The sequence below is a fragment of the Sturnira hondurensis genome, unplaced genomic scaffold (assembly GCF_014824575.4).
Source record: "Sturnira hondurensis isolate 20B ecotype Veracruz unplaced genomic scaffold, ASM1482457v3 Scaffold0021143, whole genome shotgun sequence".
NCBI classification, from domain to species: Eukaryota; Metazoa; Chordata; class Mammalia; order Chiroptera; family Phyllostomidae; genus Sturnira; species Sturnira hondurensis.
Window position 1 is genome coordinate 10,228,004 of NW_028093774.1, and position 143,416 is coordinate 10,371,419.

General features: G+C 48.0%; 1 protein-coding gene across 1 annotated transcript; it reads left to right on the top strand.

Annotated features, from left to right (window-relative positions):
- The first annotated feature begins 29,964 nt into the window (after positions 1–29,964).
- KCNK10 (potassium two pore domain channel subfamily K member 10) lies at positions 29,965–94,947 on the top strand. Its single transcript, XM_037031328.1, has 7 exons — positions 29,965–30,046; positions 35,277–35,611; positions 53,513–53,630; positions 64,010–64,170; positions 86,912–87,098; positions 91,107–91,249; positions 93,129–94,947. Exons 1-7 carry the CDS (start codon positions 29,965–29,967, stop codon positions 93,747–93,749), a joined length of 1,647 nt encoding a protein of 548 aa, XP_036887223.1. The 3' UTR covers positions 93,750–94,947.
- Positions 94,948–143,416: the final 48,469 nt, after the last annotated feature.

Below are 143,416 nucleotides of genomic sequence, written 5' to 3' on the forward strand. Positions count from 1 at the left end.
ACTATGGGACTGTTTGTCCTTTGACTTAAAGTGAACGAGAATTGATCTTTGAATTAGCTAATTGGCTGAAAGTACGCGCAGGCCTCAGGCATTTGGAAGCTGTGATACGCCTGTTCTGTAGTCTTCTCATGGAAGTGGCCTCATTCCCGGTCTTGGTTCGTGAGATTTGCAGTGTCAGCCCTGTATGATGTCACAGACATGCCCATTCCTATCCCCTGGCGCTTGCACTCAGTAAAAACTGGCTTTCTTCTGATGGCCAATGCTCACCTTTTTTTGCCTTTTTCTTTGCTGCTCCCATGGAAGGCAGAAAGTGCAGGGGACTTAGTGTACCCCAAGAGCATCTCTCAACCAATGACTGATGGGTGGTGGTGTATAAACACCCCAGCCCCCTCAGCCTGGGGGGGAGAGCTCAGGAGTACGTTTGCATGCAACCCCAGTTTCCCCAGAGGGAGTGCTCCCACTTTCCTACCATGATAGCTAGGGATGCTGAATCTTTTATTGGTTTTCTTGGCTGCTTTCTAGTCCCTGCCTTTCTTTTCACGTCCCTCCTGGTGCTTTCTTCTCCTCCCAAACAACCACCGTGCTCGAGTCCTTATCTTAGGGTCAGCTTTTGGTGGAACCCACATTAGACATATGGCAAAGCTTTACCTTCCCCTTGCTTCTCTGCCCGATTCCTTAGCCAGCCTGCTCTGAGTGAGAGGCTAGGGTACTGTGCCCCCCATGCTTCCCAGGCAGGCTAATGGCTCCCAGGGGATACAGTCTACAGTTAATCAGCAGCTGTCTCCCCAGGACATTTTCAGCACAAATCCTGGTGCTGGTGAGTAATCCACAAAAGAGAGGTTAAGGCTTGATGAGACTCATCTCAGCCTCATCAAACCATTGTTTCCGTAATTCCCCTTCTGAGAAGATGGCAAAATAAAGTACAGTTGATTCCTGTTACTTGCAGTAATTGTTCTGTAAAGCGACTGCAATTATTGAGTTAGCGAACGCCCGAACCACTGCTTCTAGGAGAGTTACGGGGGTAGGTTCCTGAAAGTCTTTGGTCCCGAGTTTCCCTTCACTCATCATTGCATAACCTTGTTTTCTGACTGTTACTGTTTCATGTATAGTGTTATTTAATGTTTAGTGTTGATTCTTTAACATCGAACTCACAGCCATAGCTCTGTAACTCTGGCCTGATGGCACTTACCTAGTACGTGTATTTTCTCTGTAAGGCGTCACAGCCTGGCACTCAGGAACACTAAGCAGAACTTCAGCACCATGCTGGAGTGCAGTTTTTTAAAAAATATTTTATTTATTTATCTTTAGAAGGGAAGGAAAGGAGAGAGGAAGAGAAACATCAATGTATGGTTGCTTCTCGTGCATCCCCTGCTAGGAACTGGCCCCTGCTGGGAACTGGCCTGCAACCCAGGCATGTGCCCTGACTGGGAATCGAACCGTGATCATCTGGTTCGCAGGCCCGAGTTCAATCCACTGAGCTACCCCAGCCAGGCCTGGAGTGAAGTTTTAAACAGTGAAATGACCAACGAAAAGCAAAACACTGTGAGAAACATGGCACTAAATAGTGTACGAAGAGGACACTTACGGCATGAGAGCCCACAAAAGGTGGCCGTGTATCGTCCTGTTTGGGAACGTGCGTGCTGAATGACTTAATTTTTTTGCTGCTGTGCACACGTGTGCAGAGGTCTGCAAGAGTGCCATGAGTCTTGATTTGGGGGTATGCATCCATTTTAGCAAGCAGGAGAATTTTGCAAATCCGGAATGTGGGAATGGTATGGGTTGACTCTTCTACCCCAGCGCAGTGGGACTCCATTTCCATTCAGCATGTTTGTTAAACCTGTGTGCCAGGCTCTGAGATGGATTCGGTGATGATAATTAAGTGCTCTCTGCCCTTAAGGAGTTCATTCTGATGGCTCGGAAATTAAAACTACAGCACACGATGTGATACGTCCTCCAGAAGAAAGAGAAATGATTCTATGGGTGTGTGAAGAAGGGATTGAGAGTCCAAGTCAGGATGGACTTTAGCGTGGGTAGAGAATTTTGAGAGATATTTCATACATCCTTGAAAAAAGGAAGCAACTGGTCACAACAATCTCCCTCCCCGCAATCCCCTCAATCCCCCCAAGTCTGCCAGACTACCTGTATCTGTACTCACTGTCCTTCTGTCTGTCTGTGGTCCTCCCTATGTGCTCACAGCCCTGAGTACCTGCCAAGTGTATTTTTCCAGAGCTGCGTGTCCACTTGCCTTCCTGATGTTTCCACTCACATGTCTAATGGTCCCTCAGACTCCAAAGACTGAAAGAGGCCTGTGGACTTCCCATCCCCAACCTGCTCCTCCCTGATATTTCCTCACCTCAATAAATGGCACTGCCATCTATACAGTGGCTGAAACAAAAACCTAGGCATGATGCACGAGTCTTTCCTTTCACGGCCCCTGCCATTTCACATCCATTTCTCAGCAGGTCACATCAAACACAAGGTCTAAAACACAACCAGGATCTGTTTGTTTCTGTCTGTTCCTGCCCCTGCCACTCTGGTGTGATGCATTGTCTTGGCTGGAGGGCTGACGTAGGCTATTTTTGGTTCTACTGGTCCCCACTTCTGCTCCTGATCTCTATGATCTGCTCCCACAGAGCAGCCAAAATGATCTTTAAAACATGCAAATCATTTCCTATCATGCTCACAGAGTAGAATTCTCGAATAGTGTTCCTTTCCACTAGGCATTAACTCCAAGCTTCTGTCGCGGCCTGCAAAGCCCTGTGATAGCTGTTGCTGACTTCCTCCCCAGACCTCATCTGCAGTTGTAGCCCTCTCTAGACTAATCTTGTCCCTTGAGTAAACCAAGCCCCTCCTTAGCCTTGGGCCTTGGTATTGCTGGACCCGTCTTCTCTTCCTGGGATGCTTTTGCTCGGATCTTCCTGTGATTGACTGGCTTCTCCTCACCTCTGAAATTTCAGCCCAGTGTCAACTCTTCAGGGTTGCTTTCCCAACCACTCATGCATGCAGGTCACCCTCTGCCAGAGCACACTGTTATAGTCCTCTGCATTACACCCATCACCCACCGAACATTTTACTTCTACTTAGGAATTAATGAGATGAAACTAAAAAAAATTAAGTAAAAATTCTAACATGATATGTCTATGAAATGAAGGGAGGAGAGAGTTTTAAGAAAAGGAACTTAATGAGAGGTTTTAAATCTCATTAAGCCTCTACAAAGGCTGAAGATAATGGTGATGATGACAATGATGGTAATTATAGTGACATCTAACAGTTGTCACTGTTATTTGTCACAGGTTCTTGTTACTGCAAACCTGGCAGAGTGCCAGGCCTTTTGCAGATTATCTTATTTAACCTCGACAACATCTCTGTTGGCAGCGAATGTTATCACTCCCGTTTTACGGAGGAGAACAATGAGGTTCACAGAACTCAGGCACAGGGCCCGACACACCATAGCTTGCAATCAACGTTTGCTTTGTGAGTAAATAGATTTTCCCAAAATCTTGGAACTGGCTAACGTTGAAGTTGAGAGTCTAACCTTGGTCCGAGTGAATACAAAGTCCACGTTTATAACCGTAGACTAATGGACTGTATTTCCTCAAATGATTATCGAAACACTGAAATACCCCTTAACACATTGAGAAAGAGAAGTATAATGAAGAACAGATGATTCCTTTTTTATTTTAAGCCCATGATCACCCAAATGAATTTTCAGGCCAAAAACCTCCTGACTTTTAGACTCCATCAAATTCTTTTGGGGAGATAGTCGAGTTCTGTAAAAGTGTTAGGGATGGACCCAGATTGAGTGATTGAAGTATTAAAACACAACATCCTGAGGAGGTGTTCTGATGGTAAACCCAGATTCATCATGCAGAGAAAACACTTAAAACTTGGTCTTAGGATGAGTGCAGTAAGAACCCCACCTGGATGCTGGGGTGGGCGAGCACGTCCTAAGCCAAAGTCACGTTTGACAGAGCGGCGGAGCCCCCTGTGCTAGGTGTGTTCTAAGGTGTTGGTTTGGCTTATTCTGTAATGAGACACACGCTCAGTGCTTGTGGGGGGCTCAGCCCTCCTGTAGGCCCATCGAGACTTCACACAACAGTGATCACACAGGCTTTGCCCTCACCCACTGCACAGACTAGTTGGGGTGGTGAAACGTACGTGTGAATGAGTGCAAAGTCACAAGTGAAACCCATGAATGTAATGGATGACAACTTCAGTACAAGATGGACTGCAATAAGAAATAGAAGACGTGATTGGTTGGAACTGCGGTTACTCAGGGGAAGGAATGCATGTGTACTGGTGGAGAGGAAAGCCGGTGGAGGATGTTCTTAGCACAGGCGAGGTGGTGCACATGTGTGAGATTTGCCAAGGGAAGAAAGGGCAGAGTCCCGCCTCCAGAGGAATCAGAGGGGAGCCTGGAAAAGAGGACTAGAGAAAATAGAACTGTCAGTAGAGGTGGTGAGATGGGCTGGTTGTGGAGAGCTTCTCAGGGTTCCTGAAACCTGATGTGACATGAAAGAGTATTTGTAAGGGATTAATCTTGCATCAGGCGTGGGACATTTGGGAACAAAACCAGATTCAAACTGGAAATACTAGTTAGGACCAGGTTCTTTCTTTCCTTTTCTCTTCTTCTTTTAATCCTCACCCAAGGATATGTTCATTGATTTCAGAGACAGAGGAAGGGGGTGGGGGGAGGAGGACAGAGAGACATCTGTGTGAGAGAGAAACATCAACTGGTTGCCTCCCATATGCTCCCCGACCAGGGATGAAACCCACAACCTAGACATGTGCTCTGAGTGGGATTTGAACCCACAACCTCTGCTGTAGGATGATGCTCCAACCAACTGAGCCACCCAGCCAGAGCAGGGCCAGTTTTCCTGATTTCAGCCTTTGCTCTGCCCCCTTCACTTTTATATATTTTTGGCTATATTTGAATATCACCTGAACCACTATTCACAATATTTTTCTATAAGTTGATTTCACTTTTTAAATTAAATAAATTTAACTCTGCTTTAAGCAGTAATGTCTACCACCATTTAATTAACATTTTCCTTTACATTAATCCCCCTATTTGAAAAATTGAATAAATTCAGCCATACTTGTGAGATCACAGGTACTCTGTACTAGTTATATTTTTCCTAGGGCACATTAAAATGAACAATGGCCATTAAAAAAGGTTTAATCTGTGCGTCAATGCCATCTTCTGTACCATCAGTGGTTCTTGTGCTGCGCTTTCGAGATCACTGAGGGAAGTATTATAGCTCTCTAGTTGTGATGGATTCGAATAAATGGGTTCTGCCTGTATTTATCAGATACTTAGTATGTACAAACTACTGGGCAGTCTCTGCTCTTAATGGATTTGGACCCAAACAGGGAGAGTGGCATACTGATAAGAAAATGAGGCGTAGGCTTGATGAACCCAATCCCAGCCGTGCGGAACAGCTTCCGATTATGCCATCTGACGTCAGTTCTGTCCACTGGGCAGCCGAGTGAACTGCTGGGTAAGCCGAGTGCACCAGGGCTGGGTAAGCTCTCTCTGAATCCACTTTACTTCATAGCCAGTGTGGAGGGCTAAGAAAGGCTTTCTGGAAGACATGGCATTTCAGACGCACGTTGACAGACGAGCTGATGTCATGGGCAGTGATGGAGGGGGTCCGGCAGGGGGAACGGCATCAACAGGACACCAAAGAGGGAGACTGAGGCAACTGTGTGGGAGAAGGGCCAGTCTCCAGGTGTCTTGTGGGAATGTGGGGGCAACTGTGTGGGAGAAGAGCCAGGCTCCAGGTGTCTTGTGGGAATGTGGGGAGATGAAAGTGAAAAGGAAGGGTAGAGTCTGTGGGTACCTTAGACTCTAGGCTGAGCATGGAATTACTTCCCTAGGTGATCAGGAACCATTGAAGTCTATGACATGTGACAAGTTGTACTGTGTGAAACATCTAAACAGACAGGAATCAGAGAGAGGAATAACCACAAGTCAGAGACTATTAGGAAGAGACTGCAGTATTTTGGGTGAAAAATAATGAGGTCCTCACTGAGGTCTGGGCCAGAGGGACTATTGGGGGAGTGAAGAAGAAGGGTTCAAATGGGGGGACTGTGCGGAGATCTGGGGATCTACTGGCCACTGGCATGATGGAGTTCGCTCTTTCTCTTAAATTCCGAGGAGGAGAGCAGTGTCATCCTTGAGGTATGGGATGTAGGAACACGGATTGTAGGAGAAAGAAGACAAGGACTGCAGTTCTCGGGCATGTGGGTGTGGGGAAGAGGCATCCCACAGATAATTCTTCACTTAAAAGGAACAGAGGCAGTCAATCCAGAGTCAGTGGTTGATTCCTTTTTATTTTGTCTCTAAGTATCCACAAGGATAAATAGCTGTATCATTTCTGTGCAGGCTTTTGCACTCTAGAGTTGTTCAGGTCACACTGAAAATGGACATCATGGCTCTTGACCTGCACAAGGGTGACATATCTCTGGAAACTGGCCCACAGACATCTGTGAAAGGTCATTCGAGCGACTCATTTTTATCCATAAAGCAGTCATTTCCGCTGCAGTTTCCCTGTGCTTAGGGATGCTTATGGATGGGATTCTTCTATTCCAGAGTCTTGGTTTTTTTTTTTTTCCACTTGAAAAGGATCAGACCTCTGGTAGCTGTGGATGTAGTTCTCCCTCAACACACAGGAAAGTCAAGGCTTAATTCAGGGCAAAGAGGATGGTGGCCCTCCGATGCTGGTGGCACCTGTCACTAGAAGTTTTCCAAGAACCTAAATTTATGACATCTTGTTTTTTACCTATTTTATATAATGCCTATCTCTGTAGCTCCTGGGATGGAATGCACTAATTTTAATAGCAATAAATAGGACAAAGCAACTCTTAGGAGCTGCTCTGGGCAGGAAGCAGATGCTGAATTCTTCTGATGGAAACTTCTTTGAGGCTGTGACTTACTCACCTTCATCCTCATCACCATGCAAGGACTGGTTGTGTTCCAGGCAGTCTGCAGCCAATGTAGTGGTACAAAAGCAAGGAGAAAGCACTGTTAGGTGGATCCTGTATTCCTGCTGTCAAAGATGCTGGTGCTGTGCCCTAGCTAATAGGGACCGAAAGTATGCCCTGAGGATGCTGCCCGATGGGTCTGGACAGGTACCTTATGTTTTATGGTTCTAGATACTGCACACCTAACAATAGTGTCTCCCTGCAAACAGGCTGTTAGGTAGACCCTAAACCTTTGGCATCTATCCCTCTATCTAGGTCTCCATCTTGCTGAGGCAACAAACTGTTTGGAGTGAAGTTTGTTTTTTAAGTGAATTAAAGTGAAAGGTTTGGTGAAATGATGTGGTTAACTTTAAGTTGTAGTACGATTTTCCTGTTTCACCAAAACTTCTTTTAAAATAATAGAACCTCAGAATGCTGCTGTTAGGAAGTATGTCAGTTTATTATAACGTGGCTGTTAGGAAATGCATTCATTCATGCATACGTTTATTCATGTAACAAATATTTTACTGACCATCTACTAAGCTTTGTGCAGTACTCTTGAAAACAAGGGTTAGAGCCATATTTTATACTTTTAAATATTCCTCCAAGAAAAATGTTCTATTGCACTACATTAATTCTAAGATGTATTACTTTCTTTGTATAACACTTCTGAAATCAGACTGCATCTTACTACCAATGGTATATACTTTTTAAATCAGCAGTATTAATGTTTTCAAATTACATGAAGATAATGATGCAGATGTAACCGATGACATACTAGATTTGATGGGAGATGTTTGCGCGGCATTGCTGCTGGTGCCGTTTGACCGACATGTGGCCCCATGTGGAGCTGAGAGGTGATGTTTCGCCACAGTTTCAGGCATTGGAGTCGGTCCAGAGATGTCGGGGTTCACGGTCAGGATGTCCAGCTAAGGAGGGAACAGTTAGAAGGTGGATGGAGAACGAGTGATTAAAGCAAGTGGTCTGACGCCTCAAGTCTCTGGCTCTCCTCTCCCTCTGCGGTCGGCCACAGGAATTCAGTGCAGCGTGACTCTGCCGGACGTGAGAATGGAGCGGGAGGAATGAGTTAAGGGCACACGGGGCTGCAGTGGGGGAGCCAGAAGGCCAGGGTCCGTGTGGTACCTGATGACGGTGAAGTGGAAAACTAGGTTACAGTGGTAATAGCAACATTCGTTCACGGAGTGTGCTACTGTTGTTCATTTCAGATACACCACTAATTTTAGCTTCATTGAAGGAAAACTGACAAATAAATTGTAATGTACTTAAAGTATATAATGTGATGATTTGATACACACGATGAAAGGATTCCCACCGTCGAGTGAATGAATACATCCGTCACTGCACGTAGTTACCTTTTGTGAGAAAACTTAAGTTCTACTCTCCTAGCAAATTTCAGTTATAGAACACAGTGTTATCAACCACACAATCACCATGTCACCATGTCACCGCAGTCACTCATTAGACCCTCAGACCTCACTCATCTGGGAGCTGAAAGTTTGTATCCTCTCCCCAGCTTCTCCCTATTTCCTATTTCCTTCATCTCCCAGCCCCTGGGAACCACCATTGCACTGTCTTTCTAGGTTCGACTCTTTCTTAGATTCCACACACGGGATACCACGAAGTGCTTGCCTTGCCCTGTCTGACTTATTTCACTTGGTGCAACATCCCCCTGGTTCATCCGTGTTGTTGCGATGGCAGGATTTCCTTCTGTGTTAAGGCTGAATAATATGTCACTACACGCACACACACACACAGCAGAATATTATTATACATCATTTTTCCAGTCCATCCATCTGTTGGTGCACACTTACATGTTTCCACATCCTGGCTATTGTGAATGGTGCTGCAATGAATGTGGGGGTAGAATGCGGGGGTCAGGATCCTGGCTTCATGTTGTCTGGATATATGCTCAGAAGTGGGATTGCCGGGTCACGCAGCAGCTCTCTTTTTACTTTCTTGTGAAGCCTGCACACTTTTTTCCGTGGTACCAATTTATATTCCGCCAACAGAGCTCATGGATTCCCTTTTCTCAACATCCTCTCCAGCATTTGTGGTCTCTTGTCCTTTTGACAATAGCTGTCCTAGCCGTGGGAGGGGCCATCTCATTGTGGTTTTGAATCAAATGCACTATTTTTGAGATAAGAAGCCTGCAAGATAGGTATTTATGGAGCATCATTATTATCCTCATTTGGGGTGCGAGATTGGGGCTCAGAGAGGGTAAGTGGCTTGGCCACCATCATGTGGTCAGTAGGTGCTTGAACCAGGATTCAAGCTTTCGTTTATGGAACATCAAAGTCCACCCCATTTCCAACATGACGCGTGACACCCGAAGTCTCAGAACATGTGGTGACTTTCTGCCTAGTTGTGAGAGGTCCCAGAAGCCAACCAGGGTGGGGCAGTACATGAACCAGTACCCATAGTTGCATCACAATCCCAAATTAGGGCCACAGAGTGAAGTCTACTGGTGTCTTGAGTAACTTCCCTGGGTGCAGTGGCCCAGGTGCCTTGTGTGGACCAGACTGGGAGAGAGCAGGGGCCCCGTGGGCCCAGGGAAGGACCTGGTAGCCTGGCGAGTTAAGTGCTGAGGTTCAACCATTTGTCCTTGACTCCAGTCAGGCCCCCAGCAAGCAGACGTCTCTATTGTCCCTAAAATTCCAGAACTCGGTGATGCGTATTTTAATAAAGCCCGTGATCTCGGGAGGACCTTGCTGTAGAGATGAGCTCACAGTTCACAGCTGGGACCTGATGACTACTTTTGATTATGTTTCTAAAATCTGTCGGGATGTTCCGCCATCAATGGATTCCTTTTAGATTTTGTTCTTGTGCAGATGTCAAAAAAATTTAAAATATATTAAGTTCATTATTTTAAATCACTGTTTTAGTTTGCATAGGGTTATTGAATAATCAGGAAGAATTTTATAAACTATAAGAAAGAGTCCAGGCTTTCAAATGTCAAAGGTAGCTTTTCAAATCTGGGAATGGTAGAAGGATTCTAAGTTGTTCACCTAAGTGAATTTCTAATTTCTTCTCACAAAATTGACATTATTATTATTAATCCAGAGGAGCTCTTTCCAATGAATGGGCAGGATAGTTGTCTGTCTAATGATGCCACACAACCAATATCACCCTGGTCACCACTGTCTTTGTCATCAGTAGGCGTGTGTTAAGTCCCTAACTACTCATTGTCTTGCATGAGGTGTCCCACAAAGAGGCTGGTTCCTTGTCTTTTAGAGTTTCCAACATAAGAACAGACCGGGAGATACATATAAGAAATACATTGAACAGAAAATTTCTGAATTAGAGTACTATCTGAATTAGAGTACTAGTGAATGCACAGTGAGACATTTATAACCTATACAGGGGTCATAGGTGACTGTTTTTAGGTGTTTTCTGAATGTTGAAGGCAACATTAGTAACACACTAAGAAGGGGAACCTAAGACAGTGTCCTTGAAGTTGCATGTTAAGTTTAGGTGGAGAAAGAGAAAGCTGATAGTTTTCAGAGCAGGCATTGATCCTAATGGCAACACTACTTCTAAAATTGGTGACCTGAAGAGCCATCAGAACCTCCTGTGGGCTTTCGTATTACGAGGCCATTTGTATGAAAGGATTAATGGAGAACTGAGCCTTCTGGACATGAACGTTGTCCCTGGATCAGCCATGTGTCTGTGAGGATGATTTCTGTTGCAGGTGGTGTAGGACCCAGCCCCAGTGGGATTCAGCCCAATCTAGGGTTCGGGACTCCATGCATCTGAACCCGAATACTTCTTTCTTTTTAGACTATTGCCTTTTGAATTGTTTTATTTTTCAATTCCAGTTGGCATTTAATATTACGTAGTTTCAGGTGTACCACACAGTGGTTAGCCATTGATATAACTTACGAAGTGATCCCCTGGACAAGTCTAGTACCCACCTGACACCAGACGGAGTTGTGACCATTTTATTATCACTTCTCAATTCTTCGTCTCTGCTTTGTTCCTTTCTTGGGCATGTTCTGTCCTGGTGGTTCTAGGAGGGCTGTCAATGGTTCCAGGGCTTCCTCCTTCAGGAAAAATAAAGCTAAATTCTCTAAGGCTCGAACCAAGTGCTTGCAGTTGAATTGTCTTGGTCCTGGTTGACCTATCTAAGGTCAGATAATCATCCTTTAACCAGTCATGGTGGGGAGTGGGATTGTATGGGCTGATTGGCTTAGTCTCGATCATGTGCTTCAGCCCCATAATCGCAAGGGTTGGGAGGGGGCTGGAGTGGTTTCCCTAAACAAAATCAGGATGCTGTTGCCACACCATGGCTGGTCATGGATGCTGAGCAAATGGAAGGGTTAGAGAGGCGGAGTGGATAAAAATGGAAATGGGGTACTAACTGGGAGATCACTGAAGTCCAGTCCAGGAATGGTGGTGGTTCGGATAAAGAGAGTGGCAGTTGAGTTGGAAAGGGATGGACAGGTTTGACTGGCGTCTTGTAGACGGAGTCCTCGGAATTTACTGATGGGATACATGCTGCGAGGGGTAAGGGAAGAATAATTAACAATGACTTTGAGGTTTGCGGGCAGAACAACTTGGGAGAATGGTGGTATCAATCTTCTGAGTTAGGAAGACTAAAGGTTTTTGTTTGATTTAATTATTATTAGTTTAGTCAACTGTGGTATCGTGATTCTGAGGGAATTTGCGAAGCCTGTCAGATATCCGAGTGGAAGCGTCAACTAGACATTTGGAGATTGAAGTGTGGAGTTTCAAAGACAGGTCTGGAGGCGTAACTCACAGACATACGAACCTGTACAAAGAAGGAAGTGGCCACAGCAATTCTAACTTTTAAAAGGCTGAGTTATTGGTTTATTAAATGGACTGCACTTTACTGGGAGTGTGAACACAAAATGACTTTCTCTTCAACTGCTGCCTTCAGGCTTGTTCTGTGACGCCAACCCTGGATGGTGTCCCAGAAGTGTCCCACTACAGGACACTTTTAAAACCAAACCAAACCAAAATAGATATTAAAATAATTATTTTCAGGTCTTCAAAAGTCCAGTTTAATCTGAACCTAAATAACTCTCCTCCTATTCAAAGCTCTCCTTCCCCGGTAGGTCAGGCCTGGCAGGAGATGCCGCAGACCGGCAGTGGGAAGGGAGGTCTTGTTGGTTCTTTCCCTCCTTGTCCAAACTCCTTCCCTGATTGCTTTGTGGCTTCTGGTTCCTCCGGAGTCAGGTGGTGGGCAGAGGGGTGACGAGAAAGTGAAAATGATTCACGTAGCTGATGCCCTTTGTGGGTCTCTCTAGCTGTGGAACACTCCGTGTCTCACAGGCATTCAAGGGCCTTGGGGGGTGTTTGGAGACTCTTGTGAAGATCTCCACACCTTCCTGCTGCAGACAACAGTGAGGCTCTCCCTGGTCTCTTATAACCTTCCACCCCCAACCTCCAGCATCTGCTCTGAGTATACCCTGGGCTTTCATTACTTAAGTAGGTGGACGTCTTGCAGGAGCCCTTTTTATGCAGGCTCTAAGCTCTGCCCCCACCCCATCTTCAAGTCTGTTGGGCCCATGAGAAACCATGATGCATGTCTGTGCTGCCGAACTCAGGAAAAAGCAGGCCACCCCTGCTGCCCTTGGTCCACAGAAACCATTGCAGGCCAAATTCTGGGGACCCCATGTCTGATTTTCCCATGGCTATCTCATTGCACAACCCTATGGTGCACCATTTGCACACCTTCTGGAGTTGTGCAATTAATGTAGCAGCCCCAAGTTCTAACAACTTTCTCATATACTTATCTGGAACAGTGCAAGGCAGACCTATGAAGTTTGCAGCTCAGCAGACACCTAGCTGGGGTCACAGAGGCCAGGCCTCTCTCCTGCCAGCCACCCTGGTCTCCAAGCAGGTTCTGCCTGCCCCTTTGCTGCAGTGCTCACCAACGCTACACACACAGACATGTTATTGAAGAAATCCCTAATGAATTCTCTTATATGGGTTGGAGGTGGCAGGTGGGTTCTGAACTGGTTAGACCCCGTCTTAGCAATTTCTGCAGCAATAAATGCCTAGTCTTCAGCCCCGGGAACTCAGTACAAACCCTGAGATGACAGGAAAGGCCTCACTTGACACTGCATGGTGGCAGAGAAGCCCTTTCCTCAGAGACAACCTCTCAGGGAAGTCCAACGTCTGAAGCAGACAGACACGGTGTCACGTGGTGGACGGCAGGGAACACGGATCTGTGCCCAGGCTGGCTCCAGTGGCCTGTGCGAAAACCAGTGTTCCCGGGAAAGCCAGCCATGTGGTCCATGACAAGAAGAGTTCCCCACTCATCACCGCACAGCAGTGTTTGCCCTGTTCTTGACATTTTGGTGAAAACAGCTGTCTGTGCAGGTCATATGGGAATGAAAACCATCCCAGAGCTGCCCAATTCAGCTGCAGAGGATGGCCCCTCAGGCCGAGATGGTAGACAGACACCTCAGTGCTCAGCGAGCACCTCAAATGCCTGCCTCCCCAGTCTCCCGACAGGGACCTAGACGCGGACAGTGAGCACTGTGCTTCAGCACAGACTTGCTCAAAGGGTGTCGTTTTTGTGAATGAGAGGATCTGCCTCCTGCTCCAAAAACAGCCACGGCCCCACCTGCAGGAAGGCCTCTCGTTTTCTGTGGCCTTTGCTTAGGGCTTTGTTCCTTGTAGGAAAAGCAGTAAGCATTTTCCATGAAGGTCTTGCTGTCGANCCTCAGCCAGGCCAATGCCTGCCTCCCCAGTCTCCCGACTGGGACCTAGACGCAGAGAGTGAGCACTGTGCTTCAGCACAGACTTGCTCAAAGGGTGTCGTTTTTGTGAATGAGAGGATCTGCCTCCTGCTCCAAAAACAGCCACGGCCCCACCTGCAGGAAGGCCTCTCGTTTTCTGTGGCCTTTGCTTAGGGCTTTGTTCCTTGTAGGAAAAGCAGTAAGCATTTTCCATGAAGGTCTTGCTGTCGAGGTTTTCTTCTTTGCACATAATTCTTCTTTGTTTGGGGGGTCAGTCCCATTCCTTCTGTTATTACGGATGTAGGAAAATGACCTAACATGCCTGGGCCTCAGTTTCTCCATCTGTAAAACTGGGGCAAGCGTGGAACCTCCATCTAGGACTGTTGTGGGGCATAATGAGAACGTACAAGAAACATACACAGTGCCCGGCACCAGCTCTTCTGGTTTTCTGTGGTGCCTGTAACAAATGAAGCCCCAAACAGCACAGACTTATTAACATATCATGCTGCAGGTCAGACTTCCAAAATGGCTTTTGTGGGGCTAAAATTGAAGTGTCCGCAGGGCTGCATTCCTTCTGGAGGCTCGGGGGTGGGGCACTTCTTTCCCGGCCCTTTCCAGCTGCTGGGAGCTGCCCACACTGCTTGGCTCCTGGTTGCGTGATGCCGACCTTCGCCTTCATTTTCACAGCCCCTTCTCTGCCTCTGGCCTTCCCTCCTCCCTCTTGTGAGGACCTTTGTGATCACATGGGGTCATCATGGAGAGTTATAACTTTTGCCTAGGGAAGCTGTAATGTCAAAGTTGGAAAGAAAGGAAGCAGTATTCACTGTGCTAGCTGCTTCCCACGTATTCTATTTCAGCTAATCCAGGGTAATCAACATGCTTCATTTAATCACATATGCAAAGTGCCTTTGCCATGTTGTAGGGCAGTATAGTCACAGGTTCCAGGAATTAGGACATGGACATCTTGAGGGGGGGACAATTGCCAGACACTCTGCTTAGTGCTGGGCATAAAAAATAAATAAGATACCATGTCTACACCAAAAATAGATAAATGACAATATGATACTAGTGGTCATCAGAGTAGCTGACGTTTACTGGGATTTCCTGTACTCCACATACTGTGCCAGGCACTGTGAGTGAGCTACCCTGCCGAAGTCTCATAGCTCCCTGCCTACTAGTGTATGTGAGTACAGGCTCACCACCTTCTGTAGAGCAGGTCACCCTGTGGCTGTGACTCGGGGTCAGTGGGTGGAGTTCCCAGGGGAGGCAAACGCTACCCATCTCCAGCCCCTACCATGGTCCAAAGCTGCAAGTTCATGGCCCTGACCTCTGGGCAAATGTTACCTAACAGCACGTGTTAATCATCCCACTGAACTGGTCCCTGTCTAAGACTGTTTGTCTTCATGCTAATGGGGTCCTGCTTCCTGCCGAGGTAGGTGGTGGACAGAAGAGGAAGTGAAACCCCTCTTTAGTAATTAACATAGAGACCCCCTGGTGATTTTAAAGGGCAAAGAGAAGGTACATTCAGGGGAGGCTGAAGGGAATCACTTGAATAGTAAAGGCCACATTATTCTTGATTTTTGAGAGAATTTCCTTCAGTGCAAGTGGAAATTTTACATGAAGGGCAAAGATGAGGGGCAGGTTGGCTTCCTACTGAGTGGTTGCGCTGACACACGAACACAGCTGCTGGTGTCGGCTCACTGGGGCCTGCTAGATGCTGGTGGGACAAGTTGAGGAGGGAGAAGGTTACGAGGGCCTGTGCAGACTCTGGGGTGGGGCTGGGGAGCCTAGAAAGTGCTGCCAACTCCCCAGCGCAGCCCTGAAAAGGACCACATGTGAGGGCTTCCTGGGTTCCGTCCTGCTGTGGGGCAGGAGCTGGGGCAGGAGCTGGGGCAGGGTTTGCACGTCTGCCTTCTTGTTGTTCCTTCCCCAGCCAACTCTCTCCACCCCTTTGGTTACACAACCCTGAGCCCAGGAGACATGACGTTTTAGACAGGTTCACAGACTGGCTAGCAGAAAAATGCTTGTTAAATTGTGGAGAATATAGTTAGAGTGTCCATACAGCCTGAGTTTTTAAGGTAGTAATTATTTGTAAAGCAGTTATTTTTAAATCTTGGTGACTGATTAAATGCATACTCTGTAGGATTTAGTTTCTGGGTATTTGTAAGATTTTACGTGTATAAGATCACAAATCAGAAAAATTCAGTGGCCTGTGTCCTTCTTCCCTCTCTCTCTCCTTCCCTTTTTCTCTGTCCCCATCTCTGTCTGTCTCTGTTTGTCTGTATGTCTCTCTCTCTCTTTCTCCCTCTCACCCCTCTCTTTTCCTTCTATCACTACTTACTATGGGATAGACAGTGGACTCAGAACTTAAGATACAAAGATGAATGATTACCAGTTCCTGATTGCCAGGGACCAGTAAAGGAGTTCTTTCATTTTATTCAGCAGCTACTTACTGAGCTTCGACGGTGAGGCAGACACGAATCTAGGGGCTGGGAGGCTGCATGGAACAAAGAGACCCAACCTTATGCTCCTGGTGGGAAGTTTAGATTCCACTCAGGGATACACACACACACACACACACACACACACACACACTTACAGGGCATACTGTCAGCTCGTGATACGACTCCAGCTGTAAAGAAAATACAACCAGGCAGCGGGCTAGAATGTGACTGGAGGGGAGACTGGCCTTCTGAAGTGCCGTGGGGAGGCAGGGAGGCCTCTGTGAGGAGGTAACACTGGGGAGAGCAGCCAGTAGGGTAACACTGAGAAAGAGCTGCCCTGCGAGGCTCTGGGCAAGGCAGTTGCAGCCACAGGGCAGAGCAGGTGTGAACTCCCAGGGGTGGGAGGTAACTTGGGAAAAACTGGAGGACCAGAGTGGCTGGAAGGTGTTGAGGTGGGAGATGACGCCGCAGAGCTGGCCAGTGGCCCAAACACGGAGAACTGAGGACCTTTGCATGCTCCTTGGGGTAAAATAGGGGTTATTGGGAGTAGTTCAAGCAAAGGAGTGGTGGGGTCGAATTTGCACTTTAGAAAGAAGTTGCCTGGCTGCTGTGTGGCGGAGGGGAGGGAGCAGAGGCAGTAGCAGGAGGGCTGGCTGGTTGGGACGCTGGGGGGCTGCTTGGATCAAGCTATGGGGGTTGGGGAGTGGGGGGCATCAGGATGTGTGTGGAAGGGAGAGTTGGCCAGGTGGGCTGACAGGCCAGTGGTGCAGAGTGGAACCACAAAGGATTCCGGACTTGTTGACTGAACTGCTGGGTGAAGAGCCTGGTTAATGACAGATGGAGAGGTCTGCAAAGAGGCAGATTTGGGGGGTATGTCATGAGTGAAAACAGGGTTTCTCTGTAAATCATGTGCTGATTAATTTGAGAAGCAAGATGGACAATGAAGGGGAAATACAGAGTGGATGTTAAATTCACAACTTCTGGATAAAGGTCAGGGTTAGGGGTATAAACGTAGAAGTCATCAGTCAGATGAACGAGAGCATCTTTTGGAGAGTTGTAACTTTTGCCTAGGGAAGCTGTAATGTCAAAGTTGGAAAGAAAGGAAGCAGTATTCACTGTGCTAGCTGCTTCCCACGTATTCTATTTCACGGAGCATAAAACTTGAGAAGTACCCCTAGTTCACTGAGTGAGATTTCCCACTCTGGAACCAGATTGCTAGATTCAAATCCCAGCCCTGCCTTTTACCAGTGGTGTGTTCATGGGTGAATTAATTTAGCCCTTCTGCGCTTTGTTTGCTCATCTGTCAAATGGGGTATTACTACTGTCTGCCTCATAGAGTTATGGCACTTAAACGAGCTAATACACATAAAGTACTTGGAATAGTGCTTGGTACTTAAGCACTCAGTACATGAAAGTGATTTCAATGTGATTATTATATTTGCTGTGTATAGCACACCTCAGCGGATGGAAGAATAAGATGTGTTATAGTAAGAGTGTTATTTTAGGATATTGAGTCAGCTTATTTGTTAATCAATATATGGAATGCTCAGCTTCTGTTCTTGGATTTTGCCATCATTCAATTTTATCAGTGCTTCTAGAATAATATAGATTAACACCTGTTTCTGTTCCTATTGTTGTAGGCCAAACCACCCCACCTTGCAGGTGGACAACAGGCATTGGATTGTGCTCTTAGATTCTGTGGTTCAGGGATTTGGGCGGGATTTTGGCAGGAATCGGCAGGGAGGTCTGGGGCTGCCCCTGGGAAGACTTGAAGTCTGCAGATGTTCATGAGGTGGTGGGTAGGGGTAGCTGGAAGCAACGAGAGACGTCTTGGCTCATGTGATTGGCAGTTGGCACTGGCTCTCAGCTGGGATCTCAGCTTGGCTGTGAGCTGAAACACCTACATCTGACCACTCCATGGGCTCTCGTGGCCTAATTCGGGCTTCCTCACAGCATGCCAGCGAGCTTCCAGGAATGAGTATCGCAAGAGGAGGAGTGCTGGAGACCTTTTGGTAGCTTTGCAGTTCACATAGTGTCTCTTCTGCTTCAGTCACCGCCTGCCCAGATTCAGTGAGGAGCGTAGATGTCACCCTCTCTTGGCAGGAACAGCAAAGTCAGAGTGAGAAGACATGTGGGCCGGGCGAGGTTGTGGCCAGTTTTGGAAATGTATAGTCTGTCGTGAGGCTTGACCAGGAGACCGTCTGTGAGGCTAATTGGCTTAGGATCCAGTTACTTCTAAATTTTGAAGATGCTCTGAAATCAGGGTCTCTTTTATTTATTCAAGGACTTGATCACTCTTGACCTAACTTGTATTAGATTTCAAAGGTTGACTCATTACAACTGGTAATCGCTCACTCATTTAAGAAATGCCGATGGAACCCTGACTTTGTGTAAGACCTGTACTAATTGCCGTGGGGGCAAATTGAGATACCACAAGAAGTCAACAAGTTGAAAGGTGAAGACCAATACAGGTGGCTTTCAATGAGCTCATCTCTGGAGAGGAAGAGGGCCATTGACAATCCCTAATGACAACTACACTGAAACGAGTCAGAATAAGACACTGAGTGAGTTTAATGGAAATTTATTCAATTAGCATTGCATTCAATGTTCAGAAATATATTTCTTACTCTATAGACTTTATCGATTATTTTTACAGCTAGCAATTATTAAATACTTACTATAATCACTCACTGTACTAAACACCCTGCATTATAGCATTTAATTTGCAGTGTAATCCAGGGGGGCAGATACTGCATCAATTTTATCAATAAGGGAAAGACTAGTAAAGAGGTTAAGTGACACAGGCTGATGTTTGTCCTCGGGCCCTCTGTTCCCACAGTGTGTATGCAAAGCTGGGACTCAGCCTCCAAGTTCTGGGCTTTCTCTTAGGTGTTCTTTCCTCGAGACTTGTGCTTTCCAAGTGTGTTCCATGAATCTTCTGGGTCCTAAGAGGGTCTTGGGCCCAGTGCATGTACTGAGAGGGAGGCAAAACTCACTCCACCCTGGGCCCCTGTGCTAAATTCTAACCAAATAGCCATTGAGATCTATTATATATATTATACTATAGTTATTATATCATATACATTTATATTATATCATAGCATATTATATAATACATAATAATACAGTATATATTAATATACTTAGTATTTAATACATTTCTAGTAGAATATATTGTAATCTATTTTAATGTAATATATTATGATTATAATAATGTAATATCTAATATCCAAGAGCAGTGTGAAATGGATCAGAGGTACTCAGCCTTTTAGAACAAAAATTCTTCCTTCAGATGGAATTTTATATCCATATCGATGTAATTTCCATGGAAAGTTTGGATTTTATTCAATTCAATGGAATTGCAACTTAAAATGGGAACTTGTAGAACAAAACCCTTTCCTTAGAAGGAAAGTTTGGTTTGATTTAGATCTCGAGTCTCTTAGGTTTTCCTTCCTGACTTCTCCCATTTCTTAGCTGTCAGATGGAATTCTCTCTCTCTCTCTCTCTGTCCATATTTACATTGCATCTACATCTGTGTCTGTATCTACATACCATGTTTACTTAAAGTTTGAATTTTATTTAATACAAGTGAATTTTCATTTAAAATGCAAACTTGTAGAATGGAACCCTCTCCTTTCAGAGTCAGTTTTGTCCTAAAAGTTTGAGCCCCTCTGGTCTAGCCCGCCCCACTCCTGGATTTTTTCGGTTTAGGGATTTGGTCCGTAAGCGGAGGCTCACAGTCCCTACTCCAAGTTTGGGCTCAAGATCTCAGTCTCCAGCTCAAGTCTCTGCTGCTGGCAACATCTGCATGACCATCTGCTGGAGGAAGGACCCTTTAAAATGCGGGGGGCAGCACCAGTTCATAAAACTAAAAGTCACAGAACAAGGAGAGAGGGTTTATTTCACTTTTTGAAACTGCAGTTTGGTTTAGATGTTATGTCTTTAGACTTTCCGCACTGCTTTTGTGTGTAAACATGCCCCTGAGGGAGTGATCACACCGTGATTATGTTTTCAGTTTCCGTCTTCACATCCTGTTTTCTTGATTCAAAATGATTTAAAGACATCCGAAAGAGTGAAAATTCCTCTTTTCTTTATCAGACAGCAGAGTCGGATAGATGCATCCAGCAATTATTCACTTGTGGTAAAAGGAAATGCGAATTTTCTGCACAAGGATGTTTCTAGTTCGCGGCCAGATTGCAGGGAGACCACAGCTGCCGGGTAGGGCTGCCGTGTGTGGGTGTGCGGGCTGCGCACGGCGGCTCCCGGAGCTGTGGTCCTGCGGCAGGGGGAGGCCGCGGATTCCAGCCTGGGTTGCTTCTTCAGCAGGGGAGGGCTTGATGCCAGGCTTCATGGCAGCGAGCATGAGAAGGTATCGCACGCTGTCATTTCCAAGGCAGCGCCTTTCTGCACCTCTGGTGCTCTCAGTTTAGGGTGTTTCTTCTGGCCTCTTTGGTGAGTGCCCAGGAATAAAGGAGGAGCTGGTGTGAGACGGTGTGCGACTGTGCTTATGGGGAGGATCCTGGGGACAGAGGTGGTTCACCGCTGTGTCGCTGTGTCGGTGGCTAAAAGGAGGCTGCTTGCTCCTCTGTTCTGGGATATGCCTCCAAAGCAAGTGTCTTCTAAGCCTCAGCTTTGGGGCTTTTTCTTTAAAAAAAGTTTTTACCCCTGACTTGTTTATTCTGGGGTCCTTTTGAAAGGTTTTCCAGTCTCTTACTATGATTACATTCTCTGACCTCATTTATTTCCTCTTTTTAAAACAGAATGTAGTGGGCTTTGACGTAGGGCATGCTCTCTGTTCCCTTGGGCTCAGTGCGGTCCTGAATGCCAAGGACTGAGATTTGGGATTGTGGAGTGATTTGGTAAGTACCAAACTGAGAGACTCAAGGTAGAATCGGGAATTGCGGCTCGATCTGCTTTTTCAGAGAGTTTCTTGTAACAGATGTGGCAGCAGCAGGATATCTCGGTGGAGCAGGGGCTTTAGGGTTCGACAGGCACTAAACAAGTATTCTGGTCTCACTGCTTGCCTCCGGCAAGTCTCTTACAGCCTCTGGTCAGGGGGGTTGGATGACCAGCTCACTGGTTTTTTTCGGACTGTAAGACACATTTTCCCCCCACCAAATTTGGGAGGAATACTGGTTGTGAATGCTGCTGTTGAGTTCTGTTTACATTCACCTTGGTGAAATAGTGTTTTATTTATGTTATTAAATATTTTACTACATTTTTTGCTTCAAAATCCTTTTTCCTATTTTTCTCTGCTAAAACTTAGGTGTATCTTTGTGGTCTGAAAAATATGGTATATCAAAGACCTCTTTTAGGTAAAAAAATTATATTAGTTTTTTGTATAATATTGTAATTATTATACCATAAACTTCTATTTCTTTGGTTGCATCCATTTAATCAAAGTATTTATCAAATGCCTACTATGTGCTGGCGCTGGGTGTGTAGGACTGAGCCACATGAGCAGGGTCTCTGCCCTCAGGAAGCTGAGAGTCTAGTGGGGCAGGGACTGGGGAAATGGCTAGTGAACTGTAAACCAGCAAATAATTCCCATCATACTACTTGCTAACATAGAAACTCCCATCATGGTACCTGCTAAGATAGGAATAATGGGGAAAGGCTATTTAGAATGGTCTGGGGAGATTTCCCTGAGGTGCAAACATTTAAACTGAGACCAAAGGATGGGCAGGAGCCAGCCACGGGAAGAATGGCGAAGGGCCTTCAGACAGGAAGAAGCCCCGTGAGAGCTGAGTGGAGGCTGGGACACAGGGTGCATGGAGGGTCATGAAGTGAAGTGAGAGAACTGGCCGAGGGCTCTGCGATCGCACCTTGGGAGCCACAGCAAGGGGTCTGAGACGCATCTGGGGAGGGCAGGGAGCGACCCCGAAAGGCTTGAGCCAGGAAGAATGCAAAGTGGTACATCTTTGGAAGATATTGTTCTGACCTCGGTGTGGAGAACGGCTGGGAAAGAGCAGGGGCCGGGGGAGACCTGTGAGGAGGTCAGGGCTGCAGTCTGGGGGAGACATGGTGGCGATGGTGGGCAGGGAGACAGAGGGCAGGGGTCGTTTCTAGGTCTGCTTCGGAGCAGCAGGCAGGTGGGCACGTTAGGCTGCTTCTCAGGGTCTGGCCATCCGGCTTAAACCTGCCGGGTGGGTGTTAACTCCATGCTGTGAGAGGAGCCTTCTTACATGTCTGCGTCAGCAACCAGGTGCGATTTGGATTGGCCAAGTGTGAGACGTAGTCAAGAATCCCAAAGAAACTGAACTGGCGGTCAGGGGACATTTTTGTTTTTAAGAATTGAGGTTTATTCCTGGAAAAAACCAAAGTCCCGCCCTTCTCCTACACTCCAGGAAGGTTTTCCCAGGGCACCCTGCCCTTTCCGATGGTCAGCTTTCTTTTCTGACCTCAACTTCCACCAATGATCATTGAGATGCCTTTATTTGGCATCTCTAGGTGTGACACCAAGCCCAGGCCTTGGCCTTGAGCATTCCAAAGCCCACAGTGTCCTTGGAAGCTTGGCCATCCATGCACTCTATGAGGATGAGTTTGAAATGGTCTTCATTAACCACCCACATGTCACTGGCGATGGCCGTGATGACTGGGGCATCTGTATTCCCATAACCTGAGAGCCAGCAGAGCTCTCACCTGCAGTGTTGGCCTGGCATCATACCTAGGTCAGAGCCTGGGGATGCTGCATACCTGCAGCTCCTGTGACTTTAACCCCCAGATTCCTGAGTTTCCTTCTGCTGGACTTTGCCCACAGCTTCCCTGGACATAAAGATCTGAGAGTCACCAGCAAGTGGGTGGTATTTAAAACCGTAGCCCTGGAAGCAATCACTCAGGGAAAGAATCTAAGTCCAATATTGACGAATTTTTAGGATGAGGAATCCACAGAGTGGATTTAAAAGGCTCATCCAGAGAGAGTGGAGGAAAATCTTGAGAATTTGGTGTTACAGGGAACAGAAGTGGGAGTGTACTCAGAAGGAGCAAGGTCTTCTGTGTGGAGTGCTGCTGAGAGGCCAAATCCGATATGCCCATGATGGAGTCCCTTGGACTTGGCAATGAGGACAGAGTGAAAACCCTGCCAAGAGCAGTTTGGGTGGTGTCACCCAGTGCAGTACTTCCAACATGTTGGCTGGTTGTGTTGGGTGGTTGTTGGCTGTGCTTCTGTCTCCCTGGTTTAGGGTTGCCAGATGAAACACAGAGAACACAATTAAATGTGAATTTCAGAATAAAGTGTTTAAAGTATGCCTAAAAATTGCATGGGGCACACTTATGCTCAATTTTTAAAAATCTGACCTTTTTTTCTGAGTCTGGCAGCAAATCTTACAACCCTCCCCTAACTAGACTGCCACTCTCTGCTTCTGGATTGAGCTGCCAGGGCCAATAAGGTAGCTATCCTTGAAGGACATTATTTCTGGGAATAGTCAGTGCTTCTATCAAATTCCTTTAGGGCACCTCACAGGGTGCTGGGCATATAGTGAGCACTCCTCAAAAGCTGGTTTGATAGAAAATCAGCGATACTCAAGTGATGAGAAACTACCTGGCACCTGTGATACTTCTTACTGAAATCCATGGAATGGGCCTCGTGGAAGTTCTTAAGGGACTACGTCATGGGGCGAGAGTGGCTGTGCTGAAGGACCCAGTACTTGCTCCATGACACACCGGTTACAGCCCCGTGGCTCAGAAGCAAATGGCTTTGATGAGTTCTGAACACCCCAGTTATAGACACTTAAAGGCACCTGGCTTCTGAGGGGCCAATAAACATCTTTAAGAGGCAGGGAGCCCTTGGAAATGCCTGCACATTCCAAGACAGCCAGTTAGAGTCATTTGCTGTTTTAATTGGTCATACCAATTCCTGTGTCTTCCCTTCTCCCCGTGCTATGAGGGGGAGGAGACATAACCACAAGACTATTTCCAATGACCCCGTACAGAGGCAATTTCAAAGCAATTAAGGACAGGTTGAATCTGAACCGTGTGGCTAATTAATTATTAGCTAGGGCTTTCAATGAAGATTCTATTCATTGGTTCAAGCCTGAGAACCCAAAGGTTAGATTTAACTATCTATGAAAAAATGTTTTTTCTCTTAGGCTTCTCCACACCCCGAGATTTGCTACATACAAGGACCTTGCCCCCACAGTTGACATTTGTTTATGTGGCAAGCTGAAGGCAATATTTGCATTGTACACCAAGCGACAGCCCTACTCTGTGCCAGTGTCCAACATTGAATTTGGGTTTTGACCAAATTAGATGTTCAAATAATGTCCCATGGTTCTTATAGCTGGGCAGTTCCTTGAAAGGGAATATGCTTGTGGTGACAGCTTAACTGTGATTAACCCACACATACCGAGTCTGCCTGGGTCACAGATTTGGGTGTGGGGGGCGAGTACGGAAGAGGGATTTAGCTCTTGAGAACGAATGACTGTAAACCCTTGCTTTCTGGCCTGTTTCTCGGGGAGCAGCTCAAGGGCCAGCATAGCAGCCTGGCAGATGTCCTTGGGATCCTGTAAGGATTGGTGTGCTCTCTGAGATTTTGGGAGCATTCGCTAGATCTTTGAGTGCTGGGTCTTTTCTGAAGGCACCCCCCCCTCCACTCCATCCAACGTTGAGTTCCTGGACAGCAGGGTTCTGCTCCATCACCTTTGTGCCCCCTGGCACCTGAAGCACTTGAGCAGCACTGGTCGAATCCATTCCGTGAACATTACTCAAACTTTTAGTGTGGGCCATTCACTGGGACTGGGGCAAGGGGACCATGCTCAAGGGGATTCCAGAGGAATTTACCTTCTAGCAGGAGGACTTACGAGTGAGAAAGGACTGCAGGTATTCCGGAGGTCTGGGGAAGTATTTGTTTTAGGTAGAGAATCTAGCTTAGAGTCAGCAGCTCTCTGGCCTGGGAAACTGCCCTGAGGCTGGTTCACCCTAGGATTTCCCCGGTAGCACTGACTCTGGCCTTCATCACACACCGTTTCATCCCCCAGACCTAGAGGTGGCCGGAAATACACCGAGCTGGTTTATTGAAACTTCCCACTCCTCCTTTTGAAATTCACTTCCCCAGTTTTTCAGCAAGACTGTTGACTCCTTGAAGACTTCACTCAGTCCAGCTATTGATAATGCTTCAGAAGCACTTCTCAGTGTTCTGAGAAATGGGCTTGTGCATTTTCTGCGTCATTCTCTCCCCAGACTCACGAGGAATAACGTGGGTCATCTTTTCCCTCTTCAGTTCGTCTCTGTGCTCACCCACACTCACTGCCCACCTCCAAGAGCTGCATTTGCAGCGAATCACGGAAAAGTTGCTGACGTCAGCAGCCTGGGCGCTGCAGGGGAGGAGCCGTTTTGGAGGGAACCATCCAGAGGGTGATGCAGAAAGGCAAAGCTATTTTGCAGGGTATTTTGTAGAAACTGTTCTCTTCCTTGGATGGATCTCATTCATTTTTCTGACTTTAGTAGGCACGGTGGGGGAAGAACCATCTAAAAAAATCCCCCCATCTAAGCATTTTTTGTAGGAGGTTTTCGTGGGTATGAAAGGAACAGAAGCACCGAGCGATGGCGCTGGCTGAGGCTGCTTGCTGAGCAGAGTGTGCTGGGGCGTGGAGACTCCACCTGGGAGAAGGGCAAAGGGAGGGTGCACATCATTCTGCTTCCAGGGTTGGTTCCGAAAACAATACAGATATTGGCCAGAGCCTGTTTTACGTGCGCACAGAGCTTTCTGTTTGAACACTTTCTGCAGACAATTCTCTCATGAAGTGAATGCTTTGCAGAGGGATCTCCTTACACAAGTTGAGGCTGGTTCTTTTCTGAAGGCCCTCCCCCCCATCCACTCCATCCAACATTGAGTTCCTGGACAGCAGGGTTCTTCTCCGTCACCTTTGTGCCCCCTGGCACCTGAGGCACGTGAGCAGCACTGGTCGAATCCATTCCCTGCACATTACTCGAGCTAGGTTATGGTAAGATCCCCCTTAACATCTTCACAGCATTTCTCCTGACTGTGAGCTCTGAGCAGGGAAACAGGGCAGGCTTGCTCTCTGACATCCAGGGCAGATGAGGAAGAACCTGTGGGTTCAGAGCAGCAGCAATCCTTGGGTCTGTTCAGTTGCTCCAGGAGATGCAGCAGGCTGGAGGTGGAGCCTGAGCAGAAGGAGTAGATTCCGGGAAGGGAGAGAGGAAAGAGAGTTCAATCTAGCAGCTGAAGAGTGCGGCACTGAGCTGGAATCTAAGCTGGGTGGGGAAGGAAGGAAGGGAACGTAGGGAGGGCACGATAGAGGGCGAGAAGGCACGGCACAAAATGTGTTGCAGGACTAAGTGAGGGTGAGAGCCGGAAGGAGAGGTTGGTCAGGCCAGAAGTGGGGTATTTCAGAGGCAGGGCCACTTCTTGTGCCCCCTGGGGAGGGATGCCGTTGGGGTGGATGCTGTTGGTGTCCCCAGCCTGCGCAGATTGTGCTCCTGGACCCGTGCTCCTGTCCTCAGAGTCTGCGCGCTTTCCCCTTGCAAGTGCCTGCCAACAGTCATTGTCAGAGGATTTTTTTTGTTCTGCTAGCACCTATTTCCAGGCTGGTCCTGGGCGTTTATATTTCCCAGGGGTTGTCTGAAGCCAATGATGGATTAGGTAAGAGAATGAAAGTCTAGTCCCTGTGCCCTGAGGTGGGATGAACTTGAAGACATAACTTACACTTCAGAGCTCCCCAAGAGCTCAGGTGGAGGTGGGGCTTCATCTGGAATTACACCCTTGCTTGGTTTCCTGCCCTTCCCGTCCCTGCTTCCCCACTCCCTCATGGCCTTCCCCTGGAAGCACTTCCTAAATAAATCCCTTGCAAACCAATGTTCATTTCAGCCTCTACTCAAGGGATCTGCTTAGGAGCGTGATCTAAGCCAGTGGTTGAAGTGGAATGGAGATGATGATAACGGTGATGAAATCGAGGCAATGGGAGTGCAAGACTTGGATGGATTGTCTGTGGGACCCTGAAGTCACCCAGGAGGGCAGCAGGACCTGGATGGAAAGCTTCAGGGACTCTAGGAGAGAAGTCAGGTCTACCAACAGCCTTGAGGAAAAGGAGGAAGTGGAAGAGCCAGAGGGCTTGGGTCTCAAACAAACTGGGGCTTTGACCCTGAGAGTAAACTGTTACTGGATTTCTGGGACAACGTGGCCCTGATGTTGTGGGTGAGGGAGCCTGAAGCACCTCTGCCCAAATGCCACGCTCAGTGGATAGAATCCTTAGGGGAAGTCCGGGGGTCAGGGCACAAGGTGAAGGAAGGCTCCCCAATGAGGCTGGGGATGCAGGGGTGGCCTTTGGTTTTGAAGGTGGGGGTCCTGAGGTGTTTTGGGGAAGGCCTGGGATGGGAGCAGTAGGGAAGGTAGGATCAGGGCAGGGGAAGTGGAGAGCAGGAGACGGATCAGGGATGCACAGAGGGACATCAAAGTTACATGGGGTCTTCGGTCCAGTGACTGTGCCTGCCTTGCGTTTCTGAGTGGAATCAGGGCCTTCGGTTTCCTGTGACAACCACTGGGAAAAGGCAACTTCGCCCGCACAACAGGATTTCACATACTTGGCTCAAGGGTGAAGGGGATAATTTGGGGAATCGCAGCTGCTTATGTTACTTTTCATCCCAAAAGGAAGGAAAAACGTTGTTCCTTTTAAAAGTGCTCTGGTTGATTTAAGTTGCGGAGGAAAAAACTTGGGCCAGGGGACCAAATGTGTTATTGATGAAGCATTTTGGGACAAGGCAAAGGAACCCCAGCAGTGGCTGTGCACCTTGAGGCCTTGACCATGGAGTCCAGACCAATGAGTCTAAGGTCTGTTGAGAGAACCACAAGGTAGGCAGCCCCGGATCCCCAAAGAGGAGCAGTCCAGTGGGAAACGCCAGGGCTGTTCTGACCGCCTCAGCACACAGACGGACTAACTCGGGTCCCGGGCCCTTCGTGCTGGTGTGGGTGAGTAAGGCACTGTTTCACTGCAGTGATAAAGGCACCCCACGTGGTATTAGGAGTGATCTATAATGTCCAGAAGTTCTGGAACAGGGATCTTTTGAAGAGGGTTTCCGGGCAGTCAGGGAGAGAAAATGGTCTGAACTATTAATGAGAGGCAACCTAATGTCACATGGCAGGGATCAGTTGGGCAGACACAGGCCGGGGCCTCTCACAGGCCAGGCCTTGTGAATGGTGCTGCAAACAGAGGGGGAATGAGAGCGCCATCTCTGATGCCCAGGAAGCCACGGCCTGGCTCTCCTGTGGGCATGTCTCCCCTCTGCTGTCCTGTGAATGTTGCTCCCTCGAGACCATCTTTTACTCTCATCTCATTCTACATCACCCTCTGGGCTAATTCATCCAGCCCCGTGGCCTCAATACCACTTCTGTTCTCATCGCTCTCAAATCTAGGTTCCAGCTAGTTCCACCCTGCCCGCCCCCTTGCCCACCAGCCATCCCCAAGTTCCAGCCCCTTATGCCTATTGTCCACTGGGTATGTGTCTCCACTGGATGTGCTACAGGAGCCACAGACCTAAGTCTCCTGCCTTTTCTCTCTTGGAGAACACCACGCTCGTCCAAGCCAGAGGCCTGGTGTCATCCCAGACCCCACCCTCTCCATGCCGCTCCCATTCCATGCATCACTGGGACCCGTTGGCTTTATAGCCTTTGTGTCTGACCCCTCTTCTTTGTCTCTTCTGCTTCTGCCTGAACGGAGGCCCCAGTCTTCAGAGCCTCCTTCTCTGGGCCTTGTGTGCTGGTGAGGGACCCTCACTTGGCACCATGCCCCTGGTTTATAAACACAGCAAGGGCTTTGGGGGAGATCAGGAAGTCACGGGTCCTTTGAGCTCCAAATGAACTAGCAACCTTTTTATACTCTCCAGGAGAGAAGTACACTGTGGGGGCAGGGGCAGGGCTTCAGCTTTTGGGGTCCTCAGATCCAAATTTTGCTGTTTGGTCCTAGGCAGAGGAACCCCAGGAAAGCAGACTAGAGGGAAATTCTGCCTGCTTGGCACCACCGAGGTGACTCACCAAGGGTGATTAATAGATTTTTTTTTAACCTAACAAATATTTTGTATCCATGAGTAAAACAGAACCTTCTAGTCATTGTGTTGAGGAGGAGAAAGCACAGAGTGTTTGGAGCACAGTGAAGTGAATTCCTTCTCTGTCTCTTTCCCAGTCCTCCCCAGCTATTGATGGAGCCGTGAAGAGCTCCGCTTGGGCTATCGACTTTTTGAGAATTTAACACCTTGACTCAAGATGGTTGTCTGTGTAATAAAGAAACACACACACACAGACAATAGGACCAGGGCTGCTCGTATCTACCCAGCTTAATGAACTCTGCAGTTAAATTATCTTTTGGGCAGGTGTGTGAACTTGGTAGTGTAAATGCCAGCTCAAGGCAGATTTATGTATGGATGCGTGAATGAATTCAGGACTGGAGCACATTGTAACTAGGAGGCTTCCAGGTGTAAGCACTATGCTAAGATCCATATTGAGACACAGAGAAATCATAGAAGAAGGGCATTTGACCCTAGGGGGTGGGGGATGGGCAGTCAAGGAGGACTTCTTGGAGGTGGTGACATATGAAGTGAGGTTTGAAGCATAAAGAAGTGTTGGCCAGATGAAGAGTAGGGAGAAGAAAGGTAATCTGGGAAGCAAGACCCTCTCCTCCAGGCTCAGCATGCAGGGACCTGGTACTGCTGGGTTTGGCTGCTGGGGCGAAGGTTGCATGTGAAGGCGTGGCAGCAGGAGAGGCTGGGGAGACAGTCAGGCACCGGATTCTGGAAGAGAGTCTTGGTGCCTGCCATGGGACCAGCACTTATTCCCAATCTCTGAGGCGCCTGTAGAGGAGCTCAAGTAGCACGTAGATATGATCGGACCTGTGCCTCGGAGATCGCTACCGGGCTGCATTGTGGAGGATGGATTCCAAGGAGGCCGTCTCAGCGACTCAGGTGAGCAACCAAGGCCTGTACTAAGAACAGCGAGGACAGATGTGAGTCAAGGGGGCAGCATGTTCTTAGCTCCCCCTTCCCCCTGTTCAACCATGTTTCTTCTTATCTTGGCTGTCTGTCTCTAAAGCTTCCCAGAAATGTCATGGTGCCTTGCTCTTTTTCATCTGGAAACAAAGCAGCTGTCCCACGGAAATGGGAAAACAAGGTTTGGAAATGGGGGCAGGGGCGCACATTCTTTCTGATCTTCTCTGAGGCAGATCATGGCTGAAACCAGCTGCTGTGACAACCCAGGCAGGTGGGACTGGAGTTGTCTACTCTTCCTGTCTCCTTTTCTCTTCCTGACACCCACCCTCACCCCTGGCCTATGCCCAGAGCAGCCTCGGGGGATTGCGGGCACAGCTGTACCTTGGGGCTCTTTGGAAGCTCTGAGCTTCGGTGCATGTGGCTCTGGAAGAATTCCAGACCCAAGAGAGAGTTGGGGGAGAGGCCAGGTGTTCTCTGCCATTTGCCAGTGTGATGTACTCACAACTGCATTTTGCCTGGGTCAATAGGCAGAGTCACACACGGTTGCTGTGCAGCCGTGGCACCTCTGAGGTGGCCATATTCCAGGCTACTAAGAGACCCTGAATCCTGTGAGTGCTATTTGTTTCAGGTGGTGTGTGAGGCACTTGGTGTTAAGTGTCTGAAGACGGGCCCAGGGACCTCCCACAGCTTATGAGCTTGTGACAGTCTGGTCAGTGTCACCATTTGGGGCCTTGGTTTCTGCCCCATCAAGGGGAAGTAGGTAATGACCATGTCCTTTTGTGAAGATAAACGAGGTTGACACATGGTAAGATCTTTGCCATCTCTTCCACTAACTCTGAAGGCAGGGATGTGTTTCATTCACTGGTATATTCTCATATTCTCATATACAAGTGAGTAAATGTGTTTGTTGACTGAATACATAAATGGATGGTACAGTGAAGTGCATAGGACATGGGAAATCCTGAATAATGTGAAATTATTAGGAACTTGTTCAACCAAGGAAAAGCAGGTTTCCACATGGGCCCTCATCAACACCCACATTGAGGATAAAAGATGGAATGGGCTAATGTTTAGGAGGGAATGCTTATTGTCTTTCAACCTTCCCTGTCGCATCAGCTGGAGTCATGTAGCAGGGCAGGCTGTCACTTACGTGACCCATCCCTTATGGTTTCGTTATATGGCAAAAACCTCTGTCACCCCCAGGAAACTAAAGTCAATCTGATAGACTGGAAAGTATTTTCATGCCTGTCTGAAATGAATGCCTTTCCGAGTTTTGGATCCAAGGGCCTTTTCCACCTGGAATTTCTTTGTCTCCTGTTTTTCTGTTCCCATGCTCCAGAGGTGAACTGACTTTGAGGTCAGATTCCTCTCTTTTCCATCCTGGCCCCACCACGCTCTGCTCGGTTTCAACATGGAGCCTGTCTGGGTCTCAGTGTCTTTCTCTGCGAAATAGGGATGCGTGGTTGCCGTGAGCAGGCTTGCACCTTCAGGTCTCCACCCAGAGGGAGTGTCACGGACCAAGAGCAGGAGCTGCTGCTGTGGGATCCACTGTGGGCTTGTCCCATGGGTGTATTTCCGGTGGGTTGCCCCCAACCGATGACCGGGTGCAGCAGGGACCCTGAGACAGAGTCTTCCTGGGAGATCTGGGACTTCTCAGATGGCTGAGTTTGGCTCAAGAACTCCTTGATGGCCATGTCAAACCTTCCGTAGGCTGTAGGTGGTCTAGGACAGCAGTCCCCAGCCTTTTTGGCACCAGGGACCAGTTTCGTGGAAGACAATTTTTCCACAGACTAGGTTGAGGAGCGGGGGGATGGTTTGGGGACGATTCAATTGCATTCCATTCAATCACACCTGCTGTGCAGCCTGGTTCCTAACCAGCCCGGACTGGTACTGGTCCCTGGCCTACAGGTTAGAGGCCCCTGGTCTAGGATGCTTGTGTCCATCCTTCCCTCCCTCTCTCCTTTACTCGGGGCCACACTCACAGTGAGTCTGCTGGCTGGTTCCCCTATTGAAATCCATAAGTAAAATCTGCTCCTGGTGTCTTCTTCTGGGAGGACCTGGACTCACCCAGGGTGGGGATGCCTGTGGTGAGGACCGAATGCAGTGATGTAAGCAAAGTGTTTATTAGGTCGATGGGCACAAAGTAGGGGCCCAGTAAGTAACGGGACATCCTGTTACCTTCACCACCACCATGGTCACCATCACCTGGCCATTTGGCTTTTATTGCCAGCGTTAGGCACAGAGAGCTCCAGGGCATCCTGGGTCACAGGCAACTTTGTGTTAGAGTGAGAGCACCTGTGGTTTCTGAGGAGAAGAAATGAGTTAATCCAAACGCCCCTTACAAACATATCCCGTGAAAGCAAAAGGCACAAATCAAATTCTTCTCCAGCCAATGAAATGTGCCGCCGTCCGATTTGCGAAGACAACCAACTCCATTTTTAGTCCAATGCACAAACGGTCTGTAGCATTCTGAGGTCCCTGCCAGTACTCTTGTTGTCTACAGATATATTCCAGTTAGTAACTGCGGCAGCTCGTTTGCTGCTCCTGAGAGCCCCGTGGAGGTAAAAAAGTTGGCCATTATTCATATTTTGCAGATAAGAAAAGAGAGACACTAAGTGGCCATTTCAAGGCCACTCAGACACTCATAGGTTTGGGACTGAAACTGTGGTTTTTGCTCCTGATGCTTTGGAAACTCAGGGATTGGTAGATTCTGTTCAACACTGTTCCCAAGGACGGTCTCTTAGCGAACTGGCACCGGGAAGTGGCTGGAAAAGACTTTCCTCAAGCCCAATTCTGCCTGGCCTCGGGTTCTAGAAGCCCTGGAATCAGCCATGAAGCAGGAGTTGGGGACAGAGACCCAGCTGCAACTGGCCTCCACGCTCAGGGCCTTCATTTATCACCCGGTGAGGCTTCATCCTAAGGGTCGTTACCTGACACTGTGGATTGTCACTGCCCCCACTCCCAGGCTGGGAGGGACTGTGACGTGGCCCCACCACCACAGGTCCTTGTCCCCATTTGGTGCTAAATAAACGCTTGTTGTGGTGGATGGTGGTGATTCCGTTGGAGCTCTGTTTGTAGTGTGAAGGAATTATCAGCAATAACAACCACAGAAAACAAATATTTGCTTTATGCTAGGCATTGTGCCAAGGTATTCAAACCCAGTGATTAGAAGACGAGCTTTCTGACTGCACGGAGTATACAGGCTTGTGGGCAGACAGACCTGCCAGGTCGGCCTGGAGAGTCCAGGGCCACTGCACAGGGGAGGCAGCTTCGAGCTGAGACTGAGCAGGACAGCGGGCGTTGCCCAGGCCGATGAGCGTGGGGAGGGGGCTGCCGGCCGAGGAGTGGGACGGGGTGGTGGTGAGAACAGCGCTCTGCTGTGCTGGAGGGCCAGCTGCTCAGTCTTGCTGGAATGTCAGGCTGTTGGGAATGTCAGTGTTGTTTGACACTGCTCGTCCGCATCACATGCATGGTTTGGATGTGCCAACATTTCTTCCTTCCTTCTGTTCTTCACTCATCGGCCGTCATCGATTGGACTCCCACTGTGTGCCCGGCACTACGCAGAGCACTGGGGTGCCCAGGTGACTGGGAGGCACAGTGCCTGACCTCCTGGAGCTCTGAGTCGGATGGCAGGGAGACAGGCTTTATCAACCACACAGTGTGGTGGGGCTCATCCTCTCAGTGTCAAGGGCAAGTAAGAATCTAAAGGTAGCCTTTTCAGGGAAGCGTTAGCAAGAAATGTAATTCCCAGGTGGCTGATTTTAATTCTGAAATCTTTCAATCACAGGTTCCAGAGAGTTTTAAGTTCATGTAGATTAGAAGGACATGTAGCATTTAAAGATTTTATTTGCCAGAATAATGTACAATAAAGGCGGAGGCTCGGGTTGGTTTCCGAAGAGAAAAACCTAGTTTGAGGCTGGGGGAGGGAAGGCTGAAATACAAACCTGAGTCACCAGAGGTGGCCATCCATCTGGCCAGATGTCGTCAGGGTCCTTGTCTTTTCGAACGGGGAGTGACATTCCTGCCCTTTTATTTACTTCGAGTTTCCCAAGGCAGAGGTTGAGCAGTCCAGCTCCCAGGAGTGAGACTGTTTGCCCTGCTTAGGTAATTATGCTTGTCATCGCCTTAAACCTTATTTACACGAAGGCTGGGCTGCACCACAGCAGAGACTATATAATAAGGGGTTGTCAAATAGAGGGAGAGCAAAATTGAAATGAAACGGCCGTTTTCGGAAATGCACGATACCGTTATCTGTGCACCCTTCCCCTGCGCGTCCTGCCGTCCGAGGAAAGACTCCGGCTTCGCACATGTATTTCAAGGTAACAGAACTGCTCGCTCAGACCAGGGGCCTTTAAGAATTCCGTGGGCTCCAAAAACGAGGGGAAATGTCTTGTCCAATGCCTTCATCTTAGAGGCAAGTAGAAGGAAAGTTTTGCTCTACTAATAGAGCAGGCCTGATTATATGGGAGACATCACATTTTTTGTTGAGAGGTACGTTTAGGAGGTGTGTTCTTACTGTTCCCCCCCCTTCCCCCGCCCCAGGGAACCAAGCTAATTGGCATAAAACAGCGCTCATTGCTTCCTGCTTTCACTGTGCCCAGCTTTGCCTTGAGTCCTCTTCAGATGCCCGACCCTGTCCACCGTGTCTCCCTGCGTCTGCCTCGCAGCAGGCTTATCCTTCTCTACTTCATTCATGACTGCAGCCCTTGATATCAGGGACTTTTAAACTAGTTGCTTGTTCATCCCCTCTCTGCTTTTTGGTATCGCTTAGCCCTCGGTACTTGGACAGAGTAGCCGGGTATCCCTTACTTATTTCCTCTCCCTGTGGAACAATATGTCTGTTTTTCAAATATGGTCATTTGTTGTGTGTCTTATATATTATTTAAACGAGGAAGCTCAGGGAGAAAATGAATGATAACAGAGACCTAGCTTCAAACTGGGACCCTTGTAGGAGAATAATATAAGTATTTCAAACTCAAATAATAACTTTTTTTTTAAGTAGGACTCCTGGTGCCCCCCCCCCTTTTTTTTCAGAACTCAAACAGGGAACTGCCCACATTCCCTCAATGCAGCCTTGGTGACCACTTTTAATGTTCCCAGTGGACAGCTGGCTTGAGGAAGGCGTGTGTGCTTCATCCCGGAGCAACTCCGCGTTCTGTATTTATAAACAGACTCTCTTTCCCCTCTCTCCCACCCTGTTTCTCAGTGGCCGTTCCTGCAGCTGCGCCCCCGGTGTGTCAGCCCAAGGGCGCCACTAACGGGTATTACCCGGCCCCACGCCTGTCCATCTCCTCCCGCCCCTCGGTGGTAGCCAGGATGGAAGGCGCCTCCCAAGGGGGCCTGCAAACCGTCATGAAGTGGAAAACCGTGGTCGCCATCTTTGTGGTTGTGGTGGTCTACCTTATCACCGGTGGGGTCGTCTTCCGGGCGTTGGAGCAGCCTTTTGAGAGCAGCCAGAAGAATACCATTGCCTTGGAAAAGGCGGAATTCCTGCGGGATCATGTCTGCGTGAGCCCACAGGAGCTGGAGACGCTGATCCAGGTGAGCAGGGAGTGAGTGGACCACAGAGCAACCTGTGGGGGCAGAGGACCGCGTGGGTGTTGTCTTTCTGGTTCTGGAATTATCTGCCTTTGGATATGGGGCTCCTGCCGGTCAGCGAGGACCTCTCTGGGGAGGTGACATTTGAGCTGAGGCCTCAAAGAAGCCAGAGAGTGAGGCATGTGCTGACGTGGGGGTCAGAAGTGCCACAGATGCAATGGCCCTGAGGTTGGAGCAGGCTGTGGTCTGCATCATCTACTTTCGGATATGGTGGCCAGAGGCAACAGCAGGCGAAAGGGCTGTGGCTTTTCAAGTTCAAGTCCACCTATGTACGCTGATTAACTTCCTGGTTCTGAAGGCTGTGTGAGACACTGGGGTGAGAGAGTGCCCTAGGAGCCAAAGAAAGAAGGAATTTTATTTTGAAAATGAAAAAATATTTATTACAATTTTTACTTGACATTTATTGGGAGGACATTAGTTAATAAAACTATATAGCTTTCAGATGTGCAAGTCCTTAATACATCATCTGTGTATTGTATTGTGTGTTTATCACTCCAACTCAAGTCTCCTTCCATCACCAGTCCTATGCCCCCTTTCTCTTCTCCTACCTCCACCCACCCCCTCCCCTCGCTCATCACCATGCTGTTGTCTGTGTTCATGAGGGTTTTTTTCTCAATCCCCTCCCCTTTTCCACCCAGCCCCGCAACACCCCTCCCCTCTGACAGCTGCCGGCCTGCTCTCCATCTATGAGTCTGTTTCTATTTTGCTTGTCAGTTCATTTTGTTCATTAGATTCCACATCCGAGTGAGATCATATTTTCGGCTGGCTTGTTTCCCTTAGCATAATGGTCTCCAGGTCCCTCCATGCTGTTGCAAAGGGTAATATTTTCTTCTTATCTTATCACTGTGTAAATGTACCACGGCTTTTTTATCCACTCATCTACTGATGGGCACTTGGGCTGCTTCCAAATCTTGGCCATTGTAAATAACGCTGCCATGGACACAGGGTGCTTATAGTCTAAGAAAGAAGGAATTTTAAACAAGCTGGGATGTGTCAACCTGTCAAGGTCAATGACAGTGGAGTGGAGAAACGGCCACGAGATGTGGGATGAGGAGGCTGGTGGTGACTTGGGACAGGCATTTGGGTGGATTTATGGGGATGAAATCATGATAGCAGTAATATATATCAAGCTTGCTCTTTTTGAACATGTGCTATGCGTCATGGCCCTTTTGTAACCTGGATATCAAGGGAAAACGATCCATGAAAAGATGGAGGCAGAGAACTTGGGCTGCCTATAGAGAGGCAAGGCAAGGCGGACAGAGGGGGGAGGTGGCCTGGGCAGAGGTGAACAGGGCTGGGAAGGGCTGCGGGAGGGCAGAGTCCCCTAAGGTGGTGTGATGGGAGGGGAACGAACCGGAGGCTTAGAAGTCCAGGGAGAGAGAACAGAGTCCTGGGAGGAGGAACGGAAATGGGTGGGAGCCCAGCTGCAGGGCTTCCCCTTGGAGGTGGGGGGGGGATGGCTGCCTCAGAGGCTGAAGTTTGATTTCCTGCCCACGCACCCTCCTGAACCAGGAAGAGTTGTTTGTGGTGGAAGGTGGAGACACTTATGGAGGCAAGGGAGAGTCTCATCTTTCTGGAGGTTCTGAAATTTGGAAAGCAGAGGGGTAGAGAAGATGGCTTCCTTGATTCCTTCTGGCTCTGGGATTCTCTGCATCCAATTCTATTGGCCACTGCAGTCTAGAATGCTGTAGGATTTGCAAGTCTGGGCTGGCTTATTATTTACCTACTTTGAGTTACACAGATCAGGTAGCAGAATTCTGAGGCCACCTTGTGACCTGGCACCTTCGTAGTAATTGTATTCTTTTAAATTAGTTTTGATAATCTAACTCGACTCTTAAGTAAATAAAAATACACATTTCCCTCCTCTGGGAATAAATATGATTAATACATATTCCCTATAGTTTTTTAAAATAAAACGTTAAAAAAAGTTTTTATTTATTTGTTTTTAGAAGGAAGGGAGGGAGAAAGAGAGGGAGAGAAACATCGATGGATTGCCTCTTGCATGCACCCCAGTCGGGGACCAAACCTGCAACCCATGTGCTCCGACCAGGAATCAAATCAGCGACTTTCACTTTGTAGGATGACACTCAACCCACTGAGCCGCACTGTGCAGGACAAAAAAATAAAACTTTTAAATGCTAGCATTCAAGGCCAATGTTTCATATCACTCTTTCTTGGATGGTCTTAACTTTTATTTTCCTTCATGAGAAATGCTACCAAATGCAGTAATGACAGCATTGGACTAATTCAGTGCCAGATTTAAGGCCTGGAATGCCATCAAGAATGGAGGACATAATTGTAGAGTAGTTTTAACCAAGAATGCAATTCCATTTAGGCATGTTGTTGTGATATGTGGTAAGATCCTTTTTATTTAGTTACAAAATATTTAATAACCTAAAAGGTGGTTTGAATTGAGTCCATCCACTTATGCCTGAATTTTCCATTCTTAGACAGTGAGATCATGAGGAGATGGCTTATGTCTCATCTTTGCGTCCGTATGTAGCCTTTGCATTGCTTTGCATTTAATTCCTACCCAATAGAGAAATGCTCTCTGAATGAGACATCAAGCTAGATCTGTAACTTTGGCGATGCCGTGAGATATCTGAGGTTATTCATGCATTTGTTTATTATTTCAGTATTAAGACTTTGGCTCTGTCCTTTAAGAAAGGGCTCAGAGGCCAGAATGAAGGATAAGATGGGGGGCATTTGGTCTGGAGAGGTTCTAATTGCGGTGCCACCATTAAGACCCATCCCAGGTTTTGAGCTGAGGGGGTCTGTCTGTAAAATCAGGTGTGTGTAGGTGTGCATCCTTAAGATGATTTTTATAACAATTTAAAAAAACGACCTCTTCCTAGGCCCCTGTTATGAGTTAGGCACCTCCTACCCATCATGTCATTTAATCCTTCCACAGCCCTCTGAGTTCATATCACAATGCCCATTTCACAGATGAGCATTACGCTACCAGATAAGCATTTTACAGGTGATGCTAAAAGAGGGGGAATAACTTTCCAGTTGTTGACGTGGCAGAGCCTGGATTCAAAGTGAGGTCTGTCTGCTTCTACCTTGCCTTGCCTGGTGAGTCTACAAGCCCTTAAGTAGGTCTTGCTGTACTGTAAGCTCCAGTCTTTCTTAAACATGCGCTTTAGGTATAACACTTTGTAGAATTTTAGCAGCGTCAAGAACCATCGGAGTTCCTTGCTGTGGAACAGAAGCATTTTTCTGTTTCTCCCCTCTGTGTCTCAGTCCCCTGTGTCTGGGGTACCTTAGGATCTCTGTCTACTGTGGTTGAAGGACTTAGACTTGTGTCTGTAGGCTATGTAGGTTTAAATGCTGGACCCCTGTCAGTCAAGAATCAAGCATTATCATTTGCCCTTCAGTTCACTGATCCCTTCGTAGGGTGAAAATCGCCACACTTACAGACCAGGCAGCAGTCCTCATGTTATTCCTCTGAGCTCATAAGAAACACAACATTTGGGAGGGTTTTCTGTGTAGTGTTTTCTAAGCTAAGAAATAGTATTATTGCATCTCTTAAAGGTCTGAAAGGAGTGACTCATGTGTAGAAAATAGATTGATGGTATTTATCTGGTGATACCAGAACATTGATCTGGATTGAGTGACACCTCATAAAGCTAAGATGGAGTGTGTGATTAATGTTATTCACAGCAAACATGGAGTACCCAGAACAGTGTAACTCCCATGAAATGCCCAGATAGCTTAGAAGACCCATAGCTGGGGAGGCATTTTGCAAAGAGTTAAACTACACCATGGAGTAACCACGGGGCTCTGAAGGAGACCAACAGGCCTTTGTCCCTGAATGGTGGAGAAAGATGAATTGCCCTAGTGGAGGAGACCATCTCATGCATTCATTTGTTCTTTTGGTCGTTCATTCACGTATTTTTTAAATTGCTATGAGCTCCTGTTGTAAAAAGTGACATACCAGGTGTTGGGGATGGAAAAGAGAATAAGACACACCTTGAGCAAGTTACTCACCTCTCTGTGATACAGTGTATTAATAAAGTGCTCCTACAACCCCCCACCCCAGGGTGTTGAGAGGATTAACTCTACCACCGATGTACAGAGCTTTCAACTGTGCTTGGCTCCTGTTCAGACAATGATAGCTGTTGCTGCTGCTGTTTATATTATTATTCAAGTCACTCAGACTTTCAAGCAGGGATTCTTAATGGGAAGGGGGTTTGCCTCCACGGACCATCTGACCATGACATCCGCAGACATTTTTGGTTGTCCCAACTGGGCAAGTGCTACTGACGTCCAGTCGGCAGAGGCCAGGGGTGCTGTCAAACATCCTACAATGTACAGTGTCATCCCTCATCACCAAGAACAATCCAGTCCAACACGTCGATAGGGTGAGACGTTCTGAAGAAAGAGACTTGTAAATTAATAATTAGAATTCATTGCATGGAGCTATTTGAAGTATGTGGGGGAAAATGGAGTCCCAGTGAGGCAAATCGGGGAGATTTTGTGGCTATTTATCTCCCATGATGATAGGCTTTTGTACCCATTTACAGATAGAGAAACTGAGGCAGTGGGAGGTGAAGTTATATGCTGAAGTTCAGCTGGTCTGTAAGTGGAGGATCCAGGATTCACGCTTGAGCAGCATCCGAACTTGTAGCCCACACTCTTGAACAGAAATGTAGAAATGGGAGGAGATCATTCAGTAGGCCATGGTGAAGGGCATCCCAAGGACACGTGTGGCCCTGGGAAGGACCAGCAAGGGGCCTGTGCGGCTTGAGCTGAGAGATACGGGAAGTGGTGGTAGGGAGGCTGGGGAGGGGGGCGGGGCTGAATTGGGAGACGCCCAGAAAGCCTTGCTGAGGAGTCTGGGCTTTATGCAGCGGGGAATGGGGCTTCACGGAAAGATTGAAGCAAGGTGGTGGTGCGACGGAAGTCTTCTGTTGGAAAGGTAACTCCCTCAAAAGGGGAAGGTGGGTGGGAAGGAGGAGGAACTGGAGGAAGAAAGACCGGTTAGATACTGCAGCCTCGTAGACGAGGGGTGCTAAGAGGTAGAGACAGGGCCGCCTTTAAGAGAGTCTGACGAAGAAAACTCGAAACGACTTATGCTCCCTTCCGCAAAGATTTCAGAATGCCCGCTCCGTTCTCCACATCCGCGCCTGTGCAGGCAGACGTGACGCAGGCAGCGTGGCCTGGCGATCAGCATCCAGACTCTTGGCCTTTGCGTGTTAAATCTCTTTACTGTGTGTGGGTGTCGGGACTTGGGTAGTCGCCCTGGGCCTCAGTTTCCCTTCTGCAATACGGAGGTTGTAGCAGTAGTGTTAGCCTGTGAGGGTGCTCTGAGGGGTAAACAAACAAACAAACAAACAAAAACTGTTGCTTTTTAACCATTGGGATTGCTGCTGTGTGTGTGTTAGGGAAAGTAGAAATAATGGGAACCAGAAAGCCCCTAAGGGATGTGCATCCTGGGGCTAAGAGAAAATAGACGAAAGCGCCTGCAATGCCCTTTGGGGTTTCAAATGCTAAATATTCAAATTGACTCATTTTGCTTCTGCTGGTAAAGTGGGAAGTCCTCTTCACAGAAATGATTGGGGTGGGGGGCGCTGCTTACTCTCTGTTGCTGTGTCTTTGTGGCTGGAGCCCAGGGAAGCCACAGGGCGGTTTATGTCCCCTTTCCAAGGCTTACCCCAGCCACCTAGGTCATCATTTTTAATCGTGAGCTTTGGTGGAGACGCTCCGCCTCATCTATTTGGTAGACCCTGGGGCTGGCTCTGTGGGTCTGTTCCTCCTGGTTGTTGTCTGTGTGGTCGGAGACACGGTTTGGGAGGACCTCGGGGACCCAGAAGGCTCAGGCAGCTCCCCAACGAGCAGATCACCCAAGCAACGTGGTGACCGCTGATGCCAAGCTGTGACGGAGGGAGAGGGCCTGTGTTCCCTGTGCCTGGTTGCCGCTTATCCCACAGTGAGGCCTTTGGATCTTCTCGCTCGTGTCCCGAGGCAGCCACGTAACTGGAGCTGGGCCTCAGCCGTTCAGCCCACGGAGGGCACGTGAGATCCATCCATCTCTGGAATCTCACCCCTGGGACCTGCGAAGGCGTCTGCAGGTGACTCTAGGAGGGGCATCCCACAGAACTGCTGTAATACGAAAACACAGCAACCGTGTGTTGGTTGTTTACTGTCCTCTGGGCTCTGCTCTAAGTGCTGTGGTCCTTGAGCCCGTTTAACCCCTGCAACAAGCCTACAGGCAGGTTCTGTCATCATCATCCCGGTTCATGAATGAGCAAATACGTTCTCAGAAGCTCAGCGGCTTACCCAAGTTAAGGAACAGTCAGTAAAGGGCTGAGCTGGGATGTGAGCCTCGGGGGCAGGATGCCAGGGCCCAGGTGCCCAACCACTGTGCTGGGCCGCCCTGTGTCGGTGGTGTTGGCGACACCACCTCTGGGCCTTTTCTCTAAGATTTCACTCCAAGGGAAATACTGGAGGGAGAAGGAAAAATCACTAGGGAACCCTCAGCTGTCTGCATGGAACTACCGCACTCCAGATGAGGACTATTAGATTTTCATAGAGGGGGGTGTTAATGAGGGGACAGAGTAAGGGCATTATAGACCTGGTTTCTCATCCCACTGAGTGTCAGGCTCCTCCTATAAAGGGACCAGAGAGTCCCCTTCATTCAAAATATTGTCAAGAGTGATGAGATAACCCACATAAAGTGCTTAGCAGAGTGCTGCCACGTAGTTGGTGTTTAGGAAACATTATTGCCTACCCTGCTCCCCGTCCCCGTTCCATTTTTTCCTCCAAGGTGAAGTGCAGGGAATTGAATAGACACTGATAAGCAGACCTGGAGTGCTTGCATTTCTTTAGCAGTGGGACAGTTTCAGGGAACTTGATGTGGTAGTCCCTCGGTCCCGAGAATGTCTTTGTCCAATGCGTTCCCATGCCACAATTGTTCATGTCCCGGTCCCCAATAAAATTGCCGTAGACACTCCTCTCGTGACTAGCCTTGGAGGAAGCAGCAAGCACATTCATCTTCTGTAATCCTCAAGATCACGAGGCGGCTTTGCCAATGGGCAGGACGAGTGCTGGGGCCTGCGTGGTTGGCAACCCGTGGTAATTGCTTTTCAGGCTGTGAATTCCGAGATGTTTGAAGACGTTGACTGTCTTCAGTGTAGCTCTTGTGGTCCCATGGCTGCGGCTTCTGCAGGTGACAGCCATGTTGAAAGGAGAGGTGCTTCATGGGGGTGGGTTCAGTGTTGGGTGGGGCGCCCACCACTGGGAACATGGGACTTTCTGTTAGAAGCGCCTACATGTAGTGAAAGCGGCAAGGGTTGCTCTCTTACTGGAAAGCGTCCGGGGCAGCCTAGTGTGAACCCCCACACTGAGCAGGTCACCTCACTGCCCGGAAGGCTGGCTCTGCCCCTGGAATACAGTCTGTGCCTGGGAAAGTTTCTTAACTTCTCAGAACTCTCTCGACCTCAAAAGGGTTACCTTTTATTCTCAGCAGCTTCTTTGTCCAAAGGAAGCCTGAAGCTTCCATCCGTCTTGTGTGGGCCGTGTCTGGAATTTCCTGGAAGTGAGATCCTTCGGATCCTTTGTTGGGGGGTTTGGGGGAGTCCCCTTCCCATCCTGCAATGTCTCCCTGTCCTTGGCTTGCTCTGTGACCTTTTGTGTTGGTGAAGGAACCTTTGCCACTGGTTTTCACTTTGTGACGTCTCGGGGATTTTTATCCTTTGCTGATAAACGATCAGAGTCTTGGGTGCTTTGCTCAGTGCTCGGGCCTCAAGCTGGTTGGTGATAGTACTGGATGCCGTTTCTTCAGCCCTGAGGCTGCAGGCCCGGGCTGGGCAGTTTACACACTTATTCCAGAGCTTCATTTTTCACCCCCCATTATCCCACGTGGCTGCCACGGTCCCTGCCCCGGTTGGCAGAGGCCAGGCGTCCAGGACGTGGATCTCCCTGACTCCAGGGCCCACGCTATCTTTCTCTGTCCTTGGTCTGACAGGACAGGGCTGGAGAGTGTGCAATTGTATCATGACAAAGTCCTCCTGACTAAGGGAAAAATCCATTCAAATGAGAGGGTGGGGAAGCGCCCTTCTGACACAGAGGCCCCTCCTCCTTTCTTCCTGGGTTTACAACCTTCCCAGCCTGCAGAGAGCAATCGTGCCCAGTCGGGGCACTGGACTGCGGGCCTCTCACGTACTGACTCATTATCTGGCTGGGCTCTTTGGGGCTGACTGCACGGTGCTTTCGTGGAGGAGGATTTCCTTTAAGGTGTGGGCAGAGGACTGGGTGTGATGCCGTGCTTCTGGGCACAGACCTTTGGTGTCGGCGTCGTGATTGGGACTGCTGTTCTGCAGATAAGGGAAGGGCCAGAGATCAGGAGCTTCCAAACCCTTCTCTCTAGAAGCAGGAAGTGTTGACTAATTGCCATGACCCAAGGCTGTGATGGTTTCCATTCTGTTCTTCTGTCAAGTTCCAAATCACTTACTCAGGCACACACTCATTTGTTCATTATTACTTCCGCAAATATATCGATTGCCTGCTGTGTGCCAGGGACAACATGAAGTACTGGGGGCATCGTGGGAATAAAACACAGACACAGGCCCTGCCCTCTCAGAGCTTATAGCTAGAATGACCAGACATCCCAGTTTTTGTGATACTGAAGTAATTAATAGCATCTCTTTCTTTCTCAAAACCACCCTGGTTTGCAAGATAAATTTCACAGTCACCCTATGGATAGGAAGTCGTAAAGGCAAACCTTATGCATATAGCACACGAATAAGGGTAAGTAGCACCAGGAGGGACGCTGCAAAAGAGAGGGAGGTAGAGCCGTCGGGCCCCGGAGAGAACGTATGAGCAGAACCGACTTAGCTGGATGGGGGTTCTAGGGGAGGGAGCCGAGCGTGGGTCTGCACTGGCAGGAAGCTGGACTGTCTAAGCACCGAGAGAATGGAGCCAGAGGGGCCAGAGGTCAGTGCGCACAGGGAAGTGGGTAAGCGGTTAGACTGGAGACAAGCAGGGGCCCAACCGTGCCAGGCCTGGTGTTGGATTGTGTCCTAAGAGCACTGTGAAGCTGTGGCTCACTTTCGAGTGGCTGGGTGACATGATCTGATCAATCAGCACATTGCCAGTTGGGTCCCTCATTTCATCCTCAAGGGTGGCAGTGGCAGGAGCTGGTTTGAAGCCATTGATTCATTGATTTATTCATTTCACAGCCAAACATTTATGGAGGGCCAACTGTGATGCTCTGCTAAGGGTCTTGATCTGGATTTTGGAAGTGATTTATCCTCAGAGGAGCCAAAACTCGAGTCCAGGGGATGCCTTCATGTCCCTCCATGGTCAGTGGGGTCCTGCTTGGCCCTGAGGCATCAGGCACTCACATTGGCCTCGCTACTTTCTAGACTCTGATGGATAATCCCTTTTCTCATCTGTCTCCTTCCTCTGACTGTGGGCTCTTGCAGGCTCAGTCTGCATCTCCCATTGATATCTCCCTCATGCCTGACCCAGTGGCCGGCCCAAAGAAGATGCGTAAGGTTTGAGGAGCAAATGAATAAGTGGGACCTTCTGAATCTGTTTTGGAGACCAAAAGCCCTTCATTTAAAACCTTCAAGAGACCAGGCAGAAGATGCCTTTGTTCCTGTGCAATACAAGACCTTTCCTTCCCCTACAGTTGCCAAGAGGACCCCTTTCATTACCACTGTTCTGTCTTCCTCATGCAGGAGCAGATCCCCTTGGTGTCTTCAGCCCCCAGAGCTTCACATGTTTAGGGATGTAAGGATTTTAAGGGGGGACACCTGAGACACCCATTTGTCAGCCTGTGGAAATCCTTGCCATGAGTAGGAGATCAGAGCCAGATAAGCCTTTTTTTCCCCTGCCCTGGGCCACCCCTTCTTCCTAGTAGACCTTGTGCAGGAAGTTTAGGCCACAGCGCAGGCAGCAAGAGCGCTCTCGGGAGTGGAGGTTTGGGTTCTTTGTGCTGAAGGACCCTGCTCCGAGGAGTTGAAGTGACTCCCTGCAGCTCTTGTCCTGAAGTCAGAGGCTCGCCCGTTCTCCAGTGAAGCCAACATGCCGAGGAAGGTCGTTCAACGGTGCACGACAGGTCCATCCGCCTCTGGCCTGTCTCTACAGGCCTCCACTTCATCATTATTATTATTGTTTTTATCCCTGGTGTTGTTGATTCCATCACTGTTGAGTGAAGATGATCTAAAGCTTTTAAACCAGCAATTAAAGAGCTAATGGAAATTGGCGTGTTGCTGGAAAAAAATGAATTAGCAAATGAGAATTCAGTGTTTCCAAAAAAACCCTACCATAAAAACCCAGAAATGAATGCTACTGTGTCCACATTTATCTACAAACGTGCATGCGTTTGCTCCTTATTTAAAGTGAAGCAAGACCCTTTTAGCAAGATTTTGATGGTGTGTGGCTCATACAAGTATTTCCATTGCTTGTAATCAAATGTATTCACTTAGATAATTAATATTTACTGAATGTCTGTCATGACGCAGGTGCTGTGTGGGGTTCTGTGTGGGGTTCAGCAAAACATAACGTAGGTACAAGAGGCCTACTCCCTCTCTTCCAGAAGCTTCCAGTCCAGTATTAATTGTGTCACTAGTCGACACCACCTGGGGTTGACTGTGGCCAGGCACTGCTCCAAATGCTTTCTGCATTTTAAGTCATTTAATCTTCATAAGGACCCTTTGAGGAGGGGTAAGCAGCCAGGGGCCAGAGACACTAAATAACTTACCAAAGCTTAAGTGAGAAGTGAAATTGGGGTCTGGATATGGCTCCAGCATCCGTCCCTTTTAACCCAGGGCTCTGTGCCTGGTTGGGGAGACCGACTTGGCCTGGGTAGGTAGTTAGGGCCCAGGGCGGCTGGTGCTGGAAGTTAAGGAAACACTCAGGCTCCCACACACAGAGAGGAGGCTGTGACTCACCCTGTGGGACCCCCAAAAGGACCTTCATTTGCCTGTGACAAGACCGCGGGGTATAATGCTGACTGGTTGTCTGTGCTCTAGAGCAAGAGTGTCACACTCATGTTCACCAGGGCCACATCAGCCTCGCGGTTGCCTTCAAGGGGCCGAAGTAATTTTAGGGCTGTATAAATGTAACTACTCGTTAACTGTTAAGGAGTTGAAATGACATTCGGCCCTTTGAAGGCAACTGCAAGGCTGATGTGCCCCGCACCCCCCCCCCCCCGGTGAAAATGAGTGGGACACCCGTGCCATTGAGGGACATGGCTCTTTGCCTTCATATCAGGTGTTGTGGCTGCGTCCGTACCATGTCTTTAAAAGCAGAGCCCACGAGCTGTGAGTCATGTCTGCACTAGTTTATATAGAGAACGTATATTTTCCTTTGCTCTCAGTGGAAATGGGCGGAAGGGATGAAAAGCTTGCTGATGCAGGTTGACTTTACTGAGTGAATGAGGTTTTAATCTTTTTTTTTTGAAAATGAGGACCCAAAGTACAAATTCTTAGTTCTCTTTAGTGTCTTTTTATTCAGGTGGAGGAAGGTGACATGACAGATGAGCTTTAGAAAAGTGTCTGCAGGCTGGAGAGACACGTATCCGTGGGAGACGGGAGAAGGCCAGAGCTGACAGGGTGGACTTTTAACCGGAACCAGCTCTGCTGCTTGCTTGCTACCACAGCTGCGGGCAAGTTACTCATTTAGAAGTGAGAATAATACTAGGATTTATTAGGACAGGAGATATATATATATATATATATATGTATATATATATATATATTTTGGTGAGGGATGAATAAGATAGAAAGCACATTACAAGTGTTTTGAACTAAGATTATTTTTGTGAGAATTCTAGAGCTTTCTTGGAGGTCCCTGGGACTGTCTCCACTCTGTCATGTCAAACTGTGTATCAAAGAAAGGTAGTGACTGTAGGTGCTGACGTTCTCTAAGGGTGCCAGAAAATGAAATATTAATTTGGGATTAATCTCAAACACTCAAGACCAATAAAGCTTTCAGGTAAATAGCTACAACCGAAGCAAGGTTGTAGCAGAAGAATCTCTTTTTTCTAAGTCCTGGTTTTAATCATCTATTGAAGTCTAGACTCTCTCCAACGCGTGGAACGACAGTGAGAGGGATAGGCATCTCTGATTTAGCTCGTGCTGCAATGAATCAGAATTCTTGTAACTGCTTTTTTAGCCCAGTAAAACAATTTTTCCCCCAGAAATTGAATAGACTCACCTTTGATAGGAATAATCGCGAGAGCAGAGACAGCGGCGCATACATCGCACGTTCTCCTCAGGACCAGGGTGATTTTTCAGCCTCTCTCGGCGAATTTGTTATTGAGTCTGTGCAGGATGAGCCCAGACTGAGATGAAAGGTGACAGTCTGAAAGTTTATCGATCGTATCAGAAGATACATCTTTGCTTCCTTAGCAGACACGATGCTTTCCTCGTGGTTTAAAATCTCTCTTGTTTCAGGCTTCCGTGTAGTCAGAGAGGAAATGAACTCCACGTTGTTAGACATGGCTCAGCAGGTAAAAGATCCCCCGTGAATAGGGCTGGATCCCACGTGACAATGTTTAGATACATTAGTCATGGGTGTAGACCTAGGTGCTGATGAACAGAGTTTTAGCACCTGAAGTGCTTGGGGGCGGGGCGCCAGCCTACTCACCCCAGAGCCAGGAAGCTGGGCCAACACGGCCCAAGATGGGGAGAAGGAAGAACACAGGGGGTGGAGAGAAGCTGCCTTCCGGGCACCTTCAGACGGCGATCTTCCTGCTGATCGCCATCCACCCGCTGGTGTGACGGGGCACTAGGTGCGTGCACGTGGGGGAGGCAGGCACTAGCGTGAGTCCGTGTCCCGTGGGGATGGTAGTGACACCCATCTCCAAGGGGCACCATGAGCACGCACTGAGTTAACCTGTGCACTAGCTAAGCCCTCAGAAAAGATTCCTGTAATACTATTATTATCATATATGAAGTAGTAAAGCACATTGTCCCAAATCAAAAACACGTGGAAAAAAAAATCCCTGCAAGGAAGGTCCTTCATTTGATAGGTGAGGAAATCGAGGCTTAGAGAGGTTGCATGGCTTGCACGGGCTGAGCATTTGCCATTGCATCCATGGAATTTCTCTATTGCAGGAGAAACACAACTCGCTTACACGCTCTACCTCTCTGTACTAAAGCAAAGACTTCTTGGAATCAGCCTCGGAAATACCTTGCTGAGGGTGGGTCCAGGTTTCCTCTCTGATACCCTCTCACTCTGGATTGAAATGTTAGGATGTGGCCTTGCACGTGCACGTGAAGTTGCCCCTCCCCCAGCGCCACCACATTCACTTTTGCTGCAGTTAAATATTTATACGTAAAGCACTTCTGAAGCAGGAGAAACCAAAAGCAACTGTGGCAAACAAATTAACGCCGGCTTGCCACTTCCTTCCCGAGGCCCTTCCGCCGCCGCTGTGTGAGGACGTGGAAGGATGCTACGGGGCTTTGACTCGTTCGTTGGGAGCGTCTTGGAGTTGGCGTGCACGTGGTCTGCCAATGGCCTTTGTCTGCCTCACGGGGTCCTGCTGCTCTTCTCTTGTCCACTAATGGCTGAAAGTCTGCTCATTCTTAATACATTTGTGAAGCCACGTTCACCCCCACCCCGTCATCTTGCCTCAACCCCTGGCTAACTTTCTACTCCATGAATCCCTTTGCTGGCTGGGATGAAGGATAGTGTCAACACAGAGCCACCTTTGTGAACTCTGAGGAGGAGTCCTTTCCTTTAGTCCCAGTGGTGTAGGTGATGAGTGAAGTGGCCATGTGTCCTGGGTTGCACATGCCCTGTGGTCCCGGAGTGATTGTGAAGAGAGCCCCCTCCTACTCTTGGCAAGTGTGTGAGATGGGGCCGTCAATCAGATGCTCGCTCTAGCTATCAATGTCCACGCATATGGCACCCATTGATGTTATTCTTTAGCCAATCTCAGACAAGCTGAGTGATTATTGAGCATCTTCCTTTTGGGTGCCACATAAGGAACCAGATTACCTCGCCGAGTACACAGATCATAGGAGAAAAGCCACAGACAGTTAGTGGTCCCCTGTGGGTCGTCATTCATCTCAGTGTAGTGTGAACACTCAGGATGGTATCGCAAGCCGTCCAGAGAGTGATTTACCCAGCCAGGCTTTGCCTTATGGGATTACAGCACTGGGGGGCAGCAGGTGGGGTGGGGGGCAGTGATCAATAGCCCCTTCTCTCTTCCTTCACTGTCAACCTCAGACACGCCTCACTTGTGAGAGGCTGCAGTTTCTCTTTACATCCTTCAGGTGGTCCTAATGCGTGGGGCGGGGCAGGGCGGGGAGGACGCATGGGGACAGAGGGAGAGTTTTGTTTGATGTTTAAGCCAAGCAACACACAGCTCAGTTTTCTCCTTTCACTGGCCCTGTGCTCAGACCTGTCTAATGGGCTGGCTTGTCTTCACTTTTGCAGCCTGAATGCAGAGAAGAGAGAGAGAGAAAGAGAGAGAGGGAGAGAGGAACTTAAAAGCAAATGCATTTAATTTTTAAATGCTTTCTTGAGTTCAAACAAGATCATTAGAAAATATTTTAGGAGGGTCAAGTTAGAACTGTGAACTCAATGAGATATATTCTTACTGAACAAAAAGTGATGCTATTAATTCAAGGACGTACAGTCTTTTGCACCGTGTTTTCCCTGTAGGTACGTAACCTGAGTTTGCTGATTCATTTTAACGCTGGTGGTTTGTCGGAGTGTTTCTGACTCATCAGATGTGGATGGCACCAAACCTCATTTCTGGGACTGGGGACTGTCCAAAGCCTTAGCAAGAGCCCAGTGACTCGCTGAAGGGCTTATCCTTTTCCTTCTTACTTCTGGTTCTAAATCAGACTCTGACCCCCTGGTGCTATAACAACGCTTATATTTAATTTTCACAAAACCACTTCCCAAAGGCATTTGCGTGGATAGCCCACTTTACTGAAGATCTGGGGGGATCAAGAGAAGAATTAACATCATAATAAAGCAAGTTGAAGTTGGATACTGGATGGACATGTTCTTCGAAAGTCCTGGGCATTGCTGGAACTCACCTTGAATCTCCCGTGTGTCGACTGACACTCCATTCTCTCTTATTCTGACCTCGTTATTCACGGCTTTCTCTCTTTTTTCGGTTCCCTCCCTCTCAGGCTATAAAATCAACCTTTCCTGATTTTTATCTATTTGTTTTTAAGTTAAGTATTTAATGCAACACAGTTAAGCTCTTTCCAGTTGCAAGAGACAAAATGAAGTTTGGTGCCTCCACTTCCAAGGAAGCAGTCTAATTAGAATTGATCCCTTGTGGTCCCTTCTCCCTAAATTCCCAGACAATGGCCATCCTTTTCCATTCTCCCTGGAGGCGGTCATGGGTATGGGCCAGGCGCAGTGCGCTCTGGGCAGCCTGTGAAGAGGATGGGGTGAACCCATGGCTTTGACCCAGTCAGGGTGTGAATCCTGACTTCCCTACCTCCTGGCTGTGTCACCTGGGGTAAGTTACTTGACTTCCCTGAGGCTGTTTTCTTACCACCAAAGACGGGGATCGTTTTCCTTTTTTTTGGTTTGTTTGTTTTTTTTGCAAGTCGTAGAAAGGATCAAATTGAGTAACCCGCAAGTTGTGCAAAGGATAAAATGATACAACACTTCTGTAGTACCTGGTTCAATGCAAGCACTCAGCTAATGTTTCCTTTCAACAGACAAATACTTTCCTTGAGGATTACCTATGTAAACATGAAATATTTATCAATTACATGATTCAAAAAACCGAAACTTGAAAAGGAATCTTACTTTGGATTTTCTGATGAGACAGATCAGCCTCTCAGTTTGCCTTCGACACAGATCTGCACTTTTACATGCCTGGGCCTGCTGACAATGCTTCCGTGCAGTACTCAGCCCAGTGAGACTTGGCCGGAAGCAAGCTCTCTGTGCCGCGTCGTAGACGTTGTACATACTAGGTGTTGGTGGCGTGATTGGAGGTCGCCTACATGACTGAGGCTTTGCGTTGTCCCAGAGGCATCATTTCCAGGTGGGCCCATCCGAGCCAAATCGATAATGGGGAGAGAAGCCCTAGCGAGGGCTGTGGCTGGGTGTGATGGCGCTCACAGCACAGTGAAGGTGGATCATTTACTAGCAGAAAGGACTCGCCAGCTGTCTTTTCTCTGAAGCAGAGCGGAGTGGAGCCCCTGATGAATAAATGATTGTTGTCTGTTAGGTGGATCTGAACCACGAGCAAAGACAGTCTGTACATAGCCCATGCAGCTGGCTTTTATGTTCTGGGGTGCCAGGGTTTATGTTAGAAATAGTGGCCAGCACAGACGTCATGTTCTTAGAGGCAGGAAAGAATCAGCGAAAGACTTAAACAGAAGAGAATTTTTCCTGTTGCTCGGTCAGTTGTCTAGGGGTCTGCCAGATCCTTCCCATAGCCTGGTTTTGTACAACACGTGACCTCAGAATGGTCTTTGCATACTTAAAGAGTTGTAAAATGAACCAAAAGTATGCAACAGAAACCACACTTCCCCTACAAAGCCTGAAATATTTATTATCTAGTACTTTGTGAATAAAGGTTGCTGATCCCTGGTCTAGAGAGTTTTAAATATCTGATTCAGGCAGGCGACATATATTGATGATTGACTTTTGCACTTGTCATCTGATTTGCGGCAACAATGTCGGTTTTAACAAAGCTTAAATGGCATTATTTAGGATAACTGCAGTCGTATTTCCATATTTGATTGTGTCTTGCTTGCTCCACATGGGGTCATTCTAGGGGACAGAGTCTCTAGTTGTTTTAGAAGTAGCCTTATGTCTGTCACCTCCCCTGAAACTCCCGCTGTCCCTTTGTCCCTGCAGCTCATCCATTTGCTCCTCCCCTCTCTTCTGGCCAGAGAGGCGTTGGCAGGGTCTAGCTCAGAAGGGCTGCTGAGAGATTTCACCTTATTCTGCGCATGCCCCCTGGGAGAAGTGGGGCTGGTCTAGACCCCGAAGTAATGTCACTTTAGGGAGGGCACGAGCCAGTCAAAAGTCCAGAAGTGTGAGGGACCGTCTCATGGAGCGTCCTGCTGGGGCTGGAGGCTTTAATAGTATGAGGTGGTGGTGAATCATCAACCTGGCCAGTTTTCTTGGGAATTTTAAGTTGTGTGGAATTCTAAATCCAGTAGGCAGCAAGGAGTCCATCGTATTTTAAAAAGGAGCAATACGCGTCTTTGTGTTGGGGAACAGTAAAATGACAGTCACGAGATTGGCTATCGGGTCAACCTTAACCCAGTGCAGGGGGCATCAAGCTAAGTGCATTGCATGGACGATCTCATTCCATATTCACAATGGTTCTGTGGGGGGAGGTATTATTTTTCCTGGTTCTCAAGCAGAAGATGTGGGCTTAGAGAGGTTAAAATAACTTGCCCAGGGTCCTGTGGTTAACACCAGGCAGAGCCAGGGTAGTTTGCCCCAGGGGCCCAAGCTCCTACCTCCAGTACTCCTGAAACAAGCTCCGTGGAAAACATTCTAACGAAACAGAAAAGAGTCGAAAGCCGCTGAAACCCTGTCTTCCAGGAATGGCCGCTTTGGGTGACAATCCTTCAGACATCTTTCTATGTACGTGCAAAGTAATTTGCATGCAGTTTGTATAACCCAGGGCTTCACCACGTGAATCTGTGGCTGCAAATTTTACAAAAACGGCACCATACTATATACACTAGTTTTTGTCCCCCACTTACAATGAGCTTTCTAGTTTTAATTAGTGGGTGTGTAGTGTTTCGCTGTAGTGTTTCGCTTTGTGACTGCACCCTCATTTGTGTAAGCAGTCCTCTGTAGGTCACTGAAGGTTCATGAGCAGGGAAATCATTGTTATTTTTTTAAACTTTCTAAACCACGTCTCATGCTTTCTCCCCTTCTCTGCAGCACGCCCTGGACGCTGACAACGCAGGGGTGAGCCCCATAGGGAACTCCTCCACCAACAGCAGCCACTGGGACCTCGGCAGTGCCTTCTTCTTCGCGGGGACTGTCATCACCACCATAGGTAGCCATCTGCTCGCTGCTCTCTTTTCCTCTGCGGGCTGCCTGGGTGAAGGCGCCGAGTCAGACTCCGGCCCTCACAGAGTCCATGGCAACCTTGGGGTTGCCAGGAGGCTTATGAAACATGACCACGTTACTGCGTCGGTTGTCATGGCTTTAAGTCAAAGGCAGAGCAGACGAGGAACTTCATTTTTCACTCTGGAAGAGGCAGGGGCTGTTAGTTTGCCAGGACCTCATGAGAAGGGGTAGAGTGCAAAAGGAAACGATGCATCGGTCAGTGGAACTCAGACTGTTCAGTTGCGCTCAAATTTCTTTTTTTTTTCAAATTGTAGATTTTTCTTAAAGTTATATAGGAAAGAACCAGAATATTCTAGAAAGTTTGTTTATGAAAACCAGTCGTTGTTCAGGTCCCCAGGGTAACCACTTTATTCTCTTTTGCTTGGTTATTTCAATACTCATCTCCATGACTATATACCACGCTCATATAGCCACTTCCCGAACGCTTCAGGGTTTTGTTGGTTTCAGGGTTATGTCTTACTTCCTGTGATGCTAAGGTGAGGAATCCGTTCTCCTTCCTTTGCTCCACTGGAGAAGGGCTCTCTTCCCACGCACTGGTCCTCCACCACAGTTGGATTAGATTGAAAGGGAGCATTTGCATTTTTTTTTTTTTGACTAGGCAAATGCTCTTCACAGCTCACCATATAGGGCTATCTATACCTTCCTTCCTGCAGGAATTTTTCTATTACAATATTTGCATGCCTCCTTCTTCTCCTGATACTTGGGGAGTTCTATGTTTTTGTCTGAGGGGTTAACTTTATAATTATAATGGTATATAACAACTTAGTGTTCTAGTCTATAAGCAGTATCTATTACTTCCCTGCTCAGGGCAATGACATCTCCCTCTCAACATCATCCTTTTAATTTTACTTTTATGTTATTCAATATACTTCTGCTTCTGTTAGATGAGTTGCCCACTTCAGATGATGGCTCTCAGCTATTGCCCATGAAGTAAACTTAACATCCCACCTTCTTTCTCTTTTCCACTATCAATTATTACTCTTTGTGTTGTTCTGTAATATCGGGTATATGATTTGCATTCTCTCTGTTCTCCTGGTACTCACATTTCTTTTCGTTGTAGTTCTCAGTTAAATATTACTAGTGTTCATCTCGAGTCCCTTTGCCATGGTTTTCCTCATCTGATTGGCTGAAACTCATCTTCAGATAGTTCCCGTAAACATGGCTGATGGGAGCAATAGTCCCTGAGTTCTCGTCTTCTTCAATATGGTAGCTTTGCCCTTGAATGGCAGTTTGGCCTGAAGTAAAATCCTGGACTCGCTGTTTTTGAAGGGTCTTGTATGTGTTGTTTCACTCTCTTCGGGTATTTATACTGCCGTAGAGACACCTGATGTCAACCCAATGTTTTTCCCTTTCGTAAGTGACTTCATCTTTGGCTCAACTACCCAGGAGATTTTATCTTCATAGCACTACTAGGTTCTGTTTCATCGATTTCAGGGAAGTATTGCTGATTGTCATCTTTAAAGAAGTTTGTTTTATTGTTGTTCAATTACAGTTGTCCCCATTTCCCCCCATTGCTCTCCCCTGCCATGCCCACTCTCCCTGTCCCACAGTCAATCCCCCTACCCCGTTGTCCTTGTCCATGGGTCCTTTATACACGTTCCTTCACTTGACCTTTCCCCTTCTTCCCCTGGTTATCCCCCTCCACTGACCCCTCTGGCCACTGTGAGTTCGTTCTTTATTTCCGTGTCTCTGGCTCTGTTTTCCTCGCCTGTTTGTTTTGCTGATTAGGTTCTGTTTACAGGCAAACATTTTTTTTTCTGTTGGATGGTTTTAGTTCTGTCCTTTGGGAACCCCAACCACACAGACATCATCACTTCTTTGCCTGTATTTTGTGTCTGTCATTGTCCCACTATGCCTTTTTAACTCTTAAGATTTGGTTTTCATTTCGGTAATTTTATCCTCTCCATTCCTTTTATGTGTGTGTGTGTGTTCTTCACAGTGCCTATTCTGCCATCTGTTCCTTCCAATTTTTTCTTATTTTGTGATCATTAGTGAAATTTTTCCTTCCCTTTTCTTTCCTGAGTTCCATTACCTCCCATTTCATCTTTACTTGTTATCTCACTATTTCTGCCCACCTCGCCGCCACCCTGATTTCTTGCATTTCTGTGTGTGGTTTCTCTGTGAAGGTTCTTAGAGGTGATTACTTCATAGTTTGTTACCATGTGTCTGGTCGGGGCAACATTTTTCTCCTGAGTGTCTTTCATCCATTGGTAAGTTTTGCTGCTTTTTTCACATTTTTTTTTAAAATGGAAGCTTAATATTTATGCTGGGCCAGTTTTTTTTTTTTTTTAAATACGTGACACCAAGCAAACTGAATGTTCCTGCACCAGCCATCTGCCGAATTTTCCATGGCGCTGGGGAGGGGACAGCAGGGAGAAGCAGGTCGCTTTTCAGGTAGCACATCCCAAGATTCTCCTTTTTGCCTGCTGCCAAAGAAACAAAAGTGCTTTCCAAAAATACGCTCCATCTGTGTTATTCCACGATTAGTCTTGCCTTGTCTGTTTTTCTGGACCTGATTAAGTTCAGGGGGTTTCTGCTGCTATCCCTTTTCAACTTATAGCCATACCTGGTGCAAACAAAGATTTTCTTTTTGAAGTTCAAAATGAGACCCTCACTTTTTGGGGGTGCGATGAGAGGAAGGGAGGGAGAGAAACATCAATGTGAGAGAGAAACATAGATTGGTCTCCTCTGGTACGTGCCCCAGGGACTGAACCCACAACATAGGCATGTGCCCTGACCAGGAATTGAACCCACAGTCTTTCGGTTTACGGGGCAATGCTCCAACCAAGTAAGCCACGCTGGCCAGGGTGAGACCCTCCCCTTTATAATTGGATTTTTGCCGGCACTTTCCAAGATTTGCCACCGATGGGCTCTTTTGTCATTCTCGGTATTTCTTCTCTTGATTTTTCTTCCTGTATGGTGGAATCTCTAGACGATATCCCTTTCCCAGTTCAGCTGAAAAAGTCTGACAGTTATCTACTCCCATACAATACTGAACTCACACGGCAATACAAATTTTCATTTAGAGGTTGAAAGACATACAGCAGCCCCCAGTTCACAGCAATGAAGGACAGGCATAGAGGGGCCCCCTCCCCTCAAAGTGGAAGGATTCCTGCTTTAACGTCTGGAAGGAACGCTCCCACCTGTTGCCCTCTGGAGACCAGCCGTGCCATCTGGCAGGTGCGTCTCTCCCTTGTCCTTCTTGACCACGTGCTAAATGGGTGCTGGAGGGCAAGCCTTCCTTAGGGGGGTGCACATCTTTGCTGGTCAACTTCCTCTTGGTGGAAGGTTCAGAGGCTAAGTGTGGTTTTCGAAGCACAGCTTCTGAATTTTTCTTTTTGTTTTTAGGCCTAGCAGTTAGGACCTGTGATGTTTCTACATTGGTGCGATCAAGAAAGTTATGGGCAATAAGACCATTCGGAATGAAAGATAATTGTCGTTCCTTTTTAGAAAGATGTTTCATCTAATTACATGTCAGACTAGGTTCACACTTGCAAGTCCACAGATATGTTGAGATCAATGATTACAAATATTAGCGGTGTGCATTTGTGTTCGTGGGCCTGGGGACTAGAAGCAATTTCAGACGCTCCAGGGCAGACTGGGCCCTGTTACTCCACACAGCCTCACAGTCCACCACAGAAAGGAAATGGAATTGTCTCGTTTTATAAAATGACTGAATCGGTGTCGTGTATGACATACTGAAAAACACTGTAGCTACATTGGTATGAGTTCTGATGGCACTCATTGTACCAAATCATAGGAACCCAGGGGCTTGGTTACTGAACAACTGTGTTCATTGACTCACGTGACAATTCGTGATTAAGGAATGGTGCTTAAATGAGAAACATTTGATATGTAACGTTGTCTGTTTTTTTATATGCTCGTTCTAGAATCTTTGAGTTTGTTCAAATGACAGGTAGTCCTTTGCTTCTGATGCCTGGCGTCCGTTTACTTATCCTGGTAGCCATTTCCCAGTGGGCCCCTCCCCCACACTTGGCAGGTCCCAGGGGAGGAATCACCTGGTCTGGACTAAGAGCCCATTACCTTGCATGCGAGGGGCCACCGTCCTTAGGTAAGAGATGCACGTGAGATCTGGGTGAGCCCAGTAAGAACCTCAGTTCCTGGGCCGTTCCTCGACCTTTGAAGGAAGTGGCTTCCTTTCTTAATGGAGGTAAATTAGGAAAGAGATGATCAGCCGGGGACCCTTCCACTCATTTTCTTCCTTTGATGTGTTGCTTTGCCTAGAATTCAGCCAACCCTGAAGAAACAGAGTAAGACAGCGAGAGTGATAAAGAAAGGGGGTCCTGTTCACACCCTTTGAACTTTGGATGGAGCTCCCCAGGAAGTGTTGAGAAATTCATTTTAAATCTCCTATTTACTGGGTTCAATGCATTTTCCTTTCTGCTTAAGCCACCTGCACTGGGTTTTCTATTACCTAACGCTGAGAAAGTCTAACTAACAAACACCAGGGGTCAGAGATCATGGAGGGCCAGTAAGCATCCTGTGACCTCCATGGCCAGGGCCTGACTGTGCTGGACGCTGTGGCTGTGTCTCGGGCCTCCTTTGGGCCACTTGCTCTGGATTTAAAGTCTCAGGCAGAGCGTCCTGGGGGATGGGCCTGGGGGTCCAAGTGCTTGTGTCCTGGCTGCTTGGGAAGGTGCATCCTCTACAGGGGGAAGCAGGACACCGTGTCGTACCTAGGCACGGGGTGGGGACCTTTCCCAAAATCTGAAGGAAGGTGGACGTTGAACAAGAAACAACTACAGAACAGGCATGAAGAAAAACCAAAAATAAAACTTAACCCAAACTGCAAGCCCACTTCAGTATCATGACTTAGTATTAGTGCTGGAGATTAGGTCCTTGTTTAATTCAATGGGAAAAAAAATGGTATTTTGTCTCTCAATACATTGCAAAATAAGGTACTGCAAGTTGACCACCATTTAGCTGGCTAAATTTTAACTCCGGAGTGGAGAGTATGTGTAAAGTCATACAGTTGGAGAATTCTAAAGAGAACCAACCATAGTGCAATGCTAGTAAAAATAATGAGGTGTGGAGATAATGGGTTTTCATCGTTTATCACATGTGATAGAAAGGCTTGTAAGAAGACTCAGAACTCACTGATTCTTTCAGTGTTTCCTGAGACGTTTCCCACAATTCAGGAGTCAGGCAGCAGAGCCGAAGAGTTGTCTTTTCATTGTTTGTGAAATACACAAACATTAGCCCACTTTCTTGAGCTCATGTAATTTGCGACATGATGCTGTAAACATCACCCCGTGTTACTAAGTTTCTTTGAAAAATGGTCTCTGGTGGTTTTTCCCTGGATCTACTGTCCACACTATAACCCCATGTTGTTGGAGGCTGAAGCTGCTGCTGCTTTTAACATCGCAATGAAAACTTTGCACATGAAGTGTCGTCTTCATCTCTGGGTGTTTCCTTGGAAAGATCCCCAAGGGATTGCTCTGTTAAGGGTCACGGGCCTTTAAAAGGCTCGCCAAATTGCTTTGCAGAAAGACTGTTAGGAACTGCATGAGCTTGTGTACTTTGTAGATACACAAAAAACATGTCCGTGACTTAGAATGTGAGTAGACGGATCTGAGGAATAATAGCTTCTTTTCTGAAAAGCAGCAGCCCTACTCAGTCTCCGAAGTCCCTTTTATTGAGGATATCAAAGCCTTCTTTTTTAAAAAAAGCTTTTCTTGTACTCAACATTCAGGAAGATTTACAAGTGTATAGCCAAAGGGAATGAATGCATTTGGGCATTTTCCAAATGAAGAACCCTGCCAGAAGGAAGACTGGGTTCTGTTCTTTGTTGAGGTTGCCCCGCACCTACCCCCCTTCTCAGTAACTAAGGCTGGTGTGAGCAAGTCCCACTTGCCCTTGCATGTGGGCTCTGCGGATGGGTCCTCGGTGACTCGCTTTTCTAAGCTGGAGGCATGACACTCACTCCTGTGGGCAGAGACTTTCCCGCAGACCACCTCTTGCAGAAGGGCCGCAAGTGACGGCATCCTTACCCACAGCTCTGGAATACAATTGGATTTTGGTCTTTGAGGCATGTTTGGATTGAGTCATCTGACTCCGCCCACATCGGTGAGAGCCCATTGTCAGGTTCCAGATGGTAGCTGGTAACTGTGTCACTTGCCTGGCGGCCTCACTTTAAGAGTTGTCCCTGCCAAGGAACCTGGGCAGCTAGTCCTAACAACCAGCACTTGAACTGGAAGCTTAACCCATGGTTTTGGAAATAACAGTCACTGTGGCTGACAGTCACTGTGGCTGACAGTCACATCTAGCGAGCACGAACTAGATTCTGGGCGCTGTGCTCCACATACCTTGTCTTGGTTGCTCATTAACTGCCTGTGGTGATTACTGTCATTAGTTTCATTTTACTGATGAGAAGACTGAGGCCCACAGACATTAAGTAGCTCGCCCGATATCTCATGGTTAGTAAGCAATGGAGCCTCGCTTCATTCAGCAAGGCCAGCTTTGTAATGTGTGGGGCCTCGTGCAAAATGAAAATGTGGTCCTTTTGCTAAAAAATGACTGAGAACCTTAAAATGGCAACAGAAGAGCATTAAACGGAGCCCAGGGCCCTTCTAAATGGGGGGTCCTGCTTGTACAAATTGCACATCCCAAAGCCAGCCCTATATGCACAGACATTCTGATTCTGGGATGCACACTCTTCACCGTGTACCAGGGCTGCACAGCACGTGGTTAGGCAAGGATTTGACTTTGGCACGACCATAAAAATTGGGGGCATCATGTGTGTGCTACTCAGACACACATCCTCTGTAGACATCAGCTCTCTCTTCTTAAAAGGTGTGGGACTGTTTTCTAGCTGGGGATGGACAGAGCTGAGCCCCGCCTTGGTCTTTCTCATTAATAACACACCGTCCTTGCTGGACTGGCATCTCCTTTGAAAGTCACCAGAGGCCAGTCGGCGGACTAGCTTCTTGGCTGTCTTTTGCTTTACTTCCGTCCAGTTCCAATCTTCTGGGCCCGTTCTGCCTGATTGATAGCTTCTCTTGCGGCTGTGTATCCCCCCTCTCGTTTCCCGGCCTTCACCACCCCTGGCGGCACCAAGAGATACCTGCACCCCAAGTCCAGTCCTGGGCCCACCCGGGTCCCTGAGCCAGCCAAACTGAGGTACAGACATTCTGTCCCTTGTTCTGGGGCTGTGGGAGAACTGCAGAGTTTCCGGAGGGGAGGTAGTAACTAACCGTCTGTTTTCTCCTGGGGCTTAGTTTTTTATTTCTGGAGACATATTGCTCAGAAGTGATTTCCTCCTACGCAAAAGCCCGGGCCAAGTGATAATTGCTAATACTCACTGAGGGCTCACTTTGTCTCAGGCTTTGCATACACGTATTTACTCTTCACAGGTGGCTCGTGCTTCACGTGCAACTCATTTAATGTTTAACAGCTGTAAGGTGAGCCATTTCAATAGCCTTACCTCTCAGATGAGGAGAGTGAGGCAGAAAGTTAGGTAGGTTGCCCAAGACCTGAGAGGCAGTAAGCAAAAGGAACAGAACAGGAATCCATGTTATTCCTAGTTCTAGAACCTACGCACAACCCTTACACCTCACTTCAAAGTTCTGCCAAGCATTCCGGAAGGTGGGGCTGGGCAGTCTAGCAGGCCGGTACAACTAGAGCCCAAAGTCCAGGAGTGTGGCCCTCCTGTTGCCTCAGAGCAAACTTCCCACATGTGGGCTCTGGGATTTCCCTGGAGTGGCGGTGCTGACTGACGGTGCCATCGCTGCCAATAGTCCATTAGAGGCAGGGGACAAAAATCCACACACATGCACCCCCATGCACAAAATACAGCGTTGCTCAGGATGAGGACCGCTTTGTGTCTGATCCGAAGTGTTGTCCTGAAATATACTTACAGACTTATTTAAATAACACTTCACTTAGGTAAGTGCCCTTACCTAAGAACTTCGCTTTAATTTCATTTTAGCGTTCTTGTCTGCATTGGTATAATACATTGATTCTGTTTCCACATTGCCCTCGAACCCCTCCAACACTAGGGTCTGGGCTGGCTAAGTGAGTCTAAGGACAAGCGGATAGAATGAGGGGAGCTGGATCTGGAGCTTCTGTGTTCCCACTTCCCTCTCATGCTCCTTGATGGCCCTAGAACGGCCCCTGGCCCGGGCAGGGCGGTGCAGACCTTCCAGGGGGAGGGGTGTGCAGCCAGGGGGAGGCTGAGAGCCAGGGGGAGGGTGTGCAGCACCTGTCAGGGCTAAGAAGATGCCTAGTCAGCAGATTCAAAGCCTCAGTTTGTTTGCTAGTATCTGCAGTCTATTTCTTTTATTTTCAGATTGCTTTCATTTTAATTTTTTATTTTAATTGTTCAAGTACAGTTTTCTGCCTTTTACCCCCATCCCAGCCCATCCCCCCAGCCCTCCCCACCTCCCTCTCATTTCCACTCCTCCTTGTTTTTGCAGTCTATTTCTTTCTGAGTTATGAGACTAACAGAAAACCTATATTCTCTGATGCTAATTCAGCAATTATGAGGCAGCCAAGCAAGAGTCATAAGTGTTTCCAGAAGTTGCTAGACTGTTTCTGAGAGTCACCATAAACCAGCATAGTGTCAAGCTGCATACGCACATTTATTTCCTTTTGAAGAGGACTATGTTCATGTAAATCAGGTTGAAGGGAATGCTTAGAAAAAAAGGATTTTGTCTAAGTTCCTGAAAAAAGTTCCAAGACCTTCTTTGTTCCCCAGCATTCAATCAAAATGGTGGAAAGGAGAGATTAGGAGGTTTGCCTGGACACTCCTTGATAAAATGGAAACCATAATCTAGATAATTTGTGATAAGAGGTTTAGTGATACTGAGTGGAAACCTGAAAGGGGAAACAGCTAGGTGACTCACTGCTCCAGAGCGGAAGTCGACAGTGTGTTCTTTACGGGCACAGGAAGGTGAGCGACGCGCGGTCAACGTCCTTCTCTACTGTGTGGCATCCCCAGCACGCCGATGACCAGGAGCCCAACGACTCACCCACTGATGGATTTAGACACAAACCTCTCACGAGTTTCCCCAGTGTGGGAGGCCAGTTAGGTGGCTCTCTAGGTACTCGTTGGCATAAAAATGAATGACACATCATCTGGACTCTGGTTTCTGTACAGATAGTGCTAATGCCATTAGCCGTTTTCTTCCACCACGACGGTGTCAGTCCCATCCACATAGAGCAAGGTCACTGCTCACCGTGCTAAGTCACTTACGTACTTGCAGAATTCTCAAGAATGCGGATGTTGGTGTTTTCAAAGCACTGTTTGACAAACATACTAGTAGACCTGGCCGTGAAAGGATTCTTTGTGTTTGAAAATCAGTTCCACCAACAAACATTTATTTAGCACTTGGTAACCCACGATACAAGAAGTGGGTAAGGACAGGCTGATGTTACAGAGGGTGCCAGGTGGAAATAAACATGCCCGTCAGTGTAGGAGCGGAGGCATGGCCTTGCTTCCCCGACTCTTGCCTATTTTCAGGCTTCCCGGGGGAGGGCTGCATGATCATGGGTCCTTTCTGAATTTGTGCTCGACCTCAGAGCCTCCTTAATGCCGAGCACCCAGGACCCTACGAGGGCAAATGTTGAAGGCAGCCATGGTCTGGCCAGTGGAGGGGTAGCCTTGGGATGAGACTCTAAAGGAGGAGCTCTTTTCCAATCCCCAAATGGCAATGGTGAGCCCTTTTCAGGTGCACAGGTGTTCCTAAACCAGACAGGCTCAGGATGCTGGGTGCTTCTGAAAGGGATGGTATCATTTTCCATTAGAAATGTAATTCTGGCCCTGGCTGGTGTCGCTCCGTGGATTGAGTGCCGGCCTGCAAACCAAAGGGTTGCTGGTTTGATTCCCAGTCAGGGCGCGTGCCTGGGTTTCAGGCCGGGTCCCCAGTGGGGGACACGTGGGAGGCGACCACACATTGATGTTTCTCTCCCTTTCTCCTTCCCCTCCCCTCTAAAAATAAATAAATAAAATCTTTTAAAAAAAGACGTGTAATTCTGGGTGACCATAAATGTCCTGATATGCAATCTAGCTAAATACATTAAATCCAGGAAACCTGGATCTCCTTAAAACTACTTACAAGAGAGAAGGGAAAGTAGCAATGGAGCAGAGTTCTGAATTGTATGGGCCTTTGAAATAGAGTTCTACTTCCTAAAGCTCATCAGGTGGTGTTGGTGGCGGGCGGTGTTGGTTGTTGGGGGGGGGGGATGCAGAAACGTTTCAAAGGGTCTGTGGAGTCTTCTGTTCTCTACTCTAATTTCTCTGCCCCCTCACCACTCTCCCTCTCTCTTTTTAATATTTCTCACCAGGGTATGGGAATATTGCTCCAAGCACTGAAGGAGGCAAAATCTTTTGTATTTTATATGCCATCTTTGGAATTCCACTCTTTGGTTTCCTGTTGGCTGGAATTGGAGACCAACTTGGAACCATCTTTGGGAAAAGCATTGCGAAAGTGGAGAATGTCTTTCGAGTGAGTACTGCCTCTGTGTGAACCCAAACCTCTGGGGTCCTGTTGGCGTGAGCCTGATGGGACGCCAAAAGGAACCATTGGGGTGTTACTGCATCATTGCTGCTTTTAACCGAATAGTCGAGTGTCACGGTCACAGTTTTTCTTTGGCTGATGGTCGTCACAGGTGCTGTGCCTAAACTCTTCTCTTCGGTAGTTACCTTCCGTAGAGGGGTGTTTCTGGGATCACCACACGGAGGGTGAAGGATGGATTTGCCAACACAGATTTTCTGAAGATGCGAAGAATACTCTATTTCTTCTTCAAGGTGAAAGATGCATTCCTTGATATATGTGCAACAGAGAACTATAAATTCATCCATTTTGTTTTTGGAACTTCTTCCTTGCATTTTATTTGCAAGCGCGGTGTCTTCAGGATGCTCCTGGCTTCTAGAATCTCTTCCAGGGCCCATTTTTTTTTTCTAGACACTGCTTTGTGTTTGGATCTGACTCCTTGTGGCCCCTCCCTCTTCTTCCCCCCACCCCCGCTGTTAAATGCTCCCTCAGCGGTAGTACACAGATGTACTAATTCATACGACAGTGCTGGTGATTGCTGGTGAGTTAGTGGGTTTTTTTTCCTCTTGAGAATACTTATCTTAAACAAGGGACAAAAATCTCAACTCAAGCACTTCTGTTACTAACGGTGGTGTTCCTGGCAAGCATGCGAGGTAGATGCGATCGTACTGGGGTGCCCAGGCCCATTAACTCACACCCAGTTGCATGATTTAACCAAACACTTGTTGTGCTTTGGTGTAAGGTCCTTTTTGCTCTCTTTATCATTACTGACCTGATTTCCAAGTCTTTGAAACCCCCTTTAGGGAATTTTTCTCATGGTGACTTAACATTTAAAAATGACAATTTGAGATCTTTTTCTGAAACTGGCGAAGATGGGAAAGATAAACGGCTGGTAAGCTCTAAATTGGAGCTTGCTTTTCCCTCCGAGACCTGAAATGATGACCTCAACTTTTCTCTAGGAGACGCAAGAGAGCCCCCAGTTCCGTTCTGTTAGCGCAGGCTCAGTTTGTTGGAGTGGGTGCGTACGGCACCACGGCTGGCTCAGGGATCCTGGGTGAGCTGCCTCAGTTTACTCATTGGCAAAAGGGGATAGATTTCTAATCTACCTTTTAATGTTTTGGTAATGATTAAATGAACTAATGTATGGGAGAGAGGCTGGCAAGGGGCCAGGCACAAGAGCTCAGAGCTACTGTGTGTCTGTCTCCTGAACAAAGTGTTCGTTGGCAGGCTAGCCACCCACTCAGATGTCACCTGAGCGGCAGTGCAGCGTGTGGGTTTTTGTGGAATGTCCAACAACCTTTGCTCCCTAGGTGCTGGCTGGTCAGCCAGCCTCATTAGAGCATGCACCTGGGCCCAGTGGTCGCCATGGAAACCACCAGAGCTCAGCCCCTCTGCTTCTCTGCTTCTCAGAGGTCCAGGTCTCCCTAAACCAAGCGTGGCCACACTGTCTCCCAGGGCTGTTCTCGGAGGAGCCCTTGTGGCCCCCTGAGTTAGAGGAAAACAAATCTGGTGGATTCAAATGGAGTTCAGGCACAGGTAGTCTCTCGGGGTCACAGTGTCTTCATTTGTAGAAAGAAAGGATTGGACGAGCTTTGAAATTCTGCTTCGTGAAAAAAAATGGGTTGCTGTGTTCTAAATGAGGGGAGACGTTGCACTCATTTGGCAACATTTGTTACCAAATGTGGGGACTTCGTTTCTCCTGATATATTTTGAACTTCAAGTAGAGTGCCGTTCTCCCTCCCCTGAAAGCTGCCTCTCGGTGGGTCGTTCGGGACAGAGCCTTAAAAGTCTCACATTTCATTTTTATGCTGATGGCCCACTCAGTTCTTTACAACACCACTGAAGACTGGGTGTCCTCTGGGAAGTGGACGGCTGCGTGTCACAGAATTGCCAGCACACCGCGCAGGCATTTGCAGCCCTGTGGAGGGCGCTGTTGGGCAGTCGGAAGGGACGATGCCTTCCAGGAGGCCTAGCGGCACACCTCCTGGAGATAGAAACAGTTAGGCTTGTGGAACTGTAGCCTTGGTAGAAAATCCCCAAGCTCATTGTCATTCATTTAAACTACACCTAAAAGGGTAGTTACTCTTAGGTGATTGTTTGAGAATTGAAAACTGTACAAACCAACAAAACTTGGGGTTGTGATTTTTGGTTTTCATGGGGAAGGTTCATTTTTTTTTCCACCTGCTCAATGATCGTTAAGCCTTTCTCTTTATTCATCATGTTCTTTTTCTTTTTTTTCAGTGCTTGGGAAAGAGAGGATTTTTCATGGAGTAAAGATAAAATATAAAATCAGCCTTTTAGGTGCCTGTGTTCTACGGCGATATGATTGGGGTCCTTCGACCACATCTGAGCCTCATTTTAAAGAGTTGCTGAGGGTAGCTGTATTATTTAGGAATGCTTCTGGCCACTGAGTCATGAAATGCTTGACTGTTGGGGTTCTTATGGGGTGAATGAGGGAAAACTCTCTTTTGCCCTCTGAAGCTCAGAACTAATCAAGAAATAGACATAGGAGTCAGCTATGGAGAGTAAAATGTCAACTTAATTGCTAATAAGCTCACCAGAGAATGTAGCTTTAGCTCTGGTGCCAGAGGGACTTAGTAAGTGCTTCGCCCTGGGTTGGACGGACTTCCTGGCCGTATTAGTTTTCTGTTGCGTGTAACAAATGATCACCAATCCAGGCACTGAAAACAACACCCATCACTGCATCGCAGTTCCGGGGCTGACCACGTTGCCGTGATGGGCGAAGTTAGAATTCTGTGAGCGAAGAAGTTGGGGTCAACAGATGACAGTGTCTGCCACAGGTATCATCCACCGCTAGGCACACCGGCCACTTACAGGGAAGTGGTCCTTCCTCCCTTTTGCCACAAATCAGGTGACCTTTGGGATCCCTGAATCAGTTAGGGGGATGCTGGTTTATGCTTTGGTAACAGATACCCACAGCTTACTCTCACCCCTGCCATGTCTGTGGCAGCCTAGGTACCTCTCCAGGCTTTAGGGGTTTTGAGGGGTTTGGGTCGGGGGAAGAGAGCTAGGCATTGCACACTGGCTCTTAAGAGCTTTGGCCTCCGGGCGCAGCCCATTGACCTGATCTAGTCCCTTGGACCCACCCAACTGCAAAGGGGGCCTGCAATGTGTTGCTTGGTCTGCAGAAAGGGGAGGAGATGAGAAAATAGGGATTTCGTGTTGTTATTCCTTGGGACTATTCCTGGGCTCACTCGAGGGGGACAAGCATCTCCAGGATTTGGCATACAAGGCCTGGAGCTCACTCTCTGGGGAACACTGCTCTAGTGGGACTCATTCCACATCTGAGGGATGGAGCCTGTCTTCTGTTCAGTGACTTGCCTAGTGCAACACAGTGAGTTGGGGGCACAGCCTGGACTCGAACCGCGAATCCTGTCTTAACCCCTTCCGGGGGGCGGGTCCCAGATACTCACGGTCGGATGTATTAACCCGCATTGTGAAACCAGTGTGGAGTTTAGGTGTCTTGAATATACCATACTAGTTCTTGGAGTTGATTTACAAATATTTCTATGGTATAAAATAAAAAGAATTCTTCTTAGGTGTACAGGGGTAAATCTGGGCAGTTGGCGAGGAAGGGCACTGATTTGGGATTAAGCAGGGCTGATCTTGGATTCCAAAGCGGGTTTTGGAGGTGGGCGGCCTCTCGCTCCCCTGCTGTGGGCTGGCTCTTTTGCTGGGCCAGGCTGACTGTTATTTGCTGGGATGCTGCAGGAAAGCCGGTCAGATTTTGGACTGGATCCCATTCTCTCGCTCTGAGCCGGACTTTGGTCTCTGGTAGGAAGCAGCTGCCTCTTTTTATCTGGCTGATCAGCAGGCTTTCTGATATTAGCTCTATAACCAAGGGGCATGCTTCCTGTTTCTTCTGTGGCCTTTCCCCCCAAGGGCACGGCAGACATATTTATTTGCCTTTGAAGGCAAAGGACTCTGGGTGTAGTTGACGAATAACAACATTGTTACCCTGGGTTTATGGGTACCATGATCACCCAGGGACTTTGGAGCCTGCCACGTGCTTAAGACCAGGTGATGACAATCTCAGTCTGCTAATGACGTTCAGGTAGTGGGCTAATCAATCACCTCGGATTGTGGGAAGAGGCTGGCAGGGAAAGCCAAGGACTCCTGAAGGCCTTTGCCATGTGCCTGGCACGAATCAAAGAAAGATTTGAGGAACACCTTGACAGGAGGCTTCCGCTTCTCACAAGGACTCTTTGAGTGAGCTCCCGGCCGCAATAGGGTTCACTTAAAAAATTACTATTTCAAAAAGAGAAAAATCCTTGTTTTGGAAACAGGATGTTATTTTCAGCTGTGTGGGTAGAATTTCTAAGTTCTGATAGTAGCGGAAGTGCACATCAGCGTCGGGCCTGAATGGGTGTGGAGGGGAGCCAGGTGGTGGGCCAGAGTGCCTGAGAATGTGTGTGTGTATGTGTATCTGTCTGCCTCTATAACATGCCCGCCTCCGTGCATACCCTATTAAAAATCCTGAGAAATAACTCATTAGGATTAATGTTACACAGCTTACGTGAGTTTATTCTGATCGGAACAGAGACTGGTTTCAACCTGAACAATCGCTGTCTTATTTTTCCCTAAGGGACTAGAGGGGGTGGGAGGTAATTGTTTTAAAATGCAAAGAAGGCAAATATTTTTAACCCTTTGTTAACCAAGTCTTTTCTAAATTAGTTCAAGGGCGTTGTCTAGCTATAGTGATAGGTCTGAATGTGTACTTGGAACAGATTACATATATAACATCCACAGAGCAGACTACATGGCATCTTTTACTGGCAGCCTGTGACACACCTTGTCTATGACAGTCCCTTCTTTTCTCCCCTCCTCTAATGCAGGGTGACTCAGCCTCAGCGCCACTGACATGTTAGGCTGAGTGATTGTCCTGTGATTGTGGGGTGTTGAGAAGTATCCCATCCTCTACTCACTAAATCCAGGTATCATCAAGCCTGGAGTTCTGTCAGCCAAAAATGTCTCCAGACATTGCAAAGTGTCCCCTCGAGGACGAAATCATTCCAGTGAATCACCACAACTGTGCTGGGATAGAAAGGGTCAGTTGCCCCACAGGTCCTGGGGGTCATGCCCTGGTCTCCTGGCTGAATCTTCCTCGTGGGTTCTGACGTCTCTACCAAAGGTCTTAACCCGTTCTTCAAGGCCAGTGCCGTTCCTGCTCAGAACTCTCCTCTCTTGGATCCTTAACGTGGGCTTTAGAGGTGTTATACTGTGGGAACAAGATCACTTTTCGCCAATAAGGGAAAATGCCCGGGGACTCGACTCAATGAAAATGCCCAGATGGATTGTTTTGCTATTGTTCTTCAGCAGGCAGACAATCTCAGGCCCAGCTTTAGCTGACTCAGTATTACTCTTCCTCCTCAGCTTCTTTTTGATACCTGGCCAGCATCCTTTTTAGTGTTTCCGGTTGCCATCTGAGATAACTATAGTAGGTCTTAATGGCCTTTAAAATGCATCTTCCCTCTATTCTATAAACAGTAAAGCTCTCAAACTCTGCCTAAAATACAACCACTTAAAATACTGCTGGATAGTGTTTATCATTTAAATGTTTTTTATGGTCACTTCAGCAGTCTCTCTCTTACCAGTAAACTTTGATCACAGGTATCTTCTGGGAATCTGTTAACTTCTGGGAAGTCACTCATGAACTTCTATATGTAGTGACCTTTGTTGGAAAACCTGGATTTGTCATTTGTCCGATAAGATTTGAATGAGGTTAGACTGACTACTATGACACTTTAGTCGAAAAGTCTAGATAAGATGCAAATCTCTTTGGAGGTTTTACTCTATGCCAGACATTGGTTTTGGACTTTGCCTAGAGTAAGCTGTACAACAACCCCCTCAAAAAGAATATTTTGCCTTCTTAATTTTGTGAGATCAGGATTGGTTCACATTGGTTTTGTGACCTGGCCGAGGTCACCCAGCCTGTAAGGGACAGAGCAAGGATTTCAAACCAGATCTCCATGCTCCAGTGTGCGTGCATAGACTGAGTCTTTCCACCATGCTTCCCTCCTTCTTCCTCTTATACGGCGAGGGTAGTATCAGATGGTTCCGAAGAGTCTTCGTGGAAGGTTAGTGTGGCCTGGGGATAGATAAAGATGTTCAATTAAGAAAAAGTTAACATTGGCTGTGAGTATGCTTTCAGAGGGTTTTCCAACTTTATTTCATCCGATGATCCTTTGAATTATAGCCTCTGATTCTTTTCTACACACCCGTCTTGCCTCCCCAGTACTGACTCATTATTAGCAATCATCTCTTTCTTGGTGTTTTCTAGTCCTGGAGATTAATTGAAGATTTAAATGCCTCCTTGCTCAGGTCCACTGTGACTAGTGTGAAGGTGGGCTTATAAAAGGGGCTGATACTGTCCCGATGGCTGACCCATTTTGACCCACCTCTGAGAGAGAAGGAGCTGGGCAGACGAAATTCTCTCATTCTCTACTCTCTGTACACTTCGTACAAACCACTTAATGCTCACAATGAGAGGAGACTCAGCTCACCGGCGAGCCTGTGGTGAGCCGAGGCAGCTGGTCTTGCCCTCAAAGAGCGTACTTGTTTTTCTGGGCTCCACCGACTGCCTCAGCACTTTAGTGCAGTGCGTTTGAGAACCTGGAGTTTGAGCGGGTCGACACCAAGACTTGAATTCCCACTGGGGATTTAACTCAGTCCTAACGTGCAGGAAGGTGGTGGAAGAAGGTCCTCTTGAAGTGTCTTCTGGTAGAAGCGAGTCTCTGGCATACGTGTGTGTTCATCACCTCTAGGTTGTGCCCGTCGGAGAGATGATCCCGTGGGTTTTGTTAATGTAAACCTCTTATATCTTTGCATGTTGGGGCACCACAAGTTTGGAGATGCTTTAGACCTCCTCCACGGTGACCTGTTTCTAAAGCTTCCAGGTATTTTTGAATTGCTAATTTAATGTAAGAATTGTATAGGCATTCATTGCTCTAAGTACCATAAAGTCAGCATAATACATGGATGATTCCCCATATTCACCCCTCATCACCCATGTCCACAGGCTGGTTTGGGCCATCTGCCAGGCACACTGGTTTAGTAGAATAATAACCCTTTGCCCTTTTATAGAACTCTACTTTAAAAATAATCACATTTGTCAATATGAAAAAAAAAACCAACTTTTTTCCTTTTCCCTCTAGCCTCATGCTACTTTTGTGAGCCAAGCAAGTGATAAACCCTTCTAGCACCGCTTCCAGAAAATTAGGTTCCTGGAAATGGAGAGGGGCCGTGTTGAACTGAATCAGCCCTTCACGGAGCTGGGGGGATGGTCTATGGCTTTTCACTTGGGTGCCGTGCTGCTAAATGGCTCTTACGTCAGTAGTTATCCATAACAATCAGGTTTAGGAAACTTTTCAGAACTTTTGCCTTTAGGAAAGGCAAAATGTTTAGAACACGTCGTTACTGAGAGGCATGTAAGTTTTGGGGACCTTTTACCCCAAAGAGACATGTCCCTTGGGAGGTGCCCGCAGCCCGGGCACAGTCCGGTTCCCCTGCGGAGCAGGTGCTGTTGGCTTTGTGCAAGGAAGGGCCGCTTGAGTTGAATCCGGCCTAGGAAACGTGCGTTCGTGTTAGAGAAAATACACTTCGTATTTCTGGGAAGAAGGGCTTTGCTTCTTACTTTCTGAGAAGAGTTCGCTGCGTTTGTGAGTCATAGGGTTTTTGGCCTGACGGTTTTGAACTGTGTCTTGGAGTGTGCTGCTGAGTTTTGGTGTTTTGTTAACACGGGGCTATGGTCCCTGCTCTGTGGGAGGGGCCCTGGGGGCTTTCAGTGCCACTTCGGGGATCCAAGAATCCTTTTGTGGGTCAAGCATTGCTGGTAGACAGAATAAACAGTATGTTCCCTTCACATAGGGGCTGCCCCTTCCCAAATGTACGTTACGGTGGTTAGCATCACTTAAATTCATTTAAAAAGGTGACTCCTGAATTTGTGGTATCTTTTTTCCTTGATTTGTTTTCACAGTCAGTGGGTACCAAAGGCTCTATTATTCTGTGGGGATTTGAGGGATTTTTCTTTTTTTAAGCATTCAAAAGGATTCCCATACTCAGAAAAGCTGAGTACAGAGGGACCACGCCAAACACTGGCTTTCCAAATCAGCACTGTTTCCCTGTCGTTTGGGGGGCTCTTGTTCCCACGGAATGAACATTTCTGTCCCGGCCACAGTCACGGAGCTTCAAAGAGGTTCTCCTGTCAGGCAGCCCGAGGACCTAGTGGGACACCATAGAGCCTGCTTCAGCTTTTTCTTTAGGCCTGTTTTTTTTTGTTGTTGTTGTTGAGGTAAAATAGACATAACATAAAATTTACCATTTTAGCTGCTTTAAAATATATGGCTCAGTGGCATTCAGTACATTCACCTTGTCGGGCCAAAGACATCACCTTCCACCTCCAGGGCTTTTTGATCTTCCCTGGAGGAAAGTCTGTGCCAGGTAAGTGATAACATCTCGTTCTCCCCCCGCCCCCACGCGCCCCCCCCCCCCCCCGTAACCTCTGTCCTACCTTCTATCTCTCCGACTCTGAGTGTCCAGAGACTTCACCCCGGTGGAACCAGACCGTGTGTGTTTGTTCTTTTGTGTCTGGCTAATTTCACTTAGCGTAATGTCTTTGAGGACTCATTCAGGTTATCGCACATGTCAGAATTGCCTTCCTTTTTAAGGCCAAATAATATTCCACTCCACGTATCTACTGTACTTCATTCGTCCGTGTGTCTGTTGGTGGACCCTGGGTTGCTTCATCCTTTGCCTGCTGCGGAGAATGCTGCTGTGAATATGGGTGTGCAAGCATCTGTTCACTTCCTAGCTTTCAGTTCTTTTGGGTGTGTACCTAGAAGTGGAATTGCTGGACCATATGGTGGTGCTATATTTAATTTGGGGGGGGAGCTGCCACACTGCTTTCCACAGTGCTGCACCATTTTCCGTTTCCACCAGCGATGCTCCAGGGCTCCAGTTTCTCCACAGCCTCACCAACACTGGTTATTTTCTGTTTTTTTCTTCTTCAACTTCTGTGGGTCCCCAAAACAGCATTTGCTGACTTTGCTCTCTGCTGGCTCTTTACATCTTGGCTGCTCCAGCGGCCGCCCCTCGGTTAGCTTGGCGGCAGAAGCAAGAGGTGGGGCCCTGTGCTTTGCCTCCCTCTGGCACCTGCGCCTCCTCCTGTTTTCGCCTCCAACTGTGTCCTCTGCTTATCCCCATCCCACTTCCCCGGCTCTGGCTCTGGCCCCACCGCAGAGCTCCTGGGAGGGAGGGCGGCCTGATGCCAGGCCACCTCGGGCCTCTGCACGCTGGGGACATCTGTTTCCACCTTGCCTTGCCACTGCTCTGCCGTCCCTTCATTTACCTCCTAATGATTCACTCTCATCATCTCTCCTTCACACCTCTTCCCAGATCAATTTAAGAAGCAATTATCAAATAACGCCTTCTGTGTTTGCAACACTGTGGGATTCGGGGCAATAAACAAGAGACAGTCTTTTTACCTGAGAAGGAAATAGGCATGGGGAAAGACCAATGTCCCTGATGAGACCGGGGCTGGGGCGGGCAGCCTCTGAGGTCATACTGCCTCAGTGCCTGAGCCATGTGACCTCAGGCCATGCCTCAGTTTCCTTGTTTGAAAACTGGGGATAAAATCTGGAGCTGCATCTTTTGGTGCTTGGCTAATGCATGAGAGCAACGCCTGGAATACCATGATCACTCGATAAATGTTAAACGTCGGTATGACGGGCACACTGTCAGCTATGGAAGCTCAGGGGAGGGCCTTGTGAATTCTAGCTTGTGTGTTTGACATCACACCCACCTTCTGTGATGCACCTGTCTTATGTTGCTAGTGGGTGGGTTGTTCTCTTTAAGTAAAGCATGAGGGCCTTGAGTCTAAGGGCTACTGTGTCTTTTCCTGTATCTCTGCTCAGCGCTAAGTGCTTTGGAGGTGTTCAGTGAATACTTGATTGGTTATTGATTCACTGGAGATGAGAGAGGGATAAACTAGGTTCCTCTCCACACACCCAGTGGGTATGGGCTCTGGGGTACCCCCAACAAGCCCGAGTGAAGAAGAGATGCTTGTTGACGCTGCCCTCAGTCTTACCTGTCGGGTGGTAGGTCTTGGGGCTGATGACTCCAGTCATCACCATAGGAGGAACAGTTGCATTGGCCGTAACTCAGTCCAAAAGAACACAGAGGGTCTAAGAGTACCTCTGTCTGTGCGAAGGGGAGGTTGAGCTCTGCTTCCTCGGCTGGGCCGAATGGGCTGCAGCTGTTTGTGCAGATGTGACCACAATAGTCTCCTTTGTACACAGATTCCAGTGAAAGGAAAATCAGAGAATGAGAAAGAAGTTATTTTAGCTACGGTATGCTTGTGGGTGCTCTTACAAGATCTTTGACACATGAGCCAGTTTCTTCTGTGGACCTAGAGTTCATGCTTTTATAAAACATCAAAGTGTTCCTAGACTTTCTTCCCAAAAGCTGACTGGTCCCTCCCCCACCCCACTATCAAAAGGGACCCTCAAAAGAGAGCTTTGCTGTGCTTGGGTTTAGATGCTGCTTTCTTGCCACGTTGGTGCCAGTTAGACGGAGCAATGTCCCCCGGGTTAGTTTCTTCCATTCCTCAGCAGAAATGAGTTTCACTGTAAACATCGATAATCAGCATTATGCTAAGTAAAATAAGCCAGGTGGTGAGGGATAAATAGCATATGATCTCACCTTTAACTGGAACCTAATCAACAAAACAAACAAGCAAGCAAAATATAACCAGAGACATTAAAATTATGAACAATCTGACAGTAGCCAGAGGGGAGGTGGGAAGGGATAATGGGGGGAAGCTGGGAGGGGTTTTCAGGAGCAGCTATAAAGGACACAGGGACAAAACCAAGGTGGGGTGGGAGCAGGGGAGGGAGGTGGGGATGGCTGGGGTGTGGGGGGCAGTGGTGGGAGGGAAATGGAGACAACTGTTATTGAAGAATAGTAAAATGATTAAAAAGATCATTCTACACAAGCTTGGGGGGTGGTTGTTATTAATATTAATAATATTAATAATATTAATAATATTTGTTAAAGACTCATGGTAAGTTGTTATTATTAACATCTGTCTGTCTACCTGTCCGCACCTGCTCCCAGGTCCCCTTTAACTGCTGAGTTGGCGCAAACCAGTGTGCTTGGCGCGTCTTATCAGTTATCAAGATTTTTCCTTCTAATTTAACACTGCCTTGCAGTTTAGTTTGAAACAGGCTTATATATATATATGTGTGTGTGTGTGTACATATACATATATACATATACATATATATGTGTATATATATATTATGTAGTTTCAAAAAGGAAAGGAATCTATGTATGATTTTAAGGCTAGAAAACCAAAAGCTTCTTTGAAAAGTGAAGTTTACTGAGTTACTGTAACAGCGTTGGCAGCAAAGCTCCTGAGAAAGCAAATATCAACATCTATGATGAAACGCATGACGTATAGATGCCATATGGTGTTCTTGCAGTGTTATCACCGCTTCCTCTCTGGCTTTCCCCACCCCTTGCTCTTTGCTTCTTGCTCTGCTCCTCTTTAAGAAAGGCTCAGTGGTCCCTGGCCCTTTGATTCTCTCTTTCTATTAGGTGTGTTTCTCGGCCAGCTGTCCCGTGGAGGTTTGTGAGCCTCTCCTTCCCAGGAGAGAAGGAAGAGGACTGTCCAGATGGTCATATAAACAAGTGACACCTGCTTCTGGGGGCCGTCCTGGGGAGCTTGAGGGTTGGAAGAGATTGTACTCTGCCTAGAAAATGGGCATGTTGCTCTTCATTTTTCTTATTTTAAAAAAATGATCACATGCGTTCAGTTGTAATAGGATTTCTAAAAGTGTCTTGAATTCAGTTCTCTTATGATCGGGGAAACAACAAAAAATGAACCTACGAACCAGATTTTGTGGGAAGTTCATATCAACTGAAAATTTATATTTTTCGCAGTTAGTATTCTTTCTTGGAGTAAGAGTCCGGAGGGTCAGGGTTGGGGAGGAATCTCTGTTTCCACAGGGCAAATTCAAAGGGCCTGTGTGTTTGCATCGAGTGTGCCACGCCCTTCCACTCCCAGACTTCTGCATGCGATATTCACGAGGCTTCCGACAGTCCCCGTCCTCCCCCTGCTCTCGGGGTGAATGTCAGCCCCTCAGGGAGGTTCTCTGACTCCTCACTGAAGTCAGCACCCTGTTCGCCCCCAGAACACCCCTCACCTCTCTGATTAGAGCTATGTCTCAGATGCCTGCTATGCCCATCAGCCTAAAAGCTCTGTGGGGGTGGGCCCTGTCTGCCTGGCGAGCACCGTCTCCAGCACAGGGACCTGGGGAATGGTGCCCAGACCTGGTGAATGAATGAATGAGCATTGCTGGATATGACCTCGTATATATTAATGCAGAAAATGACTTTGAAATAAAAAATCATATTGAATGCAAATAAATGTCAGTGGAAAGCAAAACAGTCTTAACCTCTGAAACACAACTGTTTTGATGAAAGGGCTTTTTAGTAGGGGAGCTGCCCCCGATGGTGATTATTGTGTGTGGTCCTTCTCCACCCAAGGGCCCTCACCTCCTCAGGCCACACCTGCAAGGGTAATTCCACAGACTTCTGAACAGGATCATACAAAGAAAAAACAACCAAACTTCCAGAAGCTCCGTAAATGCAATGCCCAGTTTAATTTTATCTAGTGGTTCTCAGCCCTGGGATACCAATACCCCTTTTATAGCAAATACTTATCAATGCTCTTTTACCACCTTGAAATGAATTTTATATTAGATAGTGCAACATGCCTACACTTTGAAAAAGTCAACACTGTGTTCTAGCTACAATGCGAAGGAGAAATAAAAGGAAGGTCGTTCAGAATAAATAATACATGTTTCAGTAATAGGTACTCGGTCATGAAACCCCAGGGGACCTACTGAAGCAATGGGACTTTTGCATCTCTGTGGAATGTTGTAGTTCCAAATGCACGCTGGTTCAAGTGCGCCGTATCAGTGAGTGAGGTGCCACCGGGGACTTCCCTGTCAGTGAGCTGGTTTATGAAAATGGAGAGCCATTTTTGGCAAGGTTCCAACTAATCAAAATTCAGCCTCCTTGCAATTCACATTGGAGTCAGATCCTTGTAAAATTCAGCCTGTATCGAAAGAGTACACAAAGTGTGTGTGTGTGTGTGTGTGTGTGTGTGTGTGTGTGTACAAGGGAGGTCTCAGCTTGGGTAATTATAAACATAAATTGTTTTGTTGGGACATTAAAACTCATGTTAAATTTGGGATAATTTGCTGATTTGTGACACTAATTCTTGCCTCGTAAGAAATGCCCCTGCCCATTACTTGCCAAAAGTGTCCCTTCAATTGTGTGACAACCACAAACATCGTCACAGATTCACCAGTCACTTCCCGGGAATATATAATCTAAATGCGGTTACCAAAAAAAAAAAAAAAAAAAAAAGAGAGAGACAACTTTCAGGAGCTCCAGTATAACTTGCAGAAATACACATATGTAATTTCTATTCTTGTGTCAGTGGCCATGTTCAACTAGTCAACGCTCTCCCCTTGACTCAGTTCCTGTCAATATTCAATCTGGCAAATACAGGGCATGTGCACATGTGTCTATCTGTCCCTGTGCCTCTCTGGCTCGTGTGCTCTTACAAATTGCCACGTTATAAGATCCTGACAGCTTAGCTCTTGCTGGATGAATAATTTTATTTCCTTCATCACATAGTTTACTTTAACCAATTACTCTCACGTTTGTTCTAGGCGCTGAAAAAGAGGGCGCAGGTGTAGAAAAACGCGCCATGCAGGGCACTCAGGATACAAAGACAGGGAGACACACTCACGGGTAGACAGCAGTTCAGGTCCTTTGAGAGGAGAACAGGCAAGGCATAAAGACAGCAGCGGGAGGACCCTGTAACTCTAACCAGAAGGCTGGAGGGCTTCCTGCAGGAGGCAATGTTGTGCTTTGTGTTTTGAGGAACAAACAGCAGTTTGAAAAGCAGATGGGATAGCCTTTAAAAAGGCACAGAAGCGTGGAATGGTGCTGTATTGGGGCACCAGGAAGCGGTCCAGTCCCTTTAGAGTGGGGTGCAGAAATCGCTGGTGTTATGCACAGACGGAGAGGGAAAGCAGGTGCTCGCCAGCAGCAGGGCCCCCAGTGCTTCTGCTCGGGGTGGCGGTTGCAGAGTTCTGTAGGCAGAGGAGGTGCATCGGGCAATGAGCAGGTGCAATGACTGAATCGGAGCAAGGCTTCTTCCCGGCTCCCACCACCACCTTTGGCAGAGGTCCCTGAGATTCTGAAGGCCCAGACAGGCCCATCTTTCTTACTCCACTGTGGGGAATATCTACTCTCCTTCCTCTAGTTTTCCCTCAAGGTCGTGGGCGTCATCCCATCCCAAAGAAAGGAAGGCGAATCAGATGATTTTCAAGGCGCTGTTCTGTTTCTCGAGGGATCCATGTGGGGTCTGGGAGCATGTTCGTCGTTTTTCTCTCCCTTTTTCCTCCTTACTCCTCTTCCTTGCATTCTCTCCCACCCCTCCTCCTTTCCCTTTTCTCTTTTCAGGAAGATTACAAAGAGAATACATGGTCATTGCAGAGACTCCGAAAAACACAGGAGAGTACAATGAAACCAAATCTCATTAGAGTCCATCCTGCAAAGAGATCCGTCACCCAAAGTGATCCACCATTAACATGTTAATAATTGTACCTTTAAATCTCTTCTCTCTGCATCTGTTTTTGGCCCACATCCCTGCTGTTCCCCTGACCCTGCAGTGGGCCCTTCTCTAGCTGTCCTGTTCAAGGTCCCCTGTCCTCTAGTATTTGGAGGGGTGTCACCCACGTCTGTCCTGGCCACAGCCTGTGTTCCCCGCCACCGCCACTGGATTGCCAACCTCCGCTCTCACCGCCGGCTTCTCTGGGCGGTGCTGCTGATCTCCTTCTGCAGGTGGCAGAGCCCTCCGCCTCTGTCGGCGTTCGCTGCTGCCCTGCTGGCCCCCAGGACAGGAGCCTGGCACTGCTGTCCCTGCCATGCCCATCCCAGCAATGGGTCCGGCCCCTTCCACATCGCAGCCAAAGCAAGCTGTCAGTTTTTGATAAGACATTTCCTTCTCCAAAGCTTTAGAGATATCAGAGACATTAAAGCAGTTAAATCAGGTCTGATTACGGTTCCAGCTGATCATGGAGCCAAATTTCTGGCTGGTCACTATGGGGTCGTGACCCTGACCTGCCTTCAAGGGGCCGAATTCAGCTTATCCTGACCTCCACGAGACGCAGTTGTGGGTGGGCAGCTTAGCTGAATTAAGAGCAACTAACTATGGAGATTTAAGCAGAAAAGAAAGCTTTTAAAGAAGGATATTGGACAGTTACCTTTGGGATTGTTGGAGACCCTGACTTGGAAAGAATCCAGCTAAGAACAATGACCCAAATCACGCCACAGACTGGTCTTAGATGAAGCCACTGCTGTGTGTGCCTGGCTCAGAAGCAGCTGGTCCTGCTGACCCCACTGATTCTGGGCCCTGGATATAGCTGGTAGTACCACCCTTGTGACTTGCCCCTAGAAAAGGGATGTAATGCCACTACTTACTTGGCCACCAGCCCTGGAATGGATTCCACGTGGTCCCTGCTTCTTTAGAACACCAATGGCATGTCCACTTCTCCCTTCCACCTCCCCCATCTCCATTAAACCTACTACCTGGAGCTGTTCCATTCTAGCTTGTTTGGGGGAAGGGTCCTCCCTCCCGGTCTGCACCCTACTCAGTGTCCAAGTCTCTTACTCTCTGTTCCAGAGACCGGGGTGGATCCAGGACTTCAAAGAGGTGGGCTATGCCCAGGTGGTGAAGCAGCTGGTGCTCACGAAAACAGAGCTTGGCATCTAATCTCTCATTCTTAACACTCTGGTCCCCAGGCTGGAGGTTCTGGTGATCCTACTTGGAAGACCCTAAGATGCAGTTTCTTCCACACTTCCCTCCTTCCTCCCCAGGAGGAGTGGCTTTTCTGCCTTCTCTCTGTCTGCATCCTTAGCCCAGTGGTAATCAAGTCTCTGGGCCAGGACACTGGTTCTGCAGGTGTGCCTCTGAGAATCTCTATCCCTCACTTAGAAATGGTCCTTGGGATACCTGAGAGGGATGAGACAGGTGGAAGAAGAAAGCACGTGGAAACCCATCCGGGGACTACTCCAAGACCGATTCTGTCACGTCTGGTTTATGCCTGGCTTATGTCTCCACAGTTGGGGAGCCTGGGTGGCAAGCTTGTGTCCCTGCAGTGGGGAGGCTGGGAACGTGAGTAGTGGGCACTCGTCAGCTTCTGTGCTGGGAGGAGCTCTTGGTCTTTCATCAAAGCAAAGAAGGGGGTTCAGATGGTTGCTTATGTGATACATTTTCTGAATGCGTAGCTGCCAAAGCTCTAAGGCCCATCCCTTGCACTCAACACCCGTGTGTATTGTACATTCCAGAGCTGCGAGAATGTCCCTTCCTCCTCTCCCAGGTGATGTTGTCAATCAGGGCTACGTCACGGGGCGCTCACCTTGCCTTCAGTACCTGGACCAGGGAGAGCACTGTGGACAGCGCCGCACAGTGGGTTTCAGCCCAACCACACTCAGACGTTCCCACCCCGACCCTGCCCACCAAGTTTTGTGTGCGTGACAACAGAACTTCTCTTTTTTTGTTAAAAAAAATGGTGTGTGCCTTGCTCTAACCGGTGTGGCTCAGTTGGTTTGGCGTCGTCCTGCAAAGTGAAAGGCCGCTAGTTCAATTCCCAGTTAGGGCACGTGCCTCGGTTGTGGGTTCAGTCCCTGGTTGGGGCACCTGTGAGAGGCAACCCATGGATGGTTTGCGTCGAAGTTCCTCTCCTCCTCTTTCTCCTTCCCTTCCCTTCTCTCTAAAAATCAATAAATAAAGCCTTTGAATGGGTATATGTGCCTTGCAATAGAACAGCCCTGATATATAAAGGGCTCTTAATAATTACGTGATGAATTGATGAGTGGAGTTTTGAAAGCAGAATCTCATGTTTCAATAGAGTGTTGTTTTCTAATGTAGAGTCACTGACTTTTAGAACAGAAACCTTTAGCAGATTTTAACTGAGGGGTTCCTGGAGCAGAAGAGCTGAGAATTTTTATTGTTTGTGGCTTTAATTTTTTTCCACCCCAGATGCACCAACACTGGCATTTCAATGATAAGAACCATTTATTTTTATATGTGAAAAGCTTTTTCAAAAACTTTGCACGGTGATGCCAGCAAAATACTGAGTTGGCCAATAATCCACCAGATGCCACAGCAGGGCTCAGAGTCGGAGGCTAGCCGTGACTCTGTCATTTTTTTGTATGGTTATAATCCATTTGTGTACTCAGCTTTTGAGAAGGACATTTTCCACCGTCTCCATGGAGATTTTACTACACGATTCTCACTAATGTGTGTTTACAGTCTCTCTGCTGTGAAGATTATAGGCTGATGGCATTTAAAAAGTCTTCTCATAGTTTATATGGTACTGCGTGAATATTTGTTGTGATGTTGAAAATATTTGAAAAAGTCTTTGTAGAAAACATTGTAATGTGAGAAGACAAAACCAGTTCTTTTGTGAGGCAGTTCCTACTGTCTTTCCCTTATGAGAAATTATTCTCCGTTCGATGGAATTGCCATGGTGATGCGCCTGCATGTCAACGAAACAAAACTGAAACGTGGTGGGAGCTCCTCATGTCCACCTCCCGTCCTGGGATCCTTATTGCCGTGTCTTTATTGTTATAAAACATCTCCAATGTCTTGGCTAGAAATCGCAAGTCCCCGATTTCTTGGCCAGACACAACAATTCGTGTTGCTAGTCTTAGAATGCTAAGAAAGCACATAAAAATGAAAGGAAAAAAAAAGACCATTGGAGAGGGAGTAAAAAATCAAGTGGTGAAATAGCCCACAGATGAATAGAAGGTACTTGCTCTCTAAAATAAGGTTGTGGAAGTCTACAAACACAGGCAGGCATTGTGCTTGTTGAGAACTAGGCATGTGGCTTGGCCCCCCTGCCCCGAGGTCTGAGACATGTCAGCATTCCAGAATGGCCAATGCATTTGTCCTCTTCTCGGAGCAGAGCTCCCAGAGCTGCCCGCCTTCTCCGGTCTATGACGCTGATTTTGCTCTTCGAAATAATCACACATATAATTTTGACAATTAAATGAACTCTGCAGGAGGTAGGTTTTGAGTTCTTTAAACATTCCTACACTTAGTATCCACCAGACACAGGAGATAGTTTTGCGCGATACTATTTGCACAAGGAGAAGGAAAGAAAACATTATCTGTTACAATCAACAGCATGGACAGATTTGGACAGATACACGCCATGCTCCTATTACTTCTGCCTGAATACTGTATCAAAACACCTTTTATGGGGTCACCGTTTTGCCAGTCCACGAACACATTAGCTCAGTCAGATCTGGGCTCTCGGAAAGCTTTTTGCTAGCTGCTCTGCTGACTGGTAAATAAGCAATGAGATTTCGCCTAGCAACCCCGCCGTGGAAACAGAGCTTGACTCCCTGAGTGGTGGAGGTGGTGGTGGTGGTGGTTGGGGGTGGAGTGGGGGTGGGGGTGGGCCAGGAAAGCCAAGCAGTGGCTCTCAGGGTCCCTTTGCAGCTGGTTCCTGACATCGCACACATTATCTGCGATTCTTGGCAGTTTCAGAAGGATGAGCAAGAGCTTGGGGGAAATTAACTGAAAGGCAAATAAAGAAAAAAAGCGTTCGGGATTGTGACCTAAAACTGTCTGAAAACTCAATCTGGAGTCAGCACAGAGGAACCAATGAAGACGTCTCTCTTGTCGAAAATGAGGTAATTATATGAGATAATGAATCCAGGGAGGGGCAACCGACAGTGACCTCTGGAAGCTGAACAAAGATGATCTCAAGTCAGCCACGAGGGAACCTTCCTCAGCAGCCATGGGTCGCTTTAGGCTGGGACTGCTTGCGTCTAAGGGAATATTCGAGCTTGTATGTCAAAAATGGTCATTAACAATCACTGAGCACTTCGAAGGTACTCAGCTTTGACACACTGATGTAATCTTCCAAACAGTCCTGCGAGGTGGGTTCTTTTCTCTCCATTTTGTAGAGGAAGAAACATGCACAGAGAAGCTGAGACACTTGCCCGCGGTCACTCAGCTGTTTCTCAGAGGGGACAGACTGTGTCTCAGGCAGTCAGCCTGCCTCTAAACCCCAGGCTCTGAAACACCATTTTAAAGGAGGACTGACTAGTTGCACAGCTAATGAGGCTAAGAAGCCCAAAGATCACCAGATACACTATAAGATAGTTTGTGATTATATTTTGAAAGCTACTGTTCAATTAAGGCAACTTTTCAAAAATATCTGAATGGCAGCAAAAAGCATGAGCATCCAGAGTACCAGATACTGATAAAACCTTACACTCATACTGACCTCTTCCTTTCACAGTGAAGTATGGGCATTCGAAGTTCACACACACACACACACACTCACGCACACACGCACACGACACCTGATTTCTCAAGTCCCCCCAGTACCCCAGGGATTGAATTCCCCAAGTCCTCTCTGAGCATCACCCAAGATGTCATCAGCCCAGGGACCCACTGGTCGGCACGGGCAGCAGGCAGTGGGGATGTCCACCCTGCTGAGAAACTCTCCGGCAGGTAATGCAATGAAGACACCAGGGTCTGGGCTTTGTCACACACCTCCCTTTCTGCCACCAAACAGTTCCTGTCCCGGGCCACCTTCCCTCTGCCCCCTCCCCCTCCCACCCCTGAGAACCCGAGAGCGTCTGCAGCTCCCCCTGGACTTGCCTCACTCCTTCGACAACCTCAGCCTCATCCTGTGCGTAGCTGCGTTCGCCTCCTAATGAATGACTGGACAAGTGTCTCACAAACGTTTAATTCACTTTAATTTCATTGTGTGTTTGAGGAGGACGATTTATCGATGGGGTGGGGAATGATGTTCCCATGGCCAGTAATTAGATGAACTGAACGGTCTGAGAAGATCCACTTTCGGGCTCTGGGTTTCTGCACATGTCTGCACACAGAACTAGGCTCATAGTAACCAAGGTCCCGGATTCTGGTGGGTCCAGCTGTCCCTGCAAAGGCCTCCTGTAATGTCCAATGTGGAAATTCGAGGGATGGGTGGAACATTCCCGGTGGTTCTCAGGTCATCTCTCTTTTCATGATACTTTTACTTGTGGGAAAAATGGTATTTCATATGCAGTTTCAAAAATATCAGTAAAATGTCTTTTTTCCCCCCTCAGATGGCTTTTCTGAGGAGATGGGCAGGGACCCTGTAAGCTCACGAATCAAACTGTTTTTCTGTTCTCCCTTTGTACACCGCGTGTCCTCTTGGGAGTGAGGGTGCGCGACTTCTTTTCATGAAGAAGGGCTGGGGCAGTTTGTAGCTTTGCCTACGCGTGTTGAGGGAAGATATTGATCTGGGCACTGGAGCGTGAATAGTGCTGAGTTAGCTGTGTGCGCATAAACATTCTCTACTCGAACCGTGCTTACTCCCTTCGTCGCCCTCTCCATATTGACTTTACCTGGGACTCAGGAAGCCCGTCGGGTGCGACCGCCTGGTTGGGAGGCTTGATCCCCGGGAGAGCAGTTGCGTCCCCTCTCAGCCCTCATCCCCGGGGGGCTTTCCAGGGAAGAGGCAGCATCGATGTTTCTCCCCCCAAATCAGGGAGGACGAGGCGGGTGGGAGGGCGGGGAAACAGGACCGAAGTCAAGCCTCCGGCCTCCGAGACCGAGTCATTTCCATGGTGGAGCCATGAGCCGACCTTAGAAGTCTGTCCTGGGCAACCTGGCCCAGGCGACTGAAGCTTCGGGACAGACCGTCCAGGGACAGGTTTTTATTCTCAGTCTTCCTCCCCGCAGGGGAGACAGCGTGGCCTCTTCTTCCTGGAGGCTAGTCTGGTTTCTTTCCTCGGGGGAGGGCGCTGGCAACAGTGTCTGAGCTGGTGAATTATCGAATTACGTGAAAAGCTCTTTCATTACTCCCCGGGCTGAGACTTAACCACCTCTGGATTCTATTCTCAGCTCTGCCCTTAATTAGCAGTATCATTGTATGCAAGTCCCCGAACCCCTTTCGGCTTCCGTTTTTTGCTTCCGTGAATGAGGTTTATGAACGCAAAGGTCTCTCTGCTCTCTGAGGCCGTCTGCTTTCTAGTTCACCAGATGGCCGTGACTGGAAAATCGATCAAATGGTGAGGATTTCCTGTATCGACTGCCCTCCATGGGGGGCACTTTTGCAGAACATCAATGCGGGAGGCATGGAGAGGTCCACGCACTCTGGTGGTAAAGATACATCCACGAGAGTGTGTTGTTTGGTGAGTGACGGGACCAGGGTCTCCCGAAGATGGTCTCCAGTGCGGATCCTGGGAGCTTCGAGTCCGTAAGGCTCGCTCAGGGGGTGCATTCAAGGGGACGCCCATGGTGCCTCCGGTCCACCTCTTGCCTCCACTGGTGTGATGACTCTACCCCAACGCCGGTGCGATCCCCCCTCCGAGTGCATTTTTACCTCTTCGCTGTCTGCTCCTTCGGAAGCTGACGTGAGCTGACGCGCCTTACTGCCCGTTTTAGACAGTGGCCCTGTCATTCCGACTGCAACTCCTGTCCTGGCCCCTGTGGGTAACGCGGCCCCCACACACGGTGATGCGCGTGTTTCAAGGTGTGCGACGAGCGCCCAGCCTCAGCGGGGGGGAAGGAGGTGAGGAGGTGCACAGATGCTTGCCTGGAGTCTGTCACAAATGTGGATGGGGGTGGCTGTGTGTTTTCCTTTCAGACAAACATTCTGCCTGCTTCAGGTCAGCCATTTTTCTCCCCCAGCAGATTCCCTTTGATGCAAAGGAGACTAGGCAGAGCTCCATCTCCTGCCCTGCGCAAAGGGCTGCCCACCCAGGCTCCACAGGCCCTTCTTGGGGATTCACATTTGCACTAGTGAGGGAGGCAGGACGGGCATGTGGCTCGTGGTCATGGAGCCCACGCAGAGGACAGTCGAGGCATGAGCTAAGTGGAGTCGTGAACAGGCTTCATGGGGCCAGAGAGCCCCCTAGAATACCTGAAACCACCTGGATGTGCGTTTTTCTAGGGTCAAGTCCACGGCTTCCATCAGATTCTCACAAACCTGCCTGCCCACGACCAAGGGGAGGCTAAAAGTCGCCGACAATTTTGCTCATTAGATTCCACATATGAGTGGCATCATATGGTACTTGGCCTTCTCTGACTGGCTTATTTCGCTGAGCGTAATGCTCTCCAGGTCCGTCCATGCTGTCGCGAAGGGTGGGATTGACTAACGAACAGAATAGAAGTAGACTCATACGGAGAACAGGCCGACACTGTCGGAGCGGAGGAGTATTGGGGGGCTGGGTGAAAAAGGGTGGATTAAGCAAAACAAACAAACCAACAAACTCTTAGACAGAGACAACGGTGTGGGGATTACCAAAGGGATAAGGGTTCGGGAGGAGGCAGGAGAGGGTAAAGAAGGGAAAAATGGTGATGGAAGGAGACTATTTAGGGCGGTGAACACATAATACAATATACAGATGATGTATTATAGAACTGTACACCCGAATCCTGTCCAATTTTATTAACCAATGTCACCCCAATAAATTCAGTGAAGAAAGCCCCCGACACAGTACATTTTCTTCTGTATCTCTGCCTCCTGGATCTGGGCGATGAAGCTGACTTGCCTTTCTCCTCTGCTGTTCCCAGAAAAAGCAAGTGAGTCAGACCAAGATCCGGGTCATCTCCACCATCCTGTTCATCTTGGCCGGCTGCATTGTGTTTGTGACGATCCCTGCCGTCATCTTCAAACACATCGAGGGGTGGACAGCCTTGGAGTCCATTTACTTTGTGGTGATCACTCTCACCACGGTGGGCTTTGGTGATTTTGTGGCAGGTAAGCACCCCGGGTCCCCACGGTCGCCGGGGTCCCCGCGGGTGGTGGAAACATTTTGTGGGCCGTGCTTTTCCCAACCATGAGAAAATGAGTTGTAGGGGGAGCGAACGGAGAAGGCTCCGCGTCCCTATGGCCGTGCACAGGCTCATTTCTCGCCCGCGGCCCTCTGCGATCTAAACAGCATCGGGCTTCTGCGGTGAGAGGGAAGCCAGGCTCCCACTCCCCAGGATGCCTATCATCCTTATCGTCCTGTGAATTGTGCATGAGTGAAATGAATGTCTCATTGCATTTTGGACTTCTCAATTACATTAAGACTCCTTGAGTCAACTGATAGAGGCCGTATTAGCAAGTGGCAAATGTGAAACTCCAAAGACACGAGCACAGAGCTTAGTCTCAATGGGCTGCCGTGTGAGCTTCCTGCTGCCACTGAGGCGAGGGCCACTGGCCCTGAAAAAGTCACCCTGGGCATGTCCACGAGGCTTAGGACCCGTTTGACAATGGGGAGCGGAGAACTGCCCCCTAAGGGAATGTAGCACAGTGGATTCTGCATGAATGTGTGTGGAAGCGATAGCCTTCGTTTTGGAAAGAAGAACCGATGGGCTGGGGTTATGGAAGCAAAAGAAAACCACCATCACTTCCACGTAGGGAAAGGGAGCTGAAGATCTGAGCTCTGGCTGCTTGCACGCACCGCTTTCCCAGGGTGAGGGAGGAAGGCAGGGACAGAAAGAAGAGGCCACCCTTCTCCTTCCTAATGGGGGAGTTCCAGGGCGTCAGACTGTCTGTGGATCCTTCTTCACCCCAAGAAGTGGGGGCTCTGATCCAACACCGCCACCCTAGGTTCAAAGCGTTGGATGTGTGTGTGGCCTTGACCGGTTCCCAGTTAAGCAGCAGCCTGAACGTCTGCAGGCCGCACTCCCCGGGCCGACTCTCCTTCCTCTGGCCCCTGATCTTGGCTGTGCCTTGGCCTCTCTGTGGGAGTATGCTGCAAAGGAGGACAGGGACCTGGTCCTTGGGGATCTGGAGAACAGGAGGTTTTGGAGGGGTGACGGCGGCTCATCCCAAGGCGCGAGTGCCCCCTGGTTAATTCTATGGTACAGATAGCCAGTGGCCTTGTAGCTGTTCCAACTGGACGGGCGAAGACCGCTGCCCGCTGTGTAGAAATAGCAGTTTTATTGTTTTCTTTTGTCTTATTGACTAAAGACTAAGAATTGCAAAGTTGAGGTGACAACACACTGTTTGTAAAAAGCCTGGGACCCACAGAGCTTCCTTCATGCACAGCGCCCCACCACTGGGCAGCCACTCACCTTGGGGCACAAGTCACCTGGTGCCACCCAGTGAAGGGCCCGAAGCTCTGGAGAGAAGCACAGAGACTGAGAAAAGTAAGAGGGACGATCATCCAGCTAATCCCTTAGCATTGTCTGGAGCTGGTCTGTGGTACCACTGGGCTGAGGCTCCAGTGAAGGCGGTGTTGGCAGCTGGAGCCCAGAACCCTTTTACAAGCATCTTCGAGTTCCCCCGAGCGCAGTCTGCGCTGTACGGGGCTGCAGAGCGCTCTGTGCCACCCCGGACTCCGCGGAGGCCTGCCTGCTAGAGGACACTTGTAAACACCCCTGCTCTGTAACACTGCTCAGTTCAGTCTGGTGATCTGTCAGCCCTGGGCGCAAGTAGCACAGCCCCAGGAACAGGACACTTACAATTACTGTGATTTCTATTTATCTGCATTAGGCACAGGGACTGTGAGCATATCTTTACTGGCCTAGTGAGGGCGTGGCCTCCACTGTCACAGGCACTGCTGCCGCTGTTTTAATTCCCATGCTCACCACTGATCATAGAGCCATACTTCCTTTGTCCCGAGGTCTTCAGACAGGGGTCTCTTACAATCCACAGTGCTGACTGCAGTTAGACCAGGCCCTTCTCCAGCTCCCAGGCTTGCATAGACTGGTCTGAGGAATGCACGCCTTAAGTGACTGGAAGTTTACCACAGCTTTTTGGCAGTACAGGGAACAGTGACAGGGAAGGGTACCCGGTCCTTTAAAAAGGTATATTAAGAAGAGTTGATGGTGGCTGTGATTTAACACAGTAGCAACTCTATTGGAGGTGTAACTGGAACACGCCAATCAGCACACCAGGGGCGGTGCTGGTTTATTTGGTAGCTGACTCACTTCAGGACAGTGAACAACATCATAGCCTCTCACAGCTCAGGCTGGGAGCACAGGGAAAGCTTTGAATTCTGGGCTTGCCGCTGATGAAGGAAGAGGCAGGGGTGGGGAGATTAATGTGTTGTTCGCTAGCGCACCCTAGCGACAATCTTTGTTGGGTGACGGTGGCTGGCTGAGATCAGTATTTGCTCTCAGCCCCGACCGACAAAGCTGCAGAGCTCTCTGGCCAAGTGCAGAGACAAAACGAACCCCGCAAGCCCCTCAGTGTGGCGGAAAGCCCACTAGTGTCCCAGAGAAAGCTGCGGAGGAGAGTTGCGGACGGGGGAAAAACAAAGGCAGCTAAACCAAGTCAAGGGGGCTTGCCACGGGGCCCTTTAGCAATGTTTGGAATGCTCATGTTGAGAAATGGCGGTAGCCCTGGAGACCTCATGGGCTGCATTGAAAAGCCAGTTGCCAGAGTGGAAGGGGGTTGGGGGCCTGGGGGACAGAGGTGAAAAGGATCAAGAAGTACAAATCAGTACTTGCGAAATAGTCATGGGAATGTAAAGTACAGCTTAGGGAACATAGTCCATAATGTTGTAATGTTATCGTGCACTGCCAGATGGGTACTGGGCATCTGGGGGGACACTTGGTGCAGCCTGTGGTTGTCTAACCACTAAGGCTTACACCCGAAACCAATACAAAATAACACTGAAAGTAAGCTGTAATTGAATTTTTTTTTTTTAAAGTGAATTTGGTTGCATGGAGAAGAGACACAGGCCACAGTGCCTGCCCTGCTGCCTTTGGGAAGTAGGCGTATTACTGATCCCATGAGGGTGCAGTGTGGACTCAGTGGTGCTAGATGAGGCTGCAGGCAGGACTCAGTGGGAAAGATTAGTCATCAGCCACCATCACCGATGTAATGGCACCATCACCGATCCATTGCTAATGTCGGTTGTCTTAGAAACAGCCACCTGCCTGGTTCATTGGGCAGCAGGTCTTACAGAGTTACTTCCTGGGACGTCCCCACTTCTTTAGGAGAGGGGCCTGAGCTTGGGTACTATTTTGCATGGCTGCCTTTGGCAGTGCCTCTAGGAAAGCTCGAGTAAATAGGCTAATTATTTGGAATAAATGACCGGTCCTTTCAGCGAAACAGCCAGTCAATGCAATCAGGCAATGGGCCAATTTGGTTTGATGGATTTTTCCTGGAACCCTATTTATAATACAGGGACTGGACTGGCGGGCCTTGAAGGTCCTTTTTCATTCTCGTGTGGTCCTGGTGGTTCCCATTACTCAGTCTAATTGACCCTTTGGATTAGCATCATGTACACACCAGCCCCCCGTTAGCATTAAATCACTGCGACTTGGATCAAAGTCTCAGGAAAGCCATTAAGTCTAATTTTACACCCAGCTCTTAGTAAATGCACGTGCGCTTAGGAAGGAAACGGTTCCATGAATTCCAAACCCTTTGGGATGACTTAATGGTGTTTATTTTTATTCAATTTAAAGACGTTTAAGGAACAATGGACAGCTGGGCCTACTCTGTTGTCCTCTAGATCAAGCCATTCATTGCCAACCTCAGGTGGAGACTCGGTAGATCAGGTTGGTCACTGACATATTTTTGTCACGGGCACCGTGGTTAGTGGTTAAGAATGTAGAGAAGTTTGGCCACAAATCAGGCTCCTCTGGGGATGGGACACGTTTTTTCCTTGACTTCCAACCCCCCCCAGCATGTCTTGTATACAGCAGGGTTAATGGCCGAGTGTTAGTTGGTGATGGGGGACGTTTCCACTACATGGAACTGGAATATGCCTGCTCTGCAAAGACCACACACTGGATCCTGCTGAGAGTAACGTTTGGTTGTTTTCAGGGGGAAATGCTGGCATCCACTACCGGGAGTGGTATAAGCCCCTAGTGTGGTTTTGGATCCTTGTTGGCCTTGCCTACTTTGCAGCTGTCCTCAGTATGATCGGAGATTGGCTGCGGGTTCTGTCCAAAAAGACAAAAGAAGAGGTAGGACCCCTTCCAGATTCTACACATGTTCCTGAGACCAGATGAGCGCGTGCCAACAAGTTCCTGCCACTGTTCTGGGGGCTGGAATGTTGCTTACAGAGTGGAAGGCTCACAGGCTTCCTTGTTTGGGATCAGCACCTAAAAGCCCAATGCAATGGAATAGAAGCTACTCCTGGGGCCCTTTGGGCAGGTGGGAAAATCTGGTGACTCACCAGCCCACGGATCCCGGAAAGACTGGTAAACGACCTAGTTTTAAAAATGGAATGAAAAGGAAAACACAGAAATAGTCAACTGAGGTACACTATGTTTAAGGGAGGTGTGTAACTGCCCCTTGCCAGAAAATATGTGGGGGAGGCTTAGAAAGTTCACCAAATGCATGAGAAAGCATGCCTGTCCTTGAGGAAACGGGGCCTGTATCGAAATGCACGCAAAAGCCACGACTCTTTCTTGGTTCCGTACGAGACTGAAGTCCCTGAGCAGTGGTCAGCCGTGGGAAGTGAACGCAGGGGGCCTCTTTCACCTCTAGTCCCCCCTGGTTGTCTGGTCTGTAGAGATGATTCTATCCCAGGAGCACGCAGCCTTTACTCCCGCATGTCAACACGCGTGAAAACCCACGCAAAGGCAAGGAAAGGAAGGCCTAGGAAGGAAAGGCAGATTCTTCGTGGAGTTTAAAAAAAATAAACTGGTTCCTCTAGGAAGAGAGGAAAAGAAGAAAGTAGGAGGCAAAGGAATTCTAAGGGAAGGGGTTAAAGAGAAAAAGGAAGGGGGTTTAAAAAAAGCCCATCAAGAAATAAAAAGAGGAGCAGCCTCTTCGAAAGCTCCTGTTCACGTCCCAGAACACAGTCATTCCCCATAGAAGAAGGGTCAGGAGAAGGTTGCCGAGTGGAGAAACTTGCCATCTCATTCCTGGGCACAATGTTCGTTTTCCTGGCAGACAAAAGCGCTGGCAACGCAGTCTCCATCCAGTCTGATTCCCGGGGTAGCGAACTGACCTGTGGAAAATCAGCTATAACCAAAGAAAGTAACAACATAAATGTTGACTTTCCTGAATGCAAAATTCTGAGTTCCTCACGTGTACAGGAAAGCATTGTACTGTTTGCCTAACTGAAGAAGAGCCCAGAGATTTGATAACCCCCACTCTGAGCCTGCCTCCTCCCTGCATCCTGACCAGGGTGCTCTGGAGGGTCTTCTTAAGCCCTGATAAGCCCTGATTGCACAAGCCCATAGCGTGGCCCAGATATAGGAGGACCAGGAGTCCCAGTTTTCCTAGGATGGAGGGGGTACCTAAGACACAGGACTTCCCCTTTTAAAACCAGGACAGTCCCAGGCTAACTGGGACAGGTTGGGCATCCTGCCCAGATAGAGGCAATGGAAGCAGAGGGAGTGGGCAAAGGAGTCTCCGAATGTCTGCTTTGTGCCCAGGACTGAGCTAGGTGCATGTCTTTATCTCACATGACACTAAAAACTCTGTGATCTAGACTCGATTACCCCAGCAATGCCCGAGGAATGGGGCCATACTGTTAGAAGGGAATGGGCACATCCCTGGAACGCTACACGCCTGTCCAACTCAGAACGCTGCTCTCTCCCCCGGAATGCCCTGCACGTCTCCTTCAGCCCCCATCTCCAAACTCAAGGTTCCCTTGGTTCTCCCGCACCTGTGCCTCCCTGAGCCTCATTAGTCAGGAGCCAAACTGAGACGGGGATTTAGGGGGGCAGGAAGCACTAGGCCAGAGGTAGGGTTTCGCCCCTGGCCCTGGGCTTGTGCCCCAGGTGACCCCCAGCCAGCCTTCCCTTTGGGACACAGTAGGGCGGTGGGCGCTGGGTGGCTTGGGCAGAGAGGAGTTTCTCAGTGTGCTCTTGCTCTTCTGTGCCCTGCCAGGTGGGTGAAATCAAGGCCCACGCGGCCGAGTGGAAGGCCAACGTGACCGCCGAGTTCCGGGAGACCCGGCGCCGGCTCAGCGTGGAGATCCACGACAAGCTGCAGCGGGCGGCCACCATCCGCAGCATGGAGCGCCGGCGCCTGGGCCTGGACCAGAGGGCGCACTCGCTCGACATGCTCTCCCCGGAGAAGCGCTCCGTCTTCGCCACGCTGGACACGGGCCGCTTCAGGGCCTCGTCCCAGGAGAGCATCAACAACCGGCCCAACAACCTGCGCCTGAAAGGGACGGAGCAGCTGAACAAACACGGGCAGGGGGCCTCCGAGGACAACATCATCAACAAGTTCGGCTCCTCCTCCAAACTCACCAAGAGGAAAAACAAGGACATCAAGAAGACCTTGCCCGAGGACGTCCAGAAAATCTACAAGACCTTCCGGAATTCCTCCCTGGATGAAGTGAAGAAAGAGGAGGAGACAGAAAAGACGTGTAATTCGGACCACTCCAGCACTGCCATACTGACTGACTGCGCCCAGCAGCCGGCGGGGCTGGAGAACGGCATGGTCCCCACGGACACCAAAGACAGGGAAAGCGAGAGCAACATATTATTTGAAGACAGAATGTAAATGTCCGGACCCTGGACTTGATGAAACGTTGTGTTCTTTAATATTCACCCTGAGACACGTGCCTTAAACAGACTTCTCCTTAGTCCAGAATTACATAGCATTGAAGAATATATTTCACTGTGCCATAGAGGACCGAGAAAGCTTGCTCTGCCAAAAGGAATCAAAGAACAAGGACTTCGCTTCCCACAGCGACAGCAGGACACCCGGGGAGGGTTTGCATCCATCGTAGGTCGTGGCTGCAAATGTCAAGGGCGCGTTGCTGGGGGGCAGGGGTGATGCTGTACCCCTGTGCAGCGCCGCCTTGGACGGCACATGGGAAAGGGCAGCTATTCCTTAGACCAGCCTTCTGAAAGGAACGGGTGTGTCTTTTACATGGAATCTCACTTCCCGAACCTACCATTAATGACCTATGCACACACCGAAGAGGACTGGATTGGGGGTGAACTCGTACCTGTGCTAGGGTTTGAGTTGGCATTTTGGCAGGTAGCTCTGAGCTTGAGTTCTGATTCAAACTATTCAGTGCATACCTAGCCTTCTCATGTCCGTGGGGCCTGAGAGCACCTGGGATTGGTCGGAAGCAGATCAGAGCACACAGATTAAAAGGTGCCGTTGCTTTCCTCATTTCAAAAGAAAAACAATAGTCCCAAGCATCTCACTGTGGATATCACCTCAACCAAGGACAGAAGCCTCCTGAATTTGGTCTTTCTCACAGGGGTAGGAAGTGCAAGCGATCTTGCACGCATTGGTGAAAACTCAACCTCGACAGCTGCGTGGTTACGGGCAAAAATCATGCATTTTCCCCAGTGGGTGCAATGGTGAAAATAAACTGGTTTTGAGATGTTCATGTTCCCTTTTCTAGTGGAGCTTCAGTTATAACTTGTTTTGGTAAGAGGGGGGGAAACACCAAAACTCTTGCCTTGCATGACGCCAGCGGCTTGCTGTTCTAACCAACCCCAAACTTTTATGAAAATAGACATCCTGCGTGTCTGAGACATACCAAGGAGGACCATGGCATCCTTCCATCTCAGGGCTTTTTGTCCCTCTCTGGGTGTCTTAGGGTAGACACAATTATAAGGGCCAACCTCGCTATCTCCAAACAAAAGGAAAATTAATCCCTCAACCAACTCTTGTACAAGAGGACTGAATCGTTTTAATTGCTTGCAGCTTAAGTGCCATTAATGCCATTTAAAAAATAATTCTTAAAAGAAGTATTTCAAATATTTTACTTTGATGTTTGGGCATTCCTTTATTTCGAAAGCGTTCCTTTTCCTTGCTTGTTTATCTCTACCCGCTATGGTGACACCTACAGAAATACCCAAGTGATTGTTTCAAGTCAAACAATAGCCAGCACGTGGCGATTGTAATTTCTCCATGAGGTTAGAACGTCGGGGAAAGGAAGTCGGGGATGGCTAGTCGTAAGTTTTGAGAAGAGGATTTCAAATGGATTTTTAGCAGAAAGGGAAAAAAGCGTACTAACCCCACCGCCCCACATGAACCTCTCAGCCTTTTTCATAATTGGCTTGTCCCTGTCCCGGTTCAAATTGAGTTATTTGAGCCCCACCCTGAGGCATTTTGCCCTGGGAGCAGCAGAGAGTTGCTCTTTAAGGGCCTTCGATCTCAGTGCCACTCTCAGGGCGTTTCACGTGACCGATGCACAAGTGGATTTGTCACAAGATCAGAGGACCAGCAGAGACTTCCAGGGAAAATGATACGCACCACATCCTTGACCACTGGGACCATGGGAGACTTCTTTCTGGCTGTTTTCCCCCCAAAAGGCACAGCTCTTCCTTGCCTGGAGCACAGGCAGCAACCTGCCCCCAACCCCGCCCCCGAACTCTTAGGCTCTAATTAAAGTCCTGGCATTGTTTGGGGGAAGGAGCCAAATAAGAATCAACTGTGAGGAGACCCTTGCTGTCCAAGGTAGGTTTGGGTGGATGCCTCCGCGGGCCAGGAGCTGCGGCTCACTGGTGACATCCTGTGTCCATGTATCAATGGACACATACTTGAGACAGGATGTTTGCGCAGGTGTGGGCAATGGTTCTTGCTCTGGGACCGTTGTAGCCTGAAGAACTGTGCTTTAAGAAATTGGTAGATAATTGGGGCTTTCTCTCTTAGTCCGTCAAGTTAAAAGCCTCCAGATTAAACTGCCCCTGGATCTCATTCATTTGGGTTTCCACCCTCTATCACTTGATACCTTCTTTATAGTAGGATGTTAAAATTCTAAGCCCAGCAGATGAATCTGGCAAAGAGGCTTCCGGTGGCGGAGTAGGCACTTTACGGACGTTAGCTCACTGAAACCTCACAGGAACACTCTGTGGGGGGTGTTTGCAAACCCCGTGCACAGATGAGGACGAGGAGGCTCAGGGGGGCTAAGCGACTTACCCAGTGGCGCACAGCCAGGGAGTGGCAGAGCTGGTATTGACAACCTGCCTGACCAAAGTCTGCTCTCCCTCTGCTACCATGTCCATGTGGTGCGCCCTTGTGAGCGTCTGTGTATTTGTTCGTGTACACGTGTGTCTTCTAGTTTCATGGACACAGCATACAGAGACGGGAGAAGAGATCTCTACTAACGAGAGGGTACAAGGTCTTTGTGTAAACAGGCCTACAGTGTCTCGGCCTTGCAGACGCTTACTGTGCGTTTTTCTGGTTTGGGTTTCCGTTGGGGGAATACTGTGTGTGGCACCTCTCTGTGCTGCTAAGAATGCCCTCTGAAAGCACTCTTTTGCACTTTACTTGCTTACCCTGCAGGAACTCTGCATACAGCAGAAATACAACAATTCTGAGCACGAAGCCACACTCTCTACCAAATGAAACAGGGGATGGTGTGGGCACAGACGCCTCCCCAGCTGAGTTAAATCACAGTAAAGTGAAGGGATTGAAAACAGCCCTTGACCAAGGGGGGGGGGTCTCCAACATACATAACTCTCTCCCCGAGGGCAGATGAGCCCAAGGCCCTGGTGAAGAAAACCAAAGAAGACCCCTCCCTCTACGGAGAGGGATTGATTCATGTGTGGGCAAAGTGGTTGACAAACTATGATGTAATCTCCGAAAGAGAAGCTGAGAGGGAATAGAAGGTTAGACTCCTCTTCTTGTGTATGAGTGAGGATTCGGGGAGTGTCTAGTGACTTTGAAGTTGCTTGCATGTGACTTTTCAAAGAAGGGGCCAAGTAGCACATAGAGAGCATGTGGGTGAGACAAGGCTGTCATGAAGTCTCAGGGCCTGTCAGCACAGTCCTGCCCTGTAACCTGCACTCCGCACCCTACTCGACCCCTGGAATAGACATGCCATCTTTGCACACAGAAAGGGCACGTGTTCAGTGTCTTTAGTGGGTAGTGTCTTTCACGTCGCCCGGTACTTTGGTCCTGAATTTTTCTTCCAAAACAGATCTGGAAGTTTCTTGGTGAGAACCAAGGGATAACTTGAAGAGACTATGTAGCTTGATACATAGTTCCAACCCAGTTGGGACTCTAGGAATTTATCACTTTGGGGGGGCAGGCCTGAATGTGCGTGTAGGTAGGGGTGTCCCTAGCCTGCAGTGAGGGTGACTGGGATTCTTCGCCTGTGCTTGTGGGCCCCTCTGCCCCATGCCTACATCTCTGTTAGCTCCTCAGCACATCAAAGGAGTTGAACAAAGAGAATCGTCAAGGTCCTTTTAGTTTTGCAGTTCTCTGACCGACATTTCCGGGCCTATGACTTCATCAAACTTATTAGGAATGTTTAGTAGCTGGATTTGTGGATGCTGACTAATGGGCTCACTCATTGTAGACTAAGATGAGGGCTTAGTCTCCTGTTCTTTGGGATTTGTGTTCTGGGTGATTGATGGAGACCAGGTGCAGCTGAGAACCTGGCATCCAAATGAGGACCGTGCCCTGTGTGCACCCAGCCTGTCCTCCCCTGTGGCACACTGTCACCCAGAAGGCTCCTGCTGTGCGGGCATTTTCTGCACGGTGTGAAGACTATTTGAAGAATCTTAAGCTGTTGCTATTTGCAGTCAGTTGAAGGAAAGGTTCCCTTCGATTACTTCATGAATTCATTTACTGTAGATGTCTCTGGCTCCGACACACATGCGCGCACGTCCAAGCACACTCCCAGGAAATAGCCGCTTTGGGTTCTCTGAGGAACATTCCATGTTGAAAGGCCTCGTTGTGCTAGACATTAGCAAACACCCCCTTGCCTTCCTGGGAGATGATATCACTTCCCGGCTGAGTCAGTGCCGCATGCTCATGCATTCGTGTGCTTGGTTTGGGAAATAAGTGAGAATGTGGCCAGAATTTGGGTAGGGCAAGTTTTTCCTCGCTGGGTGGGGTCACAGCGTAGGCCATCCAATGTGCACCACGAAGCCGAGGAAGGCAGAGAGAAACACACAGGCCTGGAAAGACTCTCTAAAGAGAGAGGGAAGGAAGAGGCAGTGCCACAGTTCATGTCTCTGCTTTCTGAATCCGCGAATGTTTCACACGGGGGTTATTCTTCCTTGCTGTTGTGATGCAACTGTGTGCAAGGCAGTGGCTGTGTGAGCAGAGGGTGCTTTTTGGTGGCATAATGTGAGAGCTAGTTAGTCATGGCCTTAAACAAGTGAAGAGTAGTAACTCTCTGAAACAAAGTGAGCTTCACTTGGCATTGTGGATGCTGTGGATTCTGCATAAGGAAACTCTCGAATAGTAGGCCAACGGCATGGCTGCAAAGACAGTCCTGCACTCTGTCCTTGCACCATAAACCAGCCTTGTACTTCACCAGCCTGTCCACTCCCTGTGTAAACCTCAGCCCTTCCATGGCAGACCCTAAGTTATGTGACATCAGTGCAGCGGCATTGAGGAGAAGCAAGAGGTGTCTCTGATTTTACTGAACGTGACTGTCATTTTCACAGGTGCCTAAGAGATTTGGGATCGACTCTCTGTTCTTGGTTCTTAGGAGACAAATCTCAAATAGTTGCCTGTGCATTAAAAAAAAAAAAAGACCCTGCAAGGATTCCCACCCCATCAATACAACAGACCTGTGCTGCAGAAGAAAGTTGAAAACTCTCTCCTTTCCTACCAGGGCACTGAGCTTGAAGGGAGAAGGTGTGGGGTGCCCAGAAGACATATGCAAACCAACCCATATGCCAGTCTCAGGCCTCTTTCCCCATCCCAGAGTCACAGGCAGGGGACCCGGTGACAACCACAATGCTAAACCCATGTGTGGAGGTGTTTTACCGATTTTTTTCTCTCTATAGAATTTCATGGTGCTTTAAAAAAAAGGCATTTTACAGAAAATAATGTGGGGGTGGGGGGAAGAGGGAATTTCATAATGCATAATGTTCTTAGGAAAAGGACAAAAGCAAACTTGCTTTGTAACGTTTCAAGAAGCTGTGCTGCTACTGTCTTTATTTGATGTAACTTTTTTTTCAATAATGAAGAAAATCGCAACAAAGACCTTCTGGATGATCCAACCTGATGTCTTTCCTGTTTTCCTTTCTTGTGGGGCCAAGTGCGGTTGATAGTGGCTGGGTCGGAATCCGCGCTCAGGACCACAGGTCTCGTGGGGACAGGCTCCTTGCATGGCCGGACACTCACCCGTGTTCACCGGGGCAGATTCATGGTCTGGCAGGCAGAGGAGCCCCCTGCACTGCAACCCAAGAAGAGCATCTTAGAACAACCCAGTGTTGTCGTCACGTTCACCTGCACAATTTTACCTGATCCCGATCGCATGTTCCTGGAGGTTGGGCAGCATGATGCCACAGCCTTTAGGTGGAACACTAAATTCAGACATTGCGACAGGTCTTCCAGGATGAAGTGAACAACTCCAGTGCCCACATTTCCAAGCTGGACTTGGTTTTGCCCTTGCCATGTGTCCACTGGCCATGGGCTTGAAGTAATGAGTCAGAGAGAAAAAATGCCCATGACTTTGAACACCTATTATGCACCAGGTACTGTGCTAGGCAGTTTACAAGCATACCAGTGAGTCTTCCAAATGAAACAAGTTGGGGCTTTTCATTTCATAGGTGAAGCCTTTGAAGCTTAGAGGGAATAAGAAACTTCTAGTCCAAGTGAGTCAGCTCCAAACCTCAGTGTTTCACTAGCTTGTGTTGCTACAGGGGACATGAACTTGGAGCACTCTTCCAGTACAGGTGATGTGGTCCTTTCTGACTTGTCCTTGCTGTCTCTCCCTCCTTATCTGTGAGAGACGCCTGCTGGCTGTGGGACTGAGCAAGGTCAAGTGGCCTAATGTGGTAGTCAAAGCCAAGAGCCTCACCCAGGCTCACCCCAGGTGACTACGGGTCATAGGCTGAGCCGAGACAGATCTGGCCCTTATTTGTATTGTTTCTAGGGACCTGGCACAGTGCATGGCATGTGGCAGGGGCTCTAGGGGACCTTGCTGAAGTGCAAATTGGTCATGGATCTCCCTGGCCTTCGGGAGAAAACCTGGCAGTTCTGGTCCTCCAGGCCTGTGTGAGTTTCTGCCTCACTGTACACCAGCTTCTGCTGCCAGCATTTCTGAATCAGTCACAAGCTGTCCAAATGGCCTGTGCCCTCCTCTCCTAGGCCGTCTCACATGCTGTCTCCTTTGAAGGTCCTCCTCATTGATGTGCCACCTTCTCCCATCCCACTGCCGCCGGACCCATTGAAGTCCTCCTACTGAGCTCTCTCCTCCCATCCTCTCAGAGAACCTTAGCTGCCTTCAATGTGGCTGGAGCTCTCTCAGTGAAAGCACTTGCTGCAGCTGCTTTAGTTGGTATGGTTGACTTGCTGTAGTTGGATTTTGACTGCTGGCTTCCATGTCTGTTGGATGCAGATTGTACACTTCTTAGGGTGGGAAGTAGGCCTTTCCTTTCCATTCCCAGCACTGAGCACAGCAATGATACCGTACACACACTCACGTTATTGGTAGAATAATTTTAATACCATTTGGAATAATTTTAGTAGCACATTTGCATCCTTCAAGGAAGATTTAATTTTTTTCCTGAATTGGAAGTCATTGGAGTTATTTCATGACTTGGAGTCATTTGGTGGAATAATTGATTTAACTCCTTAGTATAGTCTTGGTCAAAAAGCAAGTTCTCCTACAAAGTAATTAGTTTGATTTGTAATTTTGGGACACAAAGAACTCCAACAGTTATGCTTTTGTGGGGGTGTTGAATATATGGCAAACGCGCCACCACTCCTCCCTGGTCACAGAATTCCTTCCCTATTAACCAGGTGCATTTTCAGAATTCATTTTAAGACTATATTTGAGGTTAGTAGCTCTCAAAATATGATCCAGTGACCCTGGTAGGTCCTAGAGAGTGTCATGGGATCCATGAGGTCACAACAATTTTGAGAATAATACTAAGACGTTATTCACCTTTTTCACTCTTGTTCTCTCATGAGTGTACAGCATTTAGAATGGAGTGGCGTTAGTCACTAAGAAAACAGGGACAAGGTCATATGACACAATTTTCTGAACACTAAAGGATTTTCTAAAACTGGAGTAAAGGAACTTGCATTTGTTAGAGAACCCAAAAGCACCTACATATATTTTTCTTGGAAAGGGCTTCCTGATTAGACTTGTGGGAGTGGATCTGGCAACAGCTATAAAGCAATATTTCTCTGGCCCCGCCCAGCAGCTCTGGGGTGGTCTAGCTCCTCAAATTCCTCTCCAGGTAGCCCTGGGAATCTCAGAGGGTTTCTCACAGGTCCTCTATTTCTTGGCCACCACTGCATGGGGATCAGCTTTCCAGAAGCCTCCCTGCCCATCCATCAAGGAGTGGATTAGCTGGCCTTCCAATGACACCCTGGAAACGGCAGTCACTCCATTTCGGTGGCTACCCCTCTTCTCCGTATTGAGAACTCCCAGAGAGAACTCTTTCTCCCTCATTGTTTTCATGGGCCTGGGACATGGTAGGAGCTCAAAGGAGATTTGTTGGATAAATGGCCAATCTGAGAGCATAGATCAAGTACAGGGCCTCTGCTGACAATAGGAGCAGAGGAAGGGACTGTAAAGCTTGGTGAGCTGGAGGGGAGTTAAAGGGTCGCATTGTGTGAGGGGATCCCAGGGCACAAGGTCGTGGTCCTGGCAAATAGCAAGTCTCTTGGAAGCTCTGTAGAGGCAGAATACTGACCCCAGTGGCCACTTGAACCTGGTTACTTCTCTGAACTTACATCAACCCCAGCAACCAGAGTGCTGGGAACACCCTTAGCACAAAACTACCCCAGTGATAAAATGCTAGTGTATCCACTGCTGCAGGAGATGAAATAATTCAATACCCATCCATTGCCTTTATGGAAAATATTTCAAATTTTTGATGACTTGTTCTTAGGAATAAATTTAAAAATACAGTATAAAGATCTAAAAATTCAAAGTACCAAAGTGTCTCACAGTTTGAAATTCAAACAGTATTTAAAATGTTTCACTATCTGAGACATACATTTTTATTGGCACATAGCACATCATCATTCACTACTTGAAATCACTAAGGATTAATAAGCACTTTGTAAATTGGAATATGATAACACTGAAGTATTTTCCAATATAGTCATCTGTGTTTATATCTGTAAACTGCCTACATCAACAGCTCTTTGGAATTATTTGCAAACACCTGAGACAAAGATCAAGAGCAAGATGGTAGTAAAATAAAAATTTGCTTGAAGAACCTCGAGGAACCCTAAGATCCAGAATCAACAACATTAGCTGCAAATGTAAGAAATAGAACTATGCATAATGCTAGCTGGCATAGTTCTATTGGCTGGTACCAATTTATGGCTGGTACCTTTCAATATTTTGCAAAGAACATCAATGTGTGCATTAAAGAATACTCTGTTCTCAGGTTGTCTGATGCCATAGGAAAAAAAGTAATGGGCCCCTCTATTATATCCCTAAGTGAATATGAATCTGAAACAATTTCTCCACTGAATTATTGTTACGGGGGAAGGAGAAGTAGTTAATGGAGACAGTAATTCGTCCTTCCATCCATTCATTTCACACACACTTATGGAACCCTACTCTGTGTGAAGCCCTTGGGAGTGTGACACGGGATAGCAAAGCCACGGTCCCCGCCCTCAAGAGTCTCTTGTTGTGTAGTTAGGCAGCCCAGTGCAATGTGCCATGGGAGGTGAAATCCTGCAATCTGGTTATGGGAAGAACAATAACAGGACTGTAGGAGATTCTGTTCAAAAGTACAAGGAATTATCCCAAGAATGCAATAAATTCAGAGAGCACGAGGGTGGGAGTGCACCTTGACAGTCAAAGCAGGCTTCCTGTAAGAGGCAACATCTAAAAAGAACATAGGGAGTGAGGAAGGAGGATGGCGCTCAAGCATAATCCCGCATAATATTATCTAGGATTGGTCTGTTCATTCTGAGGATACCACAAAATGAATTCTCTTTGGGGATTACTTTGTTGTAAGGCATTTTCCAATAAGGGAGGGATGCTTTAAACTGACAAATAAATCACAAACTCGAAGCAAAACTCAAAAGATAAACAGAAGATAAGCGCTACCAAGGCACCGATTACAACAGAAATTGTAACTCCTTCTGAAGGCCAGTGTGATGGAGACCATGCAGTATGTTAGCTTCCTCCTTCCCCTCTGTTTTCCCCTCCCTCTTGTCTCACATCAAGGAAATCCCAGGTTTTGGCTTCATTTTCTCAAGGAAGGAATATAATAGCAAGGGCACCACTGCCTCCTTGTTGCAAAAGCCGGGCTCCCCAGGGGTTTCACAGGAAGCGTAGTCACCTAGAGCACATGGGTGGGGAAGAGGCTTCCCTGAGTCAAAAGGCATTTCCTTAGGCTGCAGACAGAGCAGAGAGAAGTCAGGGACCCACACAGAGGGGGCGTGCTGTGAGTAGCCCCTGAAGAGAAGAGACTGCACGATGAGTCAGCCCTGCCTGAAGGGGCGCTGTGGGCAGGGAGCAGGCCCCAGAATCCCAGCCCAAACCATTCGCCGAAGTAGAATTTCCCACATTCAATCAGGGGTCTTGAAACGAAAATTATACTGATTGATAGAAAATAAAATTTCACCATTTCTTGGACACCTGAACTTTTTTTTTTTCTGTTCTAAATGATTCTTGGTTTGAATCCTTATCGTCTTGTTTCCTAGGTGGGAACAGAAGATCAGTATCCTTTCTGATTTCTCGCTGATTTCTGTTCTAGAAAGACTGCATATCCATGCCTTGCCTTGGACTGGCTGAGCTCTTCCTTTCTGTCCCATTCCTGCCTTGGCAGGTGCAAAGGTGGGGCTGAGCGGGGTTCACTGCTTCCCTCAGGAAAAGAGGAGAGGGGATGAGGAAAGAACGGGGGGCTCCCTGTGGGGAGAGAGGGAACCAGGCAGCCCCATGGCCAAACCGGGTCATGGAACTGGACTCCAGAGGCACCCTAGTCTGTCTACCCTCGCAGTTTTCACTCACTCTTTTGCTGTGTTCCGTCACTAGCTCAGCACTGTGGGATCTGGGATCCAGGACCAGCACAAGGAAGGACTTATCTCAGAAACTAGGCCTGTGTGCATCAAGAAAGGGAATTGGGAAACATCCTGCCTCTGTCTTCTTTCTCTCCTCTCCCCTCCCCAGGCTTCTGAGCAGCCCCTGGAGGAAAGAACGGAAAGCTGGTGGCCTATGACCAAAGAGGCTGCATGAGCATGGTGCAACAGAAAAAGTTCTCTCTCCTTAAATTTCCCTTTTTCCTTTCCCCAGTTTGTCCTATGTGCAAATGTCTCCCCTCCCCGATTCAATCAAGAGAAGGCTGAGACTCAGTAGAAAGCAGCAATAGACTGACTTATTATTTTCTTAAAAGCCTGAATACTTGGGCAATGCCCACAGAATAATGAAAGTTGGTAAAGGGGAAAAGACATGGGACACAGGCCAGAGATGTCTTCCAGGCACAAAGAGCCAAAAGAAGTTATTCATTCTGGAAAACTAAAAACAAAACAAGCAAGAATGAAAGAAGAACAAGAGGAAGCGGCCACATGGGGTGAGGCAATGCCTGTGGAGTGTGCCTGGAGGGGTGGGACCAGAGGCTCGCTGCCCAGGTGGGCATGGACTGTGTAAGGGGGAGGGGACAGACGGTGTGATGGTGTGGGTATAAAGGGTGTGTGTGTGTGTGTGTGTGTGTGTGTGTGTGTGCGTGCAGCAAATGTACTGGATGTGAGCAGAACAAGTAGGAGTCATAGATGACCACACCCTGTCCTGGGCACGGAGGTATATCAGGAAGCTAAAGGCGGCCTGGGGCCTGAGGAAGGTCAAGCCCCTGGCAGATGAGAAGTTTTGGGAAAATGATCTCAGAAACAGTCTAAAGCAAGTGGAGGTAGCTTGAGGCCATGAAAGGGAGCCCAAGGAAACCACGCCGAAGGATCAGGAAGCTGCCTTCTAGGAGGCGGTGGGCTCAGTTTACAAAGCGGACCTCAGGATAATGTCCCCACTTCCCAACCCTGGGGTTTCAGCATTCCTTAGGAGAAGAAAAGGCGGCTGGGGCACAAGAGGAGGTTTCATGGGACCAGCTCCTTAAGACAAAGCAACCCAGCTAACAGTGTCTGAAATGGGGCTTGAATTGTACTTGACTCTGACCAGGGGAGCTTTGTAGATTTGACACCAAATATTGGAAATTACTTGGTTTCAATGTGATACATCTTGAAGCACTGTGGGGGCACTAAATTATGTGCCACACCCAAGGAATATGTCAGGCTTTGTACCTCTGCACAAACAGCTCCCTTCTGTTGACGGGGAGGTGAACACTTTTGTTCATGGTTACGGAATAGGGAGAGATATATATAGATATCGGGGGAGGGTTTACTAAACAGATATATAGAGAAGGAGGTGAAGACCCCACCTTGTCTCGTCCATGGTACACTTGTGCCTATCCTGGATGACCCGACATATTTTCGGGTCAGTAGGGAAGTTTCTGACCTTCTTCGGTGATATTACAGGCATCTCTAACCTGAGCACTGACTCAGGTTTCTGGCCCGAAATTGTTACTGATCTCAAAGGGGCTCACTGCTTGGGATACTGTGTTGGAGAACAAGGCATGGCTGTTGAAAGTTAGTTTTATTTACTTGCAGCAAGTAAAGGAGGTGGGATTCACATCCAGAGCTCTGTGTCCCCGAGGAGAGCCTTAGCCATTGAACACATACACTATGCGGTTGATTGCGCACCGATGTCTTCTTTGCAGTGGGTACACTTGAAACCCACCCCACCATTCTTTTGTCATCGTTTCTGTCATTGATGACCTGTTAAGCAAACAGCCTCTTTATCTGAAGTCACATATTAGTTAAGAATTCTAGGAACTGCCTTCAAAAGAAGCAGACTCGACCTTCAATCTTTCTGGCTCTGGGATATTTATTGACCTTCCATCAGTTATCCGAACAGACTCTCGGCTTGCATGTAGTTCCCTCAATAGAGAACCCTTCACCCCTTCCTTTGGTTTGTTTGTTATGGTTTTTTCCTTCCTCCTCCCTCCATATAAACCCCCCTGACTGTGTCTAAATGTTAAGACGGTCTTTGTGATGAGAGTCCACCGTCTTCTCAAGCTGCTAGCTCTTGAATAAACTGCTCTTTCCTCCCACTAGCCCCTGTCTCTCGATTATTGGCTTCCAAACGGTGGGCAGCTGAACCTGGGTTCGGTATCAGAATTGCCAAGCCAGGCAGAAGGACCTCATCCCTGACAGGTCTAGCTCTTCTCGATCTCACGTTACTGGGGAGGAAGCAACGACTGGTCTGGAGCCTCTGGGGCTTGCAGCAGGCTGGCCCCACGGCAGGGACTGCAGGACTTCCCAGCGGCTGCCGAGAGTTTGAGAGTTTCATTTCTCGGGGATTCTCCCTGCTCTGCCTCTCCTGGCATTAGCCGCCTGCAGACGCTTTGTTGGTAGAAGGAAATGGTCACTGGGGATGCCAACAGGCCCCCAACTGGGTAAGTAGAACCGGTATGCACACCAGGAATCCTCTGCCTCCGCTGTTTGGGCTTTGTGCTCTTTGGACCTTGCAAAGGTCATTTATGGTACTGGTTGGTGTGAGATAAGATTTTAAGACCGTGTTTATTTGAGATACAGGGAAAGGGGAGCTGGCGAGGAGGGTGCCACAATGCAGAACTGGCCTTTTTTAGGTAGGATTATGAAAGGCTGTTGTATTGTATCCCACCCTCCTACCATGCGGAGACCCTGCCCCCTGTCCCCTCAGGCTGGGCAGAGCACTCAGAGGCCCCTATTTCCTGGGTCCATGTGGGACAAGAAAATCTTCCCCGCCTGTCACTACTGAATCTTTTCAAGAAAAAGTGGTTTCCCACTTTTCTTGAAAATATTCAAGAAATATTTGAATATTTCAAATATTCCTGTTCTTGCCCCCACAATTGTCATCTCTGTCATCACTGCCGTGGAGCAGCAGTTTCCCCTGGGTTCTCCTGGTCATCCGGAGCCCTGCATTGCCGGTGGGTGCAGGTTCCTGCTGCCGTTTCCATTAGTCGTAGTAGTACTTCTATGAGTCCCAAACCTTTCCTAGGGAGTCATCTGAGTCCAGTTGTTCTGAATGCAACAACACCATGCGGGGAAGTCGCCCGTTATGATGGGGGTTAGAATTGTAGCAACAACCACAAAGCGATATTGCTCTGGCCCTTCCCCCAGCGGCCCCGTGGGGATCGTCCAGAGAGTTCCCTGAAGTGACCCTCTTACCAGTGCCCATTGTGTTCCCTGCTTGGCTGGGTGAGGGTTCTGGGCTGCTGCCAATGTTCACACTGAGCCGGCACACCATTAAAGTGACAAAGGGGAATGAAACAGGAATGAGAGGGTGCAAGAAGAAAAAGGCCCAAAATATGCATCCATTGAGAGGCTGGAGGGAGGGAGCAACAAATACAGTGGCTTCAGGTGTAGTTTTCAGTCTTCTAAAGGACACCTGGGTTTCAAGCGCAGGGAGAAATCACCTTTCATTCCTGCACCTTTCGCTCAGCAAACACTTACTGAATGTCTACTGTGTGCCCGGTGTGGTGCTCAAAGGCAGAGTTCAGTTTTGTCCCAAAGGATCTCATTACCTATTTCGTGCAGGTGAAACTCACAAAAACTGATCAATGTCTTAGGATGTGGCCAGTGCAATGAAAGAGGCGTGCCCAGGGTAGGGGGTCACAATAGCCACGGGGTGGTGGGGGGTAAGCAGGCAGAGGTCACGGCAGGCTTCAGGAAGAGGCCTGAGCAGCAGCTGGCCTGGTGATGGGGGTTAGGTGAGGGTTCCTGGCAGAGTAGAACCATGAACAAAAGCAGAGGCACAGCCCGGGGTGGCTTCAAGGATCGATGAGCCATGGGGTGCTGTTAGAAGGGACAGGCCCAGGGGGGTGTTGGGGAGCCAGGCCCTGGTAGCCTTAAATACCACGTTGAGGAATTTGGACTTTATCCTCCAGGCTGTGGAGGCAGAGGGGGCACACTGAAAGTTAGTTGGCGGGCAAGGGTGAGGCCTCAGAGGAGGGTCCAATGAAATCTCTGTCTGGGAACGGCAAGCCAGAACCACGGAGGGAATAGCACTGTGGGTGTGTAAAGTGCAGCCGGCCTTCCCAAGCAGGACAGTGGGAGTTTCCATATCTGACCATCCCGTTCAAGGAACTTCCTTCAGGCAACTACAAAACAGCAGTGCAGAGATCCAAAGCTAGTTATTTAGGTCTTTGATTCAGTGTCTTCTTTCTGAGGAACGAATTCAACACAACGTCCTGTTGTTGTTTAGCTGTGGACTTGAGACAGCTGTTGCTGAGCATTTCAGTTTTCATCTGTATTTGCATACATGACCTCCCTCCTTTTTTCGTCCCTCCCTCCTGTTCTCTTTGCCTCCCTCCTTCCCCGCCCCCCCGCCCACCAATTCTTCCTTCCACTTTGATTGTCCCTTCATAAATACAGACAAAAACTCACTAATTCCCTCCACCATGGCCTGCATGCTTTCTATGTACAGCACAGTCCCTAATTGTTAGGTGAGGCCAATCAGGCTGGACTCCTTCATTAGTAAGAACAGAAGAGAATGGGAGGAGAGTGGAGACAGGCCTTAGGTGGACAGCTAGCTCTCCTCTTAGCACAGTTAGCTTATGGAGGGCCCTAGTGTGGGGGAAACATGAAACCGAGTGGTGCAGTGTAGTGTCAAGCGAATGGATGATCAGGGGAAGATTCTGAGTCTTGTTTCTGCTCTCATCAGTGAGCAGAAATGGGCTTTCTTGGAGAAGACATCAGTTTGGTTAGCAGTACAGGGAGTGTCCCATGCTGGGACAGTGAGGTTTCTTTCCAAGGTCAAGCTTTTGTTTCTGCCTCTACCCTCTAACTTGCAGTCCTGTTTTGCTCAAGCAGCGGGTCAGAGGGTTGGCCTGTCCCAGGAAATCCAAATAGGCAGAGTCCCATCATGTCGGAGCTGGAAAGTGCCTTAGAGATGAACTTCACATTCATTCAGTGTGTTTTTAGGGAACACTTGTTGTCAGGCTGTGTGCCAACTTCTGATGCTGGCCCTCAGGGGAACAAAGAATAGGATTCGATGTTCTCTGTTCCCATCCTCAGGTTTCGCCTTTTTGTCTTGGCCACTAGGGCATTTTGGACTTCTTCTCCACTGAGCTGAGCCCACTCAATTTTTCAGCACTTCTACCAAATTTTCTGGGTCTTTTAACCATCTACTTGAGACAGGTCCTGATGCCCATTTTAAATTCTTGGTTCATCAGTCTCTGTAAATAGGCTTTCCAGTTGTTTTAGTCTCCCTTCCCTTTCCCCTCCCTCCCTTCCTTCCACGTTCATTGGCTTTCTACTCTATCCACCAGGCTCAGCGGGGGCACTGAAGTAAATTAAGTGGATTATTATCAAGTGGAAGATGGACACAAGATGAGACTAGTGACTCTGGGACAAGAGTTATGTGTTCCCTTGGAGTGTGAGAGCAATCAAAGTCTGAAGCCCCCCTCAAAGCCCCTCCCCCAGGATTCAGGGGTTGCAGCGGCACCCTGCCTGCCTCGAAGTTCCATTCAGTTAAACTGTCCTTTGGGCTGTTCCTCTCAGTACACAGCTCCCCGCCAGAGGCACAGCAGCCGCTTCTCTCTGTGTCTGATGACACCTTGAAGCTCAGCGTTAAGATGAGATTTCTCTAATCACATCTTAGACAAATGTTTTTATGGGGTTTGCTCCTTCCTTCAGTATATATTTCCTGATGAGTTTGGCTTTAAGTTTTCTAGGGGAACATGTGGCCTGTTCCCTAATACAAGCTTGAGGGCAAAGCTGCTTGAAGAGTTGGCGCAAATGTGGATCTTTTTTTATTAAGGCAACTTGTGGCTGAACAAGTGGCCTGGGGGGAGACAAGGATCATGACTTTTGTCCTGTGTTATCACCAAAATCTTGAGGTGTAGTTGGAGGCATCTATTAGACAAAGAGAAAAACAGTAGATACCAACACAGCATCCTTCAGACATTTTTTGAATAACTCTTGCACCACAGGGGATGTTTATTGAACAGCTGCCTGAAGCCGAATTTAGAAGTCATTTCAAAGTAATTGGACTGATACTATGATTTTGATATTAGAATCATTTTCCTTTTCTAACTATAATACTTAGGGAGAGTACCTGGCTTCTTGTTTTTTGATTCCCCTTGGGGGAAGTAACCTGAAAGACAGCGTCCTTAGCCCACAGTATGTGCACACATGCTCACATACACAGCTGGGCCAGGCCCGAGCCATCCAGGGCGGTTCTTGCTGGTCTTCACAGTCTATTTCCCAAGCTAAGCCAGAAGATGGATGGACCACTCTCTTGGTTGATAGAAAATTATAGTTCATATAAAAGTCCAAGGAAATAAATATATGGATTTCTTACTCCATCCTTCCCCCCATCTTCCCATAGGACCCCAAATAAATTATAGAAATGGTTAAATTTTTATTTTAAAATGACATGATGAGGATGAAAGGGAGTGACCAAGATTAAGCCTCAAGAAAATGTATCCAAGCTTTCCAGAGTGTATCTCTTGTGAGTGTTGAGTGCCCAGGCTGGCTGCCAGGAGCTCAAACAATATAAAGTGTACAAAAGGCCGTGGTCCCACAGGTGAGGGTGAGGGTGAGGGTGAGGGTGAGGGTGAGGGTGAGGGTGGTGGGGGGGTGAGGGTGGAAGAGGAAAGAGTCAAAAACCAGGTGGAGTGATGAAGAATCTCCATTCCCTCCTTAATTTTCCACTCAAAATTCAATACAACAACAAGGAAAAGACCACAAATGAGAGTTAACATATACATTTAAAAAAACATCAGTTGGAAGGGAACTACTATGGAGCCAGAGGATCGGCGGGTTTTATGGATAGAGGCTCTGGGCGGGTGATGGGAAGACATAAGGAAATACTGTACCAAGTTTTTGAGTTTATTAAATTTTGTGACATTTTTTTCTCTTTCTATTCATATTCAATTCAGAAGCTTGTCAGACCTCTCAGTTTCCCTCCTCCCTGCATGGCCACTTCCTTTCTCTCCAAGATCTTGGTTTTATTTCTCTCTCACGACAGAGACAGTAACTTGGGAGAGGGCTGGTTTGAGATTGGGTTTTGACTTGGGCACTTAGTAGCTTTGTGGCTGTGAGCAAACTAATTAACCTTGTTTGACATGCACTGCCTCTTCTGTAAAACAGGAACAATAACCCTTACCTCATACGGTTATTGCTAGTATAAACCGAGCTACTCCATATGCCGAGCGCTCACTACTTGTTGGCACCCATAGGCACTCGATTAATACTGAGTTGTCTTTCTCAGAAGAACAGCTGTCACTTCCGAAGCTAAGCCCTCTACTTCGCCCTCAATGATCCCATTCTTCCCTGATTTTGTGGAGATTTTTCTCCTCTCTCGAGTCTTCAGCTTTTTTAACTTAAAGGAAACGCTCCTGTATAAAGGCACCAAGACTGAATGGGCCTCTTTTTCTCTTTGTGACTTGGAAGTTATGGGAAAGGAAGAATGACTCAGAAGATGAAGTGCCTGTGGTGGGTTCTTTAGAAAACCTGGACCAGGAGATGGTTGGAGAAAGACTTGGTTGCTCTGGGTCCTCCATGTACGAGATGAGGCCGTGAGTGTGGGTAAGAGGCCTCTGACCTGAGCATGTAGCGTGAAAAGACTAGAACTTTGGGTCCCGCCAAAGGAAAAATGTGAAATCAACGGAAGTTAGTGGAGGAGGGCGGGGGAGAACGACAAAAGGCTGGGGTCACATAAGCCAGAACCAGGGCTAGAAGACAGCCCAGGAGTTTTGAAAAAAGATTGGTAGAGCATTCACACAAGGACTGAAAGGTATCTCTTGAGCCTGGATTTGCTGGTTAGGTGACCAAAACTCTGCCAAGGACATTAAAAAAATATCTTATGTATTTATTTTTTAGAGAAAGGGGAGTGGAGGGGGAAAGAGAGAGTGAGGAACATCAATGTGTGCTTGCCACTTACACAGCTCTCCCTGGGGACCTGGCCTGCAACCCAGGCACGAGCCCTGACTGGGAGGCTAACTGGGACCCTCTGGTTCACAGGCTGGCACTCAGTGTACTGAGCCACACCAGCCAGGGCTGCCAGGGCATTTTTCAGCAGCGGGGGAGAGAGAAGTGTGGTGCAGTGAGCTAAGGAAGGCAGCAAAGGAGCAAGTGCACTTAGTTTCTCAGGCCAGCTTGGCCGGGAAGATGGTGAAGGTGCACAAGATGGTAGACGACATGTCAGTGGAGCCCTTTACTTTCTCCACAAGTGGAGCCCACACTGGGGTGCAGTTTAAAGCTGCACAAAGGCAACCTGATGAGAGAGGTTGAGAACACCAGTGAGAGAGGAAGCATTGGGGTGGAACAGCGTCTTGGGCCAGAAAGAGGGGAGGGGGGGATAAAGGCAGAGCACTGGCGGTGAGAATGCCTTGCACTGGAGATTTGATCACATTCTCTGAAGGGGATGGAATCACATTCTCTGAAGGGGATGGAGTGCAGATGGATGCAGATTTGGATATTTTCATTGGCATAGGGGATCTATGCCTGGCTGTTTTGAGGGCTTTATTTTCCTCATTGAAGGAGGAGGCAAGAAGGTCTGCTGAGGGCAGGAAGCTGGGAATACGATGAGTGGCGAAGGTGTGGAATGGCTTTGGGGGGGTACGGGAGAGGGCCGTCATGGTGTGGGACACTGAGATTCCAGGGGAATCTGAAGCGTGGTGTCTTTCTCAAGCAGTGCTCAGCAGCATACAAGTAAGAGCATAGTTGGGATAGAAAGTTTTGGTTGACCCAAGGCTGGCCAGGGGTGTTGGTGGGGCTGGAAGAGAAGGGGCTAGGACGATGTCAACATTGGGAGGGACTGGAAAGGGATTCTCTATAAGTCTATTAGCCCTTCTAGAGCAAGTGGGCAAACCTGAGAGTTTTGGGAGTGGGTGGGAGGGGGTGGAGGGTGAAGGAGTACAGAATCAGTGAGCCTGGAGAGCAGGTACAAGGCCAGGGAAGAATTGGAAGGACAACGGACAATGGTGGCCAAGAACTGGAATTTAACATTTCGAAAATGGCGCTGTTTTAGGGATCGGCCAAGTCCAAACAAAAGGGTTGCTATTGAATTGGGTGCAAACTTTTCCAGCAGATCTTATCGATGTTGGTTTTTCTTCAAGCGGGTACTATAAACCCACTCCTCTGCATCTTGATGGAGACACCCACTTCCCTAAGACTCTCTGACACTGGGGGTTAGGGCATCCGAAACACATTTTCTTTCCCTAGCACTCATGGATGCTCAGTTTGAGTCTTTCTCTCAGCTCTTCCTTTCATGCTGTTAACTTTTTTAAAAGGTCACTCTGACAGTTATAGGAAGTTACAGACCTGGCATATATGCTAATCCATTCCTCTACCTTAATTCTTAGATTCTCGTGTAGCTGGGTAGGTCCAAGTTTTTGCTTCTGGCAAAGAAAGCCTGGGACAATAGAATATCCTTCTGGTGAAAGCACAGTTTTTCACGTGGGTGTCAGAGGTCAGCTCCTTACCTACCATGTTGTTAGGTCCTTGGTTTGCGCCCCGCCCCCTCTTGAATGTGGGACTGTGATTTGTAGCTGGATTCCAAGGGTCTGCACCTCTTTCAGGGAGCTGCAGTTTTCTATAAGTAGCAGATGAAGTACATGTTTTTGCTAAAATTTTCCTCTTTGGCTTTTTTCTCTTTTCCCTGAAGCTTGCACATTGGGATGGCAAATTATAAATTAGTTCTGAATTTGGGCCCAGCAGAATCCATACACCCAAAGTGTTTGGCAATTTTTCCACAAACACCTCTCCTTTTATGGGATAGTAGATAGTACCTTAACTGGGAGGTAGGCTTGGACAAGTCATTGTGGGCCTCAGAGTCCTCTCTGGACCCGAGAGTCTGGGTTTACAATCCCTTCTAAAATTGACGCGCTGTGGTGTGGGGACATCTGAGCACACCTGCCACGCTCAGCCATTTTGTGCAAATGGCACTCATGGAATTAATGGGAATCTTCGAGAGACTCAGGGAGATCCTGGTGGGAGTGCTCCATCAGGAAGTAAATGTATCCTCCCTAGACAAACTTAATTCACAAATGTCCTGTCATCATGTGACAGAGTCTCATTACTGCAGCTCCTTGAACTAATCTGCCCTGTAGATCATTCATTTGTTTGCACAATTGCGTTTCTAGTGTTGAGTCCAGAGAGTGACTAGCTGCAAGCTTGCTAACGCCCTCAGGAAGCATAGATGACCCACAGAGGCGCTGGCAGTGGGATCACATGTTCCTCTGGAGAATTATTCCTCTTTGCCCCAACATTTTGGATTACAAGAGAAAGTAGTGAAGAAAATCAAAAGCTCTTTTAGTTTTCTTCTGGTTCTGTTTCTGAAATGGTTTTGGTGCCTGGTTTTTTTTTTTTTTTTGGTGGGGAGAGGCTTCAACAAATAATGTCCTAGCTCCTGGGTGGTTGTGTTGTATTTTTGGCCCTCTAGCTTCTGGAGCAACCTTCAATACCTCCTCCTCCTGTAAGTCAGTTGCTGGCTCTCTTGTGCCTTGCTTTTCTCTGTTCCTCCCACATTTTGCCAAGTATTCAGGTCACCAAGGTCCTGGTCAGAAGTGAGACCTTTACCACCAGGTTAAATTTTGTCTACCTTGGATTGCCATCAGGCAAAGTTGGATTTAATGATTTATCTCGGCCAACGGGAACCACAGGACGCCAATGCTGGGATGATCAAGGTCCTCAAGGACCAAAGCATGGATTGCGGACCAGCCGTGTTATGAGCGTCACGTGGCAGCTTGTCAGAAATGTGAGACCCTAGGTCCCAGCCCAGACCTAAAGATCTACATTTTACCAAGATTCCCCAGGTAGTTCACACACACGTTCAAGTGTGAAAAGCCCCAGTTGAGATGGCATGGAAGAGAAGCCCATTAGCTCAAATATTGTTTTTATCCATTACCCTCTCTGATTTAAGACTGCCAGGGTTGGACAACCCCAGAAGCTGTTCCTGTTTTTAAATCCGGAGAGAGACATTGAGGCCATTGAGAGTCTGTTGAAGGTGGACAAAGAGAGACCGTGTCATAGGTACTGGCATTATGGGAATTTTCCCTACCTCCCTGGTGGCCCTGTCTGCCTCCCTGCTGTAACCTTTTGTGAACTTGACTGGCATGCCTTTCTAGAAAAGAAAAACATGTGGATAGACAGCACGTATAACTCTAGTTTCTATCCCAAGCCTTGCAGATACAAAATGCAGCCCGATGCTGGGGAATTACCAATGGGTTTTTAGGGTAATTAATGAGAAACAAACAGAAGCCTTTTAAAATAACTTTTATTACACATTAGCAGACTCGTATTGGACAGTGGTGTTCGAAAGCCATCAGGAGAAATGGTACTAGTGTGTCTGTGACACACTGACTGCTGGCAGGACATTGTTTGTGGTCTCCTACTGAGGGCCTCGGTGAGCGATGGCCTGGGACGAAAGCAGAGCCGCTCTCCAGCAGGCCTCCCTTCTCTTTGGGGTTGCAGAGCATGTGGCGAGATGCCTGGATTGTAACTGCTTATGACTGGGAAAGCGAGGAAACAGGTGTCCCATTATTTACATGAAACCCACATCACTTTGGCAGCTACGAACAGAGTGTCCTTACACGTGAGTGGCTAAGCGAGAGCATGTGAGAATATACAAACGCCTTGGATCAACTATTTTGAGTTATTTGTCTGTTTAAAATAGCCATGTTCATTTCATGGGTGTCCGTCGCTGCCCTCTTTCTCTAGATGAGTTTAATCATTTGCAGAGACCTCTCAAAGAGACATCCCCCAAAGCGCCCTCCTTGGCAGCCGTGGAGGGCCAGCAAAGGGTTTGAGCAGGGAATCCTTGTTACCTTCCTATGGCCACATTGCTTAGACAAGGCAGGGCAAGGGGCTCAGGAATCTCCTCTAATCAAAACTGTAACCCTTGGGCCTTCTTTCGTCCCAAATTCCTATGCAGTTAAAAAATAAATTCCTTAATAGTTTAAAGATGCGTGTTCAATATTAAAGTTGAGTAGTATTAAGAGGGAGGAAAGCAACAAAAAGTCACCAGCAGTGACTTCTATGCAAAAATGCCTTGACACTTAGATTTATATTTAGCCCCTCCCCCTCTCAGATCTGTCTATAAATAAATATACATGCATATAATATGAAAATGTCACCATACTGTCCTCTTGCCTGCTATTACATTGAGCAATGCATTACAGTTTCTCACATTAATGAATACCCTTTTTTCTATGATTTTTGATGGTGGAACCCTATGTAGTTCAGATCCTCTGAGCAATGAGGGTAACTATAGTTATGGGTCTAATCAAAATGGTGAACAAGAACAAAAAAGTCCTCTTCAGGAGCACGGAAGCTCACTAAATGAATTTCGCTTCCACTGGGAAATCGCGTGACAAATGGCAATTTGGTTTCTTGTACTTGTGTGTGTCCTGCTATGACAGCATGTATAAAGCTGCACACTCTTTCCTCCATCAGTCATTTTCGGAAGTGATTTGCGGCTCCAGACCTTTTCTTGTTCCCCAGATTCACAGATGTCTCGGCCTGCTTTCCATCTGCCTCTAGAAGTAGCAAGTGGACTCATATACAAAGAGTACAGTATATATGTTAATAGGGTGTTGGGAGAGACAGTAGCAAAAGAGGGATCTCAGTTTGTAAAAATGGAGTGTCCCCTCTCGTCTTTAGTCACATTGGGTAACAATCTGTAGCTGATTCTGGAAGTAAGGGACCACTTGACTGTCAAGACACGCCAGATAAGCTGCCTGGAGCACAGTTGATAGCGTGAATCTCCGCCCCCGCCCCTGGAAGAGGTGAACGTGGCTGCTGGCTTCCCGTTGGAGACACTTCGAAGTACCTGGCTGTGCACATTGTAGCTCTGCTCTGTCTACCCGTGTTTCGTGATGCTTGCCAACATTAATCTTGCATCCAGCTGGATCCACTGACATCTAGGGGACTGGCTTCTCCGCCTCTGCACGAATCCTTGGCAGGCTTCCTCCTGCAATAGGCGTCTTCTTTCTTCTTCCCCTAGTACATCCCACCCATCCTCACTGAAGCCAGGCAGCCTTCCAGAGTTCCTAGCACATGGCGCTTACACAAACGGGCGTCTTCCAGTTGGTATTATTCCTCATGTGCTTTAGTTACTTGATTTTCTGTTTGTTTGCCTACTCGGTTATATGGGTGCACACCTGCTTGAAAAACAACCCTTCTTCACAGACGAGTCAGATTTCCCATAAATTAAGGAAGCGGCTTCAGGATGGATTTCTTTTGCTCTAACTTCATCGAGGCTGCCTAAGCGCCTCACAAATTACTGTGGCGTCGCAAAGGTGGAAATGGATTTTGAACCTTTTGATGCTGTCATGACTGGCCCCAAACGGAATTAGGATGGTGTGTTTCCTTCTGTCCTCAAAAAGACTTGTTCTCTCTGCCTGAACCGCAGTCTCCAATCGCACTGAACGTGCTCTCACAGGATGCCTGTGAGGACCTGGAAAGGACTTAACACACGAAACATAGACATAATGTGAGCTGATGAAGGAAGAATCGAGGTGATTCAGAAACGTGGGACTGAGAGCAAAAGGCTCTGCCTCCCGCCCACCCCTTGTTTCTTTTTCTCCTTGATTTTCATCTATGCTCAAGGCTGCTTTGTGTCCCCTGGAGCAATGCATAAGTTCACATGTCTCTTAAATTGTTGTCAGTGCCTTGGGCAACAGTTTGTGTAAGAAGAGCTTTTTCCCATGGGTGTGTCATAACCCAGGGACCAACTGTAGTGTCCAACTGTAAAGTCCCAGTAGAGCAGGCCACACTGTTTACTCCCTGGTGTTCCCAGAAGCAGCTGGTTCTCAGTCCTTATGCATAGTAGTGCCCAGTGCCGTGGATCCAAGTATCTGGAACGACAGGAGGGTAGGGGGGCCTCTTCCCAGTAAGCTGCCCGTGGTATAGAAACAATGGTGTACGCCTGTATGTCCTGCCAGACACAAACCTACACGAGAGCACACATAAGGCGTTCCTGCCTTCTCTGGGGAAGGTGGGCATGTCGCAATTCATTGGGAGGCCCTGCTAGCAGAAGCTCCATTACAGGGGCCGGGAACACAGGGCCCACGCTTCTCAAGTTGAGTCTCATGGCAGCGCTTGCTGAAGGCGGAGTGGGGGAATAGCTCTGGATGAGATGGGTGCATTGCCAGATATGGGATGCATTGACAGGCCCACCTTCCTCTGGAAAGGGGGAGGCAGTTCATGTTGAAAGTCCGGAAAATTCACTGTAGATGGTGGAGGAAGAGAGGAACCCCGAGGCCAAGGTGAGAAACCCAGGGGGGCCCTTTGGGTTTAGGAAGAGGGACATTTTTTTCTGTCTTGCAATCATCCAAGTATTGACGAGCACAAACCCTCCTCCGTGTTTTTCCTTTTTCTTTTTTTGGTCAGTGTCGATATTTCATTTTTAAGTGAAATCAGTGGGATGCAAAGAACTTGGCCTCTGCATTTAAGATGCTCCCTACCTCCACCTCTCCTGGTGGCCTCTCCTGGGGGCAGAACGCTTGGCTCTTCTCTCTTTCAAGCTGCCCACGACACCTCAGTTCTTAGCAGAGAGCGCTTCCCGATGAGAACTGATTCTGCGCATTTGAAATCACTCTCAGGTCTACTTTTCCCTGCACAAATGCAATTAGGTAGCAATCTCTGGAAATGGAGAGCTTCTTGTTTCTCTGGTTCATGCTTTTTGATATCATAGGTGACTCTTTGTAGGCACACCTAGAGGCCAGGCCAGGCCTTTCTCTCTACTGCCCCACTCCTGTTGGCCTAGTAAGGCAAGAGCTGTCTCAGTGGATTTTTTTGGACTCATGTTGGACTGAAATACAAGTAGATGGATAACATGTTGACCCTGGCAATATGGGCAGCATCTGAATTATTCAGGTGTTAGTGTAACCAAATTATTTGGAGTCGTCTCCAGTCAAGGCTTTCGATTGGTGATACATCATATACCCACCTTCCTACTTCCTCTAGCAACGTGTCCAGGTTAAGAGTAGTCAGCAAAATAGTCTCCCACCCTCACTTTGCTTTCTGAAGATTGTAGGATCGGTGTTACTGAGCAAGATGACTCTGGGCATTGTTCTCCAGTCTCCCCTTTCTAAAGTCCGAACTTCACAGCAACTACAGTGGTTCCTGCTCCTCTCTTAGCTCACTCTTCACACTGCTGCTGAAGGGGCAAGAGGCAGCTCTCACTGCCTCTGTCCCTCTGTGATTCACCATCCACTACGGGATCCAGTCACTGCTCCTGGGCACAGTTGTGGGCTGGCCTCGTGGCCTTGACCCTGCCTGGTTTCCCAGTCTCCTTTGCAGCTCCCGGGTTTGAGCCCTGGGAAAGGAAGTTCTCACGTTTTCCAAATGTGTGCTGTTGTTTCACCTGTTGGGCTTTTGTACTTCCTTTCCTTGCCCACCTTTCTGCCCCTAGAAAACTCCTTTTCTCCTTTTGAACTCAGACATTCTTCTTCTGGGGGTCCTTTCTTAACTGTTTTCAGTTACCATTATTTGCTTATGTGTGTGTGTGTTCCCTAAGAGCCGAGGAACTCCTTGAGGACAGGGGACTAGTTTGATTTGTTTTTATATCCTCTGGGCCCAAGGAAAAGCAGGTACATATTGAACTGGCTCAGGTGTGAGTCTCTGCGCGAAGCATTTCTTCCAGCTGGGTGGATGTTAACTTGTAACAACAGGTTTGCCTAAGAAAAAAAACCCAGTCCAGGATTCCTTATGATCTGATGGGTTGATAATTTCGTTCTCCCAAATGTCATGACCTCTTAGATTTCCCAGGGCTTCACGAAGGGCTAAACTTACATTCCCAGTCTGCCCACCAGTGACCTCCTGTCCAGTGGCGAGAGGGTTTGCTGTGTTGGTCTCAGCTGCAACAGACTAAGCATTGTGATGGTGTGCAGCCAGGGAGCTCCCATGACATTGGAGCTCACTGGAGCGCCAAGGGCTACAGAGTGTCGTGCTACGGAAGGGTTGCCACCCACACCTTCCATTTGCTAGAAGATGAGCTTAATTATTAGTTGTTGGGCATTCGGAGGCCGACAGTCATCTCCTTACGTTGGTACCCAAGGATGGAGTAGAAGGCACCATTTTGAAGATGAGGAGATCAGAGCTGGTTCCCAACCACTCTCTGCCCCAAATTAGGAAACCCTCTTTATGTCAGAGGAGGGAGGGAAGCAGTCCGGTTAGCTGAAGAGACGTGGAGGGGAAGGGGGGTCACCTTCACTCAGGGTCCATCCTAAATTTGACACGCAGCCCAGTACGTAACAAACATTGTGTAATCCAATTGTTATAAGGACTTTTCCAGGCAGGACAATTACTTCCATTTTACAGATGCAGAAACTGACGCTCAGAGAAAAAGAGATGGACTCGCCCTAGATGAACATGGTTAGTAAGCGATGGAGTCCCGGTTTACCTGACGCCAGAAAGTGTTTATCTTGAATCCTCTTATGCTGCTTGTGTGTTTTGACTGCGGAAGTAAAAACCCTATGCCAGACGATGGTGTTGGGAGAGCTGGATTTTACATGTAGTGATAAGGGGCTTCCAGTTTTTCCTGGCCCTTGCCCTGACCATCTTTTCTGACCTGAGTTTAGTGGGAGCTGGTGGAAGGTAGCGCAGTCTCCTGCTTAGATGGAGTAGAATATTTAGAAGTGACAGCCTTGGGGAACTAATTCAGAAATAGCTGTGGTAGGTTGCTGGGGGGAAAAAATCTGCACTAAGACTTCAGAAATAAAAGTAGTACCTGCTTCCTGTGGATGTGTAATAAAAGTTGCCTTGATTCGCTGACTTTTTTACCTTGGCTGTTCTGTGCAGCCATTCGGCAGCCTCCTGACTGTCAAACATTTAGGGGACAGAGTCTTAGAATGAAGAACATGGATGAGTGTTTGGGCAACATTGCCCTATACACTATTAAAGAAAGTTGCACTAGACCTTTCACAAAGGACCATTTCTCCTGCGTCCATTTCTTCACCACTTAGTAACTTTAGGGGGAAGGTACAGTGTCCCCATAAATGAGCGTCTTTAGAATCACATGGCATTGAAGAAGAAAGATGGGCAAGGTCCCCTGCTCTGGTTCTGATTGGCTATTCAGAAAGTGGTACCAGAGAACAAAGGGAAGGGGGAGGGCTACTCTCCACGTGGACCAGGAGTTAGGGTGAGCTTGGAGGGTAACTGACTCCGTGGAAGCCTACAAGGTGGTGTGGAGGTAAAGGAGAAGGTCTCGGGGGAGGTGAGCTGGGAGAATGCTGCCTCGCAGTAGTTGTCGGCTTCTCTTCGTCTGTAACTGAAGCCCCGTTGTCTTGCTGTCTCTCCGGGTCGGGGGCTCTGACCTTTAGTACCGGACTGCCTGGCTGGACTTCCCAAACCAGGGCCCTGAGAGTCCCAGGGCCCTTTCAAATACATCCAAGGATTTTCCTGCAAGCTTTGGATTTCTCTAATTCTTCCCTTTCACCATTTTCCAGATTCTAATTCCCTCTTTCATCTTCTCTGGCTTCTTCAGACTCTTCTTTTATTGCCCTGCTGCCCCAGAATGAAACCTAGCTATTCCTGTTTGGGTATAGAAGGTTGGGGGTTAGTAGGAGAGATTTTTGAACGGCACAGACTAGAGAACACAATCCATGGGCCCTCCTGGGCTCTGGGGCTTTTACGTGGGCTTTTACGTGGGTCTCTCCCCAGGCCCTGCGTTGCTCCTAACTTTACGATCTCCCCATTTCTTTCAAGAGGCCACCTGCAGGCAGCTCCAAAATGTGGGTTGCTTTATTATGTAAAGCAATGTATCTCTCTTTGGCTTCACTTCTCGCATCCCAAGAGGCCCAGGAAATGGATACCGCATCCTGGGGAGATGAGTCACACACGTCCCCAGAAGGCAGAAGCCATGGCGGTCCCTGCTGTTTGAAACAGAACTTTTGTCCTTCTGCCGGGCTGTCCTTCTTCGCCGCCTTGTCTGCCTCTGGGGTCTGGGGGCAGCCTGCCTCTCAAGCAGCCTTGCTTTACTTACGATTTCATAACTTACTACTCAAAGTCCTGTCCTTCTTTCCATCCCCACCCCCGGGAGAAATGAGCTGTTACATTTGCCGCCCAAACAGAAGGATGCACACCGTTATGAAGTTTAGCGAGTTGTACAGTTTTTAGAGGCAACGGCAGATCATTCTTGCTGGAAAATTGCCATGGTTGCCCAGGGAAGCCGAAAGTCAAGAGCAGCCATGGGTGTCCTTGGATGGTGCAGAATTAATGAACAGAGCCTCTGAGCGAGGAAAGAATTTTTGCTGACTCAGTCCCGTCTGCAGTCCCAATGGCTAAAAATCAATTTCAGTGCCAAGTGAAAGATTTCCGCCCCCGCCCCCACCTCTGACTTTGAGGCAAATATCGCATGTGCGATTTGTTTTCAAAATCAGCTCATTGAACTTAGTATATATTTCCTTTCCGGAGAAGCAAGTCTGTGGATTAAGCTGCAAGCCGCTCACAGATTAGACTGTTTTAAGGATGTTGCCACACCACGTTTTCATTCTTTCCCACGGTCCATTAAAAGTCCCAGTTTGTATTAAACTTCCCCCGTGCGGCCGCACCGCACAGGCTACCCCACCATGCTCTCATCCGGGAGGAGTTCAGTGATTGCTGAGTATTCCAGGGGCAAGCACAGCTGTTCAGGTTTCCCAGGAGTAAAGAAATTGTGTAGCATTGGGGCCGGGCAGAGGCTGCTGGGATTTCTAATGGTGTCTGGCTGATGAGGGGCTCTGTCTTGGAGCAGACTCCCAGCTTTTTGGTGCCCAGCTTCCCCACCACGCAGCGCCGAAGTGCCCAGCCCCAAGGCAGATGCTTGCAGAGAGCTGCATCTGTTCAGTCTGTGTAGGTTTTGATTCAGGTGACTTCTTTAGGATTCATGGTTCAGCACCTCCAGGGGCTCTGGGGGCTGCGAGAGGCCTGGAGGGCTCTGGGGTTCGCTGGCCCTCCCAGGCAAGTTGAATCTCGGTACCCACAGTTCAGTGGCTCAGATTTACACGACCAGGCTGCAACCCTGTGTCCTGTGGCTCTAGATGGTCACTTTTCTCCCCCTTTCTGCTTCCCTGGCAAAACAGCAGAGCAGATGGCCCATGACTCTCCCGGTGAGTGAAAGGTGGGCAACGCCAAGGTCTAAAGGTGAGGATGTGACCAGCTCGGCAGACTTGATTTGTTTTACATGGATCTCTGCCTCCTTCATTCTGTAAAATCCCAGAGTGCCGATGTCTCCGGCAGTGGACTACAGAGTTAGAATGCACAATCCCTATGTTTTCGTTTCCCTTGCCCGGCATCAACCCCATTTTTCTGCCCAAACTTTCTGGATCAATGCTGGATTTGGCTGAAGAAGATGACAGGGGAAAGAACAGGAGAAGAGATTTGAAGCAAAGGGGCTAGAAAGAGGAGGGGAAGGCGGGGGCGGCAGGGTGGTCTCCAGAAAAGGAGCGAAGCGACGGAGTTGGCCGTGCTGAAAGGAGCCGGTGGCGGGACCCGCGGTGCCCTTCTGTTCAGATATCTGCCTTCCTGGGGAAACAGGATACCTGGGCCTCAAACAGGATACCTGGGGTGGGTAAACCCCGTGACCGAGGGTCAAAGGGCACTCAACCCCACACTTCATTATTGTCTCTAATTAATTGTTCATCTGGGAACTCACACGTAGATGGATCTGGTCTTGGGTGGTTCCCAGAAGGAAAAGGCCAACTGCAAGGTGCCTGCCGGGATAGGCAGGTCAGACCAGGGACAGCATCCCTTTCGCTCTATGGGAAGAACTGGCAGTGGTCATGGGGTGGTGGGGCTCTGCAGGCCAGAAAATGACTGACAGTGAGCNCCCCCGCCAGCCTTCCTGAACCAGCAAGGCCACATCGGGAAGAAGTAACTGTCAGGATGCGGTCCAGCCTGCAGGGAAGGGGAAGGCCTTCTCTGGCTATTGCTTCATTCAGGATGGCAAGGAGGTATTGGGACATCTGACCCATGGGCACCGGGGCTCCACTTTCAGTCAAGGATAAGGGGGAAAAACAATGCTTCAATACCATATTCAGTTGCTTTGCTTTCAGACACTTTCAATATTGAAATGTGGGTGAATTTACAGGCTGGATGATTGAAATGCCCTTCTTTCCCCAGCAATAGTCCAAGCATCCGAGAAACTTACACATATGACAACCCTTCCAGCAACCTTCACAGGCGGATCTGAGGGGATGGGAGGTGGGGAGGGCGGGGCTCTAGCTGTGCTGCGCACTCTGCGTCCGGAGTGTCAGAGTGTTCTTTGCAAGGGCCAGAGTTGAGTAAAGCAACGTGTAAAGCAAGAACTGGACAGGTCATTGAGCCAGGGAAGGTGATTCAGTTGGGTCCCTGATGAAATTAAGAACGACAGGAATGAGAGGGAAGCGTGCCGTCAGTCGGAGCTTGGCAGGACAAACAGCAGAGTGGTCCTGGAGGAACCAGTAGCGGCGTGCTTTGGCTTGCAATGGTCTTAGACACGCACTCTGCAGAGAAATGCATAGGTGCGCTTTGTTGCATTTAAGCGTTCAGGGCCAAGGCAGACACCCCCTCCCCAACCTCTGGGTGTCCTCTTCCTGGCAGATCACAACAGACAGTTCCTGGGTTCACGAGGAAAGGTGAGCTGCAGCTGGAAGGGGAGACACCCAGGAACCTACGATTCTGGGCTGTGCTCTTCCTGGTAGAAGTAGGCACTGAAGCTGGCGGTGTTGTGCATGTCACTTTCCCAGGGATGTACTCAGGGACTTCACGCTGGATCACTAAAATGTGTGGGAGCTAAGCCGAGACTTGAGTCAGACTCAGCAGTACCCAGGGAGAGGTAGGGTGCACACCGGTGAGTGGAGGCTGACAGACCTGAAAGGCTATGAAGTTATGGTCTTGGGTACCACCCCCCACCCCCGCCAAAGTTTCTGCTGGTAGCTTTCCAGTTTGGGCACAGGAAAATGGTTTACTTTCCATTTTCCATGGAGAGCCAGAGGGTAACTCCTACTTGACTGGAATATACTTTCTAATGCTTGGGTCAGGAATCCCTATGAGAGCTGATGAAAACTATGGGTCCTTTTTACAGAAAGAAAAAAAAAGAAAGAAAGAAAAGCATTGCATACAATTTCAGTGTTTTTGCGGATATCTTGATGCCAACCCATGGGTCCCAGTTCCTAAACACAAGAAGGTGTTTAGGAATTCTGGAAGGTATCGGCCAGGTACCTGGGAGATGATGGGAATACTCGGATGTGACTGAGCTTATGTCAGAAGGAATGGTCTGGGCAGAGGCATGCAGGGAGCTGTGTGAACTTCCCACTCATTAGAAGACTGGATTTGTTGTGTGGGGGACACGTAGCAAGCTTCTGGTTTTTTCCCCCGAGGATACATGCCATCTGTCCATTGCACTGTGGCGAGAAGACAATGGATGGGTGGATAGATGTCTTTAGCAGCTACTCAGAACCTGTGGTAACTGCTGAATGCTAAGATCAGAGACATGCTAGCTCTGTGGTGACTGAAGGGGGCTGAAGAATTCGTAGGTGGTCCAGGTGGGCGCAACCCTACCAGCAGGGTCAACGCCAACAAAATGGTTGGAAGGGTGATGGTCTCTAGTCTGGCCCTGAGGCAGCCACATGAATTAGGGAAGATTGCAGAGTGGAAAGGAGCACCTCAAAAAATAAAGGTTACGGCACTAAGACCCAGCAGGATAAATGCATCAAATTCGAGACTGAGAAAGATGGACTCTGCTAACTCAAACGATGCCAAGGGCAAGGACTTTGAGTGGTCGGTAAAGGAAGCCAGAGGAGTCTCCTCCTCCTACGTGGTGCTCTCAGTGAGCTCTGGGTGCCTGCGGGACCCAAGTTGGAAACTTGTGGATGCATCTTGTCAGGTAGTTTAGTACTTTAGAACACACTTTCAGGAGTGTGTTCTCAGTTCATCCGGAAGAGGCTTTCAGTGGCCCCAGCAGGCAGCCCCATGGGAGTTGTCAGGGTGCTGTTTCCCAATGCTCAGAGGCTCTTCTAATTTCTCACCTTGGATGAGACGTTTCCCAGGGCACATGTCCTCTGCCCACTGTTAGCTGAGGTGGGTGCTCTTTAGTGCCTTGTGCTTTAGTGACCGCCCCACTCCTGCCAGGGCGTGAGTGTGGTGAGCAGACTGAGAATCCTCAGAAAAGCCCGAGAAGCTCCCTTCGGATTTTTATCTAGCGAGGGACTCTGCCCAGAATGTGCAGCTCTAGCTACAGAAGGCCCAAGTGAGAGGGCCTCTGCACTGGGAGGTATCAGTGGGTGTCGCCCTTTACTAACTTTCAGAGGAAGACACATGGACTCTTATGTGAGCGCTGATGCAGGAGATGCACTTTGGAGAAGTAACTGCTGAAATTTCTTTTAAGGACTAAATGTTTGAAATCAGGACTGCTCTGGAAAGTCCCCCCCGGCGGGGTCCCATAACCTTGGCCTTGGTAATCCTCCAAGTCTTCCCCCAGTGGAATGGGCGCTCCTGAACCGAGGCCCTTGATTGTTTATCTGCTTACTCTCACGTGGCACTGGGACAAACGACGACGCAGAGGGCTGTAACACTTGTCTACGCCACAGTGAGATGCCAGTCGGTGTTCGGTGATTTAGATTTTTAAAGGGGTTGGGTGCTTGTTTTTTGGATATGTTATCAAGTGCCCCCTCCCTCCTCTTCTTCTCTTCCATAGCCTGTGCACTTGGTCGTTTCTGAGACACGAGTCAGTTGCTGTTGGAATTTTATTTAAGGAGACTCATGTCAACGTCAGTCTAAAGCTGGTACCAGTTTATACCATCACTTACAGGGGTGTTGTGTCACATGTCGGAACGTGTTAATGTGACCAGACAGTTTTCTGTGAGACATGGTCAAAGTGGAGGTGGTGGTCAGCAGGGGTGGGGTGGTGCTCTGGACAGCCCGCCACCCACAGAGTCACTAAGGTGGGGCAGATTCCAGGGCACTAAGTCTGGCAACGCGTCCCCACGCCTGAGGTTCAGCTAGGAGGCTGGAGCCGCTCAGATTTACTGAGAAGCTCTCATCACAAAGCTGGATCTGGTTCACGAAAATGTGGGCAATACTGAGAAGCCCAAGTGGGCTGGTTATTATTAGTAAGAAAGCTCATTCACTTTCTCAATCAGCCATCCAAAATTCTTTCAGTTGCCATGGGTTTGGTTTCTTCTCTGGGCACCATATGTGCATGAAGGTTGCCCAGAAATGGTAACAACTTTACCCCTGCCTTCAAGGAGGCTGTGGCCTGCTAGCCATGGCGGTCAAGTCGAAGCGGAATTACATTGGAATGTGAACTCATGGGGGCTCTTCATCCTAGGCGTGAGGTCTTCTCATCTTGCTGTGATCGGCCAAGTCAGGACAGGCATCTGATGGAGGGGGGTTCGGCTCCAGACTTGGATCTGGTCCCAAGGAGTGCTGGGAGGAAGGCCGGCTTTCTGGCAGAGGGCGCCTACGTCGGGTTGCACAGCCCTGACTTGGTTGTCACTGGTTAGGGCCAGAGCTGCTGTCTGCCGTGAGCTTGGAAAACAGAACAGGCAATCTGGAGAATCAGACTGGGGAATCAGAACAGGTGTTGGACCACAGGGTACAACGCAGAAATCTAGTTCTATGACCTGGGGTCATGTAACAGTCGTTTGGGTTTGGATACACAAAGGTACAGGGGCCCTGATTGCCCTGTTACTAGAATGGACCACAAGAGCTGGTGAGCTCAGCGTCTGGGAACATGTGGGAGCCCAGGGATCAGTCAGTCCTGGGGCTCCTAGGCTGGGCTGGCAGCCAGGGTGGTGGCAGGCACAGGGTGGTACCCCAGCCCCCATGGGTGCGCATTACATTTCCATCAGTCTACAGGCAGCAGACCTAGAGCTGAGCCCTCCCAGTTAGGCTGTGGGGTTGGGAGGGACAAGAGGGAAGAATGGAGGAAGCTCAACCATTCACTTCCTCAGGTCAGGTCTGGTTTAGACCTAGACTGGGTGACATGCTGGGCTTGGATAGGCTCAGCTGGAACAGGGGAAATTGGAGAGCTGGCCTGGGAGTCCGGGTGCCCTGAGAGGTTATTGATGCTGTTTTGTAAGGCTGGGAGCTTTGCGGGTTGAGAATTGGGCTGCTTGAAAATAGCCAGGTGCCCATGAATGCTTCGTGTTGCTGTGGAGATTGACCAAGTTGAGCAGCCGCAGAAGGAAGACGTGTCAGGCTTTACCCAATCACACTCGGGTCATCCTCTAACTGGTCCCATCAGGTTGGCCTTGTTACACGCCAGAGATGCCCATCAAGTGCTGAATTAAACAAGAAAGACCCTTGGCCTCTGCTAAGGGACCCTAGGGTCCTAGTGATAACTCTCTCTCTATTGGCATACCCCATGGTCTTTTGGCTTATTTGACAGCCTTGACTAAATGTATCCGTATGTATTTCAGTCCCAAGCTTCAAAAGTGGTAAAACCTTATGGTAAAACAGGGAGGTTTATAACTGGAGTCTTGCATCAAATCTCATGCCCTAGTTTAAACATATTTTGCGATACCAACTCAATAGTGAAAAAATATTCAAGAAATGTATCGATTTTTTTGAGGGATGAAGAAGTTCATGTTTTGTTTTGTTTTTTAAAAACATGCAGGGTCTGGACCGGTTCAGCAGGTGTGGGCTGCTGATGAGCTGAGATCATCAGTACTCTTTCTCAATGCCAAGTGCCAATGCTGAGCTGATCCTGGTCTTACACCGGCAGCCCCAGGGAATGTGAGGAATAGATAGCATGTCTATATTTAAAGTATATTTAGTGTATATTTAGCTTATAATAGAGACAGTTGAAGAAGAGCTTTCCCTGAGATTAATTGCCAGCTGGTTTTGGCAATGCTTTGGGCTCCCAAACACCTCCGGGAGCGGGTTATTATTTCCCGGAAATGGCTGGTGTCTTAATATGACTTGTTACTTTGCTTGCTAAAATAGAATTTATATTTGGGGATCTTTGTTCAATGTGGTTTCTCCCTCTGATGCCAATCTTTCTGTCTTCTTTGGAGAGGAATAAAACAGCAGGCACAGTCCCATTGGGGCGTGGGAAAAGAGGACCATTAGTGAGGACACGTGTGGTTCACCCTGACCCCCAAGTGTAGAAGAAACCCCAGTTCGGAGTGATGGTTTCTCTGGACTTTCTTCATAGTTCATGGTATGACATGGACAGGGCGTGTCCTGTTCTAGGAAAGTTGTTTCAGAAAAATACAATGGATGACATTTCTAGGCAGGCGTGGAGATGTTTATTTATGGAAAGCCGTGACCTGACTGTCAAAAGTAGTCCAACAGCCCTGAAACCACAAAAAACCGAAACAAAAATGCAGGCAGGATGTACCTTGTTTCCACATATGCGGTAATTCCCCTGCTTGGGCGGGTGTGGGCGGCCGAGCCGTCGTAGTAGAGACAGCTGTGGGACTCTTGAAGAACACTGGGGCTAACAGTGGAAGAAAAGCTACTGGTCAACACAGACCTAAGTATCCTCATCCTTACTGTGGACTCCATGGTCAGTGGGTACGCACTAGCCCTCGTGTGAAGACTGTTTACTGTGGGAATCCGTTCTGATTGGTTGGTGCCCATGCCACACACCCATTGTTAAATATTTTGAACATCAGCTCCACCTAGCTTAGAATAGAGTGTGGGGAGGGACAGCATTTTAAAGGACATGCACTAGTCATGGGTGACTCTCTCTGACGGGCGCAGTCTCAGCACTGACAGCACTCGGTGGGAGGCAGATAGGATGGTGAGGGGGAAGTTGACGGGGCCATCCAAACGGGGTGGGTCCCATCAACAGTTGAGCCTTTAAAAACCCTTCTTAAAAGGTCCAAATGCGGAAAACATATTGATACATGGAACCCAGGGAACAGGAGTGGGCTAGAAGGGGCAACAAGGCTAGGATTCTGGAGCTTGTGACAACAGTGAGGCTGGGAGTGTGACCAAGTGCACACAAGGAACAGGGCTGGAGTGTGAATGGCTGGCCTCAACTCATCACCAGTCAGGTGGCATGTGGCACTGGCCACCCTGGAGGTGTTGGGTAGGGCGGGCACAGCTATGTATCTTCCTCTTTTCTTGAATTAATAACAGGGAGCTGGCCTTGCCTGGAAAGTGTCTTAGGGGTGCTCCTCAAGTGAGGCTTAAGTAAGTCTTCCTGCTCCTCGCACTGAGCCACATCCTTCTTGCAGGCCCCCTTGCTTGTCTGAGTGTTCAAAATAGACCTCAGCTGATAATCCATATGTGTACTAGCTCTGTCAGTGCTGGGGACTCCAAAGGAGAAAAGATCAAAGCGGCCTTATCCTGTGGCTGTGGTATATCACCGTCCATCACCGTCACTCTGACTTTCAGTATCTTTGATGTGTAAGAAAATTCGAGCAGAGGCAGTGCTTGTTTTTTTCCTGTCAGATTCACTGTTACCCATAAACAATTTAATATAACGATTTCTGGAAACAATCTATGTTTGACTTAAGATTCAGAATGTGACTTCCCCCTCCCCACCTGAGCAGATTGGCTGTCCATTTCTCTTTTAGGGTGGGATATTAAATTAGACTCCATTCCTCGATGTCACCCCAACACAAGGAACAGGTGAGCCAGGCAGAAACTGAGCCTGGTTAAGATGAACGTTTTCCTCTCAATAAATAGTCACATTTTGAGAATGTGTTACAGGAAAAAGCTGTCACATTGCATTAAGTTAGCACTGGCGATGATGTGGAAATTGCCAGCTAAACTCAATTGCTAGGCCCAATCATTTGCAGGCATAATTTAATTCCCTTAGAGTTAAGAGAATGAATGCTTAATAAAATGTCCTATCTGGGATTGTTGAAGGCAAGCTAGGAATTGTGGTGCATCCGATGATTCTTAGCTGCTGTGGGACCTGACTGCTGGAATTAGAGTAGACATCCAAAGAAATATACCAGAGACAGGTATATGGTTAATTTAAAGCACACAGTGCTCTATGGTGCACAAAGCACTCTGTGACAGTCTCAGTTCTTGGGGCAGTTCTTCAGTGTAGGCATTGTCTCCATTGTATAAAGGAGGATACTCAGGCTCAGAGGTAGTCCCCCATTCGAGGTCACTCGGCTCGTTTGTGATAAAACGGGGTGAGAAGCTGAACTTGAGTTCCCATTATGGGTTGAAATGTGTCCACCCTCACCCCCTCTAGCCCTGCCCTCCTCCACCAAATAATGTATGTCCAAGTCCTAACTCTCAGGACCTCATATTGTGACCTTATTTGGAAATAGGGTCACTATAGATGTAATTAATGAAGTCATATTAGAGTAAGGAGTCCCCTTGATCCAATAAGACCAGTGTCTTATTGGAGAGAAGATGGCCATGCGCAGATGCAGGGGCGCGGGGAGAAGGCCACTTGAAGACAGAGGCAGAGACTGAGCAATGCATCTGCAAGCCGAGGGCCACCAAGACATCACCAGGGGCTGGGAGGGAAGCGGCACGGGGCAGATTTCCTCTCACAGCCTTCAGGAAGAATCAGCCCTGCTTGTACTTTGGAGCCTCCAGAGCCATGAGAAGTACATTTCTACTGTTTGAAGCTACCCAGTTTGGGAAACTCTAGGACACCAATCGGGCTCTGAAGAATGATAAAAGTTTCCATTCATAGTGCCCTGCCTGCGGGCCAGGTACTTTACACACAGTGTTGAGAAACAGCCAGGGACCCTTCAAAGCATATTATTACCAATGACCTTTGACTTACCTAACTAGGTCAAATAACTAATAAATGGTGGACTTAGGATTCCAGCCACAGGCCTGAATTTCAAAGTGTCCACTGTGTCCCTGAGCCGTGGTGGTGACCAAAAAGCCTGTGATAGTGTGAGCAGGGCTGACCTGCCAACCCTTTGGGTCAGTCCTTGATTCTAGGTTTCCCAGGCAACCACTGACTCAATTTGAACTCCGCCTTGCTAACGTGCACGCTTTTATTGTGGATAATCTCAGAACAGTGCCTGACACACAAAAAAGCTCACTATTTGCTCAGTGAAAAGTGATCATTCCTTACACCTGTCACAGGGCTTCAAAATTTACAAAGTGTTTTCATACCAAATCTTACTAGGTTGTTTAAAAAATAACTCGAAGGCTGCTTTAAGCATACTTCTGTATTTTTTTCTTCCTAATTTTTCTTTTTCTGAAAATTTAAAAAAATGGTTTCCCTGACCAGACAATAAGCTTCTAAAAAGGTATTGAATATTTTCCTTCTCTTTGAACAATACTGGCTCTTTGGTGGCTTTCACTGGACATAGACTCCCAGTCTTCAGACGTCCCCCAGATAATTCTGAAAAACAATTGTAAAGGATGAACTGGGTAGTCTCTACATTAAAAACAAGCATTGAACTCGATTTTTACCTTCTGAGTTTTGGAAATCACTGCTACTGTTTCCTGAGCATTGCTGTGACCCATGTCAAGCTCTTTCCCTCTTTTAAATAGACAGCGAGGTGAGCACCATCGAACCTCTGTTCTGTGGGACCTGGGGGCAGGGAGGGACCGGCCTCCTGGGTCAGCTCCCCATCCTTGCTGGGGTCTGGGAAGATGAGACAGTTCTCCCTGAGTATTCACATTGGCTAGGGTTGCCTTTCCAGGATCCATGGAACATGTCCTGGTGTTTGGCTTCCTTGGTTGATCAGTTTTAATGTGCTGTGGTTGATTTTAATTTTCTCCAATATTAGTTCCCAAACTGGTTTTGCCTTGTGTAGATCTTCCCGGCACAGAGAGAAAGCCTCAATCGACATGGTCAGATTCCCAGGAGTGTGAGGAATGTCCAGGAAAATATCACTAAGTGAAAATAAACAGATAAGAACAGGTGCAGTGTGATCCTGCTTTTCCATTCTTTCTGGTACTTGTGGATGGATGTGTGGCTTTGGGCAAGTTACTTATCCTCTGTGAGCCTTGGTCTCCTTCCATATGGACACAACAACGTGCATTTTGCAGGGTTCACGTGGGCACGAGGAATGCCAACTGAAATGTTTCCTCACAATTCTGGAGGCTGGAAGTCCAAGATTAAGGTGTCAGTAGGGTTGTATCTTCTAAGGACTCTCTCCTTGGCTTGTAGATGGTTGTCTTCTCCTCTCTGGTTCTCCACCTGTTCTTTCTTTGTGCGTGGCTGTGTCATAGTCGAGAACACCAGTCATATTGGATTGGAACCCACCCTAAGGACCTCACAAAACTTCATTACCTCTTTAAAGACCCCGTCTCCAAATGCCGTCCCATTCTGAGGTTCTGGGGGGCGGTTAGGACTTCAACCTGTGAATTTGGGAGACACGATGTAGCCCTTCAACCTTTCTCTTGTGCAGCCCAGAACCCACTCCACTGGCTCTGTACTCTTCTCCCAACACCTGCAGAAGCTAGTTCCCTCTGCCTGGAATGGCCAATGGGCCTCCTTGGCAGGTCCAGCCTTTCCTCCTCTCCAAAGACCAGCTCAGACGTAGGAGTACTCAGCAGGAGTGCTTGAATCCAAGCCACGAGGACTTCCCCTCCCTCTCCAGGCCTCCTGCTTCTTTGCTGCATCTGTATCAGAGCAACACTGTTGTTCCTTATTTACTTCTGCACCGCCAAAAGCCTAGGACAGGATCTGGCACATAGTAGGTGTTCAGAAAATAGCCTGGTGAGCCGCACTGAATGCCAGGGAATGAGGCCAATGCTTTCCTTCATTTTCCTTAGCTGAAAATGTCTTCCTTTGACCCACAGCACAGAACTCTGAGGGAAACACGGAAGACACAGGCCAACTGAAATGAACATGACCCCTATGATCCATTAAGACACTTAAAGTAAACAGTCTTATTTAATCTTCTGTCCAGTGTATTTTATGTTTAAGGAACCTATTTTAGAATTTGTTGGGGGCAGCCTAACATCTATGGATGTTAACATGAATGTTCAGTGACTTGCCCAATTTATAGATATACTTTGAATTTTTAAGCAACATGAGAAGAGCTATTCTCAGGAAGTCTAGAATCTCATGGAGGGTGATTATTTAAACTGCTTGTGTGGGAGGCCAAATTGTGCAAAAAGAAGCCTGCAGCTAAATCATGCAGAGACTATTTAAACAGGGCTGTGTTTTACGGTGTGCGGGGTTTATACACCGTCAGCTGATGGCCATTGGCACCAATTCAGGGCCGACAGGAATCCCCCATTTGAGAAGCACTAGAGAAGGAAACTCTGTTCAGTGCAAAATAGCTCAGCTCTGGCGCGGCGGGGCTCTGAAAACCGCATGGCTGTGAGGCAGCCAGGAGGCCAGGCACCTCTCTCTCGGGGTAGATGGCTGTGCTCTGCTCCGGGCCGGTCTGCTTTGTGCTGTGCTGATCCTCTCAGCCATACTTCGTACTTTGGTCTGCTCTGTCCTGTGCTGGTCTGCTCTGCTCTTCTTCTGGACGAAACATCAGGGGAGACATCTTCAGTGTTTCAGCTTAGCTGGGGAAATGCAGTCTTCAGTCTTTTGTGAGAAGGTCAAGTTCACTCTCGGAGCCAGAGGGCCGCTGGCTTGTATAGGCAGATGTCTCCACCCCAGATTCCTGATTGGTCTGTCCTCATGCAAAGGAGGACTCCAGATCTTCTCAGTTTGAGTCTAAAGGGACTTTCCTGATTTGTCAAAATGGAGCTGCTTTGACATACCAGAAAAAATGATGATGGATGATATAGCTGCTCAGCTCCGATGGGGTGGGGAAAGCCTCAGTCCTGTGGGTTAAAATATGATTCCAGTGACTCCTCTCCAAGGGCTGGCTCACTCAGCAGAAATACATGGAGTTCTGTGCAGAGACAAGTAGTTCAGTGCAGGCTTCTCCCTGAAGTGTAGTTTTAGTGAGAACCCCCCGTACAGCCGCCAGGAGCCCTTTATAGTAGGTACCTTCTTTCTCAGGGTCCTCAGTCACATATTTGATGTTTTGTCCAGACGATCTGGTAATATGGTGATAGATGGTCGTCTGTTACAGCTGCAGCAACATAGGGTCCAATTCATCGATGCACTGTCTGGAGAGCTCTGCATGTTACTCCTTTACTGCTGAGATGCCCATTAAAAACAAAAAAAAAACAACAGAAAGAAAACTAACTCTGTTGCTAAGGAATACCTTTTTAAAAACCCTTTGTTCCTCATACAAATTCTTTTGTTCAGTAAAAAAGGCTTTGAATGGATGAACAGATGAACTGAAAGTGTTTGGAAGTCATTTAACATTTCCCGTATTCTCCTTTTTCTGTGATTTCACGATCCACCTAATCTTGAAGCAAAAGCACACAGAGGGCACAATTGGCAGCTCCTTCCCTCCTCTCCTACCTCCTGTGACTCAGTCCAATGACTTCTCTCATGTCTCTCAGCTCTGGTCCATTCCCTTTCCTCCCATCTCAGACCATATCCTTTAGTCTGGGCTGCAGCTTCTCGTGGATTTGTTACGATAGAGGTTTGACTGCATGTAACAGAGACCCACAGTAACGGTGGCATAAAACACAAAGTAGAAGCATTTTTCTCAGTCGCATAATGACCCAGGCTGGTCTGGGGCCCCGCTTCCCCTGCTCAGGGGCTCAGATTCCTTCTGTCTTGTTGCTCCAGCATCTATAGGTGCTGATCTTATCTGCATGGTCCAAGATGGCTCACCATCATGCCCGAATTCCAGGAAGAAGGAAGGAAGAGACGGGCAATGGGAGGGCATGTTTCTTTCCTTTAAGGCAGAACCCAGAAGTTTCACATGTAATTTAAACTCACATACCATCGGGCAGGATTAGTCCCAGGGCCTCAGCTCACTGCAAGGAGATGGCTGGGAATTGCAGTCTTCACGCGGGGCAGCCTGATGTCCAGGTAGAAATTCTGTCCCTATGTAAGAAAGGAGAATGAATACCGGCGGACAGCTTGCAGCTCCAGCCTCCTCTCCTAACAGACTTTCTGGCTTCCTGCCTTCACAAATTGCCTCTTCTCTTCAGCTCACATCAAAGGCAGTCTGGGTGTAGCTCTTGCTGCTTAAAGAGCGTTCAACAAGCTCCTGACTGCCCACGGGTAAACTCTTAGTTCTCTGCATGGACTGAACGGTCTTCGTGCTCTTATTCCTGTCCATGCCACCTCCTATTTCTGTCCTCTTTGCACCTTAGCGACAATGAACTCTGTTATTTGGCCACGAACAGCATGGTGTTTCAGGCCTTGGTGGCTTCGCACGTGCTATTTCTTCCTGGAGAGATGTTTTCCCACCTGACATATCTCCACCTGATTTTGAGACCCAATCTCAGAAGTTACTTCCATCAGGAATTCTTTATTAACCTCCCCTCTCCCAACCTTAATCAAAAGAATCTGTTGGTCATTCCTTAAACCTCATACCTGTACGAAAAATTCCATTTTTGCTCTTAATGTATTATGTAGACATTTATCTTCTTTTCTACACTATGAGCGTTACCAGATCTCCTTTACAACCTCAGAGTTCAGCACACTGCTTGCCACGGGGCAGTTCAGTAACTGCTTGTTTACTGTTGATTGAATGAACAAACCAGAGACAGAACAATTCCATCACACCAGTCCTTTCTTAACACTTTAATAGTTTATATGCATTTTTCTCTTAATAAAAACTACTATTGAGCTCTTACTCTTTTGGATTGCATTTATTTTGTTTGTGTTAGAGTATTCGCAAAATTATCTAATTCTTATAAATAGCTCCCTGAGATGGGCATTCCTGCCCTCATTTTACAGACGGGAAAGAGAGGCATAAAGAATTTAAACCACTTCATTTCTTCCTTAATTTCCCCGACTGCAGTGTAAGTGGAGAGGGGGAGAGAGGAGAGTTTTACTTGGTACGGCATGCTGGAAACTATGTTGAGACGGCAGTTACTGGGCTCTTGTCTAATTCTGTAATGATTAGCCTGCATGACCAAGGACATGTCACTTTCCTTATCTGGGCTTTAGTTTTGTTTTGTTTTTTAATCCTCAGCTGTGGATTTTTTTCTATTGCTTTTAGAGAGAGAGGAGGAGAGAGAGTGAGGGAGAGAGAGAGAGTGAGAGAGAGAGAGAGAGAGAGAGAAACATTGATGTGAGAGAAACTTCAACTGGTTGCCTCCTGTAAGCATGCTCCTACCTAGGTATGTGCCCTCCCCTAGGATTGAACCTTCAATCCTTCAGTTTACTGGACACTCCTACCAACCGAGCCACACTGGCCAGGGCTGGGCTTTAGTTTTTTTCATCCATAATAGGAGGGGTTGACTCAATGAGTCCAGGTTTCCTTCCAGACTTAAGAGTGAGTAGAAAAGATTAGAAAAGATTTCTCTCCTTTCTAACATAGCATATTGAAATGTAGCCCTCCTCCACACCAATATGGTACATTCACCCAGCTGTGATTTTGCTAAAAAGGGACACTTTATAAATGTTAAAACAGTACATGGTAGAGAATAGTCAGTTTAGGTCCAAAAATCCCCCACTCTGCTAAAGGATTAACACTGAAGTCCTGGATCCCACTCAGTATAAAATCTTCCCAGAGTGGAGGATGCAAATGGCATTGCTTTCACTGGGGCTTCATAACACATTACAGCACATATACTTAGCCACCAAATACATTTTGGATCTGGGAGTACTGCAGTCAAAAGGCAACCACAGAGGCACCCTGGATTCTCTCTGTGACACGAGTGCGCATTGTGGGGAGTTCTGCACAACCCCTCCGTGTGTCGACAAATTCTGTGTAGGTCCTTTTCCTTGACAAAAGAACATATGTACTGGGAATCTTGAAGATATGCAATACTATCCCCCCTCTTCCCCATCTGGGTTCTGAAACAATTCAAGACAAATTTGCTTAGCAGGTGGAGATAAATATCTACCCCCCACTGTGGTGTTAAAGATGATATTGGAGAATATGGCTTCTACTCACGGCCAAGGCGACTTCCTAATGCTGAGCCCAGAAATCAGACGGACACCTTCCCAGCTCTGCTAGGTTAGGACAAGCCTCTTGTGCCTCTGCTTTCCTATTGCATTCCACTGCTCACTGCTTTCACTCGGTTTCTTTCTACCACAGGGCATCTTCTTAGATACGTTCACTATCTGTGGCTCCTACGTTTTGCCTTCTCTGTGTGTACATATTTCTGCCTGCCCAGCTGTCCAGTATCAAGATTGTCTATTCCATGAAAATGGTTGATGGGGTCAGCCAGTTAGCTTCCAGTTCGGAGTGCCCATTTAGTAAGGCTTTTGCACCAGTCACTGTCTTTGGATGGGCTGTCCAGTCCCCACCCCCACAAGGTCACCAAGAGTGCGGCAGGCTGTGCCTCACCACTCAAGAACTCTTGGCCTTATGATTCCTCATTCAGTGTGTTCAAGCCAGACACATGTCCAGCGGAAAGCTCGGCCATGCTGTCCTTGTTATTTTCTCTTTCTTACTCTCTCTCTTTCTATCCTCTAAAGGAAGTTGGAAATGTACATTGAATATTCAACTTTTGCTCTTTCTTTTCCTATAGCTCATCAAAAGAAAATGGAATGGGCTTTGGATATGCACCCAAAGATATCCATCTCTCACACATACCCCATCTAGTCCGACTGCTGTGTCAACCTTCTCCGCAGGTTTTAGGCCAGTCTATCAATGGTAGTCTTTGGATCAATGACCACCCTGGTTCAATCTGTTGATATCAGAGTACTTGGTTATGAAGAATAATGGGGAATGGGTGGCTGGCTGTCTCTCCAGGCACCATAGACTCTTCTCTGAGAATGGCAGTAGAAAAGAAGGTATAATTAGTAAGGTTTGGCATGAGGAAAGATGGGGAGATTCACTCAAGCTTTCATAGGTTGAATAGACTGTCGTACAAGCACTGATTTCTGAACAATTCTTGTGGATTCTGCACATTTGGATTTGAATCCAGAGTGAGGATGAGCAGGGACTGGGAATTCTAACAAGTTACCTGTCCTAAGAAGAGAGCAGGTCTTGGGCTAACTATTCTTCCTTTTTTCTTCATTGTAATTACATTTTAATCTAGAAATCGATTAATTACTATCTCTGGTTCTTTACATATTTTCATTACTGGTTTGCAGATGGCTTGCTTTTATTTATTTAGTTACTGATTAGTAACTTAATTCATACTGGTGGACCACACTTTAAAACAAAGGCTAGGATTTTTACAAAAGTCTTTATCTATTTTAACTTTCTACTGCTGCCCTAAAAAATCACCACAAACCTGGCAGTTTAAAACAATGCCCCATAAGTTAGCTCACAGATCCCGTGGGTCAGGGGTCTGGGGGTAGTGTGGCTGGTTCTCGCCGTGAGTCTTCCAAGCCATCAGGAAAGCTGTGACCCAGTCTCCAAGTGTGATGGTCCCCTCAGGTTGTCAGCTGAATCAATTGCCTTGAGGCAGAGAATCTGACAAAGCCGGTTCTTCAAAGTCAACAGTGGAGAGAAAGATTTTTTTCTGCTTTGAGTCTCTGACTTTTAAATTCTGTTCGAAGTGTTGCCTGATTAAGTTAAGCCCACCCAGGATACTATTAGTTTTGACTACTTAAAGTCAACCATTAGAGACTAATTACGTCTTCAAAGTCCCTTCACCTTTGCCATGCAACTGAACTTGGTCATGGTTGTGATGTCCCATCACCTTCAATATGCTGTATTGGTTAGAGGCAAGTTATGGGTCCCACCAACACTTATAGGAAGGGGATTATAAAAGGGTATGACTCACAGGGGGTCATTTTAGATGTCTGCCTACCACTCGACTTATATGGAATCTTTCTGATAACCCATGTACTTGGCTCTTTCCCTCCCAAATCTATTTGGTCATTCTTTTGCTTTCCTTTTTCTGTAGGTTTGGTTATTTGCCTTTTGAGACTTGCTTTTTTGCCACTTTGCATTTTATTTTTAGGACTCATACATATTGGTATGTGTTTTTCTAATCTGCTCCTTTAAACTGCTATGTAATAGTCTATTAAATGAATTTTTAAATATACTCTAGTATGTTCTTTCATTCTCAGGTTGGCGGCTGTTTAGATTGTTTTTAGATTTTTTGCTATCGAGAAGAGTGCAGACACAAACATTGTAATAATTGTCTCCAGTTGTAGATGGATAGGATATTCTGAGAATATACATAGGAGTTGACATAAAAATATTTAGTAGATAATGTGAAACTTACAAATTCACATTTCCATCAGTGACATATAAGAGATCCTATAGCTCTCTTCATCACCAGTATTTGTCATAGAGAGATATTCACAGTTTTGCCCGTCAAAGGCGTGAAAAGTGGTGCCCCATTCTGGAAGCATTCTGGAAGTTTGCATTTTCCTGCTTGCTCATAATGTTGCTCAGCATCTCTTATGTTTATTAACCATATGTTTCCTCTTCTGTGAAATATCTGTTCACGTTTTGTCCACTTTTTTTCCTGTCAAGTTGTATCACTTTATTTGTAAGCATTCTTTATGTTTGTGCACTAAATGAATGCTAAACTTAGGAGCTTGTTTTAGGGTAAAGTAGGCTTGATAATGGATACATATGGAAACACTCATCTTTGAATTGAAAGAGTATATTGCGATGATGAAACACGTGGATTTTTGTACCACATTGCCTGGGTCCGAACCTTGACTCTGACAGTTAACAACGCTGTGACTGTAGGTGATTTATTTGACCTCTGTGTCTCAGTTTCCTTATAAATCAAAGGGCGATAGTAATAGCATCTACCTCATGGGAACTCATAAAGGAGTAAGTGGATTAAATATAGACAACATACAGTGTCTGGCCCATGATAAGCACTCCATGTATTAATATTCGCTCGGAGCATTGTTGGACCTGGATTTTCAGCTCTTGCTGGATGATAGATGGCAGTGTTCTGCTAATTAAATTCAAGAGAGTTGATTGTACACATCCTTGTATGTATATATTCTTTTACCTTGACTCGTTTCTAACAAGTCAAAAGTGAATTAATTTTTTCCTTCATGAATAACGTTTTTTGAATAGTGCATTAGTGGCTGATGGGAAAATATTAATTCAGGCCACTGAATTATACACGCAATAATATAATCCGAATATGCCACACAGTGTACCATAGAATAATAGTGTACCATACAAGGCATATTCTTGACTCTGAGCTTCCTTCCAGTTTTAATAGTCTGTGAGGCTGAAAGGGATGTGGAATGACTTACTCTAGGCTGCCTGCAGCTGGACGACAAGGCATGATGGAAATTAAATTGCAGTACTTTGTTGAGTCTGAAATCACATTCCAAGCAACAGCCATTGTCTAAGTAATATGAGCTGCCAATTATTTGAATAAAGAGGAGTCATATTGTCCTGTATTAGCTACCTTCCCTCCATTAAGTTCATTTGCTTCCATTTGTTCACCTCTCCTTTGTCCCGCACAGCCTGTGTTACTGCTGAATCCATAGACACCTTTATCCACTCCAGACAGACTGAGAGAGTCTGATTCTTGCAGTGAAGGTATTTTTAGAAACAATTGAAGCTCGTGGCTCCTGTCTTTGTGAGCGACGGGCATCTTGCCGCATCTGGAACGACCTGCGTTGAGCCTTCAGGGAATAGACCACTTTGCTGATGGTTCAGCTGTCAAATGGAGGCATAAACACTGCCGGTTGTGTATGCGCTGGAGAAGAGAGCTAATTATGCTAAACAGGAAGATCAATAATGCAAGATGTGCAAACAAAAACACCCATTTCAGAGCATGATTCCTGCTCTCCCTCTTCCCGCTCCCTTGCCCGCCCCCCTCCCCCTCGCACCTGAAGAACACAACAGCAGCAGAAAGTTGCAGGTGTGGGGGGCGTCCAGCAGATCCTGGAACCTGGAAGGCAAGTGATGAAACTGACAGTGAAATTGGTACAGAACAGATCCGGGGGCAGGGGTGAATGATGTATTATTACCGAATGGACCTACCCTTGTGCTCCGGAGGCCCCCCCATCCTGTACTAGGTTCACCTTGCCTGCCTCCAGGGAAAGACATCTCTCAATGCCAGAGACTGGTGAAAAGAAAAAGGATTATTTATTTAAAGAGTTATACAAACTTAAGAGTAATAACTTAATGTCTTCACTGAGATCCCAAAGTCCTTTGGAATACCCACAAACACACAGTCCTTCCTACCCCCACTGCCCAGTCTGGGGTACTGTACCTCAGAAAAAGAAATAGAGGTCTGTGGTTCTCCTCTGCCCAAGGTGCGTGGTCCCCAAAATCCCCTGCATGGCTGCCATTCCTGGGCTTAAATCCCAGCGCCTGTCTTCCTCTGTTGCACCATTTCCGACTCCTCCCACAATTGGCCACAGCTGCCAGCATTCCCCTATTCTCCCAGCTTTACTGGGCCGCCACAGTAAGTCCCAGGCAGGTGTGGCCCTGTGGTGCGGAGCCAATCATCTCCAAGCTCTTACAAAGGTCATCTGTAATCAGGGGGAGTTGCCTCCCAGTTATGTCATGGGTTCAGGTCATTCCCATCCATCCCCCTGGCTCTAAGCTAGGCCACAGCTGTTTAACACATCCATGAAACCAGTTAAAGGTTATAGATATGTTAAACGACCATTCTAGAGGTTAGCTGCAAAGCTGTTGCTATTCAAAACAACTCTCAATGGCCCTGCTCCATGCATCCCATCCCCCAGCTCAGAGGGGATGGGGGTGGCGGTGAGGACATCCTATATACATATATTTTTTTCTAATATTTCCTGGGCTCCGAGTTCTGAACCCCATTACAAAGCCCTATTTGGGGCCCCGCCTTGGCTGTGCCCTGTTACAAAACGACCCATTGTGAGGAAGAGAAACACCGTGTTTGTTTGCCTTGGAGCTGGATTCCGTGAAGAGTTTGGAAACCTTAGAAGTGTGGTTCACTGGATGGAACTATTAGGGTCTCTCACAGAGACTCAGGTCAAAGGTCAGGGGAGGGCCTTGTTGGAGCGGTTGTAGGTCACTGCTCTCCACCGCAGGACAAGGGAAGACGACCTGTGGGCAGGTGCCGTTGGCTCCACTGAGAGCCAGAAACTCTTCTTTCCTGTCCTCCAAGCAAGAACACCTGAGCACGCGTCCTTCTCAGGAGGCCCTGTCGACCAATACAAACCAAGTGCGGTTAGGCTAAACCCTGAAGTGGATTTTCCCACCGTCGTTGAAGTGTGTTGTAGTTATCCAGTGTGGCGTAGCCACCTGCATCCAAACTTAGTGCCTTAAAACAACTTACCACTCTCTGGCACGGCTTCGGGAGTTGACAAGGCTCAGGTATGTGTTTGCAGTTAGGTGGCTGCAGGGTGGGCGTCATCGGACTGTGCTGGATGTCGAGGTAGTCCCTTCACTCCTAGGTCTGCTGCCTCTGTGGTCCTCATGCAGCCTCCCTCTCTTGCCAACCCTCTCCCTCCACCTCCCGTACACACACACGCACACACACACACACACAATTTCATAGATAGTTTCAGGGGCCTGCAG

Bases quoted from the DNA above. Each gene is read 5' to 3' on its own strand.
- KCNK10 (XM_037031328.1), top strand. From the start codon at position 29,965: ATGATCGGACCTGTGCCTCGGAGATCGCTACCGGGCTGCATTGTGGAG. The intron at 87,099-91,106 runs GTAAGCACCCCG...GGTTGTTTTCAG, and splicing joins CTTTGGTGATTTTGTGGCAG to GGGGAAATGCTGGCATCCAC. The intron at 91,250-93,128 runs GTAGGACCCCTT...GTGCCCTGCCAG, and splicing joins CCAAAAAGACAAAAGAAGAG to GTGGGTGAAATCAAGGCCCA.